We start from the raw sequence: 126897 nt of genomic DNA on the forward strand, positions 1-126897 counted from the left end.
GGAGGTAAGCGGGGAGTTGGTGAAAAGGGAGAAGGAAAAGCAGAGGGAGGAAAGGTGGGAAAAGATAAGGAAATCAAGATATAACAAATGGTATGGGATGGTAAAGGGGGAGGGTCTGCCGGGCTACCTAAAGAAAGGATGGGGAGAGAGTAGATGGCAGAGAGTGGCAAAGTTTAGATTAGGAAATGGTATGAAAGAGGGAAAATATTGGATGGATGAGGAGGAGAGAAAATGTAGAGTGTGTGGATGGATAAGTGAGACGTGGGAGCATGTTTGGGAGGAATGTATGAGGATGGATGAAGAAGGAGGATGGCAGGAGAAGATGGGGAAGTGTTGGATGATGAGGGGGGAGGGGAGAAGTGGATGAGGAGAGTGGAGGAATGGAGGGAAGGTGCAAATGGAGGATTGGGATGAATGGTGAGCGACCGGAAGAGGTGGTCCGCGGGTTAGGGAAGGGGAGGTGTAGGAGGAGGAATGTGTGTGTGTGTGGGTGTGTGAGAGAAAGGAGCAGTATGATATGTTTTATTTTTTATTTTATTTGTTAATATATAATATATTGTTGTGTATATTGTATATATTGTTTTTATTTGTTAATATATTGTATCTATGGCGAGCGTGATGGCGAGCGGTATGGCGGATTGGATATGTTTTTATTTTATATGATTTGAATATATTGTTATTAGCGACGTCAGTAGTGGTAAGCGATTGTGCGAGGTAAAGGAGATACGTTGTAATAGGAATTGTAACCCTGAGGGGAACAATAAATGAATACATACATAAAATATATCTGAAAATAAAATTAAAATTAAATAATGGTTTTAAACGCTCAATTTACAAATAATAAATGAGCATATATTTCGTATTCGATAGAACGAAGCTGGTCATAATGGCGGGGCTCGTCCTACTTCTACAGTCAAACTGCAGGAAATTGGAACTTTGCCGTCCGATCGACTTACGTAAGATTACGTACAAAATTTAACATATAAACTAAATCTTCGAGAAAATAAAAACAACCTGAATACTGCTTTTATATAAAAATAAAAAATATACTTATATATTTATTCTTTGCAGATCAAACATATCTTTTGTAACTATTATATTGTACGTATAAAAAATACTTAGTTTTTAATACTATCACTTAATTATGCCTCTCAGTCAGTTATAAAAAAAAAAAGAGAAAGATAAGACGTGAATATGCAAATTACAAATAATACAGAAGATCCTGCAATTGGGAACTCGGAGGACGACGTATGAACTGTGACACCAAAAATGCCAGTTTGTGAGCATACTGACAAGGCGCAGGTACTCTGACTGTACCGCTCCAATTATAATACATATGTGTTAATTTATATGTTATCCTCTGCAGCTGGTCTGCCCGCCAGCCAGTGCTATCTGCGATAACGTTGTACGCGCAAGGAGACACTGTCCCTTGCCTCACGCTCTGTGATACGATGAAAAAATCGTATCTCAACGGGTTTGTAACGACATCATCGACTATCGTACCCGGCGGTGGATTATTGCTATTATAGAAGAATCGCGTGTTTATACGTTTCGTAACTATGACGAACGCCATTTTCACCTGAGTCTCGCCATAAATACTTTTCAATTTTGATTTTATTTGCTCAACTTCGTGTTCGTATACGTGGGCCACTTGACCCTCTCCCACACCGTCGCGATATATTACAATATGCGACGGCAAACACTTGTTCGTGTTCCTGTAAGAATGCAAAGCTTTGCTCAAGTTTACAGAGAACTCATTCGATAGTTCTTCACCAGAGGTATGTGCGCTTACAGCGCTGAAATATCTAGTTAAAGGATCATCTAACGACGCGACCATTGCGCCGTAGTCTCGACTCTTATCATTAGGATCGTGGCATACGTCGAAGCCGACAACCATCAATTTAATGGGTGGCAGTTCGACGCTCCACGGAGCACCGCCCAATTTGCATGCCAATTGAATGGCCACCTTAGTGGCGACCGACTTGGCATTTTTAGAGAGATTCTTTGCTAAGAAAACTTGAGACGGTACTGGCCTATCGACAACACATTTCTTCTTGATCGCGCTATATCGATCCGCTCTATTATTAGAAACCACGCAATAGATCAACTCTGGATTAGAGCTGCTCATTATCCTTTCCAAGATGTCGGAATACGTGTTTGATCTGTCGTCTTGGATGTCCCAGATTCTAGGGGTGGCAAATCTACAGCCCATTGGTTGGGCTACTTCTTGCAAAATCTGTATAAATCTCTGCACAGAAAATTGATTAATAAATTTACCGTACGGGTTAACAATGTAGCTGTTTCGTGAAAATTTCAAACGTCTTACCTCAACTTCGCGTCTCATGCGGTTAACGCAGATTACAACCCAATTGTTCAATTGGATCGTATTATACATGTGTTTGTTCTGCAACTCTCGCGTCCAATCTGCGAATTGTCCGGCAGAAGCTTTCCTCGTACCACCGGCGAATAGGATCGCCTCCTGTTGTAATATACGCGACGGTATGTCAACCAGTCGGTCATCAAGTTTTAAATTCCAATTACCAAGTTCTTGCACTATCGCGCTTTCAGATCGAACTCTTCGATTGAACACCATCAATTTGTCTATACGCGATTTGGGAGCTACACGAGTATGCTCCCCCAACGCTCGCATTAAATGGAAATCACTCCTCATCGAGTCGGTTAGACCTACAACCAATTGGTGTTTCGTTATGGAATACGATATTTATCTTGAGCGAGAAATTCGGAATAGAACACAGACCTGTTGCACGGCATAATTCAGGAACCAAATATACTATCTCGGTTTGACCCGCGCGCCGCTCTCTAGGTTTCAACCTCGAAACCAACATCGGTTGCGAATCGTTACGTATTCTGATTTGATATTTATTTTTATAATAATCTTTGTACGATACACTTTCTCCGTTTCGTAATTGGAACGTTGAACTGGGGTTCGTATCAAAGTCTATATCGGTTATACGATACGTGTTGTTGTTGTAATCCGTAAGAACAACTAAACCTATTGTTCTTTCTTGAAATATTTTCTAAAAATTAAAGGGATCCTATTAGCACGCGACCATGGCCATTCTTTACGATTATCACATTTACCTTATAGTCCCTAGTACTTTCCTGGTAACAATCATTTAGAATATCTAGGAGAGTCTGTTGGCGCATTACTTTGTGTGTTATCTCAGCACACAGAAGTATCTGATCTTCGTGTTGCCTTATGGAAGTTGCATACCCTGGCCAGAGTTCCAACCGAAAATCGCGGATTTCGACCTGTATCGTAATTACACGTACATATTGTAGAATTCTTTCTTACATCGACGAATAAATATTACTGTAACATATATACTATGCACCCATCAGGAGATGACAGTGATTTCGATAGTAGGTCGCAGAGGGATCTGCGAGAGCCCTCTCCTCTCTGCGGATCCTACTCTCACGCTTAGCGTCTGGCGGGAACGGTCGAGGTACTCAGCATCAATACGTGCTTTGTTGTATTCATCAAGCGATTCGGCTAATAGCGGAAGACGTATAGCGCGAAGTAGAGATATCACGTAGTACCAACAAGTTTCTCACTGCCATCTCCTGATGGACAATCTGTACATCAGAGTAAGGTTCATATTTTACTTGCCTTGCTACGGGCGTCGAAGTAATCGCGTCCAACAAGTTGGAGCTTCAAGAGCCCCAAACATTTCCGCATAATGATGTTAAAAAATTGGAGATAATGTTGATCTCCTTTCACCATATCTCCAACGAGACGTATAGTAATTTGGATTTTTTGCTCGTCCGATTGTCGAACAGACCAAAGTTCCATCTTCTGAAATTATAAAATTTGTAACACTGTAAGTACCGGAAGTCGAAGTAACTATATTTAATTTTTATTCCAGTTTTCGTAATTTTAGTGTTAAAAGCCTATGCAATGAACGTTTCATTGTAAAACCTTACATCGGGTAGTCTCCGGCTCGTATAAAGCACGGTTCCATCGAAAACGTAAGCTCCGACCGATTCTTTATGCAATCGTAGTAGTCCTTTTCGCACGATCGTGCGATCTTCTTCTGGTGCAAAATCGACTCTATATTGATAGAGACACCAGTCTGTTGTGGCCAACAGTTTGAAATAATTTGCCTGCAAGTTTACAGGCTGGCCAGTTGTCCCTACAAGTAATAATATTTTTCGTAATTAATTTGTAACATTGGTTGAATACAAAAACTGCGTCCAGCAAAACGGGTATCTGCAAACCTTTTTTAGTCACTAAATGTGAGGGCCTGGTGTGAATTTCTGGAGGTATTACTCTCCGTCCACGCAATGCTCCTCTTCCCAGCGCCAGTGCTCCATCACCACTTCCGCCTGCACTGTCAACTGCAAACGCAATCGTGTGTCAACAATATAAAAATAATGTTTTAAATTATTCGACGTATTTCTCAGCTTACCCTCCATTTTCTCACGTTCACTTTCTGACGCATAGCCAGCTCCTCTATCGCTTCTAGAACCTAAACGCTCCACTGCACGTCCAGTACTCTATTGCAATAAAAAGACAACTTTTCATTATAAACAACAATATTTTGTAAGTATTATAAAAAATATAATTTTCAAGTAAATCTATAACTTCATTGACAATTACCAGAAAACTCTAAAGACAAAAGGAATAATTTACAATCACTACCAAAACCATAATACAAATACTAACCTTTACTCGTTTTAGTGCAGGATAAGCTTTGCTCTAAGCAAAAAAAAATGAAAAAAGGTATACAGCATCAATTAATCACACCGTATATCACATAATAATTATCTTTAACAAACACAGTGGATAAAAAACAACTTATGATCTATTTTCATGAAGTCAAGTAGAACAACAAAGGCAATTTATGATATAAGTATAGTAAGTAAGTAAGTATAGTTAATTTATTTGATATAAGTATAGTTAATTTATTTATCACCATTATGTCCACCTTACTTATAATTTTAAAGAAATTAAAGAATAGCATGCATGTTATATGGATTTGTAAAAGTAGTGAAATTTATCATTCCTCCACAAAATGAAGGCATATGTTTCGACAGTGGGACAATGTATGTCTCTGGGACATGTAGAGCAAACTAGGGATACCAGGCAGAGTTGGGCATTATTTAGATAAAAAATTATTTAAATAACGATTCGAATAAAAGATACTTTATCTTTATTCGTTATTCGAAATTTTTATTTATATAAATATTTTGCCCAACTCTGACACCAGGTACCAGTGCATAGACCCCTACAAGCTTTCACTTGCCTTTTTTTCATGGTCAAATGATATAACGTATCATATAACCAGTAGAACTAAAGACGAGGAATCTTTACAAATCTAGAGAACTGAAGAAATTAAATGACATAACAAAAAGTAATAAAATAAAAATTCAGTGAAGATTCGACTTATGACACTCCCGACGTTCCCCGGATTTGTCACTCTGAAGAACCGAAAAAGTGACAAAACTCGAATCTTTACTGTTATAGTTAAAATAGATAGCAGAGCTAATCTGCCAATAGAACTTTAATGCACCTGAGCTGGTTGGGTTCTTGAGTAGGGTGTTTGCCCTGAAGATTGCGATGGAGGTCCTGGTCTTCGACCCCAAGCACTTGCTGACGGCTGTTGGGAACTACCAGGTAATGGATCCTGTTGATACGGACCAGGTACCTGTTGCGAACCAGTTGCCTGAGAATACTGCCTTCTGTCACTACGTCCTCGCCCCATTGGCTTACCCCGACCTCGGTCAGACATGATTTATTGGAACTCCCTAAAATGATAAAAAATACATTTCATTATGTTGACATACAAAATAAGCATCTTCACTTTTACTGTCTTGTCTATCTTATATTTAATGTCCATACTGTGACTCTACCAACCACCCGTGCGTGTTATGTTGGAAAACAAAAACACAGTTATTGCTGATTACAAGGTTACACGGTAACAAATGAAAGTATAAACACGTTCCTGTTGGCCACGACTGTATAAAATATTGTTGTATTAACTAATAATTGCTATTAAGAAACTTAAGGTTTAATAAACGTGTTACTAACAGAAATTCATATTTATGCATAATACGAGGTCAATGAAAATGTGAAAAAAAGCTATATTATGGAATACTTTTATCGAAGAGTTCTGTTTTTGTGAAATAAAAATTGTTTATGTTTTCTTTCATAATTGAATCATAAGTGCAAGGTACATACGTGCACATACGTAAATAAGAAACACAAATGTCTTTATATTGTCAAGACAAAAGAAAAATAATCAAACACATAGGATAAAGGTACGAGTTACCATGCCCCATGTGGTTACCGGACACAAAACAACAAACAAACAAACAAATTTTTCAGAAATTAATAAAAATAACATGAAATATCTAGTATTATTATATTTTCAAAAATAAAATTGATGTTTCACTTTCGTATATAAATCAAAAGTATGACAATTTTTGTTCAAAATATAGAAAACATTAGTTAAAAACCTTATTCCTCGAGGCAATGCAATTATAAGCCATATAAGCGGCATGGCACTTTTACTTACTGGGTCCAATGCCGCGTATATGGCGAAAAAAATAAAATATAAATATATACAGAATAGAATATAAATATTTTCCTTTCTATACTTGAAATAAAAATGTTGAGTCCACAGTTTTTCTTCGTATGAAAAACAGCTTGGACCTGGTGGTGGGAAGCAAACTTGAAATACTTCAGGACCGTTAAGGGTTAAAATTTTACTAATATTTCTTTTGCTTGTTACCAAAATCGTCCAGAAAAATTTGATGATACAAAAAAAAAAGATTGATAATCAATGGTTTATCACAAATAATGCAAAATAAATTACAGAATACCTTCAAATTAACAAAAAAACTTCCTACTTATACCTTTACCCTACACGATACTATGACCTTGTTTACAAAATAATTTGGAAAAACAATCTTTCCGTAAAGCAATTTTCATTTAGATAATATTAAGATGTAAAAGTAATTATGTAATTTAGAATTTTGAAAAGTTCTTACACAAAAACTCGGACGATACAATCCCGCTGATGCTCCTCCGCGACAAAGATGAATATCAATGAGGGAGCACTTCTTTTTGGCTTATGTTCGAATCAACTGGTGAGGACTTATGGAAACACGAAACACGAACCATAAACCATGAACTTATACAGTGCCGTATTTATATTCTTTAATCATAATCTTTTTTTACTTTTAAAATAAATATTAACATGCATGCAGCTCATGCATTCTTAATAAGGAATGAAAAACATCGAAATACACAAATTTCATGAAAAATACAGTATATATTAACAAAATTTATAATATTCGAGTTCGTAAATAGGTACGGGTGTGTGTGTAAATTGTTAATGCGTATGCGCAGTAAATACGCCGGTGGCATTGTGGGTAATTTCTTGCAATACTGATTTTGTACATAGTAAAATCATAGACTACGTAATGCTAGGAAGTTGACGCGTATTTCGAATGTACGAATCATACGATTGTATAGAAAAGTCTGAAAATCATTAAGATCATAATTATCATACAATAATAAAATATTTTGAACACAGTACATTATTTATCGAACTTTCCTGTAACAATATCATACAAAAAATCTCTGTCAGAATTATGTAATAAATAAATATTAAACAATATAATGAATGTAGGCGCCAAAAATCGAACAATGGTAGTGGCATCTTTTGGTGAAACTGGAAAATTCAAAAATTAAAAAATTTTTATTTTCCTTATTTCATAAAACATTGAAGAACTTGTTTCTAAACCTTCATATTCATTATAAATACAAAAATTTGACTATGAATAGGTACTGTCGGCAATCAATAAATGCTCGCAAAAATTGTAATATTTTTCCCAGAGAATGATTTAATTACTAGAAATAAATTCAAAGTCCTCGTGCCTGTGACTTTTAATCAATAGCACCATATAAAAATATCGTAGACGTTGTTTCTGCACACAATATTTTTTCTACGAAAAAAAGACAAAAGATGGACAAAGAAAGAAAAGATAAAGACAGAGATAACACGTGGTTCGGGATCTAAAGACCTAACCTCGTAAAATGGGAAAACAAAGAAGAGAGAGAAGAAAACCTCATAAGAAAAATCCCACAGGACTTTTGTCCGTTAAAGATTTCGAGGAGGAGGAAGCCACGAATATTATTGATGAAGATCGGGAAACTGCTCTTCAAAGAGTGTACGACGAAGTAAGCTTTTTGTTTCAAAATATAAAGTTTTCTAACCCAACATATTTTTGTTCCTTATTCTTTTAATTCCTATTCTTGGTTTGAAATATTGTAAAGTTAAACGATTACGTTGTAACTATTATAGATACAATCTGTTAATGTTGAAGAGAAACTATCAGGATTACAGACATTGGAATCAATGTCCTGTGATTCAGGATTAGCTGTACAAATGGCGCAAGATGGAATTGCTAAAATGGTAGGACCGCTGCTCGTTGATAGCAATGTACTTGTAAGAGCAGGGAGTGCTAGCGCTTTAAGGTATATTGCCGATAACGGGAAAGCTAATGCACATGAAAGTTTGCTGAAAGACGACATCATGACCCCACTTTGTAGTTTACTGAAGCAAGTAAGCTGAATACTATTGTTACCAGGAATAACAATGCCTTTTCTACTTGTAACTTGAAATTGTATTGTTGCAAGAATTAGTTATGAATGATTTTTACTTGCAGCATTATGTGGACTGGCAGCCAACATTAAATCAGAATGATAAAAGCAAAAGAAACGATGAGAAAGAAGCATTTGTTCAAGCAGTTACATTATTATGGACACTATGCGAAAATAATGAGCTTGCAATAAAGTATTCCAACGAGGAGGATCTTGTGTCCATTTTAACAAAATTCTTTGACACTGCTATTTATGGTATGGACATTGCTACAGTCACTATGCAGTGTCTACTGTCTTTGTCAGAAGACAATTCTGCTGCTATTAAAAAACTAAAAGATTGCGAAGATACGCTTCTACAACTGTTAGGCTTAGAATCGAGCAATGCAAATTCCTCTGAAGTAATTTGCCTTAAAACTGCTGTAACTGGACTGTTAATTAGCATGTCTAACTACATGGGTAGTAGTTCTATGGGTATAGTTTTGAAAGCAATAACTGTTCTTTCTGAAACGCTTTCTATTAATTGCACACAACTATTGTCTAAGTTAACATCAATTTTGCCTCATGGAAAGAACGCTTTCTCGAGCAGCCATAAAAAGACTGTACAGGAAAGCAGGAAGTTGTTGGGAGCCCAACAGCAAGCATTAGAAATTATAGCTAATTTATCTTCGGAAGATCTAGAAAATGAAAATGATTCGGATTTGGAAAATTCGGATTGCGAAATTGAGGGCATAGATGATGTCTGCATGGATGATAAATTATCCAAAATGAATTTATCCTTGCCTCTAGAAATAATCGAAGCATTCAACAGTTGTGATATTGTTAAGAAAGTTTGGGAGAAAACTGTAGCAGTGGATAAAGACACGGTCGAAATATTGGAACAGAATGTTGAGGGAAAATCTGTTTTATGCCAAATGCATACTTTGAGATGTCGAGCGTATCTGTGTTTAAATAATTTAGTATCGACCCTAGAAATCGATGCACTCGGAGGTTTGGAAGACATGTACAGGTGAAATATTTTTTTAGTATTTATCTGCGATTACAATTTTAATGAAAAATATCGATTGATCCAGAAATATTTCTACATCTCTTTTTAGAATGTGGCTTAATATTGGAACGGTTGTATTCAAAGATGCAAATCCAAATGATACTGAGCTGTTGGAATCTGCTACCGCAGCTATGAGGTCAATTCTTCAGAGATTGTCCGAAGTTAAAGCGAACTTCTTCAACCAGTTAACTTTAGAAGATTTGCAGCCAATGTTAAATGGGGAACGGCAATGTACAAACGCTAATGTTCGAACAAATCTGATACGAATATTGGGAAACTTTGCCTTAATTTTGACCAGCAATGAGACTCCCGAATCTCGCGAATTAGTTAAAGTAAGATTTATACTAAAATTTGACTATGAATTTCTCTTTAAAAATATGTTATTTCAGCAAGTAACAGCGTTCTTATTAGACATATGCACAATGGAATCCAAGGCCTGGGTGATGGCAGAATCTTTGGATGCTATAATGGATATATACGCGGAAGACGAAACTGATCAATTGGCAAATGAAGTTGAATTAGTAGGGAAGTTGCACGCTCTAGTACCGGTCTTTAAAAATAAGGTACATCATTTTAAAAATGTGTATTTAAATAAATCATCGATAGTATATTTTTAATACTAATTTTTAAACAGATGCGACAACAGAAGAAGACTCTAGGGGACAACGTAGCAATAGTGTCCACAGTAAATGCGAACATCACGAGATTTATCAGATACAAAGAAAAAAGGATGAGAAATATTTGAAGAAATATGCACCATTAATTGGAACTTACTTCACTTCGTGTTTTAATGACTATTAATATTCTGTCGAAAAATGTACTAGCGTACATCGTTAGACTGTAATGATATTTACATTTTAATTGCTATTAATATATATAGTAGTAATATTTTCATTTGATTTGACGAGAATCTATAGAATAAATTTTGTAAATATTACAAATAAACGTAATTTGGGATTAATAGCTTTTTTTCTCTTCGTTCACAGGAAACCATCGAATATGCTCCTAGCTACTGACAGAGCACAAACATAATCAAATTTTCCGGCTTTATTCTGTAACAATAAATAACGAAAAACTAAGTAAATGGGAGGACACGCACGATCACATAATAATCTATGCCCGAAGACGATGAAAATGATCGTTTCATCGCTGCATTGAGGCTCCAAGTACATGATATGCATTCATATAACACTCGTTAATCCTTTGAAGTATCGAACTGCATGACCCACGGTGTTTCAATTTTCATTGAAAATCATTCATTCCTTACAAAGAAGAAAGTATCTGAAGGCCGGAGAGAACGCGAGTTGAGAAGGATGCTTCAAGGAGTTGATCGGGGATCTGTAAGCTTAAATAAAGGCACATGTACACAGTGGTCTAGACAGTCTTTAAACGGTATTTTGACTAAGATCATCGGAGACATCGCCTTTCCATTCAAATATCAAAGCCGAAACAATTACACAATGTCCTGTATACACTATACAATCTGTCGTGAGAATCTTCGTACATCCAACAAATTTCAAATATTTAAAGAAAACAAAGATTTTGCAGACTTTAGGAATATTTAGTCGGAACAATCTTATATTTATTTACCTGGAAAACATTCCTACACTATGCAGAAACGGCAGACTAGACGTTCATAAAATTTTATACGTTTTTGTTAGGTCAGTGCAAAAGTTCGTGTCCGATTCCTTGTATTTTTATTATTTCTTTATTGCTTTGTTTCGAATATTCAAGATTTGTCAGAGGTATGGAGACTTTCGCGATTAACTGTGTTTATCATGATTGGTGACGGTTCTAAAATGATTTTCCTCTGGTATCGTTGCGGCTGATTCGTTCTTCGGTTGAAACGACGGATCTGGATCGAGTATCGTTCAGACTCAGCGCGCTGTGTCTCCTCGGTTTCGGTATCGGGTTCACATCCTCGACGATCTCCGCCTTCTGTTTGATCGGCTCGGATATGTGAAGCTCGATCACTTTCACCGGCTCCCTGGGTGCCGGCACGGGAACCGGTGAGTCGTTCAACCTCACCACGTGAATGTCCTTTTGCTCCCTCGGGAACTCCTTGAATTCTATCTTGATCGCATCCTCCTCGGTATCGACCAGATTCTGGAAGAAGTGTCTGCGGTTTGCCTGAAGCGACAGCCTGGTGTTCCCGAGCTGATCATCCTCCGACTCCTTGACAGAGTTTCTCGCCTCGAGCGCTTTGATCTGTTTCTCGATCTTCTCGATCTCTTCCTTCACCGAGAAACTGTCACTTCTTGACAACGAATCTGAGGAGCTCTTCCTCCTCAAACAAACCTCCTCGGGCTCCGTCGGTGGCAGCTCCTCGACCTCCTTCATGATCTCCACGTTCTCCCGGGAATTCCTGCGATACTCGACTCGAACGTCTTCCTCGACCTTCTCCGTGACCTCTTCGTCCTTCGCCGGAGAACTTCTTAACTCGGTCTCCGACTTTTCTTCTGTACACTCTGTTCCTTCGGATGGTGATTTCTCTTCTGCATTGACTTCCGTCGATTCAACGGGACTGTCTTTCGTCGTAGTCGCTTCCGTAGACGAAGAAGCATCGGTAACAGATTCCACCGATTTGTCTTGCTTCTCATCGGCGTCGATGTCTTCAACCAAATCTTTGCTCTTCTTCGTCATCTCGTCGATGTTCTCGGTGACTCTCGCTATGTCGCTCGGTTCCACTATTTGGAGCTCGACGCTGGGGGCTTCGGTAATCTTCTACGGACAGTTAACAGATCAGTGATCGCTCCGGTGAACCTGCAGAACATCTACCTACCCTCTGATTTCGATGATTTTTAGACATGCTATAAATCTTAACATTTTTAACAAATTTTTCCTTTGCGTGATCGTGGCGATCTCAGTTTCAGAGACATTCGCGAAGAACTGTCGGTACCTACTACTGCAATAAATTTTGCCCATACTTGTGCGTTTGTAGCAGCGCACAAAAAGTTGTTCAACATATCGATTTCTACAACATATCCAAAAAATCGTCGAAATCGGAGGGTAGGTAGCTGTTCTGCAGTTTTACAATCGCTCTAACTATGGATAAAACGTTTAATATTTCGCAGTTACCTCGCTGGTTTCCACTTTTGCGATAGGTCGTGGCGGCTGCGGCGCCCTCCGTTTTTTTCGACCGTACGCGCTCATCGTACTACCAACGGAGGTGCAGCTGTTTATGGAGAGATTGGACTTCCTGACGGCGTCCTGAGTGAACCTCTTGAACACGTAGTCCTCGGGAACGTTCTCGTTCTCGTCGCAGAACGCCGTGTCCACAGGACGACCCGCCTCATCCTCCGAGTCCAGAGTACTCGCGTTCGCTCTCTGCGAGGCTCTATTGCCGAATCTTCGCCTGAAACATCGAATCGTGTTCTTCAAAACTGAAGGAGCATCGGCAGTCGATGCTGCAAACACTGGACAGTCGACGCGACTCGTTTTCAATGTATTATTAATAGACTGCGGATTTTTATGGAAAATGAAAAGTTTGTGCATCAACTACAACTTGCAAGAGCTAAAAAAACATATGTATCTTCCATTAATAATTTGAATATATTGAAATTCCTACCAAATCAAATTGCACTTACTCATTTTCATCATAAATGCATACAATTCACAGTCGAGTTATTAACCTTAGTTATTGTCCTAAAATTTGTTGGACTTTCCAGTGTTTTTCAAATGAAAATTGCGATTCCTTACAGAGGGGGCACGGGAGTTCTTTCCTCGGGTTTCTCGCGAAGCGTCACGTTTCCGTTTTCCTTCGGCGACGTCTTGCTTTCATAGTCCAACGCTGGGATCGTGTCTGTAGGTTTGGGACTCACCTGGCCGAACCTGATCAAAATTACGCTGATTAATAGTAAGATCCTTTGGGAATTCAAAGATCTGGATCACGTACCTCCTCGCTGGTGGTTTAGGCGTGAGCTCGCCCATGATGGACGTGGTTGTGTCCTGTGGGCTGCCATCGTACATTCTCGCAGGATCACCGTTCACGGTTAAACTCGAGCTGTATCTCGACGAATTATCCAACGTGTACTTTCTTCTTCTCGCCAGGGTACCGAGAGCCTCGTTGAACTCCTCCTGGTCCTTGGTTGGTCCCTGAGGAGCCGTGGGTTTCGTGTAGGACTCCCTTTTGTAGGTCGATGAAACTGCGAAACAAAGGAAATTGTTGTTGTTCGAAGGAAACAATAGAATTGAGCTCTTCGAAACGAACGATTCACTAAACCTACTACCACCGATCAAACTACTGGTTCCAGATTTTTTATTTTATAGTTAAGTAATATATAAAGATGTTTTTGTAGGAAATTGTAATACGAACCGTACAACGCCCAAATAAATTCAATCTTTTTATTTTTATAAGCCTACATATACCAGTTACTTTCAAGGCTCGGTAGGTTTAGTGTTAACAAGAGCGGTAGGGGAGACCGGGACATGTTGAAGGTTTAGAGAATATTTTACTTTTTTAACTTAAAAATGTATCAAATCAATTTGCCCCGGTCTATCCGAACTATTTTTATTCTTTCTAGGGTTAACACATTGACAAACTCGATGATAGAAGTTAAATTAACCACCTGTAGTGATCGTGGACCTCTTTTGCTGCGCCTCCTCCTTCTCGTCCTTCCGTTTCCCGAACAACCCGCTCCTGGAAATAAACGATTCGATTTATTCGAGGGAAAAAGAAATAAACTAACAGGCTCGTAACATAATTGTGCCGCTAGTCTGGTGTTCGAGCGTGTTAAGGGATCTGTGTCACATCTGTGCGCTGACAAGATGATGAGACTCTGCTTGTCGCTATGCTCTTAACCTATATAGCCCATTCCGCAATTAACACCAGCCAGCAACGAGGCGACGCTCACCGTCATCGAATTACAATACCGAGTCCTACAATTCTCCAACTGAAAACACAACTTTTCCTAAACGTGCACCGCCCGGACTGATCCGACAGGCAAACACCGTTATCTAGAGCCGGCGAATAATTCCAGTTTTCATTCATGATTCACCGTTTATTTGCAGGGAAAACAGAGTGCAGTCGAAAGTGCAACATGCGGCTCTGAATGAACTTCGCCTCGCTGCCAAGAAAGCTAATAATCGCGAGAAGATCGCAATTTCAGTAGATCGCGAATTTATTCCCTGGTTACCATACCGCGCCGAATGGAATCAAATTATATCGAGTTACAGTCTGATCTTGGCTTGATTATAATCTGACTAATTGGACTTTTATCTGACTGCGGATCTGTATGCAAAAGAAGAATTTTCTGCACTAATTGCAAGAAGTAGAAGCTAAAGAAAAATTTGCTTATTCTTTTAAGTATTTCAATCAGTTGAAACTAGCATATCGATACTCTCAAATTCCCCGAATTTTTTCACTGTTTTCTATTTGGTTAGCTGATTTTTACCATAAATCCATAAAATCCACAGTCTACCGATTATAGTCTATTTCTGAGCTCCGCACGCTTGCGGTACAAAATTTGTTCGGGAGCCTTGGCAATTTATTATCGAACCTTATAGTCTGATCTTCTAGGTTCGATAATAAATTTTCAAGGCTGAAAAGATCTTATAGCACGAGCGCGGGAGGTGCAAGTAAACCTAGGGCCGTCGAGCATCACGCTGCAGCCCTGCCTCAGCCTCGCAAGCATAAGATACATCCGGTTGCAGTACAATGTACAATTGCTGGTGTGTCCCTAGCCTCTTTCAGCGAAATATAGCACATAACCGATTACAAAGCGAAAGATCTCTTGATCGTCGGTGCTCGATCCGATCCAATCTGCGTCTGCTACGCGTCGAACGCTACAGACGGAGATTTCCGTGGAGCAAAAAGTCGCTCCGCGTCTCCAGTATACAGAGGAGTGAATAGGAAACTTAACGGACGCGTACGTCGAGATCTGCCGACGTCAGGAATACCATTTTCTTATTTTATCCGCGCAGCGCGGTGTCGCAACGGGGCGAAAGCGGAATCGTGGCGAGAAGCGGCCGTCGCGTCGCGCGTCGGTTCTTACACGCTCGAATCGTCATCGTCGCTTCGCTCGTTTTTAACGAGACCAACTCCCGGCGATCTCTAAGAGTCTCTTTGCTCGGGGAGCAAAGGGCAACAAACGGGAAACGATTTAACAAATTATCAGGGACGATTTGCCCGGGCACAATGGAACTTCACGGTTCGCTTCTGAAGATAAATCTTTGGGACTGATTCACGATCCCGAGTATCTTCAGAACTGCTTTGAACGCGCTGTTTTTGTTATCCTGGGATCTGTCGGACCTCTCATTTCTGACACATCGACCAAACATGGACACGCAATGTCCAACAGAAGTTAATCTACGGTATCGTCGACCGGAAAACTTTTTCGACATTTCCTGCGGTTGTTGGATATCTTCCAGAACCGATAGTTGTTCATGAAGAGCCTAATCTGCCGCAGAGCTGCGATAGATCGATGCCTCGGTCCCCGTTGACGTATACGTTCTATAAAAATGATATTAAGGTAACATAGGTTGCAACGCGTTGTACTACCTCGTATCTTTTCTAGCCAATCGATAATATCGTTTGATTCCCCCAGGAATCGGGACAGAGAAGATCGAGTATGGAAAATGGAAGAATGAAATTCCGAGCGGCCGCACTTCTTTTCGATGATCAGGAGGAGGATTCCGATCGAGGTGCGAGACAAGACGTTTTCGACGCGAAAGGAAGTCTATAATAAGCACAGGAAAGCTGCCGGCTAATTTCCAAGCGAATAATTACGCAGGAGAGCAGTGCGAGCCGCGAACGTTTCTTCAAATAGAAATCGTGAAGACCTTTTCGATGGAACTCGACCTGACGTCGATCGTCTGCTACGCGGCGATTCGTTATTTGTGTAGCTTGGATCACGGCCAGGCGCAGGTACCGGTGAGCTTCGCTCCTAGACCGGTAAGTTCAAGTTCAACAAACTCGTATCTTTCCCAATTTACCTTCGAATCGATCGGGGGAAAAACTCGCGCGCTCCTCAAGTGCAAACTACTTGTAACTGTAAAGGCTATTGCAGCAACAAATGTTGGTCGCGCACGTGTTACATACATTGGTGGATTTGTTGCATTCTTTAAAGAACATTTGGAAAGTCCACTTAACACCAAACCTACCACAGCCGGTCAAATGACTGGTTTAGAATTACTGAAGTTATAAAGATATTTCCACCGGAAATAATTTGTTCACACTTCTTTATTTCAGCATGCATTATAGTAAAACTCAGACAAAATCTAATAATGTAATTCTTATAAGGCAACGCATACTAATCACTGTTAATGTCCGGTAGGTTAGCGTTAAGGGTTAAATCTTAGATGATGGAGAATCTGTATGAACTTTTCCTGATACTTGATCATTTCCCCGACCTGCTGGTCCGTATTTTCTACCGAATGGATCGAAGAGATCGTACCAGGTGGATTTGATGGAGAAGCTGTTGGATCTCTTCTTCCTGCTCCTGCCGAACGTCCAGAACTTGTGCTTCGAGTCCTTGGTTTTCGCATCCTGGTACGTGTGCGGCTCTACATTGTTCAGTTCGTCGTTAAACGGGTTCAAGTGTTCGGGATAGTCGTAGATGGAGACTTTGGTACGTCTGGGCTGCGACATGATTTACCCTGGTTTCCTCTGAGAGAGCTCGCTGCCGGATTTTATCGCGAGAACCGCGAAATCGTCGCGACGCCTCGTCAACGGAGTTCACCGATCTCTCGTCATGATCTTCTTGGCGGCTGCCTCGAGCTGAAAATAGAAAAACGATCTCGGTCATTCATGTTATTCGAAAACAAACGCCCAAGATAAAAAGCCCGTTCGCTTTTTCTCCTCGTGTCGAGAATAACACGTCCGCACGGAAAACAGAGCCTTCTCGTACGCGACGCTTTTCCGTTTCCTAAGGCCGTCGGGTCCCGCGGCGCCTAACTTAACGAGCCGCATTACAATTATGAGCGCCGCGAAGTGTGAGTAATTTAATCTAGTAACCGTGCCGAAAGCATCGAGCATCAGGAATAAAGTCTAGATTTATTTTTAACGGGTTACGTGGACGCGATTCCGTGGAAGTCGACGCACGCAGGAAGTTCAACCCGGCTTGCGCGCAATGTTGTCACAAACGATCGATCATACTGCATTCCCTTTTCGCACCGATCACATTTGAATTCTTCGTAGACCTTCTCGTAGGATCGCGAAGCACGGACATGGTAGCAGATTGTTTATCTTTCTCGGTTTCTTACGCCATAAATATACTACCGTGCGCGTAAAACCGCGTGTAGATTGCTCGACGGTGTTTAGAATTGTGCTCAAGGTCGGCGGAACTGATTCTACAGTTTCGTAAGGAGCGCTTATAAGATTATTAAAACATTTTTGCCGAGAGAATCGCCGAGTTAACTCGGCTGTCTAGAATGCCGCGTGGGCCATCGTCCAGCCGACTTTCTGCTCGGTTTTAATGTCAACGGACAAGCTTACGAGCATGTCTCTCTAATTGCATGTCCTTTGGATCATGCTTTCCAACCCATTCTCCTCTCACACCTCTTTTTCAATATGTTATAATTATTTAATACACTCTTGGCATTCCGACTACCAGTTTTTCTATCATTTCTTGCCAAATACATTGCCAACTATTTTACAGTTTTTCTCTTGTTGTCGGCGACATCGGCAAGAATGTTTGTGATCCCTCGACAAGTTCTCTATCTTACTATAGATAGCGAGAGCGCAGCGACACAACACATTTGTGGCCCACGCAGCCCGAATGGAAAGTCACGTGAATCAAACTGAGCAGTCAGCGCATTAAGGGAGCGATGGCCAAGCAACTCCGTCGCGGAACTTCATTTCCTCTCGATCGATTCATCGGCGGAAGTACTATCGCGGAGCGGAGATGGATCAGAAGGAAGCGATTCGGTGCTGCGATATAATAATTGTTGCCACGGCCGTCTCTCGTTATGCCAATTGTCGTTTCGAATCGAACGAGTTGTCCAATTGGTCATCATTACGGACCAATAATGGTTGCGAAACGAGAATGAAGCGGGTTAATCCGTTAAACTCGGAAGCATCGGTGCCCCCCGTCGATCCCCGATCAAATGCAAAATCAAACGCGAAAACAGATCGTTCGATCTACGTCAATTGTGCTTCCCTCTGGTCGGCCAGAGAAACCGAAAGGAGTTAAAGTCCACCAGACCGACGACAACGATGGTCTCGTGAAACTAATTAACCGTGAGCCTCGAGATTTCCCGCACGACACGCGAAACACGATGCCGGCGCCGTTAACCCAGTTAACGAGCTATCTAGCGCTAGATTACGAAAATAGGGAACTCGGTGCGCATCGTTTACGCAACACGCTGCTCGATGATGCGTCTTCATTACCGTACACACCGCGTAATTCCGCGTCGGATCCGCGCGCTTTTCGCTTTTTTCGTCGTGTTGCTCGAGGGCGCGCGCTTTTCCCTCCGCTGCCTCGCTCGATCGCGTGCCATCGGGCTCCCGAACGATCTAATCGCAGATGTTTATCCTTTTATCGAGCCTGCGAAACGATGCTATCGCGATTTTTAACAACTCACGCGGCCTTGCCGGGTTTCCTGCAACCCTTCTTTCAAAATTTTGTGTAATGCGCTTTTAAGGTCCGCTAGCCTCCGTGAAGCAGACGGAAATCTGATCGACGACCAGATTGTAAGCGTCGGGCGCTTACGGCAAAAAGTTTGACGAAAAGTAATAACACCGCGGTATTTCACGTGAAATAAAAATTCAGTTAAATACACATCGACTTCCTCGCTCGATAGTCGGGATAAGTTGGAAATTCTTTTAATCTCTCGACCGTTTCGAGAGTCGGTTTTTCGTTCTTGTCACCGGCGCATAAAATCCGCAGTCCAGTAATAATAAAGTTCCATGCAACGAGCACGTTTCTGTGCGAATCCAACAGCCGTGAATCAGCCCATAAAAGTTTCTATTTTCCAAAACATCCGCAGTCTATTTACGACTGCATCGAGCATAGTATGCAGCTGCGGCTACTGTATACATATTATACAACGCGTCTGCAGACGTGCGGTGTAAACAATTGTAGCGACATTGAGCGTCCAGCAAACCTTGACCAACGGTAATTACAAATCAGTTTGTATACAGAGCGGTGAATTTCTCTCGCGTCCGAATATCATTTGTAAAGCGAGGCACTTTCTAAAAATCGTCGGTCCCTCCGGAACGATCGCGGACTCTAAAACGAAATCAGGATTCTCTGTTAGGTTGTCAGACTGTTCCGCGTTTTCGAAAGAAGAAACGCTCGAGCATAATTAACCGTGCTACATGCTCGACAACCGGGAACAGGAATGTTACGCGAATTAGTGTCGTCCCGGTGACGATGTTCGGCCACGAAGACGGTCGTGGCGAGGATTTCAGTGGGGAACAGGAGGTACCTATCGCGTGGTTACGAGAAACGCGACTAACGAACGCAATTAGCTCAATTAGCTCATTGCACTCGCAGTTCGCTTCTGATCCGGGCCTTGTCGATGGACGACCGGACGAACAATCCTCGACAATTGTACTGTTCGCAACTAATTTCGCGTTTCAGTAAAACCATAATTTTTCGTCTGCTCAACGAGACTCCAAAAATCGTTTTACCGTGTCGCCTTCGGTTTTCGAGAAATTCAATTGCGAAGAGAAATGTTCAAGTTCGTCTATTTTAGAAACGAAATGTCTCGGGCGAAATCTGAGTATGTATACCACGCGATAGACACGAGAGATTAAAAAGCATTGGAGTCTCGCAATGGTCGTGCGCTTCTTTGTGCTGGCGTAGTCGGTTTAGACTGCGATAATTATCTTCTCTCGCAGCTATCTCTGGTCGATTCGAACACAGCAAACGTAAGAACGGACAGAGGCTGATCACCCGGAAAATCAATATTGAATTTCTCTGTAAAAGCGTGATAAGATGGCCTCGATTTTCGGTTTTCTTTCGTACGCACTAATTGTCGAGATGGCCAGCGCACGTCATTAATCGGAGAAACCGTTTCGCGTGGTCAAGTGTGTTCGCGGAACCGCTTCTGCGCTGATAACGTCTGCATTTTCTGGAGTTGCGGTCACCGAACAATAGTGGACGATTATTGAGAACATATAAGAACAACGTATACTCCAACAACCAGCTTTGGAAACTTTCGATTTCTTTGTTCATCGCGGTTAAACCTGATTGACGTCACCCCTTTTTCTTCAATCAGTGAAAGAAAACGTTGGTACATTCATGAATTATTTAAATCCACATAAAGCATCTGCTGCATCGCAACAATAAATATGCAGAAAACGAAGTCGATTGTGTTGCTATCGTGCATGCTCAATATACAATATGATACCCTGTCCCTCGGTCGCGAAACTTCTTTTCTGCTTTCAAGCGATAATACGAGTTTAAATCATCAGCTGTATTATGCGATTACGTTTCTTGTAGTTACTCGAATGTGTTGGTAATCCTCCACAACCTCCGCACGTGGCTCGCACGAGTGACAACGTGTCGGGTGAATAATGAGAATGCTAATGATTTCGGTGTGCAATTTAACCTAAGTCGGAGTTACTAAGCTGTATTAATGTAAACATATATAGTTAAGCGTTATTAACACGTTGAACGCCATGGTGGCCTCGAGTGGTCGGTCCCATGGTATTGCTTAAAAATGAGTGTTACAAAATGTATGGCATTGGACATTAATTTATTACTGCCGAAATTCACCAGATTATAAGATGAGAACTTCGTTAAGTAACAACTGTCCTTAAGTAACGCTGATAGATCGTATCAACGTGATAAGTGAAACTTGTGTGAACCTGTAGATTTTCCCTAATATTTCGCAGTATTGCACGTAATACGTGCATAAAGATCCTATCCATTCATTATAAAAAAGTATATATTACAAGGAAAACCTCCTTTTTATGACAAAACGATAGTGAACCGGTCATGATCATAGATACCGAGTTTTCCTAGAAGCTGTTCGAAGAAACGGGTGCTCCGATGATCGCGGAGGAATTTCTCGGATCGGTTTCCTTTCGAGAAAGCAATCCCCATAGCGTTCGCCGGGTTTTCACCGAGAAATTTCGAGAAAATCGCGACTCGCTCGAGCCGATTCCACCGCGAGGATTGCTTCTCGCAGTCGTATTAATGGTCGTATCTGACTGCTTAATTCGACATCGTTTCGAGAGTTCCCCCGGTTTAAACGTCGGAAGGACAATTCTGACAAAGTCAAGTTAATTCGCGGCTCATCTACATCGAACCCTTAACACGTAACCGGCTTTCGCCAGCTGATACACGCGCGCGTCCGCGCGTATCAGGAGCACGCCGGTGGTTCGCCTACGTTCCCGCTCGAAATTCGGTCAGGAGGTTCTAGTCACCGAGGTTCTAGGACGAGATCCTTGCACGAAACCCATGTACATGACCCCGGAGACATTGACAGAAGGCTGTTCCAGTTGCGCGACACGCAAAACTGAAATTCTGGCCGATAAATCTTATCCGTGGCGGTTAGAGTTCGCCGGTTCCGCCGAGCGGCCATTATAATCGCATTATGTCGTGATCTGATTATCGCGGTCGGTTCGATTACACTGATTGTGATACGGTTGAACCACTCAAAGTCGTTCATTCGACGCTACAAGGACACGACTCCGGTTTTACCGATTTTCATGCTGCTACCGCGGAGAGAACGGTTCTCGAGAGTTCATGACGCGGAGCGAGCGATTAATAGACTGTGGATCTTCATGCACGATCAAAATTCTATAGAAAATCCTCGGTGTACGGTGAAATGAATTTTTTTGTTGTTTTTGTGGCAGCGAGCGAGCGATTTATTCGCAGAGGCGCCACGGATTTCGGGCAGGGCCGAGATTTATTGTGCAATCCCGTCCGATCGACCGAGATCCTAAAAATACTTTCGTAATTCCCGTAGTATCCGTGTTTCTGGGTGAAAGCCAGAGAACTGTCGCACCGTTCGCCGCCGGATAGTCTCTGTTGTCAACGGGCGGCGTTTTTCTTTCGGTTTCCCGTTCTTCTCGACTTTCGACTTTGTCCTCGTCGTGCATCGATCTCCGACAATTAGAAATCATCCTTCGTGAAAGACCGCGATACGCGCGTCCGTATTCCTAAAACATGCAAAATACCGAAGGCCGATATCGGTCGTAAGGAAATTATTCCGACGCACCCTGGAGCTGGTTGCATCGAGATGCATCCTGGGGTGTTGCAATCGTCGCGGATGGTCGCGAGACTCCGTTCTCTCGTTACGTCCGAGTCTTATTTAGTATCTTTAGTATCTCCATGCTTCACTCGTTTCCCAGGTGATGTGTATTGCTTCGGTTCTGCAAAGAACGGAGCGTGCTAACTAGCGTACAAAGACGGACTTCTTCCTACGAAACGCGTGTCCTTTTCACACACGTTGCGTCAGCGTAGCCGAGATGTAATTATACTGCTTTTCTCCGTCTTATTTCCCCGTCGAAACACGCTTCCTCTCGATTGGAGACCATCGGTCGTTTCGCTGTCACTGCCGACCTGTTATCAGCGCTTCACACTTTTCACGCCCGCTCAACACTTTGAGTGCCGTGCCAGCAGACCCAAAAGTCGGCGCGGTACCAATCGACGTTGACTTTGTCGACTGTGATTCTTTCGCCAGATGGTTTACGGTCCCTTCGTGTTCGCCGGTAGTTATGGCAGTATCGATTGGAACTTCCGTGCATTGCCTGGAAGTCGCAATCGTAAAATCTACGAACACACTTATCCTTAAGCGTGTTCCTTGGGCCGCGGCGTGGCGCGGCGGTGTGGCTATTTCGCGGCAACTCGTGCCACGAGCCCGAGTCACGGATGCCAGAGATTCTCAACTATGGTGACTGGTTTCTTATTATTTGTTGTGTCGTTGCTTCGAGCGTCATGTGCGCGGCCCCCCTCTGTTCCCCCCTGTCGGTAAACAGATATCTAAAACGATTGCAACATCCGTATCTTGCTTCCTTCAACAAGAGATCGAGTCCCGCGAAGGAGCGAGTATCGACGCGAATTAACCCTTTGCGATCATTTTCGTTCCAGCTGAGCTTGAAGCGAACTCGACGCAATAAACAAAATTTTGCTGATTTTTAACAAATTCACTGCCATGTCGGTCGTACGAAGGTGTCACGATTTTTCGTCTGTTTTCAAAAATTAATTTTTTTCGTAATTCAGTTGCTCGTACTGAACTTCGTCAGGACTTTTGTAGGATCTTTTCGGAGTAATTGTTCGACAGTCAACGCGTTAATCGGTGTTGTCTCCAAGAATACTTTTCCTCTGCTTCCAGACTCCTTTCCGTCTCCTACGCACATTTCGTAATGCGAGAGGTATAAAAGCGATTGTGAGTAACAGCCTCTTCCGTTTAGTGTCCGGTGACCCCAAGATCGTCCTTCTAAATGAACATAGGAAGTATCGGGTGAAGCAGTTAGATGCGAAATTGTTCAGGAAACTTTGCCAGAACCGTAAAGCGTTCAAAGAAAACGGAGTCTCACTGGAGCTTTCGTTCCTGACGGATGAGAACCTCCGTCACACGTAAAAATAGAAACTTAACAGTTCCCTTCGGCGGGGGTCCCGATCGAATGCCCAAACAATTCACCTCGTGAGCGTACTCGATCCCGCGAAGTGGCTCCCGTGAGATATTCTCGTCCCGAAAAGAACGAGCTCGTCGAATTACACTAACGATATTTCTTATCGACAGGAAAAAAAAATCTTATGAACAATAAAAGAAAAGAGCGTCGCGGCGGTCGTTCGGTATATTTCCTTGGACATTGATAAGGGGACGCACTTGGCTGTTACACTCCCACTTCGACTTGCTCGGGCATTCTCATTCGCAATTGCTAAATACCCTGTCCTCTTATATAACTAAGTCACGACTAATCGTTCAATGGGCAGGTAAAGTCTAAGTGCTGGCAATTTATCATTTTACAAAAACGAATAGTGCATGACTCGTTGCGCCCGTTCATTACCGAAGATAAGCTGTTGAACAATCCGGCGACGATCGAACAGTTTTTCGCAGGCGCAACGCTTTTTCGGTAACGGGGCGCAATCGCGAAAACCACGAATGGCTCCGATAAAAATAACGATAATCTCGATAAGGTGACGATACCGTGGTAACGGAACGGAAAGTTCGTAGGATCGAGAGATGCCCGATACATGTTCGGTTCAATTTATACGCGTCATGTGGGTCACTGAATCGCAGCTCGGAATTATCGCGCATGAATTATGCTACACCGTGACGGTCACGTACCGCTCGGCCACGAAAAAGAAACCGCTCTCCGTCTTCGTTTGTTCGATCGTCTCGAGTACCTTCCTAATTTACTCTTACGTGTACTCGCGAAGTTCTGATCCTTTTCGTTGATTGTTTCTCCGATCATTCGTTGATCCCGAAAGTTTTTCCCGAGGTTACGTTGCTTCCGGCTCTACGCCGACTTGCTTCCGCTGTCTAATAAAGCGTAATGCGTAGCATGAAATCATCTACACCGTTATCCACGAACATCAAACGCTTCTACGAGCAAATCGCAGTGGACAATCAACCTAACCGGCGCGTAAAAAGTACGCGACACACGCCGGTCTTTCATTTTTTTTTCTTTCGGCTTTGTTTTAAAGTGCCTCGGGAAGTTATCTCTACAAGGAGGGAATCGTTCCGTACGCATACTCACGCTGAAATACAAATATTTACGTAAAACATCATCGAATCACATCTATGATAAATTAAGCGATAAAAATGTACCTAGGTCTCCTCAGCGGTTTCCTCTTGATCGCGTTCGGGTGGGTATTACAACGGCGGTCATACTGAATCTCGCACATTCATCCTTCCATGCAATGTAATTCAATTATTATCATTATTATGTCATCTACTTATAATTATGCCAGAAGTAATTTCATTGTTATTGTTACGAGTTTTCTACCTGAATTGCAACAAACTGAAAGAAAATAAAAATTTGTTTTCTTGAATTGATTGAAAATAATATAACAATATTTTTAAATTCTCCTAATTTTTGAAATTACGCTTACTCATTTTTGTCATAAATGCACAAAATCCGCTGCCTAATTATCACTATGTTTATTAAAACAAAAAAGGTGTGCAAGCAGTTTTTCGCAAAACCAATTTGAAAGGCGCGCACTTCCCTCCGCAATTACGAAATCGATTTCGCGCCACTTCTTTTTTTAAATCTACAGCCGCGCGTATATCAACACTGTTGTCGTGTTTAGCGAAGTAAGTTGGGCGTGTCAAGTTCTGAATTAGCCGAACGACAATTTGTAGAACGTGGGCTTACGTATCTTCGCGACTGCTGAGTCCATTCCACGGCAATAAAATCGTTACGGGGTTGTTCCGCGCTTGATCGATTCCCGCAGCGTACGTTCTCGTCTTTACACTGTCCGTGCATGCGATCGCGGTCCTGCCTAGCGACAACTTCACGGCTCGCGACAGTGACAGCTCAATTTGCGACGAGAAACAAATTGAGGGAATTCGGTGCTGGAAACGTCGCGCTCGGGCGCATCGTTATAGCGCCAAATCCGTTTGATCGATCACGGGGCCGGTCGATCGAACTGCGGAGCCTCGAATAATCGTGCGACACGCTCCTCGGTTATTTTCGTTACTACGTGAATCGTCTAACGATTTTCGGTTCGCGTGCATTTCGGTCTACCACACTGCGGGCCTCTATGCAAATTTAACTCTTCGCAGGCTGACTTTTGTGAACGGAAATCGCACGGCGATACACACAGTTCCTGTATTAAGAATGTCATTACGCTAAAAATAAAGTAATGCTTCGTTAATATTTCATGGGAACTCTATGCTCGTCAATCCTCGCGTTTCGGCTGTTCGATTATCGATACCGGTCGATCGGAGTTCCACCGATTATCGCAATAACGAAATCGTTAACCTACCTGACAACCTGCTCGGATTATCTTGATAATAATACACGGAAGATACTGTCAATGTTGTAAGACTTACGTAAGTGCTCCTGGATGACAAGTGACTCAGGTATGCGAGACAGGTGAGAGGATTCGAGCAGGTTCGATCGTCGAATCCAACGAGGTTATCTCGAGAAGAACACGTTGTCGGTTGCACTGCAAACGACACTGATGCCAAAATACATTTGCAAGGGAAAACACCACCGACACGAGAGATCCAGCATGTGACACTTATAACAGAAACACGAGACACGTTCCCGCGACGATGTTCGCCGGTCGACTACGCCGAGTCCTATACGCCGGACCCGATCGGACGACTTCGGCGAACTTCGTGAGCGTTCGAACGCCGCGGCAAACTTCGCGCCAGTCCTGCAGCCCGCCTTGCGCCTGCGCAATTCGCTAACATTTCCACAAGGCGGACTCTTCAAATACGTTGGGGAAAGTTGCCTATATCGCACCACGTAAGATCCTAATTTGTTCACAATGCAAACTCATTGTGAATTCGTCTCTTAAACTCTTAAACAGGCTTCAGTGTTGTTGAACAGTACTCGAAAACGGACTGAATGAAATCCGTGGATTGCTTAACAAAATAGATCTGCGTGTTTACGCGGGCTGACTAATGCTAATTGAATGCGCACGTTGCAGATGCAGGTCTACTATTTACGTAGGCGTTAGTGGAACGTGCATAGAAAGTTGTAAAAGGAAAAATGCGGTATGTGGGTAAATAGTGGGATGGCTCACCTCGGACCAAACAAAGATCGTCTCTGATCCATTTCTACGTTATCTTTCATACGTTCGATGGAAAGTCGACCGACTCCGATAAATCATTTAATAGCGTGTGCATATTTAGCAAGGCCGGGGAATGGAATAAGTTTCCAAACACGGCTGTGAATCATCGTGACTGTTTTCTAAGCGGGACAGCCGACTGAAACCGATCAGATTCAAATTAGACAGACGACTTTCTTTAATATTTCGCCTATTGGTAAATAGGAGCATCTCCTCGACCCCACCGTTAATAGTATCTTCGTTAAATCAAAGTCTAGTAATAACCTTGAAGGCATGAGTGGCAATAAATAATTTTCTAAAATTTTGTTTACATAAGAGAAGTAATATGTTTACAACATTTTCCAACCGGTGAGTTCAAGAACCCCTTTTAATAGGCCTTTAACTCTTCGTCTGTAACCTCATTTTTATCGACGTCATCTGCATACTGGGTCGCTCATGTTCGCGATTAATGTTTTTATTATTCTAGGCTTTTAAAAATCTATAGGAATTCTGGAATACACTTTGAAGTCCCTATTTTAACATACAATCGTTAGAACGTCAAATGTTTAAAGCATTAGGTTTAACGACGATCTTGCGTATAGAAGAAGCTAGCAATTTTCTTCCAAATAACGATCATTGCTTTGCGAGCAAAGTTGCACCATAAACTTCAACGTGGCATAAGAGATCCATTATTCAGGGTTCACGATGATAGTTCACAAGCTAAATTAGTCCCTGAGAAGCGGAAGCGACCGGATTTTGTTACTCAATATATTCCGTGGTTAACTCTGTCGCTGATTTCGTTCGACGGAGGTCTTGATCGCGGATGGCAGTGTCAATATCGATAATGGCCGAGCCAAGGAGCAAGCTAATCTCTTCCAGTCGTCGGTTATCTCGCGAATGCGCGAAAAAATGTCGAAAAGAACAAGCATAACGAGCGACGTACGCGATATCGCGCTCCGATGGACGACTTGTATTTCGATCGATGACGGTGTCGTGACTTCGCGAATTTCGCATAACGAAATGCAAAGTTCTCGTTATCGGCTTTTCGAATTTCCAGGCGGTCGAAGTTTTACCGGGAAAAACGATGTTCCGTTGATCGCGGCTGCTTTCTACAGGGTCAGAACAGTTTTAGAAAGTGACGATGCATCGTCGACGATGACAACGCCGCCGTCAGAATTATTTTTAATCGCGGATTCAACGCCTAACGAACCAACAACAACTAGCAATTCACCGGCTGGATAGGGTGTAGCTCTTTCAGACCCGATCGAATTCTACCAGCGATCGTATCTAATAAAACTGATAAGATAGGTGTTATCGAGCTACGTTTGCTCGTGGTATAATGTTTACGGTATCCCGATTGCAGATAAATACTAACAAGTCGCGAAAAGTGGAGTATTACAAAACCCTCTCGTTGGCTTAGCAATTTCGTAGATACCACCGGACTCGGGAACGAAAATAGAACGATCGACTTCTTGACGGATAATAATCGCTATCGTCGCGATAGAAATCGGTGCAATGCTTTTACTTCTTCGATCCTTGGCGGGACGGTATCGCAGAACACTGAAACATGAATAAATCATTAGTATCTAGACACCGCGTTTCCATAAATTGTTTTTCATTCGGGCTGGGCATTATCCAATGGACGGTAATAATTACTTGAACAGTGTTCGAGCATCTGTGGCGCATAAATTGCTTCCCACAAGTTCGCACAATAGTAAATAAGTGGTAGTTATCGTCCGAAGACTCGCCCGGAGCATCTCTGGCCGAATATGTAGCGCAGTGAAACGAATTTGCGCGCACCAATGACGAATGACCCTGAGCGACAGGCTCCAAAGGATGCTGAAGGAACCGTGAATCTGTTGAAACCGTTTAAGACGTTATTATGACATAATTCGTGCATTGTACGCGACGCCTTTCATCGGTATCCCACCCAATAAAGCCCGGCCCGAAAGTCATTATGAAAATGATCGCGATGCGGAATGATATAGGAAGTTCATTGCACAAAGACCCTTTATCGTCTAACACGGCAATCGACCCAATAACGTATTGATAAATATAATCGGTCTCTTTCGCATCATCAACCAACCTACATTCATTGGATCAGCGGACGCGAAAGCCTTTTCAACGCGCATCAACATGGCCGGGCCGCGCGCGAGAACACAAATATTAACTTTCTGTCTCCCCATTTTTACAAACGGCGATCGATTTCCATACTTCGTCTAATAGAATCGCTTCCACTAATTAGATGCGGCAGTCCCAAGGTTGTTCTCAGTTTTTCTGCGTGAATGGCACGAACTCAGTAGTTATCGTCAATCTTCCGGGACGTTTTCATTGACCATTAATGGTAATTTCGCTGTTCGATCCCGTTAACGCTTCACCTTCCGGAAACCTATTTAATGAGATTTTCAATGACACTATCGTATAAAAACGAAGCTTGAATATTTTCTTTGAAATGATCGTTTCGATGAACTAAATGAAACTGTTCTGGCTGTTGAGAGGTTGATTGGAAATCCTTCAGCCAGTCCGATCTGTGTTTTGCACAGTCGAACGTGAATAAGATTTGGCGTTCAATCGTAATTTTTGAATTAGCAGCGACGTTGTATTAGTTTTATCGTGGCTGAGGAACGTTTTCTTTGGCCAGGCCTCTTTGAAATCGAATTACGATGTATCGCGATCCATCTTAATGGAACAATTCGCGGAGCGACCTATTTGCATCGTCTTGACTTGAGCGCATACAGCTGCACCGATGCACAATTTCTCTGGTGGCACAGATCGTGTCAAGGCGAGTCACAGAAAACGAAACCGAGTTTTCAGGCGACGTTAAACCATGGAACGAGCGAAGTAACGTCGCTAATTAAATCGAGAACGGTGTGTCGCGAGCGGGGAGGGCAGATTCCGCTGCGATATCAGAACGCATCCGATGCAACGACCAACGATTTGTTAATTCGAACAGATAACGCTACGATCACTCGGGTAATAATCTCGCCGGTGATTATAATCGCGGCTCGATTATTGGACCGCATATCGATGGAGCCGAAATTAGCAGCTAATTCTATTCCTTTTGTTTCACTTTTAACAAAAATAGGAAGCAGAGTATTAACGTTTGAAAAAATCCAAAAGGTGGTTCATCGATTTTACCCGTGGATGGCTCACTCATCTGAATTACAAAATACAGAGATTAACAGAGCGTAATTCCATTTCTTTTGTTTTATTTCGCTCGCTTTCATGCTAATAAAAATAATAACTAAAGTACTAAAATTTGAAAAAATCCAAAAGGTGGTCAAGAGTCTGGGCCTGTGAATGGCTTAATCTGAATTACAAATTACAGAGGTTAATAGAGCGTTAATAAAAGAATCCATTCACGTAAGAGCGATGTTTTGTAGGAAGTGGAGAAGAAATAATCGCTTATCTCGGTTCTTTAGCGCGTGCAATAATCTCGGCGTGCTTAAGTCGTTTACATTATGACTTGTACAGTTTATGCAGTACTTGGAAAGTACATATACTAACAATGAAGCAGGCTTAGAGATTTCTAACATATGTGCTTGCAGAGTGAAAATAGCGAACGCGTGGATAGATTCTAATGGACGCGTGAAAACGCGAAAATGATGCTGGTCGCAATGCAGTAATTGTTATGTAACAACGGCAGAAATCGAGACTCAACTCGTGTATGCACGAATACGTGACTCGGTCGACACGTACCAACAACTCAGTATGCAAATTTAACTGCAGGAAGATCCATTTGTTAAACGCTTCGAAGGCCTCGCGTTGGCCTACGCAAATTTTTCAACCAACGCGACTCATGAACCTGAAAAAAATGCAACTTTTACTCGACGGTACATGGATCACCGTCGAAAATTCGTAAGCAACAATTTACCCCGGATTTGCAAGTTATAAAATCCATTCCACTAACGCGGTAATACTTACATTTTAAAATCGACCCGAAGTATCGTCTGAAAATCGAATCGATTTTTTAGAAGATTTTCCAGTATAATTTCGTGATTCTTTTTGGACCTAATTGCGCCTATCGAAAAGTGCCATACTTCATCTTTAATATGAACCCTCAAATGTCCGAAAATTCCATCGGGAATTAATTCTAAAATTGACCCAAAGAATCCTCTAAAAATTGCGTCGATTTTGACCGACCTGGCGGTCAGTTTCAACCGATTTTTCAGTATGATTTTGTGATTATTTTTGGACCTAAGTGCATCTATCACAAAGCGCCATCCCGTCATTAATTTATGCCCTCAAACATTCAAACATTCCTATGGGAATACATTCTAAAATTGATTCGAAAAATTCCCTCTACTTCGTTTGAATTTAAATTTAAGTACGCCATCTTCCACCAGGGGTCGCTACTGTCCACTAATAATTTGAATATACAGAATTGAATAAAATGTGGTAATGTATTTGAAAGCTTTAATATATATATATATTAAATTAATGTTCAGAAGGAATTACTAAATAAATACTTATTGCTTAAAAAAATCAAATCGCAATTACTTACGATATTTTCGGCTAAAGTAAGGTTGGTTCTCTCTATGTTGTTTCGGACGTCATCTTTCTGATGATAGCATAGAATTGTAGTTCAATTTCCCATTCTTGAGATGATTTTTTTCTATCGGAAAATAACATTTTCAATAACAATCGCAAATTACTTTAAAGAAAAAGACTGCGTGCACTGTCGTGTTTTGTCTATGACTATGTATTGTGTTCTTGGGTTCAAATAAATCAAAGTAGCCAACATCACGGATCGAAATTTGATTGCACAACGATGCTCATTTGTATTTATACCGACTGTCTTCTACAATGTCTTTTATCCTGCAAACTTTGTAATATACGAACTCTCTTTGCTGCTCTTGAATAATCATTTTATTTAGTTCTCGTAAAGAGTATTATTTGAATAGCTCATTAAAAATGGAGACATGGATAAACAAGAATCTATCTCAAGTCTTGGATTTTGTTGTTACAGAAGATCTCGTATCGTAAGAAAATTAACCATACAGAGTAGAGTAACACAGTATATAAATCGGTATTATACAATCTTTTATTTCCAGATATATCATGTCAATGGAAAATGAGAGAGATTTGGACGAGTACTTGACATCTCTGCTGGATTGTAGTAATCCTAGACACCGGCAATTTATCACAGACTTGAAAAAACAACAAGGTTCGTATCATTCGTTGCTGTAACATATTTTCCAAGCCAGATATATATTTACGTTGGTTGTTTCTAGCATTGTACAAAGATCGGGGATACAAGAAAGCAAATAATGTTAATGACGAAAGTACAAAGCAAAGTGGAAAAAAAAAGGGAAAAGTGAAATCGAAGGAAAAGCGAGAGAACAAACAGGTACCGAAAACATTTCTATAATAATTTGAAGTTGTAAAATAACCGGACATTGTTTTGTTTAGTTCCAAGAAAATGTAAAGATAGAAAAAGTAGAAAAGAAGAAAGTGAAGTATGTCAATTTATATTCGCAAGATGGCAAGGTTGAGACAGTTTTGTTAAAAGGTATTTTCTAAAAATATGGTAAATTGTTTGATAAGAAAAACGCATATGTTAGATTTTAACTTATGCATTACAAAAGTAGACTTCATACTCTCTGGCTCTATGATCCTTGCGTTTGAATCATAATTGGGAAGAAATTAATACAGGAACGTTTTATTAGGCAGACATAAATGTGAATGCGAAGGGAAAAGACATGCGTTGATCAACAATTGTCTGGACTGCGGTAGAATAGTTTGTGTGCAAGAAGGAGCTGGGCCCTGTTTTTTCTGTGGAAATCTTGTATGTAGTCCCAAAGACCAGACGATCCTTGCAAACAGTACCAAACAATCTAGTCAGCTATATAATATGTTAATCAATCAAAAAGTACCTAAAGAACTTGAGGAATCCATCAAACAAAGAGATAGACTTCTTGAATGCGATCGTATCGGGTATGTACTGTGTATCGCATTCTTAAGAGAAAAAAATTAATTTGATTTATTGCAGTACACAGGGTACAAAGGTGATCGACGACGAATGCGATTATTATCAAACGAACAACATGTGGCTATCAGCCCACAAAAGGGAACAGCTGAAAAAATTAGAGGACGAAAAAAATGCAAAAAGACACATGTCCCGTCTGGATAGAAAAACCAATGTAACATTTGATTTCATGGGTAGAGAAGTGATCGAAGAAAAGCCTGTCGATGAGTATGATGAGTTCGATGAAGATCAGCTTGTAGACATTTCTGATGGAATGTTTTTGAACGAATTTGATGCTTCGAATGTATGTTCGGACGTAGAATGCAGTCGTCCAATTGTAAGAATATTAGAAACAAATTTATGTATATACAAATAACGTTCGTTCTAGCGAACAGTAATACGAATATGTTTACAGTATGTAGAATCGGATGAGCCTGAATCGCGTGTTACAAGAAGCAGGGTTCCATCCAAAGTGAAAAACATTGTTCAAGATAAGGAATATTTAGAAATGTCTGATTTAGGAGTATGTTTGAGCATGCATCAGCCGTATGCATCTTTATTGGTAGCTGGGATAAAAATGTAGGGGATCGTGTAATGTAATCTTTAAGTGTACTTATATGAAAATGTACTAAGGTTCTCATAGTCTATTGGATTTATAGGCACGAAGGACGAACTTGGTACAGCTCGCACAGAGGGAGATTATGGATAGCTGCTACAGCTAAACAACCAACTAAGGAAGACATTTCGAGTATAGAACACTTGTATCGCAGTCTAAAGAATGGTCGGTACTTAGCACTAGACTACGGATCTTTATGGAAATTCAAGTGGTTAAAATAAAGATCCGCAGTCTATTAATTATCGTAGTATCGCAATTATCCATTATTAACAATACCTATTCTTCTAGAAAAGATTCGGTTTCCCGAAAGTTATCCGACTGGTTGTTTATTAGGCTGTGTAACAGTAACCAATGTTTTACCTCAGGAAGAGTACAGAAAAATTTATCCAAACGGAGAAAGCGAAAGTCCATATGTCTTCATATGTGAAAACTTCCATTCGTTGCCAATGAAATTTCCAATATCGGGGAAGCATAAGATTTGTAAGTAAGATTATTGAGGTGCGTTTTTCATTCCTGTTTTAAGAAGTTTGTAATTGTTACCAATGCTTGCAGATAAGTTGGATACAAAAATACATCAAGCAGCTGTTAGAATGTTGGAAAAAGCTATGAAAAATACAAGCTAATAATGCAGTCGCTGTCCAAGTATTAATGAGTATGTCGTCTTAAAATATTAAGTTACAAAATAATAAAAAATGGTTTTCTTGTAATATATAATAAATGTTATTTATTATTTGTACACAATAGAATATATATTACAACGTACACATAGTTTGCAATATGTTACAGCAACCATTACAAGATTTATTTTTATATTACACTAATCGCTTTTTCGTATGCGATCAATGAAAAAATATTAGCAGTTTTTTTCTATTATATTTAAAATATCAGACTTCTGCAATATTAAAAGTAGATTTCAGTAAGGTCATCCTACGACAAAAGTCTATAAATTTGAAGTACAAAGGGAACATGTTTCTTTGAAATGTGGCGTTAGAAATTTTATTGTTCTTTTAAATTTAGAGTACTATAGTTATACGTATTTTAAAAACCTATTAAAATCTATCCTTAGTAACAGAACTCGGGACATTGAAAATAAAATTTGTACTCGTAAACTGAAAAAAAAATTACGTCTAAAAGCCTGGCATACAATGTGAAAACACTCGTACTTAATTGATCAAAACACGAATACATAATTATGTAATTATACATATATATATATACACACACACATATATACATATATATATATATATATATATATATACATATGTATGTATATACTGATAACAATATATTGCATCGCCTAAAATAAACGTCTATGATAAATATAAATAGAAATAAATTTTGAACAAAAAATGGCTTAAATATTGTTAACAGATAATTCAACTAACTGGGAATGTATAAACAAATATGAAAATATTCTCTACGAATTTTCTCTACAGAATATACAATTATTTGTTGCAGTTTTAAATCGAGAACTTGAGTTACATACATACCAACAGGTTGCTTAGTTTGAAATGATATAACTGTGTTAATTTGGATATTGTGCAGTCTATCAATGGTTATATTATTTAAATTTCTTATGCATAGGTACGCAGGTGTCGTATTTCTATAATCATTATTTAAACAATAAATACACAAATCAATTCAAGATAACAAGTTAATGTACTTTTTTTGTATATCCGCATCATAACGCAACATTTAATTGAGCTGTTCAAGAATAATTATTTTACGATCAACATTCTATAGACTAGTATTTAGTATTCTTCTTTAATAAAATACATTTTTTGATATCAAAACGAGTAAGCAAGAAAAATAATATATGTATACAGTCGCGTAAAATTTCACAGAAAAAAAGAGGAAACCATATAAACGCCTATATGAACTTACAAAGTACATATGTGATAACAGTACAGACTAATATGTTTCATTCTATATAACATTCCAATATATCCAATACATACTTTTTTTCTCTAAAATCGAATTTTTGTATGACTCCTTAATGTGAATAAAATACAGACGCAGTAGAATAAATAGTTTCCATATAACTTCCAGTACTATATAAAGTATTTAGGCTATCAAATATAATCAATAATTCTTGATTCATTCATAATCTTTAGGTAAACATGCGTGTATGTTTAAATACTATATTGTCGAATCAAATCTGTAATTGAAACTTTACCAACAAACCAGGTTTAATTACATTCCGATTTTGTAGATACACCTGGGTCTCTTTTTACTCGGTGAATGGATACCATGTAAAAAATACTCTTTTTTTGTAATCGACATTTTAATCATCACCACTTTCTATTGTAGTAGTACGGATTCGGTATTGTTGGTAGAAAATTGTGTATGAGGACAACATAAATGCGAGTAAAGGGGTGCTTAAAAAATCATGTAACGTGTAAAAAAAACCTCTGAATATTTAGACTCTGAATTTTGTTTCAACTCGTTTCATGTTGGAATTTATTTCATAAATAAAGGACAAAATTAATCTATTATTCCTTAGAAGGAAAGATCGATTTATTTGACTCTTGACATGTATATACTTTGTATCTATATTGTCCCCGGCATGGGACCCTCGACCTTCAGTTGTTCATAGGATCGTCGCTTACTTGTTTTCAGACCTGAGCGGTTCAAAGCGCATAGACGTGCTTTACAACGTGTCTTCAGACGTATTTGTTTAATAAACTTTGTCATTCCATATAAAGTGTTACTTATTATATACCCATATTCCAACAAGTTTAAATCTTTTGTACGATTTGATCCGACAAAAAATGGTATCCGCACATGCCCATTCTTACCCTCTTTCAAACAAGTAATAGGCCACCACAATATTACCACAATACTAGTACATCCATATCACAAATCTACTATATTCGAACGACTTTAAATAAATAATTTTTATATCTCCATTATATATTTTTTTCAGACATTATAAATTCGATTAATATGGTAATACTCTTTCAATTTCTCCTACGTAAAGCGATCAGAAGTAATTGTTAGCACTTATTTGAAACAATCTCGGACATTATAAGTGTCAACAGATTCTCCTCGAACACTTTACACATATTTGTATATCAGGACAACGTAATGTATCCAGGCAATGTACTTACCATTTCTCTTTATTTTCAAGCACGTGAAACATTAACCCTAGAATGGATACGTTCATTTTCCATTCACAAATGCATACATGGGATTGTTAGCTACCTCACGCATACTTTTCTTTAAAATACAAATTTGATGAAAAGGGCTTCTTTTAAACTGTGATACGATGTTACTTCCCAAAAGAATACCTAAGAAATCAACAAAGGGAACAGCAATTTGAAAAAAGTGCTGTATCCTTTCTAGGGTTAAACGAAGATACGCGTTTCGAGTAATTTCTCTATATGTAAGTAGGTGAATCCTTTAAACTGGTACCACAGGCTTCACAGATCGAGACATTCTGCTCATTGACCAGGGTGCATTTCGGACACTCTTTTCCACCGCTGGCCAACGGTTTATCCTCGTTCCCTTTGCGTCTAGATTTCCCACACATTTCACAAATATCTCTGGACGAGGAATTAAGGTATGTACAAGTGGCACAGTTCCACTTGTTCTCCACCTCCGTGTCATCTTCCTTCTGCGAATGGGTCAGCTCAAAGTTCTTCAGGGCGTCCGCGATCTTAGCTATCTGATCCGAGGATCTATGGGACCGTTGAATCGGAAGCGTCTGACTGCCGTGTTTCTTATCTTTATTATGCGAAAGCAGATGACTCTCAGACGTTGCATCGGCACGATACCTATTCGAATCGGTCAAGTCGAAGGACGAGGATTTCTTCTTAAACGGTAGCGTATCGTGATGATAATGTCGACCGTTGGTCACAGACAGGTTGGTACTATTCCCATCGGTTCTCGTGCTTCTCTTTTTCTCGAATCGGTAACCGCTGTGCTTCTCGTCGTTGTGGTTCTGCTTCAACGTCTTCTGTTTAGTCGTTCTGGAATCGCAATCCCGTTTATGTAAGATGTCCTCTCGATCCCCGAGATCCTTCGAATAGCCTAGACTTTCTAAGTTTCTGTACACGAAGTCCCAAGAGTCGTAATTAATTCTGTCGATGATCGATTTCGCCTTCTTGTCAACTTTCCCGTAATCGTAATGATCTCCGTCACTGGACTGCTTTTTATAGTAATCTACTTCGTCCAAATCGGGTGTCCGGTGGGAGGACTTCCTGTTATGGAGTTTTTCGTAATTGGTAACAGAGACAGGCATGTCCACCTCGATCAATCTACCCGTGGGTACTCTCGAGTACGCCGGCATTGTAGTGTAATAAGAATTCGTGTGGACGTCGCTTAAATATTTGTTTCCGTGCGGCAAACAGCCGTAAGCGCTGCACCGGTTCATGAAACCATGCTCCAACGGCGGAAAGTATCTGGGCGTTGTGTTTGTATCTTCAATGTATCTGTAATCCGTTTGACAAGCGGACATTGGCATGTTATAATTAGGAGGCATTATGTGATAAGGAACCGATGGTGACGCCGCGTCTATGCACGTAGGCTGGCCGTAATGATAATCCCTGTAATTCTCTATTTTTGTGCGATTTTGGTGCATCTTCTCAAGGAAACGATAATTCAATGCTCTAATCGCCTGCTCTGGTGTCCCAACATGATTTTCCCTGAACTCTAATACCTCCAGCCAGGAAATAGTACAGTTTTGTGATACGTTCTCCCAGATTTGTTTCAATATCTACATCGAAAATCATACAACGTTTCAATAAAGATGAATTTTAACCGATGTTAATATAGTTTAGAGATATTACCTGACACTCAACAAAGGCTACTATCGCGTCTCTGCTCACGCTGGATACCTTATCAGGATCTATAGGACCTTCCAAAGTAAGAACACCCAACCCTGTATGTTTATATCCCATTTGTTCAAACATTAATTCTGCTCCTATTAAATTTGCCTCTACTTCGTGTTTATAATATCCGCTATAGGTCTAATGAATGAAAAAAATAGATTAGTTACAGTTTTCTATACTGTTAGAATAGTGCGCAAAGTACTAATATAGTATTGACCCTTAACGTTCTATATTCTTTTCTCCAAGGCTGAGCCAAAAGATTGGCAGCATACAAAGAAATCGCGCTCCAGGCAGTCACAGCTCTGTAACCACTAAAGTCTTGTAGAGTGGCCGCAGATCTATGTAATATATCTGCAGTCTCTTGAAAAACATATTTATTCTCATTTGGAACAAGGCAAAGGTATTCTTTGATAAAACCTGAAACAAGCACGAATGAAGGTAAACATTTTGCCGAGCCATTAACGTTTCCGTTAACTACCTTCTAGTTTGTGACGTTGTTGCAACTTTAAAGGACTATCGTCTGTTTGTAAATACACCAAATGGCTTTGCTCTAATTTCATACTAATTTCTTGCAGTCTATCTTTTCCTCTTGTTATTAAGTCATTTGCCATTGTTGTTGCTAAAAAGAACAACTGTCGTTCATCATTGATATTTATGTATACTTACAGGAGTATTTCAAATATTTTATACACACAAAACACTTGAGAACTATAATATTGCTATGTTGAGTGCAAGACATTGAAAGCTCATCAGTGAATCGCAAGGAAGTTTATGCATGAATAATATGAGAATATAATTGGTAAAAAACTAAGAGAAAGAAAACGGTGTCTAGTAGAAGTAGACATGTTTCACACCTATTAGAAACTCCTAGGAATGCAGCTTTAAATCAGAATCTTGATTCAAACTATGGCTAGCTCCAACCTAAAAATAAATCCTATATTTAGAAGCACTGCTGCAGTGTTTATTCCAGGGGCTACCACAATATATTCTCTATTTGGAAGATGCTCCATCTCAGGTCGAAGTGGCCGTCGAAGTTTTTATCACGCGTTAAGGACATTGTACATCACTTCATAAACAATAAATATTTTTCTTCGCAACTTTTTTTCTTGGTTATGTTGCAGTTATGTCACAACCACCGAGCATGCATATGCTAGAGATCGATGCGCATCTCGGATCGAAGATGTCATTTCTCCCACTATGCCTAAAAATAATATTATCTTGACATTGTTGCGTGGCCAATTAGGAACTTTAAACAAGACTGAACAAGACTGACGCCCTTGAAATACCGAAACACTGCTGGTAACTGCGTTGTTGTATTTCGAAAAAATTCAGTCTTTTTAAACAATTAAATTTTATAAATCAATCAATTGAACCGCAACATAGTCTACAATATGTTAAATAAATATAGTTGCATTTTACTATAAAAAACAATAAACTATGACCCTTCTACAATGAGTTTCGTAAGAATAACAAATCGAATTGTCTGGTTTATTTGATCGTTAACTGTATTCATCACTGGGTGGTAACATATTTTTTTATATAATGACGATGTTTTATTATATAATGATGTTACTTGAAAGGTTTCGTGTAAACTCATATGAGGATTGATTTGATCGATATCCCGTATACCTATGTTTGCAACTACATATATTGTTTGCGAGTGTCATTCACCTTCATAATACTTCTGTACGTACCGACAAAAATAATATTTATTCTATTGAATGATTATTAATTGTTATCAATAACAAATTTACAGTGCGATTTCAACAATTTTTGTTTGTTGCTTTGACCACACGCTACACAATTCATATTTGGCGCCATTAAAATTTGTCCTACTAGAAGCTACATAACATTAATCGAAAATTTATTGTACATAAACTTTTGCTATTTTTTATTAAATAATTTCTACGCGAATTATGAGAACATCTGCAGAATTCGATGTACACTGTACAGTATTGCAGCGGATTAAAAGAATTTGGAGTAATGGAACTCAAAATTGGTGTGTGCTTAGCATAAGCGCTGCAAATTTACTAAAAAATAAAATGATACTTATCAATTATATAATAGTTTTTTTAAACATAAGCACAATCATCGATGAAATAGAATAATAAAGAACATACTGGAAAGAATTCAAAGTTCTATCGCTTTTCTGTTTCCATGAAGTGTTCTACATCAATATGCTTCTGAATATTTTCGGCGAAAATCAGTCTCATAAAATAGAGACACAGAATAATGGTAGAGCTACACTAGTAGGTTTATACCACCTACTTTTAAGAATGCCTATGCAATTCTAATATTTATTAGAAATGCAAAATATAACATAAATATGCAAACGAGAATAGTCGGGATACAATATTCGCGCCACCAACTTTTCGAAATTGCTTCTTAGTTTCCTGATTCACAACAGGAACATAGAATAATCATAAAAGTATTAGATAAATATTGTAATTAAAAGATTACTTTTAATAATATTGTATCACTTATTGTAGTCGATAAATATTATAAATTCAAGATATATCATTTATTCGGGGAGTAAATAACAGACGAACGAAAATAGAAGAAATTACATTACTTAATCTTTTATTGTACTTTATACAGGATTTATTGCGATGTGTATTATAATACATGTTCATTTCGAAAACTAAACTTGTCTAATTCTTTCTCAGTTGAATGACTTACAATTCAGCAAGTTTCTTCTCTCTAAATATAAGGGAGTTGTTATAAAAAATACAAAATAATTTTCTTAGTAAAGTGTAATATTTGTTTTCATAAAATTAACATACATCTGAGATATTCTACTATTCCACAAATATAAATTTCTCATAAGCATTTGAAATTACAGTGTCTGTGGAGACAGTAAAAAATGGATAGATCAACTATTTAACCGAAATTTTCAATTAACAGAACGTATTATGTTATACATACTTCCGTCTGTGAAACATACATTATTAAGAACTTATGACTAAATCATACGTGACACAGATGCGAAGGAATTTTATAAAATGTAAAATACCTTTATAAAATTACTTCTGGATAAATGCTATAACACGTCATTACTTTAAACTAATTCAATATTAATACTTACTTCCTACACAGGACTGTAATTATATCGCTATAATTACACTTTAGGTGTTCTCCAATCCTCAATATTACACAAATGAATGAATGACGCAAAATGAAGCAATAACGAACGTGTTTACTTATATGTATTGTGCATTCTAAGATAATGTATCATTCAATACGCTGCGTACCGACTCATAAAATAGATTTTCGGACATGCAGTACAGTACAGAAAGGAGCTCATGAATTCAACATAACAATTAGTCTTATTTTCATTGCAGTAATTTCACATATCTAAAGAAACATTATTTGAAAACGTTCTTTCCACAATCTTATAATCAATGTTTTATATAACATTTAAGTCAAATACAAATTATACACTTAAAATCTATGGGAAACGTTTTGCAATAATCTTCCTAATACACAGATATGTTTGTAACATTCGAGACTCATATTTGCTCTGTGTGTTGTTTTACAGTTTGCTTTGATCACATAAAAAAAGTAATCCATCCTGTAATGGAAACCAAACTTTTGCAATATATCCTAAAGAATATTATTTGCATCAAGACGTGGCCTTTTGCTACGAACTGTGGTTCCAGAATCATCTTCAGAGTCACCATTGGCAGATAAAAAATCTCGTTTCCTATCAGTGTTCTGAAACATTTTATTTTAACGTAAATAATGAAAGATATAACAATATGGAAAATGTAATTACTAGAAATATATAATTATTACTTTTTTGTCCCATTGTTGGTGGAGGTACCTTAATAATATGGTTGTTTTTTCAGTAACTATAACTGCAATATACGTACAAACAATAGTAAATAAACTCTACTTATTTGAAAATTATAGCTCATCATAAAATAAAGAGTTACCTTGTTCAGAGGGATGATCTCTCGTTGGTAGATATACTGAGGGTTTTTTTACACAAGTTCTATTTCCATTGTCCGTGTGAAAATTGGCAAAATTATTTTCATTGTGCGAAGGTAAACCCTTCAGAAACTCGGCGACAGACTGCAAACAAAAAGACTTCGTTGTGAAGAAATAGGTTAACAAAAATACCGAAAATCTTGACATTTTTAGTGAAATGTACATATAATCAAGTCTAAAAACTTCAAGATTCGTTCTTTAAACGAAACACAGTTCGAATATGAAAGGAAATCGTTTAATTCACATGTATCCGTTTTCTTCCAAAATATTTTCAGAAAAACTGTGCATAACCTATAAGATTATTTTGTGTTCGAGGAGGAATGTCAGAGGACGTGGATTAAAAACGAAGTTTACCATTTCGAAACGATCAAATCACTGCACAAGTTATAACTATAATAAAAAGTTAATTTAAAAAATCATATCCACATAAGAACCACACGTAATATTTATATACACACGCAAAAATATGTTTAGAATGCTGTAATTGGTACGAAATCAACTACCGTCCACTACCGTCATTTCTTTAACCACCGAATTGAAAATATCTAGACTCTATTCCACCCACTTCTATCGAGTACTCCTACAAAGGCGAAATTCCGGCGTTATGTAAGTCAATTTCATTTTTTAGTATGCCATCGTAATTATTTTTGAATCACAAACGACCTGTCATAAAGTGCATTTTTCCAGCTTCAATTCGAACTCTTAGAAATTAAAAAATATCAATAGGAAAACATTAAAATATTACTTTTTATTTGAGAATAAATGATTCCTGCCGCTTTTCCTATAGGACACTATGTAAAATCCAGCAAGAATCATTTGTTTCTTTCAAATGTTCGTACAGCGCCACTCCACATAATGGCAAAACGTACATTCTGTTAGTCATGTTAGTTTCGATTTTCTCCGATGGATGGCGTCACAAATTCCCTAGACTCGCGTCTAGCGTTAGTTTCGACGAGGTTGGCATCTCCGACCTCGAGCGATGGAAGCCGAGAGAACGCAATCAGCTCTCTCGACTGCCAACCACTGATCGAGTAAGACGCGTCCGTTTTGAACGCTCGATCGGCCATTTTTACATCTTGAATAAATATACAGTGTTACGGCACAGACGAGATATAAGGATAGACCTAACATCAGAGAGGATAGGAGAGTGCTCACGCCCGGGGTTTCGGCGTTCCCACTTTCGTGACATCGCCACTTTAGTGTGGCACAGAACCGGGCCGTCTTTCCTGGAACAGAACCGGGCCACCGACGAGATATTTAGAAAGACTGCCAGCCCCCGCGTTAACACGGGAGCCGGCAGTCTTTGGGGCATGTTTTGTGGGTGTTCTGCGCATGTTTTGCATATGTTATGGGCATGTATTGGGCAGGATTTGCACATGTTTTGGGCAGGTTTAGCAAATGTTTTTCGCAAGTTTTGCTGGTGTTTTTAGCAGAACAAAAAAACAAAAAATATGGTGATTTTTTTGCCATGGCCATGTTCGTGAACATGGCCGTAGTTCTGGAAATGGCCTTCGTTATGGTCGTGAACATGGCTATGTTTCAGAACATGCCCGCGGTACCAAATGTGGCTTCCATGACAGTACCCATGTTAACGGATATTTTAAGTTTTCGAAACATGACCATGTTCGCTACCATGTTCAGTACCATGGCCATGTTCATGACCATTTCAAATCCCATCTTCAGAACCAAGAAAAGTTTTTCTTTTTTGTGCTGCTCAAAACACCCGCAAAACATGGGCAGAACACCCACAAAACATGCCCAAGAGATTTCCAAAACTTGCCCAACACATGCGCAAGACACGAGCAAAACATGCGCGAAACATGCCCAAAACAACCGCGAAACATGCCCATAGCATGTGAAAAACTTGCGCAAAACACCCGCAAAACATGCGGAAAACATTTCCAAAACTTGCCCAACACATGCGTAAAACACGCGCATAACATTTCCAACAGCCGCCAAACTTGGCCAAAACACCCGCATAACATTTTCAAAACATGCCCAAAATATGCGCAAAACATACGCAAAACGTTGGGTCACTACTACGTTGGGTCACTTGCCCGTAGTTGGGCCCGGCGGGCAGGCAGTCGCAGAGCCGTCATACCTTGTCCGGCGGGCAGCCCGAGCCCGGGCGCGGGAGCTGTGAGTGGACCGAGCTGGGGCTCGGGAAGCCCAATCCGAAGGCTCCGGGGATGGGGACACCGGGCGGGTCCCTCCGCCCGGGGTCTTGTAGCGTAGGCAATGGGGGAGGTTAACCCCTCCCCCGGGGTGTGATGATAGCTGGGAGGTGTCCTGTTGAGTACTCGTGTGATCCAGGCACCTCCCCTTTAGCTTAGGTGAGCGTGGGTTTTTAGTGGGTAGCCTTTGGGGATTTTCCCCGGGGGTAGTCCCACATAACCCCGGCTTCCCCCAGGGGGCCGGGGCATGCGAAAAGCATTTTCCCACGGAAAAAAAGGTAGGCAAGGGTAGGCCAGGGCAGTTTCTGGTCCCGGAGCCCTTCCGCTGCTACCGAAGTGCTCGGCTGCACGACCCAACCAGACCCAACTGACTGACTGAGCGCGCTCGCCGAGCTCAGATGCGCACGTGTGCAGAGATGCGCGACTCTCCCCACTCCAACTAATTTTGGTAGATTTTGATGGCGGTGTAGTAATTATTAATGTTTATAACAATTCCATTTGCCAATGACACCGACAAGCACCTCCTTGACCATCTTACCACCTAATTTTTTAATAAAAATAGCCAATAATATTCGAGGTACGGAGTAACTTTCAAATATCTTCTCTCGAAAGACAGGTAATTGTTTAATAAAAATAATAATCTTTATTAATACAATAATGCGACAGCGTTCTTTCTTATTCTTAAGTACGAATGTAGTTATTGTTACAAAAATAAACTATTTTATTGTATATGTACATGTATATACACCTATGAAATATTCTTACGTATAATATGTGTACAAATAAATAAATTGATAAATTAACAATATACATGAAAATGTATGTATGAAAAATGAAAGTGATAATAAAAATACACAATATTATAAACAAAATGCTAAATTAATATTTCCGAACTACTATTAACAAATTATGAGATATTAACAGTAATAATAAATGAAAATAAAAATAATTGTGAATATAGTGTGTTTATTTTTTAAAGGAATCGAGTAAGGCTTGTGCATGCACATGTATTTTTAAATCATTTAAGCATATTTTTTCCAAATTATACAATATGTGATCAATTTCCTCGTTTTCAATCGGACATGGAGGGTACATCGCGTCGGTGTCTAACTCTTCATCAGTCATTGCCTCTTCTTCTATTACTTCATTTTCTGCACATTCCGAGATCCATGTCGCCACCTCTACAGGAATATCTGTTGTAGGTATTTCAGAATCTGGATCTTCTTTAATGTCTTCTTTAAGAACCGAACGATTTAAAACTTTTGACCATGAATTGTAAGCACTATCTATCGTTATATTGTTCCACGCGTCGCTTATCATATCGATGCAGTCTTTAACATCGTAATCTGCGTAAAATTGCATTATGCCTTCATCGTATTGCTGTACCTATTAAAAAGACGTACGTATGAAAGAAAGAAAGAAATCAATTTAAAAGCGAGTATTAAATGAACAACATACTCGGCGAAGTAATTTATGGCGAAATAACTTCTTGCATTTTAGAATAATTCCTTGATCCAATGGCAGGATCAACGACGACGTATTCGGTGGTATGAACACAATTTTGAAATATCCGTCATCGATTTCGTTCGAAAACAATTTATGCCCACTAAAATTATCTACTAATAATATTACTTTTCCTTCGTTGAGAGTTTCCTGCTGATGGCGCTTCACTTCCTGTTTAAAATAATGAAAATACCAGCTTCGAAAAACCGACTTGTATACCCAAGCGTGTGGGTGACTCATATACGTAACTGGCAAGTTATTTTTGCAGTGTTTCAGTGCTCGCGGGTTCTCGTATTTGTTGACAAATAAAAGCGGCAGCTTATGAGTGCCACTTGCGTTTGCGCAGAACCCGATGGTCACCCTATCCTCTTTCTCTTTTGTTTCTGCCACCCGTTCTTCCTCCTCTTGTAAAAGCTTTCGAGGAAGACTTCTCCAAAACAAACTGGTTTCGTCCATACAGTACACGTTCTGCTCCTTTATCTTTTCATCGCTTATCAATTGCGAAAACTCGCTCATAAAACCGGTCGCCGCAGCTCCGTTCACATCTTGGATTGCTTCGCGCAGTTTCATAAGGCGTATTTCGTATTTGTGCTTAAACCGACAGAGCCATCCACGGTTTGCATTAAAAGTCGAGGGACCACCGATTTCTTTGTATATCTCTTTTGCCTTCTCTTGTATAAGGCGGTCTGTTATAGTGTCTTTGACCAATCTGCTTTGGATGAACCAATGATACAATCGTACCTCTATGTCCTCGTAAGGGGACGTGCGTTGTCTCTTCCTGTTCTCATTCCGCCAATTATCCGCGTGCGCGGTTATTTTGATGGCGTTCTTCTTGTACCTCAGAATGGACCTTGTGCTAACTCCATATTCTTGTGCAAGCGACTTCACGGTATGACCGGCGTCTAGTTTTCGTACGATCTCTGCACGTGTCGCTACAGTAGTTTGCTTTAGATTGGTTTCACGCGAGGACATCGCGGTCTCACGAGAATTAACATTCTGAGCGCACATTTAAAATATGCTGGTCTCGCGAAAGGTTGCTAAATTGTTTCGGATTCATGCCAACGAAGTATCTTTAAGAGGCTGCACTGTGGGGTGGGCATTTCCTTCGTTTGCCTTACACCCCCTCTAAAATTACAGAGATGCATAGGCCTGCAATGTAAATACGTATGTACTATGTACACTGCGCGACAGAACTATAAGACACGAAATATCGTGATGTACGATGAACCCAAAAAGTATTTGAACATTAATTATTTACCCAATACTCGAAAAATTGCTTATGTTTAAACTGTGATAATTTCGTAAAAGATGATCGTACGACAATAAGTTTCGACTCATTTTAAAGCTAGAAGCCCCTACTTTGATAATCTATTGTGTATTTTATTCTACGATTTTTTTCATGATGTAACTAACGAGAAGCTGAACTAATTGGATCCGCTGTAATTTCATAATTTTATGGAACTGCAACAGAATGACAGTGCAACCAAGTGATGTTTCTATGTAGTCGAACAAAACCAAAAAGCAATAGAATTCCAATCTATTCCAAACGATAGTTTCATATTATTTAATGTGTTGTTTAATAAAAACTATTTGCAAAAAAGTACCTAATTTTATAAAATAGTGTAATTATGTAAAAACAAATCATAAGTACGTCATAATTTTATCGCGGAGTGTACTTATGCACAATATCGAAAGTCGGCCATTAAATTAAGAATCATATGGTTTGCTGTATGGGGTTCGTGATTGAATATTATTCAAATTCAAAGGTAAGAAGACACTCGGAATAATCGAAGGTGTTCTTATAGTTCATAATTTTTCTCTTCGAAAATGAATAGGAAATGATACAAGTCTGTGGCCAAAAATGACACATACCGGCGACAGAAAATGGCTAAATATCTGACTAATAATATATACTAAATATATGCCCAATAATATATACTAAACATCTATAGTTTAAAAAAAATTGTTAAAAATGATATCCGTATAAAAAATGGTGACTTCATTGTACATTTTTAAATCCGACATCGATCCTGAAAGTACTGTAATACACTTATATCCCCTGAATTTCTAACAATTTATATCTCTTATGTTAGCTGCAATGACGCGGCAATCGCTATTGAAAACGAAAGATAAGGTAATATAAGCGCACGTATTTACTATTGTATCATATAATAAAATAATTTCTAAAACATTGATTCGAAATCAATTGGCTGTTAACTGCAGGAAACTTTTCAGTCATAATGGCTTCCGCAGCGTAACTTGAATCTTAAACTTTATATGTTTCTTTAACATCCTAACAGGGAAAAAATTTCTTTAAGATTCCATCGACTGTATTATGTCGTTACATCATACCGGCCACTATATTAAATAAATTTTCTCACTCTACCTCCCAAATCAATCAGAGGCAAACGACCAGAAGAAAAATGAGACGGTAATTCCTGGAATTATACCCTGCTCAGATAAGTGTCACAAATCCTCTGTGTTAAAAGTCCAAACCTGTGAAACTTACGTGGACACTATTGTATTCTGTGCCCATAGAAACAACAAGCAGCTATTTTTACCTGTGGTTACAAACTACACGAAGATGGTTCAACTTCAGCATCAATAACGATATTCTTCCGCACGAGGGGAATAAAGGCGAACTTTCTTCGCGTCGTGGAAATGAACCATCTGTGTTACGATACTGTGCATCATACATCATGGAATATTGCTGCGTATGAGGGAGATCTCATTTCAGTGGTTCGATGAGCATATCCTAAACAGAATTCAGAATAAGAAAACGACACAGAAAGTATACTAAATTTCATATTGTCGAGTTATTGCATTTGTTAAGACAAATGACTATCCTTGAGGATAAATCTATTTGGGAAGATGGACAGGTAAAAAGTATATAAATTTGTTTCAAAGAGGTTACGTTGGAATGACAAGCAGATATAAATGGACGCGGAACAAATATAATTTTACATATTACATATATTTTTACATTTAATTAAAAATATTATGCTCAAAAACGTTTCTACCACTTTCTCATTTAAATATTTTAATAACATACATTAAAATTTGCATATATATCAATCGACTCACCAAACAACAATATACACATAATTTGTTGAAACAATTATTTGTGGACACTAAAAATCGTTTGTAGAAAATGGTAATCTACAAATTATAGTATGAACATTTGTAATAACAATAACAGGACTATTCAATACAAAAAAGAATTTAACATTTCATGACATGTATTTATAGTAACATGATATTAGAATTTAGAAATCTAATTTTTTCTAGGAGTTTCTTCTGGCAGACGTTTCGCGAATGTCTGTCGATGAAATTGTGTCTCGCACACGTTTGCTGGACAATGAAATAAAAATTATGAAAAGTGAGGTCATGCGCATTTCGCATGAACTGCAAGCACAAAATGAGAAAATTAAAGAGAATACTGAAAAAATCAAAGTAAATAAGACATTACCTTACCTGGTGTCCAATGTAATAGAGCTATTGGATGTGGATCCCCAGGATATGGGAGAAGAGGATGGGGCAGTGGTAGACTTGGATGCACAACGGAAGGGGAAATGTGCAGTTATCAAAACCTCTACTAGACAAACATATTTTCTACCTGTAATAGGTTTGGTTGATGCTGAAGCTTTAAGACCAGGTGATTTGGTGGGAGTCAATAAAGACAGTTATTTAGTGCTGGAAACATTACCCGCTGAATACGATGCAAGAGTCAAAGCTATGGAAGTAGATGAAAGGCCAACAGAACAGTATTCTGACATTGGTGGTTTGGACAAACAGATTCAAGAATTGATAGAAGCTGTTGTCTTACCAATGACACACAAAGCAAAATTTGAGACACTTGGCATTCAGCCCCCCAAAGGTGTACTTTTATATGGACCACCGGGAACTGGAAAGACTTTATTGGCAAGAGCTTGCGCTGCACAAACAAAATCCACTTTTCTGAAGCTGGCTGGTCCACAACTGGTTCAAATGTTCATTGGAGATGGTGCGAAATTAGTAAGAGATGCATTCTCACTTGCAAAAGAAAAAGCACCAGCAATTATTTTCATTGATGAATTGGATGCAATCGGTACAAAGAGATTTGATTCTGAAAAGGCTGGCGACAGAGAAGTACAGCGTACTATGTTGGAGCTGTTGAATCAATTGGATGGATTCAGTTCAAACACAAACATTAAAGTGATAGCAGCTACAAACCGAGTAGATATCTTAGATCCAGCTTTGCTGAGATCTGGTCGTTTGGACAGAAAAATAGAATTCCCCCATCCCAATGAAGATGCCAGGGCACGTATAATGCAGATTCATTCCAGAAAAATGAACATGTCTCCAGATGTGAATTTTGAAGAATTGTCGCGATCTACTGACGATTTTAACGGTGCCCAATGTAAAGCTGTTTGCGTAGAAGCGGTACGTAATATAGAAACGTTGAACTGTCGTGAATTCAGTATGTTAACATTTCGTTTCATATCTTTTCTTTTCTACAGGGTATGATAGCATTGAGGCGTAATGCAACTGCAGTTACACACGAGGATTTAATGGAAGCTATTAATGAAGTTCAAGCAAAGAAGAAAGCTAATCTCAATTATTATGCTTAATATAATTGGTTTAGTAACTTATTCAATGAGATACTTTCCATAATAAATAAATTCAGAGGTTATAAAACCGCAAAAATTTCATACATAAAATGACTGTACGATGTTGTTAAGTAATTAGAATAATATAAATATATCATGTATAATCTAAATATATGCTGAATGAAAAATGAAAAATATTTTTTTATTACGCACAGAGTGCTTTATTACATTCATCAATGTTCCGTTTCTATTTTATTTTATATAGTGTTAATAACTTTAATAAAAAGACCTATATTAATAAAGAACGATTGAAAATTACATAGTTTATTACATGTTTTACTGTTACAAACATATTGAAATCTAAAGTCTTTCTTTCTAGAAAGTTTTGAAATGAACAAATTTTTGTAAAGTATGGTCAGGTTTCGTTGTAAATTATACTATTTACAACATCTGATTTTTTATACTTCATAGGTTACAACAAAAGAATGATTATGTGAAATAGTTATACGTAGTGAAAATAAATTTTTCATTTAGTAATAATTGTTTTACTTTCATCGTCTCCTATGACTTCTTTTCTTTATCCTGAAAAAGAGTAGGCAAATATATTAGTAATTTATAGAAAACATACATTACATTGCATGTAAATTAAAAAGTAAACACTGTTTTACTTCTTTGGTCCTTTCACGAAACACCAATCAACAGAAATAGGTTGTCCTAAAATTTCTGTCCCGTTTAATGCATCCTTTGCTGCTTGTGCTTCTTTGAATGTCTCGTACTCTACCAGTGCGTATCCCTTTAAAAATCCTGTCCTTCTATCCAAGTTCAAATGTAAATTTTTAATTTGACCAAATTCAGAAAATTTGTCTTGGATATCATCTTCTTGTGCTTCTTCGTGTACTGAGTTTATAAACAAAATCCAGCCTTCAACAGCTACAACATAGAAATGTATTTTGTAACTATAAAATGTCTCACCACAATTCTTTCAAGTTTACAGTAATTTATTTAATGAAATAAGAACTGAAAAGTTAAGGTTTACATTACTGTGTAACTAATAAAATTTACTTTGTATAAAGTTGAATTTCAGTTCAAAATTATATTATAAAAATATTACTCTAGAATACAACTTTTTAAATGTATATCTTACATCTTTGTGGGCCTGGTTCATCATCATCCTCCTCAACAATGTTCATTGACTCATAATGACCAACATCGTCACGAGTGGAAACTAATTCCGCACCGTGTCCTCTACCTTTCCTTCTTTTCGCTTTTTCTTTCAAACGGGCAATTCCCTCTGAAAATAACACATAGACATGTTAAATAAACAAAAACTATTACCACGGCATAATAAAATATATTTTAAATACGCCGGAACAAAACTGACAATACGCCGAAAGAGGTTATGTGTACAAAATAAATGCTTGAATGCAAAATGAAAATAAAGGATATAAACTTACGATCGCCTTCATCATCAACTTCGAACTCTTCCGCATTATCAATATCTAAAACATCTGCCATAATTACTGTTCTTTCGTTTCAATAACTGTTAACACTTGACAAAAGACCGTGTTTACCAGTGTTTACCACGAAATACTGAAAGCATTCATTACAACCATTGATTACGTGTTAGATAGTTGGACATTTATGTGTATAAATGTGGTATAAATTAGAAATTGATTTATACATAAAATTAGTATTGATTTTCATGTAGATAGTAGTAGTATCGATAACGAACAAATAATCGAGCTATTTTATATATATGTAAATTTAAATAAACTGTGGAACTTTCTTATAATATTCAATTCACCGTTATATATTCTAATTGTATGCTAATATACTTGCTACATGTTACATGTATTTATGAAGTATTTAAATATGTTCTTTTCATGCTTATAAATATGTAAAATTATTTATAAGGCCAATAATGGATCGTATTTCACGTGTTCACAATCGATCTCTCGATGCTTCCTAAAGAGCACCAAGTCAAATTTCAATCATAAGCATACAACCAAACATTCATCATGCAACTAATATAACTACTCTTTAATAAATTTCTTTCGAACACCTAAATTAAAAAGTAAAATGTCGGCAACAAACATATCTGAAATAAAATAAAAATTATTAAAAACACGTTTACAAAAATGCCGTTATAGTCATTTGACCAACTAAGAACATTTAAATGGCAACTGCTTCAGTAACAAATAATAAATCTCCAGTACACGACAATGATGAGAATGATGAAGAAAAAGGGAAGAAATTAACTGTTCTTGAATCACATGGTTATTGTCTTGGAAAAACGATAGGTGCCGGTTCTTATGCTACTGTGAAAGTACGTTATCCTATAATAAACTATTTAATAAAAATGAACGATTATGATACTATTGCGACATAATTAAGAGAACCAAATTGTCATTTAAATATGTAATCTGAAGGTTGCGAAATCTGATCGACATGCTTGTCAAGTAGCGGTAAAAATCATTTCAAAATTTCAAGCGCCCGGCGAATATTTGAGAAAATTTTTGCCGCGAGAGATTGAAGTAGTTAAAGGTTTGAAGCACCCGAATTTAATTCGTTTTTTACAAGCAATTGAAACAACTCATCGGTTAGTTTTCTTTTATACACATAAATGTATCAGAGACTTTGTTACATATGACTATCGACTGACTATTAATTATTTACATTTAGTGTATACATTATTATGGAATATGCTAAAAATGGTAGCTTGCTGGACATAATAAAACGAGATACATACATTGACGAACTGCGTAGTCGTAGATGGTTTCGGCAATTGTTGGAAGCGATTGATTATTGCCACGGACGTGGTATAGTGCATAGGTAAAAAATAAATAATAAAATTTTGAAGAAATCCTATACTGAAAGTTTTTGAAATGGTTAAAACGTACCTATTTTTTTGGAACAATGTTAAGATATTTCATAAAGTATTTTGTTCTTTCGCATTTAATGTATAATACTCTTATAAAATTATAATTATTTAATTTCATTTAGAGATGTAAAATGCGAGAATCTTTTAATGGATAGTAGTTTTAACATCAAATTATCCGATTTCGGATTTGCACGAGGACAAATGGTACCAAGAAATGGAATTTCTCCATTGAGCGAAACGTTTTGCGGAAGTTATGCTTACGCTTCACCTGAAATATTAAAAGGAATCCCGTATTTACCTCAATTATCCGATGTATGGTCCATGGGTGTAGTACTATATGCAATGGTTTATGGTCGACTTCCGTTCGACGACACAAATTATAGCCAACTTCTAAAGGTACCCAGGTACATTAAAAAAAAAGCTCTATAAGATCGTGCCATCTAACATTTTCTTTCGTATGACGATGGTATTTTTTAAAATAAATTTTTTGTTCTAATAATTCCTTCATTTCTTAATATAGCAAGTACAAAGTAAAGTTTCATTTCCAAAAACGCCAGCAGTGTCCCAACCTTGTCGTTCCCTTATTTCTCGTATTCTTGTATCAGAACGAACACGATTACGCATTGATAATATAAGAAATGACGCCTGGCTTGCTGCAGCCCACGTCACAGCTCAAACATCTACTACTGATACTGTTATGGTAATGATTTATATCAATACTATTTATGATCTCATCTGCTGGTCGACATTTCAAACACTTACCGGTAAATTTTATAAATTAGGGCGTTTCGAATGCAGATACGACAGCAAATAAAGTAGTAGAGATCGTAGAGAATGAAAGAATAAGTAAAAATACAGCTGATACAAGAGCTCCAGTCATCGAAACTCAGCAACCTGATTTAAATAACACAAATCGAAACACCTAGATTAGGCCCGCAAACTAAATTGGACACTTCTGTTACCGCTAAATATCATTCTCTTGGTTGTCGGTATTTAATTTTGCACAATAATTATCACAATATTATGGCACCTTTATTTTTATGCTTTTTCAGTTTGTTCTCTGCACTTATATTACTACTATACAAAGTATACTGACAAGTATAATTATATTACACAACAATCTGTTTCAAGATTTTATAGCAAACAGGACCTGCCTAAATGCATTATCTGAGAAAAATACAGTATATAGTACTGTACTCGTCAAATCACAACATAGCATGATACTTAGCAACCATAAGTAAAATTATTGTACTTATCATAAAAATACCGGGAGCAGTTGCCTTATGAATACTCTTTGTGTCATCTGAAAATAAATGATACCGCTGTTTAAAGCAATTGATTAAATTACATTTCCACAATTACTTTTATCGTTATACAATTGTTATGATATGTTTACCATTGGTATTTGTCATTGGTTCCCAACCTAAGCTCCGATCGATAGCCTTTTTCCATTGTACATATAATATGTCCCGTTCTGTATCCAATATTACAGTGCTTTTTAAGTACCGAATGAAAGCAAGGGGATTTAACGAACTCACCATTTTCTGTTATCGAGGGTAGAAAGATATCACTTGGTACAGCTGCATCAATTTTCACGTCCCATTTACGTATGCCTTCTGCACTTCCAGCAGCTATTGCAACTCCAAGTGCAGTAGTCTCACACATTAATGGCCTGACTTTCTTGTAAATATGTTGATTTAATAACATATTTATTTATTTATTTATATATATATATAAATAAAGAAATAAATAAATCTTCACTAACATGTACAGTCGGGGACAAAATTAAGTGGACACCTTTTAACAACTAATAACTTTTTTAATATTGGACAAAACGATTCGAGTTTTTTTTAAGATTTTTTTAAAGAGTACCCACTTAATTTTGTCCTCGACTGTCGATGCACAACAGTTCTCTTACCAACTGGCATTCCACAAATGTCAGCTTGCATTTGCATTAATAAGTTATTATTCGTCATTGCACCATCTACTAACAATTTCGACAAAGTTAATCCCGTGTCTTCTCTCATAGCTTCTAAAATATCTTTCGTCTGAAATGATACAGCTTGCAATGCTGCTTTCACAATATGAGTACTATTCGTGTCCTCTGTAATTCCACATATAACACTGAAATGACAATACTTTGCAAAAGATATGTGATAGTAATATAATTTAAGGGTTTTTTTATCACCATACAATGAATCAATTAAATTGCTGTATTCATATTCTATTTACCTTCTTGCATCTTTTCTCCAATATGGAGCATATAATCCAGCAAATGCAGGCACAAATGTAATACGATTATCAGTAGGAATTTGTTCAACTAGAGTTTCAGATTCTTTCACATCTGACAGAATTCCAAGATTATCTGTCAACCATTGGATAACGGCACCAGCTATTGCCACCGATCCTTCAAGAGCATATATAGGAGCAGCCTGTGGTCCTAATTGGTAAGCCACTGTTGTCAACAAGCCGTGAGATGAATCTACAATCTTAAAAATTTATTTTTGGTACTTTACGTATAAGAGAAGTTATCCATGAATATTAAAACTGATCTTACAGCAGTTCCAGTATTATACAAAAGAAAACAGCCAGTGCCGTAAGTGCTTTTTGCTTGACCCTTTTGTAGACACATTTGACCTACAAGTGCTGCTTGTTGATCGCCTAAGCACTAAAATATATGCATTTATTATTTCTGATATTATACAGATATTATTACCTATTTTTAATTAGAAGTCTGTACCCCTGATATTGGAACACCAGCCAAGATTTCATCCTGAATGTAACCATAGATTTCGGATGAGCTACGGATCTCTGGTAGAATTTCTAAAGGTATATCGAAAAATGATAACAAAGTTGGATCCCATTTTAAAGTTGTGATGTTCATTAACATTGTTCTTGAAGCATTAGTAACATCAGTAGCATGTACACCAAAGTCTGAGCCTCCAGTTAAGTTCTACGAGCAATAAAAGTTTGTTAACAATATCTTACAAAAGAATTAGGTGTCAATAAATGAATCCAATGAATTTACCCAAATCAGCCAGGAATCAATTGTGCCAAACATGCATCGTTTTTTTTCTAATGCTTTTTGAATGCGAGGTACATTCTGTAACAACCACTTTAACTTTAAAGCACTGAAATAAGGACTAATTGGCAGACCACAAAGTGGTTTCAGATAATCTTTGTTTTGGTTGTGTATCTTTTTTAATATGTCATCTACTATTGAAGTTGTTCTCATGTCCATCCATACTGTAAAATAGTTGAATATTTTGTTTAATTAGTGTTATGACTATAGGTAAATTGAAGTTTAATTCTGATATACAACCTATAGCATTGTATAATGGTTCTCCTGTAACAGAATCCCATACAACTGTGGTTTCTCTTTGGTTTGTTATACCGACTGCAACTATATCGCTGGGATCTATGGTAAGTTGTCTTAAATTAAATACAGTTTGATAGAGACATTCCTTAACTGCCTTCAGGATTTCTATAGGATCTTGTTCAACCCATCCTTCTTTTGGACATGACTGGGATATGGCAACTTGATGATAAGTTAACACCTCTGCTGTATTCGCGGCGAACACCTGAAATGTTCAAATTAATATTTGAATTCTTTTGATTAGCAACATAAAAACTTATAATTATATCTTTCTATATACGAAAAGTTATAAGTAGTATAATTTGTAATTCAGAAAATTATTAAATTTCAATAGATTATCTTTTATTAACTGTTTTCAGTAAAAATAGGCTTTTATTTTTTAACCGAAAAATTGCATTGTACATTTATGCGTGCATGTTATTATAAAAAACTTTATTTAATTTATATAGGACAAAGAAATCTCATTGTAAGAAATGAATGAAATTTTATTACCAAAAATCTAGCGCTACTTGTCCCTTCATCAATTGCACCGACGAGGGGTCCATATCTACTTGTAGACTCATTTTTGTTCATCTCATTAAGAGTTGATCGAACGGATGCCAACAGTCACGCGTTTTTGTTTCCATCCACTGTCAACGGACAATTCAAATTATGAAACAACGCAACCATGAATGTGAAATTAGTAGTGAGAGGCACAAAGCAATACATATGTTGTTAAAAGGTTAGGTAACTATAGAAATCATCCTACAAAAATAAGTGTTAGATCGCGCGCACGTTGCTGGCTGTTTCTCATCGATCGTCTTCTCGATGAGTAGCAAGAATTTCCATGCATCGCCCACCATGACAGAATCTCACAGTTCTCATTTACAATTAGGTCGTGTAATATTAAGTATTAGTTGATTGAATATTGCAAAATTCCATGTTTTTTTTCGTATTTCGTATTTCAATTCTTCATCGATTACCGTTATTGTTTTTTTCAATGTAAGATCAAGTTAACAGGCATTTTTTTGTGATGGTGCGAAGTACAAAAATCTATTAGGCTATATTATAGATATTAACAAATTAAAGTCAATAATTGTAATTAATGAAGAATTGTATAAACATTAAGGTTACACGAGAAATTTATAACTGTTAAAACAAATTACAAATGATTAGAGAAATGTGATATTTTACATATATATATGCTACGCGACTAAGTAAATATGCATATGTACATAACACACTTTACCGTACCGTTCTTTTAAAAATTGGCGGCGATTACATGAATAAACTACTTCGCAAACTACGTTGCAATTTGGAGGTCGATTCAAACGAAAAATGAAAATATAAATGAAATGTTTTGATTGGTTCATGGAAGCGGTCTGATAAAATGAGATAAAATACTTTTATGTTACCTTCTGCGAGATTAGATACTCATTATCCTATTAATAACAATTCATTTGTGTGCAAGTTGACGTAATGAGTAAAAATAAAGCAATTTATACTGTATTGGGAAGTATTTAAGAGCATTTGGATTGTCATTTTTAAATTGAATAATAATTTAATTCAAATAAATAAGTTTTATCGTACGAATAATTGTTGTCTTTAAACACAAATAACTGAATTTGATCATGCTTCGGAAGACACGTCCTATATGCATTTATGTGACCAATAAAAATTCTAATATGACTGCGAAATGCGCATATTAATGATATGTAAGATACATTGAGAAAATAAATCGAAAATGTGAAATCATTTTTTTTCTTTCACACCCCGTTTTTGAGAAAATCGCGTTCCAGAACATAGTTTTCTTGCATTTTAATATTACCTGTTTCTTCAATCTATTTTCATCGTTAAGAAATAGTTTATTTTGTTTTAAATTGTTAAAATGAAAATATTCTATCTTATATGATTTAGATGATTAAAATGAAAAATATTTGATTTCCGGAAATTTTACTGTTTATTTAAAATAGTATTTTATTTGAATTATAGAACAATGATTATTTAAAATACTATTTGAAATGTTTTTTTCTCGAAAATGTTACCCAGTTCTGCGCATAATTCAGGAAGGCTGAAAATTTCCGTGTAAAATATGGCTGCGTAGAAAAGATCCGATAGAGGGCATTCAACGCGTTGCATACGCAATCGTGTGCCTCCACCTGAAGCCGAGGGCAACATCAAATTCCCGTTCGGATTCGAAAAAGTGGCAACGATTTCGTTGCGTGATTTTCGTAGTGCTTTTCTTCACGACCAACATCCCTACCTATCATGAGGACCTAAATGGCGTTGGCATCAAGATCCGTCTGCCGTTTCGCTCGCTGCCAATCGTTCGAACAGAGAAACGAAAATTTCAAGTCAGTGCTGGCAACTTTTTACGTTTATTATAATGCTTCATTTTGACGACGAACACAGGCAAATATTTTGTTTACCGTGGCATCGGGCACGTTATTGTTAGGGTTATTGGATTTTAGCGGTTACTTGTCGACACCGACGAAAAACGGAATGCTTCGTTGCATACCGCGTCGAACATTGTCCGTTGGACGCCTGGCCGCATTATTTATTGTTTCTTTGTTTCGCAGAGTGTATCGACGAATACGTTATTGTTCGACGGTACACGATGTTACATAAGAAGAGACCATTCCGAAACTCGAAATTTCGTATACACTTCGATTCTAATTCGTACCATGCTATGATGAAAGTCACGAAACATTCCGCAAGATGCCGAGTATCACAGCCGCCGTTCTTTTACAGGCTAATGGTACAAGTGAATGCGCGTTTAATTTTACATAGTCTTTTAATCTTTAACGCTACTTTTAATTATTTACACCTTTTATCAACTCGTGTATAATACTGCATGCTATTCTATGTAGAGCTATAGGACAGAACAGAATAAGTCACATTTTTTTAAAATTTCAGATTATTCCTTTAATTGGAGCACAGGAGAAAGTATTTATGTTCTGAAAAGACAAATTATGCATCAACACAATTATTTGTTTTCAAAATAGAAATGCAATAAAACGGAAGTCCAAAATTTATTTCATGCAAATAATCATAAGTCTAAAGATTTCGGTTTAACTGATCCATTATATGGAAAAAGAACAAAAATGTTCATGTCTCATATTTCTGTTGCAGTAGAATTAATGTTGTATGTGTTACTCAATTGATATGTATTTAATTACACTAACTTTCAGAAAACTTATTTGTGAAATTTGTATCCGATGATTACTGATATGTACATTTGTATTGTACTTTACCTGATAATGATAACAAATTGATGCTTAAAATGCTAAACATAGAAACACGTGACTTATGTAGTTTTGTCTTGACAATCACAGAATAATAATAATTTATATTATATTTATTCTATTATAATATATTTTTCTTGCAGTTGCCTAAACGATGACGGCTGATTCTGAGAAAGATAGCACCCACTGTTTAATATGTAACAGTAAAGTTGGTGTGTCTACTAGGAATAGCATACGTATCTTTAATGAAAACGCCTTTACATCGTCGGAGAAACCACTTGTAGATATCATTTGTGCTGTTCTAGAAACAGATCTTAATGAAGAAAATGTACACTCCCTTGTTGTATGTAAAAAATGCTACAAATTATTTAATGAGGTGAATAAAATTGCAAAAGTACTATTCTTAATAGTGACATCGTAGTAGATATAAGGTTACGAGACCAATCATACTTTTAGGTTGACGAATTGGAAAGTAGACTAACAGAAGTGAAATTAGAACTGTTCAATAACTATAAAAGAACTGTACAGAAAGTATCTGACATGCGAAATGAAGAAGACTATAACGACCATGATTATATAGAAAATACAGAGAGTCAAGACACGGAACTAAAATATACAGAGAAAGTAAATATTAGTTAGACAACAAAGTTATGTTTAAAGATCTTCTATTATACTCTTTTAATATACAATTCATTTATAGGATGAACAAGAAATGGAAGAGATAGAAGGAGAGGAAGAAAGATTAGAAGAGGAGGAAGAAGAGGAGGAACCTCCTTGCGAAGCAGAAATTATACTTAACATTGAACCAATGCCTGAGACAAGTAATTCCGAAGAAAAGAAAAGGATGAAACGATCAAAAATTCCATCAAAACTTGATGCTACCCAGGAACAAGTAAGAAATTATTAGAGGTGTGCAAGAAGGTTATCGAAAATTTTGGAATTCTCGCACACCTTTAGAAATTATTAATTATGTGCGTTAATTTCTTTGAACAGTTGTCCAAAATTATTTATCTTTTCTCAGATTATAAGTAGAGATGGTTCTACATATACTTGTTTGTTGTGTACAAATGAAGAAGACAAAGCCGTTGGAGATGCAAAATCTATAATTGCACACATGAAAAGTGTGCATGAAACTCGTTTATATATTTGTGATATATGCGGAGATGATTTCAAGAAGAGAACCGAACTATCTCTTCATCTTGATGATCACGTTGCCAAGGAAGATGGTGATTTTCAATGTGAAATATGCAATAGAATATTTAGTAATTTGCGTTTGTTCAGGATTCATAAACGGATACATTATCCACAAGTGAAGTCTTGGCCGTGCGAAACTTGTGGTAAAAGATACAGGTACACATCAAGGATATTTTCTAGATTGCATTCGAAATATTTCATCATTATTACAGCATATTTTTTTGTTTTTTTTTGTAGTTCTAAAAACTTGTTGGAAGAGCACATCAACACTCACACTGGTGTGCGACCATATGTGTGCGAGAATTGTGGCAAAGATTTTGCTTCCAAATATACGTACAAAGCACACGTAAAAACGCACGAAATTCGACCACGTCCTTACGAATGTTCACAATGTAATAAATCATTTTTAAGTCAGCAAAATCTTAATCAGCATGAAAGAACTCACAACGGTGTAAAAGAGTACATTTGTCACCAATGTGGTATGTCTTATTGAATTGTTTCTTACTTCTTCTTCTGCATCGGCTTTTCTGTTTAATTATAAACATGTTAAATTTATAGGAAAGGCTTTTGGCTCGCCACACAATTTAGAGGTGCACAATATAGTGCACACAGGCTACAAGCCTTACATATGTAGAATGTGTGGTAAAGCGTTTGCTCGCAAAGCTGAAATAAGAGATCATGAAAGGACACACACTGGAGAGAAACCGTACCAATGCGAATTTTGCGGGGCTACATTTAGGTATGTTCATAGACTTATCGACTACAAATACGAAGAAGTTTTAAACACACATTACCATAATTCTTTAGTCAAAGGTCAAATTTGCAATCTCATAAACGTGCAACGCACTACAACGACAAGAGATACAAATGTGACGATTGTGGAAAGGGATTCAAACGACGAAGATTGTTGGACTATCACATAAAAGCAGCGCATACTGGTGAAAGACCGTACAAATGTGAAGTTTGTACGGCGACGTTCGTATACCCCGAACACTTTAAAAAGCATATGCGCATACATACGGGAGAGAAACCATACCTATGTGAGGTCCGTTTTCCGAAAATTATGTAGTTGAGTATAATTAATGTTTTACCTACTGGCAACGACTTAATAGTTTTTAATCCTCTACAATGCTGTGCAACTCTGAAGCCATAAATTTATTACTTGCTTTTTATATTTCGTTTTCTCCCTAGAATTTAACTTAGTATTTTATTAGTTCACCATCTACCTAACGAATTCGTTATTATGATTTTGTAATCTTTTCAGACATAGTACAGCCACTAAAGACTTATTAATGAGTTTCTGGTATGTAAAGTGTTAACATAATAACATTCTTTAATGTGACATTGTGGAATTTTAGGTTTGTGGTAAAGCATTTAATAGCAGAGATAATAGGAACGCGCATCGATTCATACACAGTGATAAGAAGCCGTACGAGTGTCTAGTATGCGGTATGGGCTTCATGAGAAAACCCTTGTTGTATGCTCACATGCAAACTCAGGTGAGTTAATGCGCTACGTTGTGACAATAAATCTGTATACTTATGGGACGACGTTAATGCTGATGTTCATTGTGCTTCCTCAGGGCCATCTAAACGATACTATTGTGGTTAATCAACCACGGCTCACTACTGAAGACGACCAAGTGATAACAATCCCTGAAGGTGATGTTGAGCTACTAATGGACGAACCTGAAAATGATCAGGTAATTATATGCACTTCATGTTTTTGGAAGCCGTTGATCACAATGTGCCGAGTTAAATATTTTCCTCGCATTTCAGTTGGAAGAGGCTGAACTGTATGTGACTGAGTTAAAAGATCATGTTATCATACAACAACAGAATGAAGATCAAATATATAATGAAGAAGACGTATTAAACATTTCTGCGGAAGAAAATGTTGCGGACGAAGAAGTAGGTCATCTTGTTGATGGAGAGGTAAATGCTATTGATTTAATACGTTCCGTGCCCACGGAAATTTCTATGGATTCTTTAAGTTTACAGTTCGTCACAGAATTGATGACATATACTTTAAATCAGATTAATTTTTTTTATAAATTGACCAAGCGACCAGTTTTTCTGCCAAACTAGAAGAATTGTTTATAACTCACAAACCAATTGACCAATGAAATTTTCAGCATGTATATAACTTATATGAATTTAGCCAGCACATTTTAAAAATTTTCGTTACGTTCAAATAAAAAAAATTGTAAAATGCAACTTTTACCATTTTTCATTACACGTCATTTAGTAAGCTAATGCTTCTACCTTGGCAGAAAAATTGAAGTCGTTCGGACCATTTATAAAAAAGTTATTCTGACAGAGTGTTGCCATCAATTATGTGACTGTCTTTATATCGTTGAATCATAGTCAACGCTTAAAAAGGTAACTATACTGAAACGAAGTTACAGTGGTTTACGATTTACCTGCACATTTCAGATGACTTTTGTCGAAAATGAGGGAATTGAGTGTAAAGAGGAAGATACAGAGCAAGTAGAAGAAGTGTACAATTATAACGAAAGCGAAGATGGAGAAACAATAGTTGTACCAACTACCTCAGAGTACAAAGATATGGGAGAGGACGACAAGAATGCGGTTCGATTAGTACAGATTCGATTCCCAACATCAGTCACAGCAGAAGGTCGAAGTTGGCTAAGTCTAGTACAAAATACATGAACATTTTTGTAGTTTGCTTGTCAGGGGATCGTCTGTTAATAGTCCTCTAATGATAATGTAAAATCGATATAAACGAGCGTATAACAATGTAAGTGAGAGGAATGGATGAATTTTGCCTTATACAGTATGCAAGTGTCATGATTCAAATGGCACGAGTCGAACTTAATTACAATCTTATACGGTAGTTTTTATATTTAAATATGTTCTTGTAATTTTGATGAGATAACTATGTACTTCTATGAAACAAACTACACGATTAAGTTACAGGCAAGAAACTTAACATGTGTTTTACAGAATTCCCACTTGATTTTACCACTCCGAATATTTTTCTATGTTTTATCTGGGGGAAAAAAATGTTCGAGTCGTCTTTATCAGAGTAATGATAAAAGCGAATAACTTACTGCGTTTGCTTTTAGTGGTATCTTGGTTATATATAAAAATCTACGTAAGTAACTCGTAAAAGGAAGTATTCTGAGTTGTGAACTTTAGTAAGACATTTTATATAATTGTTTACGGTGCAGCAAGTCAGTAGTATAATTTTAATTGTAATTAGTACACAATTCAATTGTAAAAACACTTTACGCCTTTGCGTTTACATTTCCCGGTTTTCGATATTTTATAGAGTTTGCTAAGTAATTGCGAGACGAGTTAGCGTGTGAGGTCATAGTTAATTTCAAAGCAAATTAGCAAATTTCAACGCTTTGAATGACCTTTCTGTCAACGAATTGTAGTTCGCCGAACGTAATAAGTTAATAAATTATTTATGCATTTAACATAAATCATATTACCGATTTGGTTAAAATGGGAGCATAAGCATCGATGAAGTTTAGCTAACAAATTTTACAAATGCCTCCATTAACAACTTTATAAACATAAAATTTGTGAAGTATATTTTTAATTTTTTACATTGCAATGCTTGTACTAAAAGTAGTTTAAAATTAACTTAAATCGTTAAACATCACATAAAAATTCTGGTTAGGAGTTCGTTTAGTATTATCCTTATCGTTTAGAGTTTACTGATTACCAATTTTGTTTATGAGTAATGTCGTATAACTAAAATTCGAAATTAATACTTACTATGGGAAAGAGAAAATGTCGCTGTATTATACTCCGATTTCTCCACATTGTCAGTTATGTAAAGCTCTTTGTAACAATAAAAATAAAAATACGTACAAATAAATAAAATAATGTTCTTAAGCGTTATTCGTTTTCTTATCTTCCTTTTTAAAATTTTAAAACATTATTATAGTTTACCATATGCACATAACTTTCTTTTACAGAGGCTTCTTCATGTTTTTATTCGCATAATTTTGATCAATTTTCTAAATCTGCGTTCATTTACTCGAATTGGCAATAAAACAAATGGAAAAAGATCAAGTAATGCTTTTTCAACAGTTGCTGAATGGCATAAGAAGTAGGATACGTTGGAACGAACAACTGCAAATGTGAATTTTTAGAGAATTTGATAGTATAAAATTGAATCATACATTACTAAAGGGACAATGTGGTAAATTAAAAGCCTGATATTTTCAATAACTCAAAGCAGTCTGTATTGTAAAATCGTCGGCCTCTTGGTTTTGATAAATGACAGGATATTACGGAGCACTGAGATAATCCATTCAGCGATTAATTGTTACGCTATTGTAGTCCGAGCCATCAAACAGCTTCTAGTCGCTCTCAATAAGTTAAATTGAGTGTGAATAATATTCGAATCCACCGGTTCCCGTGTCGAAGATTCGTGCCCTAATATCTCTTTATCCAGTTTCGTCTTTCAAGATTCACGTACAATAGCGTATGGGAACACTTGATTTTTTTTTAAAGAATGGAGGCTTAATAGTTTATCACATAAAATAAAATGATCTTACACGCGTTTGATATACTAGATACGTTTCATTCTTTTATTAATATTAAGGCAGATTGTTCGATAATTGATGGAAGAGTTTACACATTAAAGAGATATTGAATATTTGAACATGTAACTGCATGTTTGATAGTAGCGATATTTAAATCGTCATATTTTTTTAAATGCATAATCCTGTGTGAAATAGATTTTCATATTTCACATAAAAAATACATATTGTGTATTTAGATATAATTCTAAGATGCATACGTATTTTGTAATATAAATATGTCTAGTATCGTGATAATGGTAAATAACTAATCCAAAGTGAAATAATATTTTAAAAAGTGTATATGAGAAATGTTCGATTCTTAGAAAGATCATTTATATGCATAAGACGCTTAGGAATTCTCCCTTCAGTCGTCTTGAACTCAAATACAGGAATGCATGACGCTTCTCACATTAATTAATCGGCAGTCTAATTGAATTGCGTTGTTAGTGAGCCGCGATTTCGGCGTGTCTTCAATGTTCCATCAAATTTGAGTAAACGCATAAAATGAACGTTCAAACAATTATACTTTGAACAGAATGTTCTCATTCTAAACGTGTTAACAAATTGAAGTTGAAAGAAAATTAACTTTCTTCAAATATTTACGATTACAATATCATTTATTTGACCCTTGGATGGCGAGATTTGAGTCTACTTTGGGCCCATTTTTTAAACACTCCACGTGATCGTAGGTGTTAGAATAAATTTTTACGTATTTTTTACACACAATTAGTTGATGTACACAATTTATCTGATCGTTACAATCGTCATTTCTTTTATAAATTTATATTCTTTGCAGAGACCTTCATTAAATATTATTTACAAATCTGAAAAGATTATAATAGTCGGCTACCAGAAAAAAAAACGATCACGAATTGTTTCTGACTTTAAATAATTCGCTAGATGGAGGCTTCGTTAAAATTGCAAAATTAATTTTAAATATTAATAGCAGAACCATATTTACGTTATTATTCATTGCATATTTTTTTAACATTATTCTACCTGTACCTATTTCACACGTGTTTCAAAGTCATTCTTTGAGGTTCTGCACACGTGGTGCCTTCCCTGTTTTCCTGGCTTGAATCTTTCTCTCGTAGTTTCCTCCTTTCTCTCACGTACACACACCGCATGCAAATGTATGTATTATTGCAGCATTCCACGCTGATTAAGAGCCGAGTCCAAAATGAATCTTTAATGATTCTCGCCCGGAACTTCAGACTCCATTATACCGTAAAAGTAACAGTATCATACATTATTTATAATTGTTCACCGCGATTTGTATTTCGCGAATACGTTCTACTACGAATTTTTATTCGGTCACCCCCCTTCTGTTTTAAATACGAAATGCATACCATTAATTCGGGAACTCAAACATGTTTTAACGGTTTCAATTATAATAAATCGAAAATTTCGTTCCATTGAAATTTGGTTCAGAGCAATTAAATTAAAATATATTATTCCCGTAGTCAATATTGAATTCATTGGAATCACATTAGTTTGATTATAAAATAAATATAGAACTCAGTTCTTACTTATTATAATGGTATACTGTGGATGTTGTGCAATTATGATAAAAATGAGTAGACAGATTGCTCTCGGAATATTAAAGCTGTTGAAAAAAAGAAATTTTTATTCGGTCTCTGATCCTTGCGATTGATGTAAACAATTTTTCTTTTGCATACAAATTTACTGTCTACTTAAACTTAGAAATAATCCTCAGATGGCGGAGCTTGAGTCTATTTGGAGCCAGAGTTATAAACGTTTGACGGAAATTTTGATATTTCAGTAGCCAGTTCAAATTATCAGCTATTTCTATGAACTCCAATAAGAAGATTAATATCGATCTTTTGGTGTAGGTTAAAAAATTGTATGTAAAAAGAATTTTTGAATTTTAAATGGATAGAAGCTTTGAAGTCGTCAAAAGTATTTTGAGAGTTTAATTTTATTATTTCGTAGATATAACTTAAGATTGGATATAAATATGAATAGTGGTTTGCAGTTTCATGTTTTCGTGATTGCTGTAACCAAAAGTTCCTTGACTTTTTTCGGTTTATTCCGCGGAACGTATGCACGGTACGCAATCGTGCATATGCATGTATACAGACATATACACTATATCAGAGAACCGTGATTTTCAAGTATCGCATCGAGAATGAGCGAAACTCTGCGAGATTTGTTTGTCGCCGGTGTTGGGTGCCGAAAGGTATACAAAGGTATCACGGATGGAAGTGCGAGAAGGTAGGAACGAGTCTATCTATACATCGGAATCCTATGATCCTTTGATCCCATTCTGATTTACTCACAGGTGATGTGTGCTTGTAGGATCGAAAACTTGCGAAAAGTAATAGTTCGCCGGATGCTGTCGGAATTTTCATCGTCTCTAGCTATCGTGCGATGGCTGAACTTGCTGCTCTTGAAATTTTTTCCGATTCTCGCGAGACTCGCGAGCCATTTCTTCGAGCAGATCGACTGGAAGTCGATACGCTTTTCGCATTCTTACTTATTGTTAGCAAACATAATGAAACGTTAACTTTCGATGGAACGGTCTCGCAACAATTATATCTGGATAACATTATTTTTTCAAGAAGATGATGACACAGTATAATTACATTAATATTATCACATTATGATAATATTAATTTAATTTGATAATATTTATTATAAGAATGTTATCACATTATTATGAAAGTAGTGTTAACTTCATAATAACTCAACTACTTAATTGTATACACAGTCAAATATTAACTTATATCTGTATCAATAGTTTTCGGGACACTGAAATTTGTTTTAATAAAATTGGCGTACGATTGGTAACATTTATAAAATATGACGTTCAGTGTAAAGAATTTTTGCAAATTCACTCTTTCCGTATGTGTATTACTCTTCGGAAAGTGACGTCTATCGTACACATTAAATGATACACGAGAACTGAATTTCGCCGACTCGTGTGCCGTGTAAAATATGGAAACTGATTTACTAATTCGGCATTCAAATTATCACGAAATTTAATCGTGTCCTATATGTGCGCAGAATGTGTGTGTGGTATTCTGTGAATTAATGTTAATTACATTTCACGATCGACCTTTAACACGCGAACCTGAGCTCTATTAAATTTAATAGTATCCTTTCCAGTTAATTTTACGCTAGTCAGACATTTAACGTTATCTGACAATACGAATCGTTAATGCCACAAGGTTCTGAATTTTTACCCATTTCGGAGTTTGACGATAAAATTTCATTCTTTTTTTACATAGCATTGAATAAAATTCTGCATTATTTTGCAGAGAAATAAAGAAACACAAAGGAAATGAAAATACAATTCGTGACCTACAAATGACCTTGGAAGAATTTTGCCGACCTACTTCTGATAAATGCCTTTTGCCTTAACTTCGTTGTCAGACTGCTCTGCCTTATCCTTCAAGGTCTTAAATTCTGTGGAAAAATCACTGTATCACGCTTCCTTTGTGAAATTCGGTATGTTTATAAAAGAGGGATGTACCCATAAACCAACTGCTCTCGCCGAGCTGCAGCTCTATTCACTTTCCAGATATACATAAACTGGTAATGGAACCTTTATCTTTTTTTTAATGGTACCTATCCATTACCTCTCACTCGACAAGACGATAAGACGATTTTACAGCGTTTTAATTTTATACACAGCATATTAAGAACATTCGCAACTTCTTCGCAACACTCTACCCGTTTACCATATACTTTTGCATTAACACGAAATCAATAGCGCGCTCCATAACCAGCCCGAATCTTGTAAACTGAATTTCAGTGACATCAACATTCGCTGGAAGTTCTTGTTCTAAGACAAAGTTTGCGGGCGCGTTTCAGCATCTATTTACGGTCGAAACAAAGCCTCGGCGGGTTTTGCGCTTTAATACCGGCCCGGTAGACATTATTTGGGTATATCGTTCCGTTACACACACACACACACACACATATATATATTTTTTATAGCGCTGGGCTAGTGCAAAAGCTTGTTACCGTGTCCGTGGGATATTATTAATGATCCTTCATAAGGTTCCCAATAATGAATCACACAACGATAAGACTGGTACCCGAGCGTTAAACCACACTCTCTTGTCAGGCAGGGCCGCGAAGAAAATTCAATGTGATCTTTGCGGATCGTTTTAGTCGGGGGTTCAACGGACAATCCGGTAATTATACCGGACTTCGTGAAAAATCAATATCGGGATCGAGGGGTGAGAGAGGGGGAGAGTTTAGCACGCGGGTACCGAGCGTACAGTCAAGATCACTCCTGTCAGCTAGATCATACAAAATTCCCACGTACGTTGGAGGACCGATCTTCCAAGGACAGTACCGGACAGCAAATTTATAGGAATTTCTTGCAAATCTCTGCAAAAGCTCCCGGCGTGGCGCGCTCCCGGCATCGACGACGACGTTTAACTTTCGATGCCGTCCAACCTGAAGCCAGGAGGGAGGAGAGCTGATCCGGGGTTGGGAACGGGGTGGGTTCTGCAGATGTGTGCTTAGTCCTTTGAATCCATCTGTCGTCCGCAGTTTCCTCATTTTTAATTGAATTTTTTCACTCGCTAGGAAAGTAATTTATCCTTTTTATCTCCGAGCAGAATCACGGATTCCAATTGAAAGAAAGTTGAACTAGTGTCTTCCGCAGATGACCCGGCCGTTTGCCAGAGGTGCTCCGAAACACGATCAAAGCCAGCCCTTCAAAATAATTATAGGTTGCTAATCGATACATTTTTTCCTGATCAGTTTTACCACTCCCCGTTCGTGCGACTCTGCCGTCGCGTTGCTTCCCCTTTTTTCCCCCTACTTTCAGTTATCCGCGATTTTATAGTTTATCGATTGTTGAAGATTCGCAGTAGATAGTGGAACTGCCTTCTTTTTAATGAAGTTCTACGGCGAAAAGTTCGGGGGAATCGTAGAATTTCCTGTAAAACGAGTCCGATAATTGCTGGATCAGTCTAGTATGAATTTTTAGGAGTCGCTGACGCGTTAAGCGGATAGAGACAGCTGGTTCTCATTTCTAGTGCTGTTTAGCCTTTATGTTTGAGATCGGCTACCCAGGTGACCGTTTCCTATGATAAAATTATAATTCCTACAAAACTGTTTTTATGAATATGAAAATTCTACAGACCCAAAAAAATCTAAATTTCCTTCTAAAAATATTGTAAAACCAAATATCCATTCTTTGGACATTTTACTAAGGCTGTAAAATGATTTATTTGGTTGCCAACGTAATGATTAAGCTTTAGTCTTGTTTTCAATTTTTTGTTGAATATGAAGATTTAAATAGATTGACGACAAAGAAAAAATTGCACAAACAGGTAGAGCATTATAACTATTATAATTATGAGTCATTGTAAGTCGCGTCGAAGGCCGCTCAACGGTAACAACAATTCGCCGTGCGACTTGAACAAGCCGATTGTCCTTAATTTTCCTAAATATTTGTACTCACGTTTCGTCCTACCATTCACGTTACATCTCGCGATGCACAAAGTCCCCAGAATTGGCTGTCTAATCGTGTCACTTTTCGCGTCGGCCGTGGCGCAGCTCGATTCGCTTCAAAGAGCAAACGAAATTATTCCGGGCGGAATGTATCGTCGCTTAAGCACGAACGATTAATCCAAACGTCCGCGTATTAATCCCACCCTCGGCAATTAATAAATTACGACACACCTTCGGGGAAGGGGAACGGCGGATAGGGGCCGCAACAATCGATCGGCACATCTCATAATATAATCCTATTTACCTCGTTAAGAGGGACGCGGAGCACGTTAATTCCAGGTGTCCCTGGGCTCCGAGCCAAAGGCTCCTTCGTCCTTTCCACCTGGCAGGCACGTAGCATAAAGGTTCTTGGGTATACATAGAATCCACGGGGCGGCGCTAATGGCATTCACCGCGATTTCCACACGGTAAATTAGACTCGAAATGAATGTGACTTTCTTTTCCCATTGGCTGTGGGTTTCCTTGCTACGTGCTCGCTACCGAGGGACGCAACGAGCTGAGAAACTGCTCCGGGTAGACGAAGATGCGCCTCTCTCGTTGGACGATGACGTATCCAGGTAGAGAGAGGTGGCGTGAGAGGGGAATTAGAGGGTGTGTCCAGAAGAAAATCTCTCAGACACAGGGCTTTAATGAGGTGAGGACCCGGGGGCGCAAAGTACTAACGCGAAAAGGAGATTTAAAAGTTCAGCCAAATGTTTTCGGGATTCTCCGGGCCTCGGATCTCGCGCGTAAATAATATGCTAATCCGCAATGTCCGTTCTCGATTCGATCCCTTCTCCGTTTCTCGATATCTGCCTTCCGCCTCTCCCGACTCGGTCCAGTTTTCACCCTGGTTCCTTCCTCCTCCGGGTTTTCTTCTTTTTTTTTCCTATCTCCCTCGGACGATGCAGCTGGCCGGACGACACAGCCCGTTCAAACTCCTCCGGCTCCTCTCTAATCTGGCGAAAGGCTAATGCATGTTATTCAGCGAGGGAGACAGAAGCCGGAGGAACTACTCGATATCGACTTCGGATTCGCCTCCTTCTTCGGCCACGGTGTCTGAGTGGAGGGACCTTTGTCGCCTTCTCGGCGCAAAATAATTTCAAGGGGGACAAGCCGGGGATGGGACTTGATCTGAAGCGATCCTCTATGCCCCCGGGCCGGGGCGGAGACCCGGGTATAAAGGAACTAATGGTGTTGAATGCGTGAGCGGGCTGATTCGTTGATCCTTCCCGAAGTAGTATTTTCACGGGGTTAAATTTGATAATAGCATTTAAGAGGGGTCGCCGTATCGTCCGAGAGCGTCTAGAATTACCGTGCTTTTTACGGGATATTTTACATCCGCTTTAGCTGGGACTCTGCATTTTCTTTAGACGACCTGCACCCTCGATCAGGATCGTAACCGCCAATCTTATTGTTAATACTTTTCATCATCTACTCAGGGACTTCAACGTTTGGGCAACGTCGAAGCAATTCATTCGGCCCCTATAAATAAATAAATTATGAAATGTTACACTGAATTATGATCGTACTTTTATCATTAGTTTATTGTTGGACTGCGGATTTTATGGAAAAAAAAAAATTAAAAGAATTTGATAGTGTCGGTATATCATCATCAACTTATTGAAATGATTAAAACACGACATTATTATTTCATAATTACATATTACTCACATTAGTATTTTTATTATTTTTTTATTATTTCATATTATTTTTATTATTATTTCATTGCATTATTTAGTTTCAGTGCTTTGTTTGTTGTTGATAAAGATCCGCGGTTTGTTTATTATGGATTCATAATAAATATTTTAAAATGAATCTAGATAATTGGATGCCCAACAGTTAATTACGCGATGGGCTTCGTATAATTTTCAACTTGGTTATTTCCGAGTCGCACCATGACCGTTGAAATACGCTGTAAAAGAAAGTATCGATGGAAAATTACGAAAAGGGGAAGACTTATTGAACGTAGCCGCAGGCTGTAAAGAAACTTCCAACCCGACTAGTCCATTAAAATCAAGTTACTTCGGGAAATAATTTTCACATATCAAGTGAATCGTTTTCCATTATCTATTGATTGAAATTGTCTCGAACGAGCTAAAGTTTCTTCAATATTTATCACCTCTGTGCAGATCGCGGATCTTTATGGAAAATTTTCCGAGTCAATTGTAAGAAACAGTTTAAATTGATCATTTGAGTAGGTGAAGTATAAGTGTAACAATACTCTTGAAGTTTTCTGATATCTTCACAGTTTTGTGTTTAATCTACTCATTTCTGTCGTTCATGCATTTATTATATTTTACGAAAAATGTTTTATGTTTTAATTAGTTTCGTTGTTGTTCTATGAGCTTCATTATACGATAAGACATTCAATTTAAAAAATGGATTATTTAAAAATATTTTTAGGTTACTCATTCTCGAAGGACATTGTGTATGACAATATTTATGCAAGCTCACTGAAATTTTCAGTTCCAAGTGTTTCAGATTTCTTTCGTAATTCGTTTCCCTTCTTAAGCTGCAAGTCAGACTTTTAAGTAAAATTTAATATTAGGGTAAAATTAATTAGCGTAAACGGATAAGTTTGATTGATGGAGACGATGGGCAGAAGTTGGAGAGCGGCAAACTTTTCACTGAAGGGATGAAGGTCTTGGTCTTGGCTGGCTTAGGCGATTGCATCCTTATAATTTCGTGCTTATTTTAATCATTTGGATACGATTACTTAGTACGCAAACGTGACTGCTCCGTGTTTCCAAGCTGTATCCAGATTAGCATGAAATAATGTTAAAAACATTGTCTGGTTTTATTTCAATTGTTTTCTTACTCTAACTATTCACTCTTTACTTTTCACGAAATAAACAAATATCGTTAAACTAATTGCAAAAAAAAATGATATTTCACTGAACTGTCAAGATATTTTAAAGTTAAAAAGATTAGTTGAATAACAAATTCATCATCTTAATGACTAGAGGGTGGATTCGATTTACTATTTTCAACCTACTGAAATTATTAAACAAAATTATTATTGATACAGATTATAATTGATGAAGATAATTCTTTTTTCGTACACAGATTTGCAATCTGATAATGATTCATAAATGGCAACAACTCGTTGCATACACCGTTGAACAAACGACAGATTAAGATATAATCATCGTTTAATTTACCTATAAATAAGATGCAACAAAAGGAAAATCACATAAGTATATGTGATACTACCTAATAGTTAAATTGTCTATTTTTCACACACGAATTCACAGTTCCCGCTTTAGACCGTAGAAATGGTAGTATAAACGAAGTAATTAGTAACATTTTAGCATTATTACGTGGCTCTTTTGTGCGAGTGTTTTGCTCGACATTTTACAAACGGTATGACGACAGCTGCAGTTTGCGCCAAATGTCCTAGCATTTGTCGGACGAGAGACAAGCCTGTAATTTGACTATGACAGCTATCAAATTAAACTGTCGTAAATTTATCGCTGATTATGGAATCTAAAACTTTGGACAAAAATATTCTTATCGAAATAAGTCCGGTCATTTACAGATCTCTAACTTATTTCTCAAGCGACGATCTATTTACAAGTACACTCACACGACTGTTTTTATTCAGGCAGAATTCTTCAGAAGTTGCATTTACGGATACAGTAAGAAAGCCAGAGTTTTCATATTCAATGTAAAAGTTTATCGACATGAATTTCACTTGATCGATTTTCAATCGACTTTTATTGTTTCAAATTACTCAAAAGTGGAGTTACCTCCTCGGCAGACTAGATTAGTCAAAACTGACGTAATTTTTTGCGTTTATAGAAAAAATGGGTTTGCACACTTGAAAACAGTAGAACAATTAAAATAATTGAAGAATAACAATACATTATTTTCAATGTGCTAAAATTATTAAAGAAAGTAGTAAATGTATACCTGGCTTCTGTCTTTCGCAATTGATACGGAAAATGTATATTTTGCATAAAGATCCGTAGTCTAGACACAACACAATTCAAAAGACTTTTCGCCTCCAGGAAGTTTCCCGGTTCTCTGATAATTTGACCGTCCGCAGCGGTGTCCGGTTTAGGTCACGTGTGATCTAGCTGGTGGCTTTCACGGTCCGTGATGCGACGGTTAAGTATCATGCTCGAAGGTGAGAAACTACTCGGTGGTCCTGAGGTAAAATAATAAAAGGAAGCTCGGTATCGGTGTGCGTGGGTGTGTGTCTCGATTACGTACGTGTGACGAGCAGCGGGGTATGGGAGAGAGCAAAGGGTGAAGAAGGTGAGAGAAGAGAGAGAGAGAGAGAGAGAGAGAGAGAGAGAGAGAGAGAGAGAGAGAGAGAGAGATATCGAGGGTGCCCTAGTAAAGATATTAGGTGGCAGGTTCGGGCAAAGCACGGAAACCCCATCAGCTCGAAGCTCGTAAATTTTCCCCGGAAGCTGCCGAAACTCTGCTTCCAGTAGGCCTACATAAGAATATACTGCGGACTGGTTTGCGGCTTCAATCCGCAACCACTCCGCCTCCATTCTGGATCCACTTTCGCCGCCGGTGACGTATCTTTGCAAGAACAACGGTTCTTGTCTCTTCTATTCTACGTTCGCTGTTCTTCAACTGATCCACCTTGACTGACGAGTCCTGATCAGAGGGACTTGTCGCCGGGCTGGCTTCGAGAACCGGAGAAAAGGTCGACTTCCGGCGCGGAAGCGGATATACTAGTGTCACCGGGCGAGCAGTATTCAAATTGGAGCTTTTAAAGTGAAAAACTAGTTTCCCCTCGGTATCATGAAATCATTCTTTTTTCGCTAAAATAGCATCTCCGTTGTTACTTCTGTAACGCTAGATCTAGACCTCCTTATTTCATCCCCTGCTCAATACTCAGCTTCCCTGAAATATATAAATATCTACTAATCAATTATTATACATTTGAATGAGCCTCCTAATTTTGTTTGACTGCCGAATCGACGATCTCAAAATAAAAATAGAAATAGAAATAAAAATTGCAAAGTTGGAATGTACGATATCGAGTGCCTAATACCTCCTTGCAATTCCTCGACCTCAACCGAATTTGATCTAACAAATCTGTTAGCGTAAAAATTAATTTTTAAATCTAGGCAAATGATTTCGTCACGGGTGAATATTTTGCGCAGAATCGTAGGTTTACAGTCTCGGTTTCGTTCAACAAACTTACCGAGTATTCGCGACGGGAAATAACGTCGAAATAGATAAATACTTGCCAGGAAGCAACGCGTCTATTTTCCGTGAATCGTTCAGCATCCGAAAGGAAACGAATCGATAGCATACGCTGTCTTTATTACCGCTTGCACGTCGACCGGGGGCGATTTATGACGGGACCAGAGACTTTGGTGGCCTCCGCTCCTCCGCCATTCCCGGTCGCAGCTTTTGTTGTACTTTTACATTCTGTAATTCCCTAGCCCACAGTAGAATGGGCACTCTGGGAGTGTATATAACGAGCTTGCACGCCATGAAACGACTCGGATAGAATAGGAGCGGGGGCCTGAAAATTGTTTTTCAACTTGGCCACTGTTCTTTAAGCTCGAGCCTACTTCCCGTTTCTTCGTTCGTTACAATTACGTGGACGTTCACGGTTAAAGTAAATTCTCAGTTGCCCTCGTTACAATTATGGGATAACGTTAACCTTTTCTGTGCCGGTTCATTGGCGCGACGATCAGTTTATAATCAAAATGATGAGCGTAGCAGAGTCGTTTCTATTTGTCGCGTTTTATTAACATCGATTTTAGGCACCTTACTATGCAGTACAGTCTTGATCTAAGCCCAATCCTCGGGTCCGTGCTGTGACATAGATCGTGTAGGGTTACACTATTTTCGCGTGACCGAATCGACCGCCAATCAAACCACTAAATACAGTTCGAATTATATCGTGTTTAGTGTCATTTTAATCAGAAAAATGCCACAAATAAGTTGGTGAAAGTCCCATAAACAAATAAATCAAATGCGAAGCAGTGAAAATATTTAGATAGTAATTTAGGTATTAAAGTACAATAATCATTTTTGTCATGACAATTTATTCAATATTCTCGTAAATTAAATACGTCGACAAATAATATTTCAATGTCTTCAATAATGTTTCAATGTCTAAGAATACAACATTTATTACGGGATTAAATCATTTTATCTACCAGCTTAATTAAAACAATAGGATAGGAACGTTAATGGAAAAAGTAAGTACATAAAACATAAATCTTAAATAATAGTTAGTCCCAATATTCATTACTATAAAATTGGATTTCTATGCAATAGTTTACGTGTATTAATTCCTAACAGCGTAAATTTAACAAAATCCATTTACCTCATTATGATCATATTTGCGGTGGGTAGCTCGCTAATAGACTGTTTACGCGAACGAAATAACGTAGAAAATTTAGGCAGCAATTAACCGTTATTAAGTTTTCAGTGTTGAAATTTCTTTTCTTGACGCTAGAATAAAAGTACTGTACATTATTATTTATTATTCTTTCAGTGCAATGACTCAGTCGCTGCAGAACTGCTTTGCTGGTGAGTTAATCGTTAAACTGCGGATTTTTATGGAAAATAAAAGTTTTCCGTCTAAATTGCAGTAAACAAGTTTTATTGGATGATTGCTGTTCCCATGATTCCTTCTGTATGTCTGCGGCTATGGTCCGAACCGAAAGGACGGAAAAATCTTGATTATTTAAAAAATGGTGGCATTTTGAACTGGGATTACTAATTTTAAAAAAAATTTTCTGTCTGGCATGTTAAAAGAATAAGAAAAGAACAATTTCGAGAAAAACGCGTTTAAAAAATTCTTCAGTTGCATTCTACGTTAATTTTACGAATTTGAAAAAATTCTCTTGCATACGTATTATGCAACACTTACACCAAAAGAAAGTGCAGAAAGACACCGATTTTTTGAAAGTGAAAATCTAGGATAGCCCCTAAAATCCCTTAGTCTAGCAATCGCTATTAATCTAAAGGGAGCCACCATCGGAAGAGGGTAGATACTCGCCATCTCGAAAGACGAGCCGATCGCGGCCCTGCCTTTATATTTAGCTCCCAAATTGCAGTAAACAATTACGGTCTAATATGAGGATAATCGAGTAATTATTATAAAAGCCGGGGCTCCATCAATCACCACCGTTTGATAACGCCGATAACGCGGACGTCCTATTTCAAGAGGTCGGACCACGCCTAGCCCTCAAACCGATATCTGTCTTCAAAAAAAAAAAGAAAATATTGCAGTTATCTTTAGGTTCTGCTCATACGATAAGCCGCGTTCCTTTATCCCGTTTTCTATCGGGGCCTAGCAGCAAATTTATTATTTTGTTTCCACCAGCGTTCCCTTGGTCCCGTTGACCTTCGTTGGCCGTTAACTCATTCCGGTGATCGATGAAAGATTTCTCTGGGTGATAATAAAACCGCTGTATAGCTCCTGGAAACGAATAAAATAGCTTTTTCGGACACAAATAAAATAAAAATCGCCGGAGAATTTTATCTCTTTCGCGGGATTCTTAACCTACTGAACTTGTTACTGTAGGAGAACCCATAAAATGGCTTTTTGGGAACAAATAAAAGGGGAATCGTCAGAATATTTTACTCCTTTTTTCAGTAATCTTGGTCTACCGAATTTACTAACATAGGAAATACTATTCTACTTTATTTAAAGCCGACTTATCGTAATAACTGGATGGTGTATTTTTATGCATTTATGGCATCTCCAAAGCGAGGTACAGGAAGATTAATAATATTTTTCTTTTATTTTTACCAGAAGGCAGTTTCCAGTCAACAAAATATATTTTTCTATTTGCACAAAGATCTGCAGTCCACTAATAACAACCACAATGAAACAGAGTGAGTTTATAGTTTCCATGACACATATCCAATCCCATAGAATTAATATTATTTTTATATTACATAATACATGCTATGTATTATTAACATTAATAGAACAAATCAATTAGAATTAATCTATTGAATCAATATTGAATTATAAATATATTTTATTTATGACAAACCGTCGATAAATGATGCAGCGAATTGGATAATCTAAGATGCGATTACTAAACTGCGGATCATTAGACCAAAATGAAAATTCTCACCAATTGCAAGGGGCAGATGCTAAATAGACATTCATTCTTTCCTGAATAATTTTGAGAAGTTGAAAATAGTACGTCGGTATTCTTCAATTCTTTCGATTTTTCTGTTTTAAATGATATCTACTCGTTTTTGTCATAAATGCATAAAATTCGCAGTCTAGAGTTCGCATTTAAACAAACATGACTTCTTAAAGAATACTCAAAATCGTCATAGATTAATCGATGTAGGATTGACTTGATAATCCACAAATAACATGATCGAATATCGTCAACACCGAGATCTCTAGCTTTCGTAATGTCAACAGTCGCTTTTAATATTCAAAGTCTGCACCATTGTCGATCAGCGATCTCTACCTTCGTGGCCACGAATTTGAAATAGTATTTATATTCCCTCTGTCCGCGTCAACAATATTTCACCTATTTTGCCGCTACTCCATTGGGTAATGGAAAATATTCCGGCGTGGTTCTCATAATTATTCCAGTCGAGTTGCTCTCCCTTCCGCTCTTTTTTCCCGTCATTTCTATATTGTTTTGGATCCAACTCTGATTACATATTGCAGTTCCATCACATTTCTCGGTACTTTTCATTTTTTACGTGCTCTTGTGCAGCCCGAGCGAATAAATACGAAAGAATGTTTTATCTTTCGAATTATTACTCACACCTCTGTCATATATTTCGCTGTGTAATCGAAATTTCTTGTTTCTAAGCTGTCGGACAGGATGAAACGCTACACCGACCCCGAATTATTGATTCGGGCTGATTTTAATATCTAAAGTTAGTTTGCTTGCAAATTAGACTCGAAAGCTAGATTTCCTAAAAGTTCAACGAGGCGAAAATAATACGAAATAATTTCCGAAAGAATTACTTATTGGCAGCAATACAATAATAAATGCTCGTTTCGTCGAGTTTTATAATGTCACGTTCTTATTCCGCCATAGAACAATGTTCGAGTAAAATCAAATTTGCATTGCATGTACATACACAATTAGTTTTACTACCACGTTCTCCACCGCGAGATATTTACTTGTTTCTTTTTATAGTATCGCAGAGTTTCGCGATTCTCGATAATTCGCAGTACGAACGTAGAAGCTCTGATAATTATCAAGCGAAAATTCTATCTCCTTTTAGCAGAAGTGAATACCGCATGCAGAATAATAGGGAGATTCTCTCTTGCAGAAAATACCGTATGCACGTTTTTATTCTACAAATTCAGAACATGTTGAAACAAGGTTGTAATTAAAAAATTTTAATTACTTCAAGTTACTTTGGAAATACATGTTCGGAGGGCGTGCTAGCTTAAGACTGCGTTTCGTTGCTCTCCAAGAATATCTGAAGGCATAAAGTTGGTATCAAATGAATATATTTGTGAACAATTGCGGAAAAGCGTTTTCTTTCGAAACAAATTCGGCTAAGTCAAAGTAACTTATTCCGAAAAACAAAATCCGAGTTTCATGGCGTTTAATTACTTTTTCTGCCCTCTTGCTCTTCAGCGATCACAAGCAAAGGACAATGGAACAAATAGGCCAATTTTGGAACCGACTGAACATGTAAATTTCTTAATTCGTAAGGGGAGTCTTATTGAGTATGATATTCCATTGTGCTGTAATTATACTTCTATGAAGGTTTCAAATGCCAACATGAAAGTTGATTTTTTTATTTCTGTCGATTGTCAACGTGCAGCGCAGTGTCGCCAGATCAAGACTCGTTACCCCACTCTAATTTCCCCTTCTAGGCTCGGTCACGTGACGCGTTTCGTCTCAATCGTGCATACTCCGGTGCTGGTAGAAAGGGGGTAACTCGTTCCCCTCGATTCCCCTCATCTGGCGACACTGGTGCAGCGTTGCTAATGACTTTTGTTGTTGAAGCAACGTTGAAGCTTAATTAAAAAAAGAAACGAAAAGCTTTCACGGAAGAACCGAGCTCGTCCACGCTTTTCCGTGCCACGGTGCTCAGCGTACGGTTAGGTTGCCTTCCATCGGCGAAGAAGAAAAGCAGTCTAATGACGATGGATCCACTAAAGCAGCCGGAGACCCTCTGAAAAAACATTTACGAGTATCCCGGCGCGCGTTGGCACCCTCGCGAATTACATTTACAACCGTCTAACCGAGCCCGGCATCACGTCTCAAGGTTGCCAACACAGGATACGTCTTATTCCTCCCCGGAAAGCCCCAACGGAGTTCCTCAAGGTGGATGAGTGTGCGATGCGGTTCCGTGTAGCTCATCGTGCGTACGACACCCCCTCCCCCTCTCCCTTCCCAACAAGGGGTTGGTCTCACACCGACACAACGGGAGCCCGAACGATCGTTCTTGTCTGTGTGTTCCCCAGGTTTCTCAGGTCTTGGTGTCCCATCATGCCAGTCGTGAGAGTGGCGGCTTATCTCTACGAGCTCTCTTCGAAGAGACTAAAGTGGAGTGAGCCATATCCTCCCACCTTTCTCTTCCTCCGGCTGCCGTTCGACGAAGCGATGACGTTTCCACTGTCTCTCCGAGTCCCTGGGCCGCTGATCTACCGTACCGGTGTGCCGTGGCGAATTATCGCGATCCACGGGCGAGAGTCTCCTTCTTCTCGTTCGATGATTCACTGCCTCCTGATAACCACGACGATCCACTCGCCCGGCCAGTGATTTCTGGATTAGGCCTAGCCGTTTAGGGACAGACACCCCCCCCCCAAAGTCGCCCGAGGGGTTCGAACGACGACCGGGAATATCAACGCGCCAACCCCGGAGAAATCATCGGTGACCGATGCCCCAATTTTTATTACTGTCGCGTAGGTTATTCAATTTACATATCTGATACCGTTCCTCGAGAATCTCTTAAGATCGCTCGAGATATTCGAGAGTAATGCCTCTACTCCGAGACCTTTGCATGAGAATTCATTCGCTTCTTTCGCTAGAATTTGTGTTTCTTCGGATTTGACGATCATTAGTCGATTGAGGGTGTCGTGCAAATAGATTCAGAGAAAATGAATGTACATTCATTATTTTTATGAAATAAAATGTTTCGTTTTAGAATAATTTTCTAAGAATAAGAAATTTAAAATAAATTTTTGTAATTTTTCCAGCAGGTTTGTCATTTTTCTTATGTACTTTTATATACTTTAGGTGGTTATTGAGATCGCTATTGTGTCCCAATTTTATTATAAACATAGAATTCCATGTGTTAACACTAAATCTACCACGCGCGGTCAAATGACCGTTTTTGAAATTTCATTTAGAATTTCTTGTATACAACGTTACTGCATCGCCATGTAACTTATTGACTTGAATATGCTGAAAATGCATAAACGCAAATAAAACTTTTCTAAATAGAGAAAAATATTTTGTTTACTATCCAATTGGCTAAAATCTCTTTCTGTATTAAGATATATATATTTTTTTGAAGCGGTCATTTGACCGCTCATGGTAGGATTAGGTATACATGAAATGTCGGTAGGTTTAGTGTTAATGCATGACAAGTTTAGGAATCTTGATGTAGCAGAAATAGAATAATCCCACGAACCATATGGCTCGTTCGAAACAAATATCTTGTAGAAATGCTCGGTAAGGGAGATATCCTTGCACCGTTCTGACGTCTCCCCTCCCCCTAACTCCTTTCTCCGTATCTGTAGATCATGACTCTTGCATATCTGATACCCGCAAGTATGCGTGTAAGTAAAGACGGCTACCTTTCAGAGTGGAAACTGAAAAGAAAATCAAGTCACCGCTCCGCAAAGTTATTTAAACAGCTCTCATATTTACCACTTCTTTCCTGTCTTGAAAAATGAAAATTTCAATTGCAAGCGCACAAGTCACACTCTTATTGCACTTTCCATTTTTCGTTGCGTTCCAAATTACAACCCCCAGGAAATCTACCAAAATTAAACTAATTTATTTAGTAAAACTGAAACGGGAAAGGCAGAATTTATGTGGTTTTTCCTTCGACCCTAATCGAATTTAATTTTCTCCAACATATCACAGTAAAAATTCACTTTGAAACATTTAACCCTCCGAACCTTTCAATGCTAATAAAATTTAATTGTCTCCAACATATTACAGTAAAAATTAACCTTTAAACCCAGTGAAAGATAGTATCATCGATACATGACTGACATGGCAGTGAACGTGTTAATAGGAGGGATAGTTTTGATACCGAATCCGCTGTGACTTCGTTAAAAGTTATCGTCGTTTTAATTACTTCACGTTTCAGTCCCGAAAGTCTTCCTTAACGGTCTTCTCCTTTGTACGGACGTCGCTCGTAGAAAAGTGTCAAAGTAACAGGTCGGTGCTTTAGCATGTACAATGACCCAGGCGGGTAAAAGATTCGACAAATTCGAAGGGGTTGCGTTACTTTGACAAATTTTTCCCGGAGCATTCTCGGCCTTCGCTCGCGTTCTCCCCTCTTCGTCGGCCGTTCTTCAGAACCCTACGAACCGAGGAGACGTAAGCAGGAGGCTCGGCGCGACGCAAAAAGAACGCGTGTCCTAAGAGATTCGTACGGATGCCTTGACACACGCGTGATAAATAATTCTGTTTATTAACTTCCCCCTTTTTGTCCCCTCTTACTCGAGATTTCTTGCCGCTTCGCCATAAATCTTGCGACTTCAATTCCCGTAATTTAGTGAGAGGAGTGCTCGGGGTCGTATTTTTACGGACTCGTTGGAATCGCTATCGTTGGATAAACAATCACTTGTAATCGCACAAAAGAAGCTTTAGGAAGAAAGGTGGACTTGTAATTTAGTCTTCATGTATTGTATTTAGAGTTGAACAATCTTTGTTTATCACAGCGTAATCGTGTAACATTGAATTATTTTTTAGAAGCGTAATCTGGATACAATTATTATTTGAATTATATATTTCTATAGAGGATACAGAAGAGGGGACATGAAAAATAATTGCGAGTCGAAGACATTGAAATTTTAAATTTTGTTTGTCGACAAGATTCTTCGATTCCAGGCATATCAGGTTGAAGGCATGAAATTTGACAGTGGAATAGCATCACTGTGAGGTTTTTTGACGCCGCGCCGCGCCGCGGAGACGCCATATCGCACGCTTGCCCGTGCAATCCTCGTATAAGCTTTACGATCAGTACGTGCTTCTTCAAAATGCGTTTCTTTGCCCTAACTGTCACGGCTGCTCGCTGCCGAGAGAACTGTTACTGCGAGACGGGGAACAGAGATGGTGTAGACACCAGAACGAAATCACTACTTTAAGTCGAAGCCCGAGTAATATGCTGTACCTCTCGTTTCGAGGAAGAGACAGAGAGACGAAACATTTTCTCGCCGGAGAGTGTAGAATGGGTTTCTTAAATTTCTCGTAAATTTATAAACAGCTTCTATATCCGAAAATCTTATTCAATTTTGAGTCGTGGCTTCCTGAACGCCGCAAAATGCGATTATATTGGGTTGGAATGAAAGTTCGTGGCATTTTTAAGTTAAAATTTAAAGATAAAATTAAGATATTTATTCATAGATTTATTTCATAATATATATTCTGATTAATGAGAACAAAGCAATTCGGGTACCGCTATATTACGTGGATTGAAAAACAGTTGAACGTTTCTTTCCGTCAGCATTCTTACAAACGATGTCTTGAAATCTCCTGGTAATGCATGGGACATTATACCGACCATTCTGTTCTTAGCAGATCCAAATATTAAAAACGATCCTCGAATAATTAATCACAGTATCATATTCAGACAAGCTAATCGCCCTCCCAATCATTAATTTAGTAACGTAAACAAGTCGAAAACAAATTGGAGACACTCATGCAAAAAGACGTCAGCCCTTGTAAACAGGAATTATTAATGCAAGACCTCCCTTCCCCGTTGTTTATTTCCCCACGTGAATCGAAACAAACAATTTTGTATCGCGGAAAATTCGAACACTATATTCGCATGCGACGTTCACGATTATATCTCCCAAAAATAATTGTGATGCTGTAAAATTTCTTTCAGTTCTAATATAATTGTGTCGAAAAATATTTTCCGAGGCTGATCGCCAATTGATATTTCAGTTATTGGAAAACAAACTGTGAACTAATTTTGTATTCGAACCGTCTCGAAGCGTCCAAGAAACGTGGATCTGATAAAAACTCGACTGTTTACAGAACCATCCTTCTCATTTATCCATCAGCCTGTCTGTGTAACAGCGGGGACAAGCTACTTTAACCTGGATTGCTTTCCGAAGTCTGATTCCTGCGGCTTCGTTCGATCTACGCGGATATTTAATATCCTCTCGTTAATTTCATTTTCTTCGTGGCACGATCATTTTTCAGGCGGTTCGAATGGTTCCCGGGTAATGGTTGGTAATATCAACGCCATCGTGCGGTCTTTATTAATAGATAAAATTTTCTAAGTAGATTACGTACACAGTCCAGTCGTCATAACCATCTGCTCCATTAGTTTCAATTACACTACTCACGCACGTTACTACACGATAGCAATTTTTTAAACTTTGTTACGAGTAAAAACTGTTTCGTATTGTACAGTACAGTTGTTGTACAGTATTGTTACTGTAAAAATATAAACGATGTAGCTCTCAAACCTCAATGCAAAATCTGTACTTTACCGATTTCTTTGCAAGCAGGATATTCTACTTAAAAATTTGAATTAATTACAGTATATGTATCTGGGTATTTGACATGTGTTAGATTGTTTTCAGAATTGTCGCATACGACTAAATAGGGAAAATAGGTCGAAAATTAATATTTTCCATTTTACCCCGTAACTACCCTCCCGGTCGAGATATAGGGTTAACATTTTACACAACACGTTCCTCTTTGATGCTCCTACTATTGAACGGTCCACGTAGAAAATATAGATCGTAGAAAAAATTTATTTTCAAGTTTGCTACAAAAAATGACGTCGACATGTTAAACTGTCTACATTGAAAAGATTTATTTTCCCGTGATGTTCGATGTTGCAACGTTGAACACGCGGTCCGTGATCAACTGTATTTGACCAAATTTCCAAGTGGCTGCATTCCGAAGCATCTTCCATCGCGGCAACAGTCCGAAAGAATGTCTAGATCTGCGGAGTAAAAATAAAGAATGACGGGGAACGCGAGGGAGAATGTTCACCCTCGTTCCATCGAAAGGGAAGAGAATCAGACTCGTCTGGTTGGTAAAAGGAGTGGGGAGGGGATAGGGGATGCCGACGTTAGAAGCCCCGGGAAAGGAAATTAAATAGATAACATTTGCCATCGTAAGGAGGCGGACCTAATCGCGTGCGGCCGCGTGAGACAATTTCATCCGCTTTTAACGGTCGACGATATATTTGAAGTTTGCTCGTTGACGCCGTCCAGACCCTGAAAACCGGCTTGGAAAAGCACGGTGTAGATCCACCACGATATCTTGTTCCTACCTACGTGTATTCACGCGACAACGAGCTCGCGCGTGTATAGCGTCTCGTCCTAATGAAACTCGAATATGTTTTATATTAGGACCTTCACTGCTGCAGAAACGTTCGGAACGTTTCACGGTACAATCAGTTGGCTATGTGGCCCGATGTGTTACGCGCAAACTAAAACGCAAGGAAACGTGCGTATTGGGCGAAAATTCATATTTTTATAGTAAAGAATGTTTTAAAATATTCCTTTTGCTTCAATGTCCACAAGATTATGCGTGAAAGTCGAAATTTGTATAAACGTGCACCCTGATGCATTCGTGTTACGCGCAGATTTGTAAAATCTAAGAAAATTAATAATATTTTTATCACAAGGTAGCTTTCGGTTAACGAACGAAATGAAGTGTAAAAGTAGAAATTCGCATAAAGTTATCGGATTTTCTTGGAGATACTTCAATTCTTTTTTGTTGTTGAATATCCCTATAAATAACACCGATATTAAATTTCAAATATACAATTTAATCATTTGCTCTAAGCAACGGTCTAGCATATTTTGCCAAGCTATTTTGCTCGATGAAAAGCAAGCGAGAAAACAGTTTATAGCAAAGGTGACAGCTAATTAAAATTGCTCAGTTATTTCTGCCATATCCAGTGCTCGCTCTTCTCATAATGATCACTAAACCGCGGATTTTATGCGTTAATAATAAAAACGAATAGCTACACTAAATAGGTCCGCTAAAAGAATTTCAGAATATTATTACTATTATTTTCAACTTATCAGAACTATTAAAAAATGTCTATTAGAAGAAGAAAAAAACACAGTTCTATTTAATTTCTATTTCCCACAGTTAACTTAGAAAAATTTGCACCAAGATTCGCTGTCTAACGATCACAGTGTTCAATTAAAGAGTTGTACGTCTCGTTTGCAATCTTCTTGAAATGGTGAACATATTTAGAAGAGATATTGGTTACCCTTTTAATTAAGGATTGAATATGATTCGAATATCATTACCACAAAGGGAGTACAAAACATATTATTATAAATCATTGGAAAATACTATTTTCCATTGAAAAGTAGGTCAGCTAAATTATGGACCGTATGCTTTTTCGAGCAAGTTTAACGACGATCCAGTTACAACTGTGTGACAAAAGTTAATCAGAAGTCGGGCCGAGAGCAGAATTCAGATAAATTTTTCTGCAAACCAGCGTGCAAGTACTCCAGGCAATTCCGGGCTGATAATACATCGTTGGTTTGTTATAACCAGCACTGGCTAGGCATTAAAATGTGCGAAACGCTGTTTTGCGACAAGAAGATAACGAAGAGATGCGAGATCTGTCGAAGTTTTCTGTTCCTCTTCCTGTTCCGGTTCGCGACATCCACACGCCCGGAGAAAGAAATACTTTTTATGCATTGTTTGCTCTATCTTGCCGCATGTGCCACCGACGAAACCGGGACGCTCGAATTTCCGTATGAAAGGAACTGCGATGATCTTGTTCCTTTTTATTTCTTTTCAGTAAATACTTTTGGTAACTCGAAGCCGAGAAGCTTCGGCTGCCGTGCGCTTCCTCTTCGAAATTCGAAGCGTAATATTAATATTTTTACCTTAGTCACAGCCACTGTTATTATGACAGGGTTCACGTTCATCACGAGGAACTTGATCTATTATCAAGCAAAGTATCTCAAACAGGAGATATAAGTAAATGTCTGCAAAAGAAACAAACTATCTCGTGCAAAAAAATATTTTAAATAATCCGCAGTAAAGAGCAATAACTGGATTTTTTTTAAATCCAGAAACATCTGAAAAATTTGCTTCTTTCGTTTTCTCGAGTAAAAAATGTAGGCCGGAGTTTTACCTCCTAAAATAACATTATTGTGAATGAAAACATTTCTGGAGCTAAGAAAGTATAAAAAACATATGATGTAAAAATAATATTCATTGTGTTTTAGAATACTTATTTACTTGTAGTGAGCAGTCTAAACGGACCATCCATGGTTTAATAATATAAATTGCAAGAGGAAAAAGTAAGTTGTTAGTAACAGAAATATTTTGTAAAAAATTGAGGAAACGAATGAAAGCGTGTTATCAGTTTAATAATATGATCGCAGTCATTTCCTTTTTCGTAACAAGAAATTATTTCTGAAGAAATTATATTTTTATTTAAAACTTTGTTCTAGATACGAACGTTGTGCAAGGTTCGATAACGAACGGATCAGAGGCTCTTATGGTTAATCATTTTCAGACACTCGCACCATCCGAAAGGGTGGGCCGAGCATTAGGGATTGACCGCGGATACTTTTAATCGATTGGTTCCGACGTTTCGAGGGAGAGATCATTCGATCGGGCTATCTTTTGGAATTAGTTTCCTCTTTCGGCGAGTTTCAGCACGATCGCGGATATTATTTTTCACCGGCAGTTCGGGATATTATTTAAATTGGAATTACTTTTCTCGTTATAAGCCAACCAAGGGGAAAATCTTCTTTTCCACCGACTTACTTCAACTATTTTCTTCCGAGCGGAGGGGGGCAAGTTTATTTCTGATAGTTAACAACTGACCCCTTGACGTTCGCGTATCCTGCGGTTCCTGGAATTGACAGTTTAACTGATTAGTACTGTAATTTTGATACTACTTCAACTATCTATGTTTAACAATCTTTGTGTCTTTTGTTACCTTAATCGATTATTTTATTGAGTTTTACGTCAATTTTGTTCCCAAAAACATTTTAAATTCATGATTTTATTAAAAATTTACTTCAAAATTGGCACTAATTTTAAACAACTTCAAATCCCGTTGTATTGTTTTCTGCCTATTACATATATTAAACTATTTTTATTTTGCATAAAGATCTGCAGTCTACTCATTAGCCTTCCATAATTGGCAAGCATAATTGTTTACTTCGAGTCGTTCAATGTTTCAAAAATCGAACAATCTTTAACACGTCGAAATGGAATTAAAAAATATCGTCGGCGATGTTTATTCCGAAAAGTACAGAGAGAATTAATTAGGAAAGCGAGTGAAAAGTGTCCGGCAGTGATTTCATGTTTTTATTGCGCACTCCAATTTCGCAAGTTATCAATGAATCTAGGAGAACGCGAGTACGTAACGATTGTCCGTGTAATAATTGAAACGCAAATTAAGGGAACGCGTCGAAATGACGATTTCGCTTTGAAACGTTTGTTTTGTGCCGGTTTTCGACCGGCGGCGCGGCGTGCGCCTCGGGAACAAGCTTTCACGTTTTTGCGAATTGATATATGAAGTGACGTTAGCGGCGAGAGGGGGGGGGGGGTTAGAGCTAAAAACTCCCGTGTACTACCAGCACACCAACTACGCATTGATGTATATTGCGGAGCCGGTGTAAAAACAGTGTAAGTGGCCGAATGTGAATGCATATCAAGTGCAACACGGTGCACTGCCTCCGGTGAATACGAAATTAGGCCGGGACAGAGAAAAACGGAGTAATCTGATGTTCGGGGAGGGATGGTAGGGGGGATGTGAGGGACGGGGAACGCTGTCCCGGGTAATTATAATTCTGAAGATGACTCGAGGATTTAACGTTAATCCGAGAATGACTGCTCGGGATTTCAACTTCGCAATTGACTCGTTGGAAAATTCCTGCCGGAAAAAGATTTCGCGCATAGTCGAAGATTATCAGAGTGCTTCAGCTCGGATAGTTTTCTTGTTTGCTGGAAATTTGTGAAGGGGAACTTCACAAATCCAGTAATTCGTTATTATTTATTACTAGACTGCGAATTTATTTCTTCTCTTATTAATTTGAATAGGTTGTAAACAATGTACTAGTACAATAAAGTCTTGATCCAAGCCCAGTCCTGGGATCCGTGCTACTATTTTCTTGTGACCTCCGTAGGGCTACTATTTTCTTGTGACCTCACCGAACGTAGAAAAAATCAGCGCAGCATGTTTACACTTTAACTGCTCCGCGGGGTATGCCCCGCAGTGGAGGGGATAGGCGAACTGACTGAGATCGTGTGGCTCCGTTCGGCTTAGATCAAGACTTTACTGTAATTCGTTTTGTTAGGATTGATGTAACTTTTTATATAATATGCAATATTATTTTTAAAAACGACTCCATTATATTTCCTTATGTATTAAATTCAATCCCCTATATTTTATTAGGTGCATACAACGGTAATCTATTGACTGAACGTTATTAAAAAAATATAAGCTAATAAATTCTCACTTTTCGTTTTTCAACAATTTAATAAACAACTTCTGCAAAATTAAAGTCATTAATGCCTTAAATAGCAGACAACCTGTTCGTTTATTGTTCAAATTCCGCTGAAATGAAATATCTGCACGTGGAAGAGAGTGATCAAGTTTTATTTTGCACATCAATGAAATCCGAGTAGGAGTAAATATTTTCATACTACATGCATAAAGTTATAATTAAATGTTTGCAATAAACATAGGAATATTAAAAATGAAATGAAAAACGGTATTTTAATTGATAAAGTGCGTTTTACGATCTGTACAAATGGTAAATATTTTAAATGTGTTTCAGGAAGTTCCAAGTTTAACTGGCAGAATGAAGTAAATTGTAGAAACGATTCTTTTGTGTTACGCAAATATTGTTCTTCAAGTGTTTCAGTTAAAACTGTTTGAATTTGTTACGAAACTTGACGGCTTAAATGTGAAGAGCTTGAAGAGCAATGAAACAAAGAAGTTCAGTTTGTTGGGATTACATTATGACCGGAATTGTTGGCGAAATTTCCTTGAAAATGGTTCATAGACTGTGGACATTATGCATTTATGACAGAAATGGTGAACTACTGTAAAATGATTGATCTCTTTTACTATGTGTTAAGGGATTTGATTAAAATTTTTTGATTTCAAGTGTAGAACAAAAACGGATGAATTTTTATCCTTGTCTGTTTTATGGAACTATTTTTGGAGGAGCGTATGAGGAATTAAAATTGTTCATGGAAGAAATAAATTATTTGATCCTGGTAGCTCGCAATTAATGCAGAAAATGTTTATTTTGCACAAAGATCCGCAGACTAATGATTCAGAAATCCACTGTAAAAAGTGTATTCGCAAGTTTCGAAATATTTGGCAGTACTTGGCCATTGGAAATGGCTGGAAACTGGATCACGAGCGGGAAATATTTCGACGCTCTTTTCGGTATCGCGAAAAACACCACGTCCGCAGTGAAATCCACCCGTATTAATGAACGCATCACGCCGCTCTCGTACAGGTGTGATCATTAATTCTGTTAAACGGCGATAAATGACGACGACGTTAAGTGACGTTGACCCTGTTTTAATAATTGTCACGTGCGTCCTATATCGACCGAATGCCGGTGTTACCCCTCGCAAATAAAATGGCGAATCGGGTATTTCTACTCGACGGACAATTTACGAACGATTTCGACGGAACAACTATTTTAATTGAGCTCGACTAATTAGATTGTGTGTTAATCTGGATGAATAATTGTCGATATCTTGATAAAGGAAAAAAAAAGAAAACTAAATAAAATCAACGCCACCATTCCCAACCTTATAACGATAACGTGTTCCCTGGACTTTATTTAAAACTGCCGTATTTTACAAAATCCCTCGTCGATATCTGTGAACTTATTTCACAGTAATTTATTCACGCGAACTGTTCGATACGCGCATTGAAAATACCAAAAATGTCCTGGCCGAAACTGATCAAATTTTCGCGTGTACAAAACTGGTAATTACTGCGAAAATAACCAAAATTAAATTTTGGTTTTACGGTACTTTAACGAAATATATTCCAAATACACATCACTAAGGGTATTATTCACATTTTCTTGCTTTGAATCTTGCACAGGTCAGCATAAAGTAAAATTTTGTACTAAATGTTGTACTTCCTTGAAAAGGATAATTCCTGATTATATTTTTAAATACAATAATTACATTTGAAGTAATTTTTTCCTTTGCGAAAATGTTCTCCGCGGTTTTATTGAGAAGTTATTAACGATAAACACCGACCAATCAGAGCGCGCCTATAGCAGAGGGATTCCGGCTCGGAGACAGCTCCCGCTGAGCGTGGCGTTGCCATTGGCTGAGCTGGAATCCGCCCGCTGTGTCCTCGCTCTGATTGGTCTGTGTTTTTCGGTAATAACTCGTTAACAAAGCCGCGGAGAACATTTTCGCAAAGGAAAAAGTTACTTCAGATGGTGTCTGGAATCGGCCCTTCCAAGGAAATACAACATTTTTGGGACACCCTGTAGATGCAATATTGCACATGAAAAATGCTGAACTATTTTAATTACAGTAAACTTAAGAGTATGTAACGACGACAACCTTCGCGAATAATTTAAAATAAAAGTACTGAATATTATAATTTCAAAGTTGATACATTTATTAAATATTCGGGGCAAGTAGCCTAATTTGGAGGTACTTGCTTAAGTGGTTTGATATTAAGAATGCGCTAAATATTTTTCCAAACAATAATAATCATTGGTTTTTGACTTTTGTCACTTCGTCAGACACAAAATGCAAAACATTTTTTAATCTATACGAATGTAGGTATTGCATCAACTACAATGAATAAAATATATTATAGAACAAAGATGGCGTCATTGCAGATGGAGATCTTTTAACGAAACGTCATGTTTCCTTTGCCGTTTTTAATTACAGTCACATTTCACTTTCATTACTTCGCTTCTCCCCATTTTAAAAAACATAATAATGCGCCGTGAATTGTTTCTTTTTCCTTTTTTTTTATCGCAATTAATGGGAAGGCATTGTCAAAAGATTTTAGGTTTCCTTTAGGAGCCTACTGTGCGGTTTTTGTCGCGCCCCGGAAAATGCGCAACTCCACAGTGAACAATGCATAAGCTCGACTGGAAAAAGATATGAATGCTTTTCCTGCGCGACACCGCGCATAGAAATGTTGTATGAAATAACAATTCAACAGGACGTGCAAGTGTTTCTCTTGTTTCAATTTTAATTTTAATCCCCGTTGATTTATGTTCTACGGAATTGTCAGGAATTTGTAGCGCGTCGAACGAAATCTTTTCGGTAAATAGACTGCGATTTCGCATTAGCAATTGACAAATACACGCGCGCTATTGATATTACAGCCCCGGTTTACGTTGCTTTGATATTTTTATGTATTTAAGAAACATTCTATTCTTTTCGTTCCGAACTAGAAGCATGTGATTGCGTTTGAGTTTATCAAACATTGAAGGGCTTGCAGCAATAAGGAGGCAGTTCCACTTTTTTGGATACTTTTATATGAATTTTTGATGAATAGGAGTCAGCTTCAAGCAATAAGTCTCTAAATGCTCTTAACCTTTTCACTAATTTAAATTGTAGCTACTCATTTATGTGTCTACTCACTTTTTAATGCATAAAGTCTGCTGTCTAGTAATTACCTATCTTGAAAATAATGATTAATTGGTGGGAAATGACAGATTTTCTTATCGAGATTGAAAATATTTTGATTGAGACGGACGAGTAGAAAATCGCATGTGACAGACTCCATTCGAATAGCTTTATTTCATTATGTTTGACAAAAAATCCCATTCATCCGTTCCGTTCGTATTGTAGTTGATTGTTTTACAGCAAGCAAACAGATTTTAATTAAAGGTATGGCGAATTATTTAATCAAATGTAATGAACGCCAGGTAGAATTGAGAACAGCGAACAGCCGGAATCATAGATAACAAAGCCGAGTCGAGATGATGGAAGAAAGTATAAGCCGGATTATACTGTCGTTTCGAGAGCAGTGTATTTTTAATTATCAGATTTAAAGGTATATGGGTATGCTGAGAAATCGGATCGAATCGAGAGGCGATTAAAAATTACAGGGACCTGGTTTAGGATTTTAATGAATGTTAATAATGCCATTTGTGCACCCTTGAATCCTGTTAAGGTTCGCGGGATTTTTTTTCCACGACTTTGTTATCGTAACAGATAAGAAATTATATTTTAAATATACACATGAAAATTGATTAAATAATATTGCGATAAATAGATAATAGTAAATAGTATTACAATAAATAAATAAATAGTGAATATAATAAATATGCTCGGTCACAACTATAAACACGTAATTCCGAATATTTAGTTGATTCATTAGAGATATGAAGGAAAAAAGCCATCTGTATTCAGCGATTATACAATTGATCGATTGTTACTGTGCACTTGTTAATAAATAGAAATATTTATTGAATTGAATCCAATAATGCAATGTCAAAAAGAATGTACTGAACTCAATAATACAATAATTGCTACTATGTAGTTTTGGATGGTATTATTTTATAACGACATGACAAAATTTGTAAAGTTGGTTGTTATATGAACACTCGCAAATAAACGTTATCGAAGCTTTGCAGTATTGTCCCCTTTTATTAGTAGAAGTATGTATACTTATATGCCTTTTTAAACAAATTTAGAAATTAATAGTTATGAACGAAATACCTACCGTAAGCTAATTGTAATAATCAGGGATTAATATCAGGTATAGGAATGAGATTTTTTAAAAAATTTAAGAACGATTTTGTCTGAAAGGGACGCCATAGAAATACGGAGACGGAGAGGCACCGGTATAGATATCGAAAGCTAACGGAATAAAGGTAAGCAAAAAGTTTTATTGTTCGACGCACTTACATAACATGGAAAACTTACAAACTCTCCAGGTGCTTCACGCGGCCCCAATAATAACGAACTTTCGTTTCTGTGAAGCGCGGCAAAGTAGAAGTAATGAATCCGAGAGGACTTCTCAAGTTAGCTTACGGTTTATCACAGTCAAGTGAATATTTAACAATCTCGCGGGTAAATAAGCTTTCAACCTGTACAACCTATGTTTGCCAAACAGATCTCTTGCAAACTTACCTGTATTTCTGAAATCATAATAACAACTGTGTTTCGCTTTAGAATTATACTTCTCACAGTTTATCTGTTACACTTAACTATGGGCCAGTAGCAAACTTTCAAAAATTATAATTGCCTATAGATAATGTGTTAAGCACCAGTTAACTATTACATTTCGTCCATAACATGTCAAGAAACTCGAAGGGTGGTTCACCGGTTTGCCTTAATTAATTCTTTCCCAATCAGAGTGTACAAAAATCTTGTTTTTTTAATAGTTTATGGCATAGCTCCCTCTCGCACGGAACCCCTCAATTGACGAGGATAACTCGCGGTTATATATGCGGACAGACGTATGGCTATATATCCGGGTATCACTGTACTCTTTAGAGTTGTCACGGTGCACAGACATCCCCGAAGGGTTAACCAACAAGTATCAATTAAGGGATGAAATTTGAACAGCAACTCTATCCTTTGTGAGCGTTACCAGCGGAATGGTTCCGTCTGCAGAACCGGTAATCCCATTGTTCCTCTCGACCGACCAGATAAGGTGTTCCCAGGTGGCGGTGGTGGTGGTGGTACCAGCGAAAAATTTTCGGCGGTCCGAATCCTGATTTCCTGTGAAAGGTTCGAAGATAACGGTAGGTTCGAAATGACATACGCGTCGCGTATGTCTTACAGTTTGGCGTGGCGGCCCATAAGAACTCACAAGATAGTTCGGTGCTCGCTCCGCTCGTCCGCGCGGTTGCACGGCCGTCGGCTCAATGTACCAGAGGAAATCGCTGACTTATGGCTTCACCGGAGAGTCGTAGCTTTTTTCATAAACCCCCAGTCAACCCCCAACCTCGCGACTCTTTTACATTGTACCCAGATTTCAGCGATTAATTTTCCCCCATTGTGCCGTGGCGCATCTCTCGCCACCCCTCCGCGTCCCCGTCCCGCCGTGTGTCCCCGAACCCCGTTCCACCCCTAACCTGCCACCCGCCATCTCTCTTTCTCTCTCTCTCTCTCTCTCTCTCTCTCTCTCTCTCTTCCTCGTTCCCCGGGTGCGCTATTTCGAGGCTGATTCTCCCTTTCCGTCCCCCGTGCCGACAGCAAGCGTTTTCAACCGCGGACCAAGCCTCCACCTACACATCCTCTCGCCTCTTCACCGCCGCGCGATCCGGCAGAGCCTATGCCTGCCTTTCCTCTTCGGCTGCACAGTCCGCATTGTCATTGGCAAACAAATTTCAATGGTAGTATTAAAAGTATCCGCTCTAATGGAACCTAGTATCCGTTCTACAAAAATTCTCGTTTCATCTGTACGTGTCTCTCCTCCCCTGTGTACTCCTACACCCCCTTCACCCTTTTTCTCTCTCTCTCTCTGTTCCACTTTCGTTTCCGACTCCACAGCTAGCCCTTTCTTTCCTGAACGGTGCAGCAAGGTTTTGTCTTCTCTCCCCCTCTCTCTTTCTCTTTCGACGGTGTGTGCGGGCGCGTGCACATCGAAACCCACGCCACGGCGCGCGGTGGTAGGAATGCACGTGGAAATTTCTGCTAACGTCGGAATAATTACTCGCTGATAGTCGTGCGGTAATTGTCTGCCGTAATCTATGGCTAAGCGTAACAGGGCCCATTGCGTGGGCGTCGATGGCCGCCGGGATCTCCCCCCCCCCTCCTTACGCGTAATTATTATGCCGGTGCCGCGATTTCTATGCAGCCTGACAACTTCTTACAATGTGATTCGCAGGCAATCGATCGCCGCACTTCACGATTTACATCCAACGCGTCCATCGGACACGGGAACGGTTGCTTCGGATCGAATGCGATCAAGTCTTTACCAGTTGTTTAATGGTCTTTGGAACATCCTGAATAAATATTTGAGGATTTCTGAATAATTTGCTAGTAGAAAAAGAAAATCTACATTTATCGCGTGTCTATGCCGCCTCGATATTGATAACAGGAAAATAAAATTCTATTTTAATTCAACACTTTACGGGATCCGTACCACAATGGCGGTTTTAATTTACGATTATTGAAATTGTAAGATTGTATCCATGAGGAATTTTTTAATAAATTTATTTATTTGAGTATGTATTATTTTAAAAAGGGCTAAAAATTTGGAACCGTTTAAGAAACCGTTTAAGAAGACCGTATAAACGTACTACGTGGCAGTAAATGTACAGCGAAACTCGTTGAAAAATAAATTCGCGTTTAATGAGGAATTTCCGAATTTTGTCGAAACGAAAGCGGCGCTCTAATTTTCGGAGGGCCGTGCTAACTGGTTTACGAATAAAAAAAAAAACGGGAAGCGTGCATTTCAGGACATTGTTCAGCCCTGATATTCGCTTCTTGCGGGAAGCCGCACAGAAAAAGAGGCGAAAGGGCCAAGAATGCTTTTCTTCGTGCATTCAAACCACGTCAAGCGTCCCCCCCATATTGCGATCGTCTCGATCTTCGCGAAAAATCTAAACAATGGTCCAACATTTCGGGTGAAGAGGGTAGAAACAATGGGCACGGTCCTACACTTCGGTATTATGCCCCCGGGCGATAAGTCGCCATAATCGCTCGTCTTTACGGGTACATACGTCAGATATATTGCGGCTGTACGAACGGATCGATTACTATCGGCCAGTTTCGTAAATTCATGTGTATCTTGTCGCGAGAAAGAGAATACTCGGCTGAAACGTCAGCGACGAAACACAAGCGTCCGAAACGGTACAGTCGCTCGAATTTTTTAAATTACGCTGTGAAAAGTACAAATTCAGATTGCGACAAACTGTTTCATGAAGAACGATACTCTTGCAGAAACATAATTTTCTCACTTCTTTGTGTCCAAACTAAAATGCGAAAAATTTTTTATTACAATATAATAAATCCCAAGATGATTGAATTAATTGAGAAGAATTACTTAGAGGAGTTAATAGTAATCGTGGCAATTAATAATATACCAGACTTTCGTGTTACAATTCGCAGGGTGGTATCACCCACTGTGAAAATGTTAAAACATTTATTAACAAGAAAGTAAACATAACAAATTTTCTAATTTCGGATATATATTAACAAGTGTGTGTGTCTCTGTAGAATAAAACTGAGTTAAGAATTGAGACGACATTAGTTCCAAATATAAATAAAACGAATTTAATTTCTTTTCGAAGATTCGTTTAGCAAAAAATAAAACTATATTGTCAGTAATTTCACGAGGGCAGTAGTTGATTTCTCGCGTCCATACTCCCTTTTAAAACGTAATTTGTATATCCTATATATTTAATGCTGCGACCGCAGTGAGCCACTTGTAGAATAATCTATACACACACGTTTAACCGGGGAAGTATTTTACTGTTGCATTTGTAATGCGCTCAAAAAATGTTCCCTTCGTGCACCGTACGAATTAAATAAAAACGTATGCTCTACGAGACTACTAATTAATTGCTTCGCACTTATGGCACAAACACATTTACAATTAAGACAGACTAAACATTCCACGGGCTATTCAGTAATGAACAATAGCATTATAAAGCAGTCTCTAATTACAATAATGGAGGATTAAGAAAACGTTTGCCAATATACGCACTAGAATTGTACCTTGTAACGACATTACCATTAGCTCTACCGACAATGAACGTACCTATCCCCGCCATTGCAATAAACGCGACAAAATTTTGTTAAATACAAATTAATAATCTGATATATTTATCCTCGCCCATGTCGGCATAAAAATATTCGGAAACCCGTATTTGTAGTTTCTATAAAATCTTAATGTTAACATCTTAGCTACAGAGTGCCAATATGGAGTTAGATCGATTTTTGAAACTCTTCAAGCTTTTAAAAAAAATTATTTCTCGTTTGTTTTCTACGAAAATATTGCACCTCGAAGGAGCATAATCTGAAACTTATGCAAGGAAGCTGGACACCTTAGGCTAATCATTGCTTCATCTCCTAAGATCGAGCGACTGTGGAATAAGTAATTGAGCGACTGCCACAGCAAAATGATAAGTAGCGTAATTGCGACGGATCTCCGATTGCTCTTTCGAATGCACGACTAGGTTCAATATCCATCTGCATGGATACAGACGCAACCTTGTCCCCCATAAAATGCGAAGATCTCACCGAGATTGAGATCGTAACACTGCCAGGCGGTTCCTCCGTGCTTCTGTGATACACAGATCTAGATTTCCGTCGCGGAGACCGTCACGTGTATGAACATAAACATTACTCGTGTATTCTAGAGTGTTCATCTGCAAACTATCAAGCTGCACTTATGATATAGGAATCTCGACTTATTATAAACTCCGACGAACGTCTCTCCAATTTTCTCGAAGTACTTGTCGATCGAACTATCTAGGACGAATTCGTACGATTTTAAATAATTAATGACAATACCACTGCACGATCACTGTCAGTGATCTGCTTATCATAGTAGCTACATCATTATATATTATAATTCCTAGAGGCAGTCTCCGAATATTTGCATAACTAGATTCTATCGGAAAGGACGTCTGAGCGGCGAGATATTTTCACTTAGGAGCCAATGGAGTTAGATACGAATTCCTTTATTAAATTTTCTATGCATTTTAGTTAATCTAATCACGTATATATTTTACAAAATATATTAGACATATTCAAGATTTACTTCATGAACAATGATTGCACAAAATATATGTTACTTCATTTTATGTAATAGAAGATATAGTAAAAAATGTAGTGAGAATAGATCTAATAAATGTAATAAGAATAAATTTACAGATTCATTGCCATGAGATTAATTTCATGTCTTTAAAAAAAAAAATTTTTTCACACACAACTTGTTATCTTACCTTGTCAATTTATTGTGTATGCGCACTTAGAATCATCTCCCTGTTGACTACACTGTTAATTGGTCCGTGCATAATCGAGCATCGTTCGAGTAATAAAATTTCAATGAAAACATTATGTCTCACCGTGGAAATTGGAAGGGCCGCCCCTTGTCTGAGAATTGTCCGCGAAGTAAGATCGCGAATTCAATTCCGCCAAAGAGAAGAGAAAGACGTATTAGCATTTATTCGATCGAATCCCCCTATTGTCCGTCCGGAGTTTTCTGCTCGGAGGGTCGTCCAGACGACAATGGTTTGTTAATTAAACAGGGCAACCCTTCTTACACATTACGCGAAATCCTCGAAGTTCATGGGTGTCCTTTAACTCACCGTGACAGAGGCAGAAGCTCTTATGCAAACCGCAGAGTCCGAGCCGCGCGGAGTCGGAAGAAGCTTATTATGGCCATTTGCTTCCCCGTTTAAGTGGGTGTACTGAAAATTGTCGTAAACCCATGAAACGACGGTGTCGCTACTCGAGAACGACAAGCCGACTATCTGCTCGTACAATGTACCCTGCTGGTAATAAAACGAATCCTTGAAATTACGCACGAAGCGATCCGAGGTACAGTCTAGCATTCACCGAACCTTCGGCTTCCCTCAAAATCTTCGCCCAACTCGCACGGATTGTATAACATTCATTTATCGAACGGGATCAATCCATTCACACTTTGAGTACCAATCCACAAACCTTAAACATTTTTAATTAAAAAAAATTTTTTTTTAAATTTATTTAAAGCGGTATTCGAGGCCATTTTTTCACTAGTCTTTAGGAATTTTTTTCAGAAGAACTATTGAACTTGTTGCATTTAAATTTTGTACGCGTGTTCATCGGTATCGTGGAGTATGTAAATTATTTTTTTAAAGTAAAAATGCTAAAAACTATATGAGTTACATATCTTTTTATGGAGTATGTTTTCAATAACGTGTGTTGATTGTTGCTACGTCCTTCTGCTGATCGAAAGCAATAAATGAAAAATCTTGGTCACTCACAAAATGGTGGAATTCTGAACTCTAGTGTTCTCTAGTATTCTCATGCATACGATGTAGGTTTTTATAAATATCATTAATTATTTCACCCTGATTCAATTTCCATCTTTTCTCTTAAATACTTTAAATGCGCCATTTTTATGTCACGGTCTTTGCTCACTTAAGTGATAATAATAACGAGATACAGTGTCTACGCGATGTATGTCCAAAGCACGGGTCTAGCACGGACATATATCCGCGAGGAGGTATAGAGTAAAGACTGTACTTTAATTTCCTAGATTTTTACCTTCAGTGGAAAACGGACATATAATCATATTATTTATACACGATTTTGTATATTGTTTAAAAGACCGGTTATTGCGAAGGAAAACGTTCGCGACACCGGCACGAAAAGTTCGTATTGTCTTCCGTTCGCATGCCAGAAAATGTCGAATTGATTTAGTCCGTGCGCGAGAAATCGATCGACCTAGAAGTTATTAATATTATCCAGGTCCCAGCAACTTCCTGCCTATTCAATTCTTTCCTTGGTTCATGGTCTCCCATAATTTCCAGTAAGAAAAATGGGAAGGCTGTGACTTGGAGAGTTATTGACTTGGCGCGTGGCTTACGCTAAATTGATGAAATCGTCGATAAACGAAAGTAGGAGACGCAGCGAGCACGTAGAATTATTAAACAACCATTGAATATATTCAACCGTCGGTTTATTGATTCAGTTATTAAAAATGGTATTTTTAGTATACATTTATGCAAAAATGTACTATTAAAACTTATAAATTATATATTACTTATAAAACATGTCTATTAATTCGATTGTTGTATCGAGCGAATCAAACAATTTTGAAGAAATAGAAACTGCGAATTTCGAGTAACTTTTATATAAAAACATTTCTAAGAGTACCTCCAGATAAAGTATTGTAATCAAATATAATGCACTACTTTCAAAAACAACAAAATACATATTACATCTATTTTGGAGACTGCTATTTAAAATATTTGACTTTTAAAAGTGATTTTTGTATCGATTTGATACATAACTGCGAGTGTGCATATTGTTATAAAGATAGCAGAAAGCGAAATATCCTGCAAGACATACGTTCTCTATCTGTTCTTTGAAAGCAACATTACTATGCCGTAAAAGTAAAAAACATTTTAACAGCAGATTTACATATTCTTCTGGCATGCAACAGATAAACAATTACTTTAAACAATTTAAGCTCTAAACACGCAGAACTAAAAAATTAAAGTCACGTTTACTACAGTTTAGAATTTCATAAAATTGAATAATCGCTTTATATTTTCGAACACTTCCATTGTATTTCAGCATGAGTACACCGTGCCTGAGCGACCTTACGTAAACTTTTATTTTTATTGGTCGTAAAATAGAAGCTATTCGACACACCGTGTTGGGAAAAAAGTATAGCGATCCCAGGAGTCAGAAAGCAGCGTATCGAAAATATTAATTGTGTTTTACTTAATTACGGGTTCGCGGTGAAACATATCTTCAAATAATTCCAGAAGGGTTTCACCTTTAAGTGTCCAATTCAATTCCGGCGAGTTTACGGAACGAAAAGCAGTCGCAATTAATGTTTACTCGGGGTAAATTAATTTATTTGGCTCTTTCTTGGAGGAACAATACAGTATACGTTTTTCAGTCGTGCGCCACGTGCTGTGTAATTTCCTCCTCTAGTTTATAGTAAACGTAGAAAGGGAAACTTTGTTTTTCCTCGTGGTGCCCGGCATGTTCTGTAATAGAAGTGAACTTCCAAGCAAAAAACTCACCGTGAAAGGAAAGTTTTATATTGCACCAGCAATGTAAGACCAGAAATCATAATTATGGGTTCTTTCAGCTGGCACAATCGCTTGGGCGAGTTGCGATCCCGTGTCGTTCGGTTCTATCGTCTTTTTTCCTGTTAAAGCAAGCCGATTTTGTGTCATTCAGCACTCGCACTGTGCAAACAGTACCTTTAGTTTAATACAATTTTAACCCTTTGCATTCGAAGCCATTTTAACTCCAAAACGAAACATTTGTTCCGACCTAGAATATTTCCCTTCTACATATATTTTTTCATGCTATACATACGAAAATGGTGCGATTTACTCGTACAGTAGTGAAATGTTTAGTAATTTATTAAATACAAACAAATTTAATAATGTAAAAAATATTTTGAATAATGATACAGGAAGTTTTAGTGTCGCCTTACTGTCGCCATTCGAGTGCTAAGGGTTAATTTATTCGAAAAATAGTAAATTTGATAATGACTCATAATATGATTTCAATAAATACCTGAATCTTGTGTTAATTATTCTAGAATGTAATAAAACTACTTTTACAGTTCACTAAAAATGTACAAAATTATTTCTGCTTGTATTTGTATGTTACAATTCAATCTAACAACTGTGATACGTGATAAATAATGTAAAAATATTTTTGATTCACACACATTACTAATAAAATGGCGTGTTAGGCGTTCTTTTTTTTATAGAAGTATTATTTAGGAGATCAAAGCATTCGTTAACAGTAGACGTATCAAGCACTAAAAATAACTGGCAAACGGTGTCTTACAAAAATGACAACATTGAATTTATTTAGATCTTCTGCGATTTTTATTATAATTTATTCGGTCATTTTCCGCAAATGCATTTTTACAGTTTCAATCATTGTCAAATGAAAACCGGGTCAGTTGACCGATTATATTAATGTTTAATTCTAGCACATTTTGTACTGCTTTTTTTCCTTACTCTGTACCAGCTTTGCAGGAGACATTGATGTTTCGCGTTTCAATTTAATATTTTCTTTACCTCCGATCGCTTGCGCCAAAAAATTGCGCCTTTAAGGTAGCCTGATTTATTTGACGGTGATGCGACGTTAACTAGATTTTCAATAGCAAATTGAATATCTGAGACATTCTTTTCATAACGCCAGACCCGATACTGTTAACGATGATCGCTACTAATGTTACGCGAAGATCGTTTTATACAGTTTCATCGTTACGACAGGATATTCTAACGAACTTATTCCATAATTTTTCGCAAGGACTCGTTTCGTGGTTCTGACAGGATTTTCGATATAGAATTACTGAGATACCATCGACCCTGCAGTTTACATCGTTTCCCTCAGATGGCTTTGTTCTCATTTCTTAATTACTTGCTCGTGTAGAAAAATGAAAATTGTCATTTTGTAGTGGTGTAAAGTTTCAGTGCATCTGCGTGGTTATAACTAAAAGAATAGACAGCATGATGGCCAGTATTTCTAGGTCACTTGGGGTGTATATGAAAATGCCGACTAAAAATTTAGAATATTGAATAACCTTAATATGAAATGAATGATGGACATCTGTAATAATTACAGAAGTTGAGTGTTTACTCGATATATGTTCAAAACACGGGTCTAGTCACGGGCATACAGTGAATTCTCGTTACGAGTCAGTTGCGCCGTTCTGGTGACCGACTCTTAGGCGAAATCTGAGGTTGTAGCCGAACGTCGCATTTGAAATACACAGGGCACGCTGGAAACCTAAGAGTCATATCCGTCTACAAGTCATAAAAGCCTATGACTACTAAGCGATAGTGACAAGAAGACTGAGAAAATATCTTTCTCCGATACAATGTTGCACGTAGCTCGAGGGACGGCTCTCGAGCTTCGGCCCCTCACCGCGGTGGTGTGGGTAGTCCCACTGACTCCAAACTGTAAGGTTGGCACTGACTCGTAATGAGAATTCACTGTATATCAACCAGGAGACACTATTCTTTGATCTACGCGACTTTACACTCCTCCGAGGTCTCTCGAGCTTCTTGGCCCCTCACGGGTGTACCCCGCGGCAGTGGGGATAGTTCTGGGACTTTTATCGGGCAGGCATTTGAGACGTATATAGAGTAAAGACTGTACTTTTATTTCCTAAATTTTTATCTTCAGTGGAAAACGGACATATAATTATATTATTTATACTCGATTTTGTATATTGTTTAAAAGACCGGTTATTGCGAAGGAAAACATCCTCCGGAGTACAATAAATACTGTCATACTACGTGACTTGTCATCGTCTCAGTTAATGTTCAAGCTGAAAATACATCTTGTTAACTTAACCTGACGTGGCATTATTTGTCCTCCGCTTACACCAACAACCACCCTACCTGTGATAAGATAAAGAAGTAGTTTATATAGTTTTGATTCGATACAAGGTTCGGGGCGGCTTTCGACGTATTGCGGATGGAGGATACCTATTCGGCACCGTTCTTGAGTGGGCCGAGAGTTTATGGGTCCCATAGTTTCCCGACAGACCATAAAGCGGTCGGTCGTGTAGCAATATCTTTCGAACATGACAGAGCCTCTTGCTCGAGAGGGTATAGAGATTTTCTTGTTGCAAAAAAAAACATCGTCGTCTTATATCGCACGAAAACTTTAGCACGTAGATTGGAATAAACATTGAATGTTTTTGAACTAAATGACTGTCTTTCGTTGTTAGCTAAACGGGACTTCCTTTCTGGATGCGCCTCGTATACTGGTACTTTCGCTCGTGACACGAGCGCATAAAGGTCGCCGGTGCACTGATAAGAAGAAGAGCCGGTGACCACGGTGTTCTTGATATAACAAGAGCGTTAACCCAGCCCGCGAAGACGCGTCCGAGGATCGTGGGTTGAGGCAGCGGGGAGGGGTGGGGGGTGGGGGGCGGAATGACGGAAGTCTCAGTCGTTCTTTTCACCCAACATCAATGAAGTTTGTATCTAGCGCACATGGCGCGTGTGTATCCAGGTTGAGTTAGTGACGGGTGGGCTGTCGCCAGTATGTGCCAGCTGTTTCACTACTAGCCTCCCGTCGAATCCGCCCTTCCACAGCCAACCACCACCCACAATCTCTCCCTCCGATCTCAGCTTTAACAATCTTGTATGACGCGGGCCGAGGGACCTTTGCTCGTGCGCCGCAGCTGTGACGCGGTTCGGCATATCATCGAAATATTATTTCGCCGAATTTTAAGTTTGGACCCCTACTGCCCCCCTCCCACTGCCACCCACGCCATTCACCTCGCCGATCCCCAGACTCCGTACACGGCCCTCGTCTACCGCACTGTCTTGGACACTTTTGACTTGCTCTTATTATGCTTCGGCCCCGGGAGCCCCGGGTATCTGGACGGTTTTTCGAGAATCATTGACTCGTGGTATTGGAAGATTAGGATACTCTAATTCTTCAACATCTCAATCCTCCTCCGGAACCTTCAAAGGAATTAGCTGTGGAATTTATGATGCGATTTTTGGGTGACCTGTCCAATGAATGTACACTTAAGCCGCGAATGAAAAGTAAAGAAAATTGTACCGGTGATGTTAAGCCGAATTATGTAAGAGATTTATCGCAAATGTGAAAAGCATTCGATCGAGTGATTTGGAAGTAAAATTTAGTCCTGTTTATCATAATCAGTCATATTGAACGAGCATTAGACGTTTACGGAACCCGCGCGTTGATGTAACAAGAGCACATGATAGCTTCAATAGCGTTATCTAATCCTTTGAACAATATGTCAACTCTTCAGCTATGAATTGATCAGGACTGTTTCAAGTCAATAGATAGATTTACGTTGTAGAATATCGAATGACTAACATTAGAATTATCAGACCGAAGAGAAGAAGAAGAGACCGACTGTTTCTTGTATTGTCATTATTACAATTACGAAGATGGTTTGGTAGTAATTATTAAATAAACTGGTTCATTAGTGTGCTGCCATGAAAATTATACAAAATCGGAATAAAAATATTTTTGCTGCTTGTGTTGAAAAGCTAAAAATGAGTGATTTTGATTTATCATGCAATAAGAGTCTAGCGATTGTTGATATCGTATTCAATTTAAAGATCGGAGACTATTCACATCTGATTACCACTAGTTCTGGCGAAAAAATCAAACCGTCGGATAGCCATTCGAACTGCTGTTTCCGATAACTGTGGAAAGTCTTTCTTAATAAACCCGCTGGGACGATGCTCCAGAATTTTCAACGTTAATTGCAAAAATTGTTAACGACCTCCGAGACCCCCCCAAGATTGCCACGTAAATTCCTAATTGCCAGGAAAAGTACCGACTAGAAACTGCGTCCAATTAGTATTTCTCAGTTAAAGATCCTGTTCGGGAGACGGCATTGGCTCGCTTTGTAAACCGGCGGCGGTAGCTTATTTAAATTTAATTTCTTTACGATTAGTAATCCGCGGGGCCGGCGACCACGATTTCCCGTTTTAATTGTCGCTCGTTCTCCGGCCAGAAAACACTTCTAATCCCGAGGAACGAGATCGCCAAACGGTCCTCCTCGCGATTCCTTAAAATATTCCGTTTTAGTTGTGCTGCGTGCGCTGCCACGGGGGTCACTTCGCTACCAGCACGGACTCGCTGTTGCACGCGAGAGCGTAACGTGTACGAGCAACTATATTTACATCATGTGACACATGCAACGTCGAACAAACTTTGCGAACTTGACGATGCTCGGTTCTTGGAACTATCAGCGACAAATTGCAGCCGGTAATTAACCCCTTGACAGACGAATCAAATGAAATCCGATGTGATCCGAGATACCACTTATTACGTAACTTGTCATTTGTGTTCGCTGAACAAGTAATTTTTGTATAAACTCAAAACGGATATGTTAATGGGATGATTGAATGGGATGACATTTTGGAGAAGATCAATTTCGTTAGAGAACTTTTTCCATACAATATGGTCACAATGGAAGACTTTTGAAATATTTAGAGCAGCCGCTAATTTAATTATATGTACAGGTCATTAGCATTTAATAGGAAAGTAAAATTAGTTATAATTTGTACGAACCCCTCGTGCATACATTGTAGTTTCGCAAGAGTTTTCCACGCGCGATGACGGTCGTCATTAGTAAATGTACAATCGTTTCTAATGTTGTATAATTATCACTGAAGTCTCGCCGCGGTTTTGTGCGTGCAACATCAAAGAAAATTGGAGTCTCGCTTAATTTGTTGCGAGCGCCCGACACGGACATTTCGTCACGCACAATAATTACTATAGTTATGAAATTTTAAGGGAGACCTTAAATTTAAAAAAAAACTCCGTGACGTTTTTTCACGGTGCACCTGTCATGGCACAATATCCTCGTTATTCTCTCCATTATTTTCGTAATGGCTCAAACAATGACTTGCTCTATCCAATTTTGCACAAAATCTGCCGTTTCAAATCTGAAAAAATTATTCCACATCGGCTGATATGCATCCACGCTAGAAATAATACAAGTGTTCTTTGTTGTTTAATTTCGCTTTTCTTATTAATACGAAAAAAGGGATTTTTTTAGCAATTTTCATAAAATTGGCGTTAGATATGTGTCCCTTGCTGAAAGATGAAAGACAGCCACCGTTTTCGAATGTTCGAAGACAGCCGAGAAAATTCCGAAAGAGCCTTCGAGGTCAGTTTTCCTCTCGGCCGCGGAGCAATTCCCCGTCATCAATTCCAAGCGTCCTGAAACTTCCGGGGCGGGCGTTCACCGACAAAAATCGCTGAAACTACTTTCCTCCCCCCCCCGGATCCGGACTCCACCCGATTACGCCGCGCCGCGCCGAACTTCCACGGGCATTACGAATTTCGAGCGGCCGCGTTCTTGCGCAACCCCCAAACGCGCGTACGGCTAATACGCGGCCGGCGACATCAAAGAAACTTTACGGGGTTGGTGTCGTTTAACACGTTGCAACCGTCTGCACACATTCTCCGACGGTAATTGTTGCCGTCTACCACGTGTTCGCCTAGCTCGCGTTTTCGCCACGCGTCTCTCTCTCTCTCTCTCTCTCTCTCTCTCTCTCTCTCTCTCTCTTTCCTTCTCGAGAATGAACAAGCGAGGCAGTCTCGTTGCACGATCGTTGCGAATCCTGCGAAGTGCTTTCTTAACCCTTTCAACACGACCGCTTGTATTCACAGCGGGGTCTCGTAATTGATGGCACACACTTTAAATTGGAATAAATTTTTTTAGAAACCGACCAAACGACCTCACATTTTTTTGCCAAGCTAGATTGATTAATTTACCAGATGACACAGAAATCTTTCATTAACAAAGACCTTTAGAAATACCACGATGACATTAACATTAAAAAAAGGTATGGATATCAGAGATTCTGTCGCAAAAATTACAATGGATAACGGTTGTGTCAACAACATTTTTATGCGAAAGAAAAATTCGATTGTTCAAACGAATGTTGGTACACTGAACAATTACAGTACGCTGAAGCTTTTTTTCGCGACTTTCTTTTTCAAATGGATTCGAAATAACACAGTTCGGAAAACGAAAAGTAAGTCTGTTTACATACTGTACATTTTTATTTAGCCAGGCTTGCACGTTATTTAAATAATATATATATTTGGAGAATGAAGATTTGAATAATGCATTATCTTGTTTGGTCGGATGTTATTTTAAAACGACCCTGCGTTAATTTATTCGCACGTGAACATAATTTTTGCCGAGATTCTATCATTATTGGGCTATCGAGTGCAATAATTTTTTGTTCATCTCGTATTTCGTATTTCAATAAAATTTCACTGGAGCAATTATTTAAATAATTTCTAATAAAAGTTTTTTTTATGTGTAACGCCTACTGTAATGTAATCAAGAGTAAATGTAATTACGTTAAAAATTCAGATTGTGGTAAAATATAAGTAAATTCATTTAAATAAAATAACAGTCAATTTCGTTAGATTTTATACATATTTTTTGGTATACATGATTAATTAACTCGAATAAGAAACTATATGAACATGATTAATTTAAATTTTATATACAAAATAAAGTTATTTTCAATTTTTGGAAAAACACAGTCTAAGTAATCGTTTCTTTTGGGAATGTTATTTAGAAAAATTAGTAAACACGAAATAGCGAAAATATCAATTTCAATATCAATTTTTATTTTGCATAAAGAAAGTCTAGTGATAGTAATCTCCGATAACGACTCATCATCTATAAATTTTCCGGTAGGTGAAGTGCCAATTTCCACTTCCTTAGGATTCTTTTAATCTCGCACTGCCAAACCTAGAATATCTGGAACAACTAATGTCAGTAAAATAATTCAGCGAAAACTACGGCGACTTAACTTTTAATTATGTTACCTGATTCGTACGGAAAATGTTTCAGATTGAAGTTACTGCATCCATTGTTACAGTCGCGAAACACGAAACCACCGACAGTATCGAAACGAGTTAATTAGGTTCCAACGGCGCCTAACCTATTTAATGGCATGCAAGTTGCTGCTTGGCGTTATCCATCAAGAAAGTTCTTGTCACTTTCGAGAACTGCGTATCTTTTTACAGAGACTCCTTTAAACTCTTAAGCTAATCGTTCGACTAGCAACGAATGGTTCTGCAAAGTTTCCAAAGGCCTCAAGCAACTTTTGATGTCCAAAATATAAAGCTACAAAAAAATATAAGAAAATATAGAATTGCATTTGTTCTTTCTCAATTCGCGTAGAATTATTATTTGATCCCGTTTTGCAGGCCCTGCACACGGCGTTTGTAGCATCAATGATTAAGAAATAATTAATATTTTGAATGAATGATCTCAGAGCCAATCTCGACACAAAGATTTCACACAGTATTTATCGAACGTTATTCGTCCTTTTTGAACCAAAATAAAATTCTATCGCATTTTTCTTTTTTTCTAGCAAATTATGAACGACAGAAATTTTAACTATTTTTGTGAAATTAAATGAATTAAATTAAACGAAAACGAAATAAAAGACAATTCTTAATATCCGAAATACTCTTCATAAATATATCGAATCACATGAACGAAAATTAGTATAAAGAATTCATCTGAACTGATAGCCCATAATCCCTCGCGATGCAGAATGACGCATTAAATCGAATTATATTTAATATTCTTTTTGTATTTGTGAATTCGAGCAAGTGGAGGAAATGCTTAAAAGTAAATATTGTTCAACGATAATACGTTACACGCTTTTATTCGTGTACGTGTTTACGCAAAGCTGCTTATTTTTCCGGATAATGTGCAATAAACAACCAGTATGCTTTATGTTTCGAAAATCTGTGTCCATCGGGTGGTATAGTCCCAGCGGAATAATAAAGTACCGGCTGGGGACAAAATCACTAATTTAAAACTTCTATATCTAGCAAAGTGACGCAGCCATTGGAGCGAACGAATGTTGTTTTATTATGTCGTTTGTGCAATTACTTATGCCCTTTCCATTGTTTCAAACGCTCGTGAAATTCAATAGGAGTGGCTGGTCTACTGACGCTCGAGTAAAAAGCTAAAATGGCCGCAAGATAGAAGGTGTGATAGCCTGTTGTTCAGATACAACAATAGAAAGACACTTGCAAGGTTTTCACAAAAAGTTAATGACTATCGATAGTGCTGTTAAGATCCGAAGAAAAATGACTAAAAAATGAAATTGTAAAAGCCGAGAGAAATGCGTGGCGTCGTTTTACGCAAGCAAGCACAAGCTTCTCGAACGTGACTTTCCATTTTAGTTTGTTCGCCAATCGACGAAATATCGGACAAATAAGAAGCAGTTTCAAGATTCTGATTCTTCTGGTTTGATTTTCACATGCGCCGACGAATTACGCGACCTTTCTTAGGCGACAACGACGCCCGCCTGAGACGTTGCTCCGTTATGAAATCTATCGTCAAGAGCACCGGAAGCACGGTGTATTCTTGACGAGGCTGGGCGTCTATTAATTTTCAGCCAACAGTGACGCAGCCGTTGGCGACCTAACACGATTACAACTTTCTGGATAATCAGACTCCCGCGATGGAAATACATCGGGATGGCCGGAAAGTTCCCGTGGACTTCGCCGAGAACTGTCCCAGACGTCGACTCAGACTTTTCGAAAGATACGATCAACTCAATTTCATTGAAAAATAAGAAAATATTATTTTATTTCTTCCCTCGTTAACTGAAAAAATGTTTTTTTTGCATCTAAGTGTGCCATTTTATTTCTTCCTTCTCTTTTTGACCTTCAGGTATGTCATATTTTATTTATTGGTTTTTGAAGGTTGTTCACTTAGTTTCATCACCGACTGTGTACCGGCACCCCTCAATTCTTTTATGTTCCACCTACTCGCTTTCTAACCACACGAAACTCTTAGCCTAGTAATAACAACGTAATAATTTTAGCCCGAACCCGCTATTAATCTCCCATCAGTCTAATTATTAAGTTCCGTGTGTAAACAGGCAGACAACGCTGGAAACTATCACGGGATTACTACTAAAATTAATCATCGACGAGACAAACGTTTCAAATCAAACGGAGCAGCGGCAGTCCTCGTCGGTAGCTAACCCATCAGCCAACAATCCTGAGGGTGGCGGCGTGGCGCAGCGTTAAAGTATCATTGTGAGTGTAATTAAAACGTTCGCTTATTTGCCGGATACGTCGTGTTTAATATTGAACGAGAGAGCCGATGAGACGAACACGGGACCGCAAAGTCCACCCTTAATTTTGTTCTTTCATTCGCCAGTGTCGAAGAGGGGGAGGGAAATTTCAATTTCCGCGAAGTGTCGCGTTGCGCACGACTTTCAAAATATTCTCGCCGGTTTTGACATTACGAACATTTTGTTTGCACGATACCCGATCCCTCCGATGCAATTTCGCAATCCAAACCCGTCGGGATGTTCGAGAACTCGACTGTACGGATGACAATTTTCGCCGGTGCGCCGTTCCATGCTGATTGACGACGAACCTCGCCGACCCCTCGGCGTCCTCCAATTAAGCTTTAACCAACATCTTCGCGTATTAAGATTTCGTGAATCTAATAACGGTAATGCGTCCCTGGAGCTGGTCTCGCAATCGATGTCGTCCACGGGAAGGATTGTCTTCCTCTCCTTGTGCGCTCGCGAGCAGCTGTAAATTATCGAAGCTTTTTATCCTTTGAAGGACCACCGCCGACGGTATTCCGGTAACTTTGCGATTTAATCAAACCCCCCCCCCAGAGCCTTCCTTCTGACTCCAACACATCGTCCCCTTTTTTCCTTTGCCACTCGCCACTTCCTATTTATCCTTCCTTCTTTATCTTGGAGTTCACACATTTTTTTTTACAGTTACTTTATTTCTCGTGTCCCGTACCTTCGGTTATTTGTTCTCTCGTCTGTCGAGCAACGCTTTGTTCAAACTTTCTTCCCTTTGGCCCTCTGCTACGTTTTTACAAATGCTTTGGTAAAAGGTGACCTGTCCACCGAATGAACGTAATTCGTATTGACCAGGAAAGTAAGATTTATGATACCCTCTTCAGGTCGAAATTTCATTGCATTATGCGTTTAAGATAAAAACGAGTACGAGCAACTTGAAACAGTAAGAAAAAAAATTACAAGAATCTAAAAATAATATAATTTGCATTTCAAACTGTTGTTCTATTTCCGCGCAAATTGGCAAATTTCAATTTGTTTTTCATTCAATTTTTATTACAAATAGTGAGAATACTCTTAATAAATTTACTCTTGTAATTTTTACAGGACATTAAGAACAACTCAGAGTTTTAGTGCTCGGTAATTCTAGTGTTAAAGACGTGGCTCCCAACTTTGAATTTCCCAAGGCACCTATGCAATCTGTCAAATGAATTTTAAACATATATCACACAGTCTTTAGGCGAATAATCGTCTTTTCTTATTAAATGTGTAGGTAATTCTTTAGCTTTATCTATTTCTATTAATATCTTGTAATTAATATGTATTTCTATTGAATTGTATGTTCGATTTAAACATTTCTACGGTTACCAAACTTTGTAGTTTATATAATCTTTCAATATGATTTCTCGCTAAACTTGTTCTTCTCATTATCCTTTCTCGTGTTTCCGATCCGACATGCAGTTCCCTATGATTGTAAATTTTGCATTACCTTCTTTTCTCTTCGGTAAATATTCTCATGGTTACCACGAAATTGCATTTATCCTGGTTGTTCATCTATATTATTATTTTCTTCCTATTCTACCTTCCTTCTTGTATCTTATTTCACCGTAAATTCTTCCCTCATTTTTCCTATATTATCGTTACCAAATTTACCTGACTATTTCACAAAATTCTACTCTATTACTTTATTATATTTATCCTTCATCTTTAGTCTCCGAGATACTAGGCATTTCCGCTTAGGTATATGAAATTCCATTTGCCGGCTGCGTTCATCTACTTCATTTACTTACCATTAACCTTTACTCCTCCTTACAAAACTGATTTCCTGTTTCCCTATCCATTCGTACGCCCACGACGTTAACGAAGTTCTTTCGATGCTTCTTCACCTCCTCTCTTCACTTAACCCATTATCTCATCTACTTTATTGTATCCTTCCCGATGCTTTCAGTTGTCCATTTATCCCACCACTATTTCCAAAGTCAATACGTTGAGTGCCCTAGCATCTTGATAAGATTTTCCATTCAATATTGCATTTGTTGTAAATGTTTATGGCACATGTTTAAGATGTATCAAGAATAATTAGTAGGTTCAACGTTAATAATATACAGGGCGCCTTAAGCAATTAATTATTTATCAATAAGAACAATATACCATGATTAGGTTTCAAGAGGAAAATATTATAATGAGCGAAAAAACTTTTTCAAGGTAATATTTTTCGAAATTTGAAGGTCGTCAATGTTTTTTTCTTAAATTGAATTGTACTTTATTATGGCCATATAATATTGCAAGTTAAGGCGAATGTAAAACAGTACCATGTCGTTAATGTGAGTTTGATTGCTACAAATAAGTGAAAATAAATATAATTAATAATTTGAAGACAATCTATCGACATTCTTAAATCTATTGTTTCTATCATAAATGCAAAAAGAAGAAATTCCACCGCATTGTTATGGTGTGCAGTAACTCGTTACCCTGCGAACCTTCTCCACAATCTTATTCAACCATTTCAACCAGTTCACCCGGTCACTTTTACAACCGTCTCCCCGAAAACTTACACCCAGAATCATCTTCATCATCGCCACAGTCTCGCCGACTACTCCCCTTTCACCAACCTCATTATATCTTCCACTTTTTCCATGCGTCCTTCCTCGTGGTCGTTCCATTTTCCCTCCATCCTTTCAGACGGTTTCAGTTACCCGATCACTCTTCCTAACATTTTTTTCTCCGGGTCCAACTTTGCTCCCACCCGGCTCCTCCGATGATCGTCGTCACCGTTCCCCTACATTCCTCCTCCATCTCATTATCCTCGTCATCCTTTCTCATACTTTCCGCAAGTTTTTTACCCCTCCCCTCTTCATCCTCTTCACCCCCCCCCCCTGCACGTCGCGCCCGGTCAACTCGTCACCCCTATCTTCCGGTGTACTCTTTTATTTTAACATTACGTTGCAATGTATTACTCTTAATTGTAGTATATATTTGATTTTTCGCATAGAATCCGGGCAAATAAGTATGTAACAGGAAAGAAGTTTATTTATATAATAATCTTTATTTATTCAGTCTCAGGAATCGGATTATTATTGGATTTAAACGTACGATTAGACTATTCATTTTGCCACTAATGTCTTTTTTTATGGTAGCCTATACCGTCCCAAATCATAACTTCGCTACTACCCAACACGAAGACGGCTTAATAACTGAGTATCATTCCTTATGTTATGGTAATTGTAGTTAAAGCCATCTGATCCGTCCATATTAAAATATTTTGCATAAATTTCAATTTTAGTTTCAATTTTAATTAAAATTCTTTTTCATTTCGAATTTTTACAAGTTTTAATTTTCATTTTTCATGTTTTCGCCATTTTTTCTTACATTGAACATGTGTCTCCACGGCAATCGAACACTTCCGTTCCGTTAAAACAGCCTACTGAGCCACTGAGCCTACTTGGTATCGTTGCATTGCATCGATGATCTTTCATTCCCACGGATCCCCGATGACCCGTCGCCACCGTTGCTCACATTTCGCCTCCATCTTATTATCCTCGTCATCCTTTCCCATACTTTCCGCAACTTTTTCGCCCCTTCCCCTTCGCCCTCTCGCCCCGCGCGCCGGTCAGCCCGTCATCTCGGTCCGCCGTTGTAGTTTTCTCGGAGTCTCGGCGCGTTCTCTTTCGCCCCTCGGTCTCCTCCGGTTCCAGCATCCTCCGTTAGTCCCATTCTCTCCAAGCCACAGTTGTGGCCCTCCCCCTCTGCCTGTTGCGTGCCGCCGTCGCTCCTGCGCTCGGACGGGCTTGCGCGCCTCATCCTGAACGGAAGAGAGGCCTCCTCGACGAAGGAGGGCCGTCAGGATCCCGATCAGTTTACCGGCATCCCTCAGTCCGTGCGTGCGCGTCCGACATCCCGGCCCGTTCACCGAGGATCACGTGCGTCCGCGCGAGACGTACCCGACATCCGTAACCTCCGCAACCGGAAGAGCCCCCGTGTCGGCGGGATGTCCACTCGGTTCCCGGTACCACGGAGCACCGCTTCGCCGGCCTTCCTAATCAGCCCCTGAGATATGAGCAATTTCTTCGGGGATTACGTCGCAGGTTTGCCACATAAATCCTTTGTCGAAAACATGCGGCCCGACCCGGCCCGGCCCGGTCCGCCGTCGACTACGTTTCCGGGCCGGCTAGGCTCACCGGATCTTTGAATGTTTTCGCCAGACCGGGGCGATCATTGTAACCCCGATAACTCCGAACGGTGTCGTCGCTTTGTCGGAACGTCCAAGTTTTCTGTGAATCGACGCGTTCCGACGAAAGAGCCCGATGGACCCGAGGAATTTATCTAAGTTCCGGCGTACACTTGCCGGAGAACTTCTATTCCGCCGCACTGACGATAACTCGATTGTGGGCCGTGTTAATGGAAGACTCGCCTGAAAGTGTGAAAACCTCCTAGAGCTTCCGGTCGTGAGTAAATTAACACCTATCGATAGAGGTCTCGCCGCGAAAATTACGCTCTACGTGCCGGAATAGTCGAACCCATTTGCCAGGGAGTTGGACGCTCTCAGACGGCTTGTGTCTTCGAGCTTTGTGCGCGATTCAAGTGAACGATCGCCTACGATCGGTTTGGATAAGCTGGTTCTTGATCGTTGCGTCCGGACGCGGTCGTCGAGCTTTTCGGTTGGGATCGTTCAACCCTAGATTACTAGAACTATCGTGGCAACGACGACACCAATTAAAAATACGAATCGACCGTTCAATGCGCAAGTGGTGTAAGTCAATATTTGTATTTTTGGCGTTCATATATCTAGTTTAATAGCATTAAATCATTTTAATGTGTTTTGTAGAACTTTTACTTAATTCCTAGGTTGACTGTTTTGACTTGCACCATTATTGCATTTTAAACGGTTCAAATATAGTCAGACGCTTTTTACGTAACAATGAAAATAGTTTATCTTTTCAAGAAAAAGGATATCTACTAGTTGAAACATTCGACGTTTTCAATAAATATCTTAATGATGAATTAAGAATACAGATTGTTAATTCTTGCAGGAACAAATATTTACTACACGTCCATCTTCTCTGTGTCACTTTAAGATATTGATAGCATTTCCAAAATGAAAATACGCACATCTATCCAGTAACGCAAATTACTGTTATCAAACAATGAAATTTTTGTAACAAGTACAGTGCTTATTAAAGTATGGTTAAATGGGACGTATCTTGATAATTCCAATGAAAATACCTTCCCTGGTGGAACGTATCTGAACAAACGGTCAGTTTGTTAAAAAACTTGTTTTTAAATTGAACGTAGAATCTGTTTTCATTTGAAATAAATCAAGTCGAATGGTATCGACGTCGTTACCCAAATAAAACGCGTTGAAATAACAACAATATTATTTCGATAACGAATATTATGTCGTCGCGTTACGAAGATTGTTTTCTATAATTGTCACTTTTATAACTGTCAGTTTATATTGGATTTTAACCCTGAGAAATCGAATGCCGACTCTGCCTCAGACTCTGCCACTACAAATTGCTATGTTATTATCTAAACTATTTCTTACATTGTTAAATTTTATTCATTAGGCCTTAACGTTGCTTCATTAGCAATGCTGTACAATAGTGAATATGTTTCTGTATCATTGGCTGGCTATTTGATATTTTGTTTATAACCGAACGAATTTACGTTGCGATCGAAGATTTCGAAAAGAGTAAAAAATATTAACTATTTCTTATGCTGTGGATAAGTATAAAGATAAATTTTATTTACGCTTTTGTTCAATATAACAGCATCTGCCTCGCACTTTCGATCTTTAAATCCGTTCCGAGGCATTACTCAAGTGTAATGGAGCATACAAAAATGCGTGGGAAGGTGTTCCACAGTGGAGATTCATATTTAATCAATAATTTCGAATCCATTATTCATTCGAGATTTAAACTACAATTCCGGCTTAATGAACCTCGTATTCTAAATGAAACTCATCGGCAGACTCTTACCGACTAATTTCATTAATATTATTTCCGTAAACTGATAAAGAACCATTTCGCCAGCACAATTTAATTTTCGAGTGCTTAACACTAGCAGTCCGGCAGACCAGTCAAATTGTTTCTGAGTTTTTCCTTCACCAATTACTGAAACTCTAAAGATATTTTCACCAGCTTTCGAACGAACTTGGTCATACAAGCACACATAATAAAAATTGTATTAATTTTGAATAAATGCGATCTTGTTGTTATAAGAAAGTTACGTCTACACATTTATTAGAGTAAGCGTGGCCTTATTCGGGCTCCCATTCAGAAGTCTAATTTCCCGAAAATTGCGTAAAAATAAACTAATAAATTATTATACATTTGAATGAGCACAGTGGTCAGCCTATTTCCCAGATCCGACGAGCTTCATATAAACATTTTAGAGAATAGTGTATTAACCCTCGGACTACTTTATTTATCAATTTTTTAAAACATATTTTTGGTGGTTCTCTGCTACACAAATTTTACGCGTTTCACCTATTTCATTCATAGAACCGATCAACGCAATCAATTACAGTTGTCAGTTACTTGATAATAAAGCTATCACCTTACACGATAATCTAGTCGATTTCCAGAATAATAAATTGATATACAGTGGCAGTAATTATGACAATCATTTTCAAGTTATTCCATAGCGTCGGTCACCGATGACCGCTGAGCAATTAAATGACGATTTTGATGATCTGGGTCAAAGCAGACCCAGCCCTCGCCGCGGGAAGGTCAGTCATACGTGATACAATTGTTCGACTAGATCCCAACGCGTTAATTCGTACGTTGGTAGACAGATAAAACCAAAATTTGAGAAAGTTAAAATAACAGTATAATAAATCGTATCGGTTACGGGTTCAATTAAAAAATTGATTAGATTTCTTGGAGGTTCGGTACATGTTTGCAGTTAACGTGTTAATAATGAGAATGCTTACTGGCGGCTACTGGAACAATTATCCTACCCGGTAGTTCCAGTGTTGAAACTGTTTTAACCGCGTCACATCCGGAAGCGTAGCGACACTGAAATTAGCGTGGAATGTCAACTAAAAATCGGCGGTGGGGGAAGTGGAAAAAAAGACAAGGAAATTCTGTTGGAAGTTAAAGAGGGTAGGTGTAGCATACTCATAACTTGGTGGAACGGCAAAACTAATTTCCCACAGGAGGACATTCCACGCAGTTTTCCCCGGCATGGAGCCAGTCCCGGTTATCCGTTTCCTCGTTCCTCGAACGAACCGTGTCCCTTCCGGTCGGCGAGAAGCATTGGCCGCGGGCGTCGAATGATCCCGAGAAATCGCGGCTGTTAATCCGCAAAGATGAACCCCCGCGCTTCGATGACGTCGCGAGCCTCGTTCCGGCGAAATTAATTTAATTAAACGGGGAACGCTCCGAGGCCAAGAGGCGTCGAGCCCAGCTCGCTATGTAACGAGGCGCGGGCGTGCGGCGCGCGGCGCTTTCGAAAACCGAAGTTTCCGGCATTCTTCAAATTTTTCCGCCGGACTCGAGTGGTTTTCCGCTCTGCGGGCAGACAACGCCGGGGGCGCGTCCTCTTTTTGCTCGTTAAAAAAAAAAGGAAAAATAAAAAAAAAAGAGGAACAGAGTTGGGGAAAACTGTTGACCGGTTTTTTTTTTTTTCGAAGTGTGCATCGAGACGCGAGGAAAACAGCGCGCGCGCGTGCCGTCCTTAGGCACCGAAATAAATGGCGGAATGCTGCCGGGAATAATTGGATTGGTACTTCTGCCCGCGGTGTCTTCGTTATCTTTTTTAATTGAGACACATTGTACACACCGAGGCACGCGCGCCAGCCCGGGGCCTCTATAACACGCTCATTCGAGCAAACTGTATCCGGCTGAACAATAACTTCGTTCGGATTTCCTCGCTTTTTAAGTAGAACGTCAACCCGCCGTTATGGTTGCGCAAATAGGTACGGCGAATGGGAAATGTGCCTCTGTTTGATGACTTTTCTAATTCCGGACGGTTTTCTTATCGACAGGGACGAATGTGTCGTTTTTCGATATCTTCATTTCTTGCATATACATTTGTTCCATGACACAGTGAAAAAATCGTACAAAAATTTCAACGGTGTCGTCGCACAGGGGAAGCCCTGATTTTCAAAATGGCGGACGATCCGTTCGCGAAAAGTTTTACGTTGGAGGTTTCAATTCATAGCATTTTTGAGGAACAATGGGTTTTCAGTTTTCACGTCATGTACAAATATCGTAGAGGAGAATGGTGTACGCTTTGAAATGAGCTCAAGTTTATTGTTGTACGATTGTTTTTCACGAAATTACAATTTCTCGAGAACATACGAATACGTATGAAGAATCGATGTATCTAAGTAGGTATCATTCAGGAATCGATACAGTTTGATACTTGTATATCAAACACTAATCATGATATTAGGAATCGATACTAATTGAGAAGGATTTCATGCCCATCGATAGCAAACACAGCCGGAGAAGTATCGCGTGCGGGGCAGCGCCTTGGCGAAATTAAAATTCTGTCTAGTAAGCTACGTCTTTCTAGCAGGCTCTCCCGATCGGCCTTGTAATTTACGATAATAGAGCAATTAGTGCCGGAACCTCTAATCGCGAAGGACCGCTGCCGCGCCGCGGAAAATAACGCGGGAATTGATTTACACAAGGCGTTACACGTGGCTTGTTTCGACGCGTTTATATTTCCTTGGAAAATGTTCTTCGTTTCTCTGTATGGTTCGCGACGCCGAGACCGCTGCCAAGGAAATATACGCCAGACATAACAAAACGGTAAAATTTTGCAGTTCTCCTGCGGCGGCGTATTTATGCTTCGACGGCTTTGAAATATAATTCACGGGACGATGCATGTGTTTGCTGGCTCTAAATAATGATGGCATCCGGATCTTCCGTAATTTATGGTTAACTTTGAATGTGCAGGCCTTCGGAACCCGCTTTCTTTCACGGTTCACCTGACGCCGCACCGTGCCGCGGCTTTTCGCATATTTCGCGGCGAAAAATTTCGAATGTCACGCGGCCCGATGCTTTTATGTCCGAAGAGAAAGTTATGAAATTTGATCGGGCCCCCCGTGAATGTTAATAAATCATGCAGCCTTGGCTTGCAGCTTGATCATTCCTAATATTTCGATAATGTATTAACAATGGGTAGCGGTAAACGCATTAATAATGGATAATGTAGTATTTAACGAGTAATTCTTAGGTATAGTGTATGATGTATAATAATATTAACGTATAATAGAATGGATTATTCTGCTTGGTTTACGATTTCATTTACGGAATAACGGTTAATACGTCGCACAATGAAATTTCATTTAACGTTCACGAAAATCATTAATTTCACTGGAAATGCCCGCTGCCATTGGAATTTGCTAAATAAATTCGATAGAGAAATTCGATAAAAAAGAAGTGGTTTCAGATCATTTTGCGATCGATATTTGGCAAGCAAAGTCATCGAATTATTAAAATTACTTGCGTGCTTAATGAGAGAGAATTAATTCGATTTTGGCTTGATTAAAAATTCAATCTTTGTATGGTCAGAGTACTTTATATCAGTGATTTTGTTAATTGATGAAAAATATGGCTCTAAACTACTTTAGAAATATGGAATATCGATTTCCTCTGCGTAAAATTTTGGGTGTATCGACAGCACTGCTGACATATAATCGTTAATAATAATTTCCGTGTTCTGAATAGATTTGTAATTCAAATTAGTATAGTTCACATAAATTGGAACGCTTAATGTTTCATGCATGTCAACATTCATCAAAATTGAGGTGCCTATGTTCGAGATATGGTACACTAATTAATCATATCAAGTGCAAGGCAATACAGCATCAAAGACGCATTTTAAAAGATAATTAATTTATTTACATACACGTAAATGCACGAGATGAAACACAAAGTTTTGTACATAATTAAAATATGACTGGTAATTGAGTTTCTGACCCACTATTTGAACGTTTTTGAAATTAAATTTAATTGTAACTTTTGATTAATGCAGTTTGAATTGTTCATTGCAAAGATGTATTTAGTTTTCGAATTTTTCAGAGGAACTTTGATCACGTTTTAGCAAGTAGCTCGTAATTACAAACAATTACAGTATAGTCTCGATACATTTGGTGTCATTTCAATCAGAACAATGTGACGACTATATCAGTACAAGTTCCATAAAAAAAATAATTCACGATAACTGGACAGGTCACTTTTTCACGTTCTAGCAATAAGAGATCGAGGAATAGTATCTGTGAACGGTGCAAGTATCATTTGAGACCCAAAGTTTCTACATATATCGAAGCACAACTGTATTCAATTACCGGCAATTAACGAGAAATTCCGGAACGCCGAGTCTGGCTCCAGTCAACAGGGGTTTCCGGGTCCGGGAAAAATCCGCAAGCCGAGGATAAATCAGGCGCTGAACTGGCTTCTGTCTAACCGTTAATTCCATTAATTGTTAAAACTGTCGTGGGTGTTACGTATCTCCGTTTCCGACCTCTTCGGTGTTTCTCGGGGGGCGGAGTAGTTGTTGAACTAGCATCCAAGATGCGCGAAACACACGCAGCCAGGAATTAGTTCGGCGCGTTCCTGCGTCTTTCGCGAGTCGTTAGACCCGTTGTTCGCCGGTGTACAAAATCGACCTTATAAATCTCGATGCTGTTTCGTTCCGTTCCAGCCGAGGCGCGGCCCGGGCTCCAAGAGAGACAGAGCTAGCCCGGCTTCTCGCGAATTTCCAATGCAGTCCGCACGTTTTTTCGACATGTCGGAACATACATCAAGCCTGATCCACTTCTTCCGAGGGTCGGCTTTTTCCGCAGGCCGGGCGAGAACTGCTGAAAGCGCGTTAAGGTGCCCGGTCTGTTATCAAATTTTCCGTCTCGATGGACCTCTCGCGCTCCCCCTTCCCCCGCTCCCCGGCCATCGATTGCATTTTACATGATGTTATAAATATTTATCCTTCGATTTCGGCCCGCGTAGTGCTGATTTCTTCACACCGTACCGCGGCGCGGCGCGACGCGGAAGGCGTCATTTTCGAATCGTGAAACAGAATGTTTGAAATGGAAACTTCTGGACTACCAGCGGGACCACAATTGTTATGAACAGTTAGAAATAATTTATGAAGCAAACACGTTCGAAGAATTTATAGATTCTATCGTGTTATTTTTGCAAACTCATGGATATCATTAGGAAAAGAAATAAATGCCACTGTTGTATGTTGCAATTGACAAAAACCATTTTATTTTAATTGTTATGCGGCGGAGAGGTCGAGGGTGTGATCAAAGGGACACTTTTGTTTTGAACACATTACGAAACAAAAAAAGTGAAACTAAGCACCATTCTACTTCTACTTGGTACCATAGAAAAGATTAACTATCTAATTATAAATTTACCTTGCATTTCCTTTTTTTCGATTTTTTGAAAAATGTATTTTGTTCCTTTCATAAATTGATTGTGTTGAAAGGAATATTGTAAGAAAAGAGAATGATATTAGCACAATTTTTTCAATCATTATTTTATTCGCGAATTGAAATCACTATATTGTTGATTTACGTAAATGAGTTGAACGTAAATTTATTAATACATATCGTTCATTAAGAAAAGTTACATAAGTCAAAAAAAAGGAAATTTTGCAGGAGCCATTTTTGCCATTTGAAAATTACCTGAAATTGCCAATTTTTTTATCGTATATACCCAACTTAGAAATGTAAAATAATTAGTTGTTATTTAGATACTGGGGTTAATTGTCATGTACATAATTTATATATTTATTATTATGATTTTTTTAATAATTATATTTCGAGTTATGTCACTTTTCTTATGAATGAACGATATTAGAGATTACTTGAAGGGGGACAGTCGCACGGTAAAAGTGAAAAAGGTAACAGGTTCTGAACGGGGCGAGATTTCGGAAATCGTTGTAAGCTCTCGAAATGCACACGCGACCGCAATACAGTCCGCAAAAACTTTCCCCGTACTTATTTTCGGTTCACCGGTAATGAGCAGTTAATTTCTTTTTCTCCGTCGGTACACGTGTACAGCGATGCTGTTTCGGACCAAGTTAGATTGCGTTGCGGTTTACGGTTTTTCCGCTCGAGGGGCAAACATCGATAATCCGTATGTCTACGTGTTGCTTTGTGTTACTGCAGCAGACCTTTCCAACCAGAGGAACTGGTCGGTTTCCTCCTTTTTCTTTCGCTATCCCGAAGGTCATTTGCATAAATGTTTCGGACCGGGTCAGGAAGTAGCGGGGTACCAGCGGCAGCTTGAATATCGTTGTCAAGTTTTAATGATATGGAAATAATATTTTATTGCATAAAGGGAACCGGCCCGGAGCGAAGCATTTCTCTTCCGTTAATCGTTCCAACGGTAATTGACCGACGATTAAGGGAGCCTTCTGGTATTTCATTTTCAAAACAATCGACCCTTTGGTTTTCCGCAGTTTTTGTTTTAAGTATGCGCAATAGAATATGTGTGCAGAAGAATTCGTTTAAACTCGTAAAATTATAAGCGTTCGAAGAATGCAACCGGCGTTGCAGGTGATTGATAGAATTAAATTCTAGTCAAATTTATTTTCTAATCTGTAACAATTAGTTTGTATTACCCGTAACACTACAAATGATTCTTTTTATAAAGTACCAAGTCGTTAAATAAAACTAACAAAATTTCTCAGAATTTGTTGCAAATTGAACTTATCACTAGAACAATCGAACATTAAAATTGGCTAATTTTTATTGTCTTTTAAAATAAAGAATCCGAAATTCGTAATTTTTACATTCATTTGCTCTCAGGTCGATATTCCAGGCAGACGCGAATTTATTTAAAATCGTGGAAATTGCCACGAAACTTGACAACGAACCATTCTCACGAATGGCGCAGTTGAGGGGCAACAAAAAGATATTTCAACCAACAAATGATTTACGGGGCTGGAGGACATATTACCATAAACGAAACCCTTCGAAATCCCCCGATTGTCCCTGAAAATCACGGATCATATCTCAGCGAACGCATCGGCCACGCACCATTGCTTTGGAGACAATGGTACCCGGGTAAAGTCCCAGATATCCGAAGGTTCCCTTTCAATCCTGCAAATGCTCGAGAAAGACGAAATCTCATGCAAAAAGAGTTAATTGTACTCCTCTGAAAATTAGCTGGTACCGAGGCGGTTCGCCGAGGACAGGGGCGGCAGATGACGGGGTAGAGGAGAAAAACGTCCCTTTCAAGTCCCGACCAAAAAAAAGGCAACCGTCCCCACGCGTTTCAAAGGAATTTCTGGAACAGTCCACCGTGTGTCGCCGAATGGCCACCGAACGAGCGTCGGTATTCATCGCTGTGGAACCCGATTTCTTTGAACTCGTTATTCCTACCGACCGCTATTTTACCAATCGCAGTGTCGCGATTTAACGCTGCGCATGCGTGAAGCAATTAAAAGAAAAAAAGGGCGCAGGAAGAGGGCAAAAGGACACGATCGAGCATTCTTACGCGTAATTTTCGAAAATCTCCCTGTGAGATAATTATTTGCCATTTACAGTGTTTACTCGTTGTGTCACGAAACACGGGTCTAGCCAGAGGGACATATATCGGCCAGAAGATACTATTCATTGATCCACGCCGAACGTAGGAAAGGACAGTGGAGTTCTAGGGGCCTCGGTTCATGGCTCCTTACTATATATCGAGAATTCACTGTACCATTTCTTTAGATTGTTTTGAGTAGAGGGGGTTGGAGTGTTTGACTTTCGTTCACTTACACTTACTGTTTTGCATGTACACACATACATACAGGGTGTCCCAAAATTCAACTTCGTGAGATGGGTGGCTCCTACCGTCATTTGAAGCGACATTGTTCTTTGCAAAAATGTCCGCCTCGGCTTTG

General features: G+C 38.4%; 11 protein-coding genes across 24 annotated transcripts; 5 read left to right on the top strand and 6 right to left on the bottom strand.

Annotated features, from left to right (window-relative positions):
• Positions 1-520: 520 nt before the first annotated feature.
• On the bottom strand, positions 521-7102 carry Aub (aubergine). Of its 3 annotated transcripts, none has more exons than XM_076788713.1 (11): positions 7015-7102; positions 5535-5769; positions 4688-4720; positions 4431-4518; positions 4240-4359; positions 3946-4154; positions 3632-3817; positions 3103-3273; positions 2759-3038; positions 2327-2685; positions 521-2248 (listed from the first exon to the last, which is right to left on the bottom strand). In XM_076788713.1, exons 2-11 carry the CDS (start codon positions 5751-5753, stop codon positions 1202-1204), a joined length of 2712 nt encoding a protein of 903 aa, XP_076644828.1. In that variant the 5' UTR covers positions 5754-5769; positions 7015-7102; the 3' UTR covers positions 521-1201. The 3 variants fall into 3 exon arrangements, with proteins under 3 accessions (XP_076644828.1, XP_076644837.1, XP_076644844.1); XM_076788722.1 differs by lacking the exon at positions 7015-7102 and adding an exon at positions 6481-6504; XM_076788729.1 differs by lacking the exon at positions 4688-4720.
• Positions 7103-7879: 777 nt separating this feature from the next.
• On the top strand, positions 7880-10636 carry LOC143354588 (HEAT repeat-containing protein 3). The gene is made up of 6 exons (XM_076788844.1): positions 7880-8209; positions 8334-8594; positions 8698-9638; positions 9727-10009; positions 10067-10240; positions 10312-10636. Exons 1-6 carry the CDS (start codon positions 8066-8068, stop codon positions 10420-10422), a joined length of 1914 nt encoding a protein of 637 aa, XP_076644959.1. The 5' UTR covers positions 7880-8065; the 3' UTR covers positions 10423-10636.
• Positions 10637-11050: 414 nt separating this feature from the next.
• On the bottom strand, positions 11051-26823 carry LOC143354599 (uncharacterized). Of its 3 annotated transcripts, none has more exons than XM_076788866.1 (7): positions 26577-26823; positions 17072-17394; positions 14246-14316; positions 13573-13822; positions 13377-13508; positions 12756-13032; positions 11051-12398 (listed from the first exon to the last, which is right to left on the bottom strand). In XM_076788866.1, exons 2-7 carry the CDS (start codon positions 17263-17265, stop codon positions 11472-11474), a joined length of 1851 nt encoding a protein of 616 aa, XP_076644981.1. In that variant the 5' UTR covers positions 17266-17394; positions 26577-26823; the 3' UTR covers positions 11051-11471. The 3 variants fall into 3 exon arrangements, with proteins under 3 accessions (XP_076644981.1, XP_076644970.1, XP_076644974.1); XM_076788855.1 differs by having other exon boundaries at positions 11051-12401; positions 26577-26822; XM_076788859.1 differs by lacking the exon at positions 26577-26823 and adding an exon at positions 22791-22808 and having other exon boundaries at positions 11051-12401.
• A 40-nt stretch (positions 26824-26863) lies between these two features.
• LOC143354685 (activating signal cointegrator 1) lies at positions 26864-35006 on the top strand. Of its 3 annotated transcripts, none has more exons than XM_076788968.1 (10): positions 26864-26997; positions 32356-32468; positions 32536-32651; positions 32714-32813; positions 32971-33238; positions 33294-33606; positions 33685-33848; positions 33929-34050; positions 34174-34365; positions 34438-35006. In XM_076788968.1, the coding sequence occupies exons 2-10, from the start codon at positions 32363-32365 to the stop codon at positions 34506-34508; spliced, it is 1452 nt and encodes a 483-aa protein (XP_076645083.1). In that variant the 5' UTR covers positions 26864-26997; positions 32356-32362; the 3' UTR covers positions 34509-35006. The 3 variants fall into 3 exon arrangements, with proteins under 3 accessions (XP_076645083.1, XP_076645067.1, XP_076645075.1); XM_076788952.1 differs by lacking the exon at positions 26864-26997 and adding an exon at positions 30345-31159; XM_076788960.1 differs by lacking the exon at positions 26864-26997 and adding an exon at positions 31891-32283.
• Positions 35007-35094: 88 nt separating this feature from the next.
• Tamo (PUB and ZnF_RBZ domain-containing protein tamozhennic) lies at positions 35095-39908 on the bottom strand. Of its 2 annotated transcripts, none has more exons than XM_076788875.1 (5): positions 39575-39908; positions 39199-39339; positions 38938-39137; positions 38679-38858; positions 35095-38605 (listed from the first exon to the last, which is right to left on the bottom strand). In XM_076788875.1, exons 2-5 carry the CDS (start codon positions 39329-39331, stop codon positions 37268-37270), a joined length of 1851 nt encoding a protein of 616 aa, XP_076644990.1. In that variant the 5' UTR covers positions 39332-39339; positions 39575-39908; the 3' UTR covers positions 35095-37267. The 2 variants fall into 2 exon arrangements, with proteins under 2 accessions (XP_076644990.1, XP_076644997.1); XM_076788882.1 differs by lacking the exon at positions 39575-39908 and adding an exon at positions 39415-39558.
• A 1392-nt stretch (positions 39909-41300) lies between these two features.
• Positions 41301-43241, bottom strand: LOC143357471 (DET1- and DDB1-associated protein 1). The gene is made up of 4 exons (XM_076794031.1): positions 43065-43241; positions 42656-42794; positions 42516-42577; positions 41301-42434 (listed from the first exon to the last, which is right to left on the bottom strand). Exons 1-4 carry the CDS (start codon positions 43065-43067, stop codon positions 42324-42326), a joined length of 315 nt encoding a protein of 104 aa, XP_076650146.1. The 5' UTR covers positions 43068-43241; the 3' UTR covers positions 41301-42323.
• A 5809-nt stretch (positions 43242-49050) lies between these two features.
• On the top strand, positions 49051-51552 carry Rpt5 (26S proteasome regulatory subunit Rpt5). The gene is made up of 3 exons (XM_076788582.1): positions 49051-49266; positions 49676-50809; positions 50887-51552. Exons 1-3 carry the CDS (start codon positions 49225-49227, stop codon positions 50995-50997), a joined length of 1287 nt encoding a protein of 428 aa, XP_076644697.1. The 5' UTR covers positions 49051-49224; the 3' UTR covers positions 50998-51552.
• Positions 51285-52566, bottom strand: Tsu (40S ribosomal protein S12 homolog tsunagi). Its single transcript, XM_076788595.1, has 4 exons — positions 52431-52566; positions 52121-52267; positions 51645-51906; positions 51285-51558 (listed from the first exon to the last, which is right to left on the bottom strand). The coding sequence occupies exons 1-4, from the start codon at positions 52489-52491 to the stop codon at positions 51528-51530; spliced, it is 501 nt and encodes a 166-aa protein (XP_076644710.1). The 5' UTR covers positions 52492-52566; the 3' UTR covers positions 51285-51527.
• Positions 52567-52594: 28 nt separating this feature from the next.
• On the top strand, positions 52595-54783 carry LOC143354477 (testis-specific serine/threonine-protein kinase 3). Its single transcript, XM_076788608.1, has 6 exons — positions 52595-53302; positions 53406-53575; positions 53659-53808; positions 53980-54253; positions 54378-54557; positions 54640-54783. Exons 1-6 carry the CDS (start codon positions 53153-53155, stop codon positions 54781-54783), a joined length of 1068 nt encoding a protein of 355 aa, XP_076644723.1. The 5' UTR covers positions 52595-53152.
• Positions 54784-54916: 133 nt separating this feature from the next.
• Positions 54917-59376, bottom strand: LOC143354452 (glycerol kinase 3). Of its 3 annotated transcripts, none has more exons than XM_076788554.1 (11): positions 59258-59376; positions 57726-57862; positions 57180-57438; positions 56886-57103; positions 56598-56810; positions 56415-56525; positions 56090-56346; positions 55776-55981; positions 55396-55533; positions 55254-55331; positions 54917-55160 (listed from the first exon to the last, which is right to left on the bottom strand). In XM_076788554.1, the coding sequence occupies exons 2-11, from the start codon at positions 57804-57806 to the stop codon at positions 55063-55065; spliced, it is 1659 nt and encodes a 552-aa protein (XP_076644669.1). In that variant the 5' UTR covers positions 57807-57862; positions 59258-59376; the 3' UTR covers positions 54917-55062. The 3 variants fall into 3 exon arrangements, 2 of the variants coding, with proteins under 2 accessions (XP_076644669.1, XP_076644679.1); XM_076788564.1 differs by lacking the exon at positions 59258-59376 and adding an exon at positions 58467-58831; XR_013082334.1 differs by lacking the exons at positions 54917-55160; positions 59258-59376 and having other exon boundaries at positions 55396-55537; positions 57726-58285.
• LOC143354426 (uncharacterized) lies at positions 59360-65526 on the top strand. Of its 5 annotated transcripts, XM_076788522.1 has the most exons (13): positions 59821-59970; positions 60129-60357; positions 60601-60833; positions 60914-61081; positions 61158-61349; positions 61479-61807; positions 61889-62130; positions 62210-62390; positions 62459-62696; positions 63010-63150; positions 63234-63353; positions 63430-63585; positions 64087-65526. In XM_076788522.1, exons 3-13 carry the CDS (start codon positions 60612-60614, stop codon positions 64321-64323), a joined length of 2226 nt encoding a protein of 741 aa, XP_076644637.1. In that variant the 5' UTR covers positions 59821-59970; positions 60129-60357; positions 60601-60611; the 3' UTR covers positions 64324-65526. The 5 variants fall into 5 exon arrangements, with proteins under 5 accessions (XP_076644623.1, XP_076644656.1, XP_076644637.1 ...); XM_076788508.1 differs by lacking the exons at positions 59821-59970; positions 60129-60357 and adding an exon at positions 59360-59566; XM_076788541.1 differs by lacking the exons at positions 59821-59970; positions 60129-60357 and adding an exon at positions 59602-59624.
• The last annotated feature ends 61371 nt before the right edge of the window (positions 65527-126897 follow it).

The sequence above is a fragment of the Halictus rubicundus genome, chromosome 1 (assembly GCF_050948215.1).
Source record: "Halictus rubicundus isolate RS-2024b chromosome 1, iyHalRubi1_principal, whole genome shotgun sequence".
Taxonomy (NCBI): Eukaryota; Metazoa; Arthropoda; class Insecta; order Hymenoptera; family Halictidae; genus Halictus; species Halictus rubicundus.

Bases quoted from the DNA above. Each gene is read 5' to 3' on its own strand.
- LOC143354685 (XM_076788952.1), top strand. From the start codon at position 30,969: ATGCACGAATACGTGACTCGGTCGACACGTACCAACAACTCAGTATGC. The intron at 32,652-32,713 runs GTACCGAAAACA...TGTTTTGTTTAG, and splicing joins AAAAGCGAGAGAACAAACAG to TTCCAAGAAAATGTAAAGAT. The intron at 33,849-33,928 runs GTAGGGGATCGT...TTGGATTTATAG, and splicing joins TTGGTAGCTGGGATAAAAAT to GCACGAAGGACGAACTTGGT.
- Tsu (XM_076788595.1), bottom strand. From the start codon at position 52,491: ATGGCAGATGTTTTAGATATTGATAATGCGGAAGAGTTCGAAGTTGAT. The intron at 52,268-52,430 runs GTAAGTTTATAT...TGTTATTTTCAG, and splicing joins AGTTGATGATGAAGGCGATC to AGGGAATTGCCCGTTTGAAA. The intron at 51,559-51,644 runs GTAAAACAGTGT...ACTCTTTTTCAG, and splicing joins TTCGTGAAAGGACCAAAGAA to GATAAAGAAAAGAAGTCATA.
- Rpt5 (XM_076788582.1), top strand. From the start codon at position 49,225: ATGACTATCCTTGAGGATAAATCTATTTGGGAAGATGGACAG. The intron at 49,267-49,675 runs GTAAAAAGTATA...AATTTTTTCTAG, and splicing joins CTATTTGGGAAGATGGACAG to GAGTTTCTTCTGGCAGACGT. The intron at 50,810-50,886 runs GTACGTAATATA...TCTTTTCTACAG, and splicing joins AAGCTGTTTGCGTAGAAGCG to GGTATGATAGCATTGAGGCG.
- LOC143357471 (XM_076794031.1), bottom strand. The intron at 42,578-42,655 runs GTAACTCTTTAT...CGTATATTGCAG, and splicing joins AGATCATCCCTCTGAACAAG to TTATAGTTACTGAAAAAACA. The intron at 42,435-42,515 runs GTAATAATTATA...AAAATGTTTCAG, and splicing joins ACCAACAATGGGACAAAAAA to AACACTGATAGGAAACGAGA.
- Aub (XM_076788713.1), bottom strand. From the start codon at position 5,753: ATGTCTGACCGAGGTCGGGGTAAGCCAATGGGGCGAGGACGTAGTGAC. The intron at 4,360-4,430 runs GTAAGCTGAGAA...TTGCGTTTGCAG, and splicing joins TGAACGTGAGAAAATGGAGG to TTGACAGTGCAGGCGGAAGT. The intron at 3,039-3,102 runs GTAAATGTGATA...TTTAATTTTTAG, and splicing joins AAAGTACTAGGGACTATAAG to AAAATATTTCAAGAAAGAAC.
- Tamo (XM_076788875.1), bottom strand. From the start codon at position 39,331: ATGGCAAATGACTTAATAACAAGAGGAAAAGATAGACTGCAAGAAATT. The intron at 39,138-39,198 runs GTAGTTAACGGA...TGCTTGTTTCAG, and splicing joins ACAACGTCACAAACTAGAAG to GTTTTATCAAAGAATACCTT. The intron at 38,859-38,937 runs GTCAATACTATA...TTCATTCATTAG, and splicing joins AAGAATATAGAACGTTAAGG to ACCTATAGCGGATATTATAA.
- LOC143354452 (XM_076788554.1), bottom strand. From the start codon at position 57,806: ATGAACAAAAATGAGTCTACAAGTAGATATGGACCCCTCGTCGGTGCA. The intron at 56,526-56,597 runs GTACAGACTTCT...CATATATTTTAG, and splicing joins CTGGTGTTCCAATATCAGGG to TGCTTAGGCGATCAACAAGC. The intron at 55,332-55,395 runs GTGAGTTCGTTA...TATTGGATACAG, and splicing joins ACCCTCGATAACAGAAAATG to AACGGGACATATTATATGTA.
- LOC143354477 (XM_076788608.1), top strand. From the start codon at position 53,153: ATGGCAACTGCTTCAGTAACAAATAATAAATCTCCAGTACACGACAAT. The intron at 53,303-53,405 runs GTACGTTATCCT...TGTAATCTGAAG, and splicing joins GTTCTTATGCTACTGTGAAA to GTTGCGAAATCTGATCGACA. The intron at 53,809-53,979 runs GTAAAAAATAAA...AATTTCATTTAG, and splicing joins GGACGTGGTATAGTGCATAG to AGATGTAAAATGCGAGAATC.
- LOC143354599 (XM_076788855.1), bottom strand. From the start codon at position 17,265: ATGTCGCAGCCCAGACGTACCAAAGTCTCCATCTACGACTATCCCGAA. The intron at 13,033-13,376 runs GTAAGGAATCGC...TCGATGTTTCAG, and splicing joins AGAACTCCCGTGCCCCCTCT to GCGAAGATTCGGCAATAGAG. The intron at 12,402-12,755 runs GTAACTGCGAAA...AACTGTCCGTAG, and splicing joins CAAAAGTGGAAACCAGCGAG to AAGATTACCGAAGCCCCCAG.
- LOC143354588 (XM_076788844.1), top strand. From the start codon at position 8,066: ATGGGAAAACAAAGAAGAGAGAGAAGAAAACCTCATAAGAAAAATCCC. The intron at 9,639-9,726 runs GTGAAATATTTT...ATCTCTTTTTAG, and splicing joins GGTTTGGAAGACATGTACAG to AATGTGGCTTAATATTGGAA. The intron at 10,241-10,311 runs GTACATCATTTT...ATTTTTAAACAG, and splicing joins TACCGGTCTTTAAAAATAAG to ATGCGACAACAGAAGAAGAC.
- LOC143354426 (XM_076788508.1), top strand. From the start codon at position 60,612: ATGACGGCTGATTCTGAGAAAGATAGCACCCACTGTTTAATATGTAAC. The intron at 61,350-61,478 runs GTAAGAAATTAT...ATCTTTTCTCAG, and splicing joins TTGATGCTACCCAGGAACAA to ATTATAAGTAGAGATGGTTC. The intron at 62,131-62,209 runs GTATGTCTTATT...TTAAATTTATAG, and splicing joins GTACATTTGTCACCAATGTG to GAAAGGCTTTTGGCTCGCCA.